This window comes from Anolis sagrei, chromosome 1 (genome assembly GCF_037176765.1).
Source record: "Anolis sagrei isolate rAnoSag1 chromosome 1, rAnoSag1.mat, whole genome shotgun sequence".
NCBI lineage: Eukaryota > Metazoa > Chordata > Lepidosauria > Squamata > Dactyloidae > Anolis > Anolis sagrei.
In genome coordinates this window covers 336,886,281-337,030,459 of record NC_090021.1, presented here as the reverse complement: position 1 = coordinate 337,030,459, position 144,179 = coordinate 336,886,281, and the positions used below count along the sequence as shown (strand labels likewise).

General features: G+C 43.2%; 4 protein-coding genes across 6 annotated transcripts; 3 read left to right on the top strand and 1 right to left on the bottom strand.

The window, feature by feature from the left end:
* Positions 1 to 13,324: 13,324 nt before the first annotated feature.
* Positions 13,325 to 37,407, top strand: MAPK1IP1L (mitogen-activated protein kinase 1 interacting protein 1 like). Its single transcript, XM_060753450.2, has 4 exons — positions 13,325 to 13,426; positions 25,469 to 25,496; positions 29,025 to 29,714; positions 32,036 to 37,407. The coding sequence occupies exons 2-4, from the start codon at positions 25,473 to 25,475 to the stop codon at positions 32,045 to 32,047; spliced, it is 726 nt and encodes a 241-aa protein (XP_060609433.2). The 5' UTR covers positions 13,325 to 13,426; positions 25,469 to 25,472; the 3' UTR covers positions 32,048 to 37,407.
* Positions 37,408 to 51,847: 14,440 nt separating this feature from the next.
* On the top strand, positions 51,848 to 79,984 carry LGALS3 (galectin 3). The gene is made up of 6 exons (XM_060753464.2): positions 51,848 to 51,956; positions 71,918 to 71,940; positions 72,682 to 73,110; positions 74,204 to 74,292; positions 77,240 to 77,408; positions 79,569 to 79,984. Exons 2-6 carry the CDS (start codon positions 71,923 to 71,925, stop codon positions 79,722 to 79,724), a joined length of 861 nt encoding a protein of 286 aa, XP_060609447.2. The 5' UTR covers positions 51,848 to 51,956; positions 71,918 to 71,922; the 3' UTR covers positions 79,725 to 79,984.
* A 3,273-nt stretch (positions 79,985 to 83,257) lies between these two features.
* On the bottom strand, positions 83,258 to 122,839 carry DLGAP5 (DLG associated protein 5). 3 transcript variants are annotated; one of them, XM_067463095.1, is made up of 19 exons: positions 122,760 to 122,839; positions 119,731 to 119,972; positions 111,615 to 111,728; positions 110,445 to 110,477; positions 109,572 to 109,789; positions 107,947 to 108,109; positions 107,638 to 107,708; positions 105,930 to 106,210; positions 102,999 to 103,138; positions 102,171 to 102,285; positions 101,730 to 101,815; positions 100,055 to 100,215; positions 99,772 to 99,867; positions 96,837 to 97,050; positions 93,291 to 93,501; positions 90,564 to 90,627; positions 88,252 to 88,492; positions 87,149 to 87,210; positions 83,258 to 83,639 (listed from the first exon to the last, which is right to left on the bottom strand). In XM_067463095.1, the coding sequence occupies exons 2-19, from the start codon at positions 119,960 to 119,962 to the stop codon at positions 83,514 to 83,516; spliced, it is 2,628 nt and encodes an 875-aa protein (XP_067319196.1). In that variant the 5' UTR covers positions 119,963 to 119,972; positions 122,760 to 122,839; the 3' UTR covers positions 83,258 to 83,513. The 3 variants fall into 3 exon arrangements, with proteins under 3 accessions (XP_067319196.1, XP_067319197.1, XP_067319198.1); XM_067463096.1 differs by lacking the exon at positions 110,445 to 110,477; XM_067463097.1 differs by lacking the exons at positions 107,947 to 108,109; positions 109,572 to 109,789; positions 110,445 to 110,477.
* A 12,896-nt stretch (positions 122,840 to 135,735) lies between these two features.
* On the top strand, positions 135,736 to 141,438 carry IMP3 (IMP U3 small nucleolar ribonucleoprotein 3). Its single transcript, XM_060753506.2, has 2 exons — positions 135,736 to 135,970; positions 140,585 to 141,438. The coding sequence occupies exon 2, from the start codon at positions 140,594 to 140,596 to the stop codon at positions 141,155 to 141,157; it is 564 nt and encodes a 187-aa protein (XP_060609489.2). The 5' UTR covers positions 135,736 to 135,970; positions 140,585 to 140,593; the 3' UTR covers positions 141,158 to 141,438.
* The last annotated feature ends 2,741 nt before the right edge of the window (positions 141,439 to 144,179 follow it).

The following is a 144,179-nucleotide window of genomic DNA, read 5'->3' as shown; positions in this document are numbered from 1 at the left end:
AATCACTCAATGAATGTATGTCTGTTTTCAATTCTCATTTATAAGATTGGGGCAATCTGTGGGAAAGATCCGTCACCCATACTCCAAGCCAGCTTCACCTACTGAGATAGTAGTAATAGACTGCACAGCCTGCAGTCACTCTGGAACCTTTTACAGACAGTTGAGCACATGTCCAGCCATTGTCAGTTTTACCACTGTCTTTTCCCCAGTCTAGATGATATTACAAACTTACCACAGCATATCTTGTCTTGTGACTGTGTGCATCATAATAAATTGTGGTAAGTTCTTGGTGGGATGGGCATCCCAAGCCCCCTTCCCTCTCTCCTGAGGAATCTGTACAAGGACCAAGGAGCCACAGTCAGAACTGACCACGGAACGACAGACTGGTTCAAGATTGGGAAAGGCGTCCGGCAAGGCTGCATCCTCTCACACAACCTTTTTAACTTGTATGCAGAACACATCATGCGAGGATGTGCGGGGCTTGAGGAATGCAAAGCTGGGGTGAAAATGGCTGGAAGAAACATTAACAACCTCAGATATGCAGATGACACCACTCTGATGGCCGAAAGTGAGGAGGAGCTGAGGAGCCTTCTAATCAAGGTGAAAGAAGAAAGCGCAAAAGCCGGGTTGCAGCTAAACATCAAAAAGCCAAGATTATGGCAACAAGAATGACTGACAACTGGAAAATAGAGGGAGAAAACGTGAGGCCATGACAGACTTTGTATTTCTAGGTGCAAAGATTACTGCAGATGCAGACTGTGGCCAGGAAATCAGGAGACGCTTCCTTCTTGGGAGGAGAGCCATGTCCAATCTCGATAAAATAGTCAAGAGTAGAGACATCAGACTGGCAACAAAGATCTATTGCCTAGTCAAAGCCATGGTCTTCCCTGTAGTCACCTACGGATGTGAGAGCTGGACCTTAGGGAAGGCTGAGCGGAGGAAGATCGATGCTTTTGAGCTGTGGTGCTGAAGGAAAGTGCTGAGAGTGCCTTGGACTGCGAGAAGATCCAACCAGTCCATCCTCCAGGAAATAAAGCCCAACTGCTCATTGGAGGGAAGGAGACTAGAGACAAAGCTGAAGTCCTTTGGCCACATCATGAGGAGACAGGAAAGCCTAGAGAAGACAATTATGCTGGGGAAAGTGGAAGGCAAAAGGAAGAGGGGCCGACCAAGGGCAAGATGGATGGATGGCATCCTTGAAGTGACTGGACTGACCTTGAGGGAGCTGGGGGTGGTGACGGCCAACAGGGAGCTCTGGCGTGGGCTGGTCCATGAGGTCACGAAGAGTCGGAGACGACTGAACGAATGAACAACAACAACACATCTTGTCTTCATCAGTGTCACAAATGGATGGCACAGCGACAGCTCCCCTGGTGGCCAGAATACCCTCATAAAAAAAAGCTGGAATGTTAAATAGCCTCTGTGTGTCTGTCTATATATGTTGTGTGTCTATGGCATTGAATGTTTGCCATGTATATGTACATTGTAATCCGCCCTGAGAAGGGTGGAATATAAATACTGTAAATAAATAAATAAATTGTTCTGTTCTTCACTATCTGGCTTGTTTTTGTAGCCATATCGTTCATTGCTTATTGTTTCGTAGACTAGCTTACAATAAAATTAGAAAATCGATCTTTTCCTTTTTCTTTTTTTTTCAGGGCTGGCCAAGCGATTACCCTTCCTGAATGAACTGCGCTTGCCAGTGTTTAGCAGCATCCTTCTTTTGCATCCGCTCTATTTCCTGGGAAGCCTGACTCATTGTTTCCCCCTCTTCCAGCTCAGCTGCAGCACGTTGCCTCAATTTGTCAGGGCTTAAGATATCAATTAAAAGAGCCACTCTCCATCCCCACCCTCCCCATGTTTGCTCCCTTCCTTCCTTCCTTGACAGACACAAAAATAATGAACTGCCTAATGCCCAAGAGGCAGTTTCAAATTATCTCGCATAATGAGGGGCCCGTAGCTGGAGATTTATTGGCCTTGTTTGATCTCCGGTTAATGTATTCCTCTGATCAACCCAGCAGCGGTTCTTTGACACCGCAACGGCTCCGTTTTTCCAGGGGTTTTGTGAGCAACCGGCCAAAAATGACAGCAAAGATCTCAGCCCACCAGCTAATCCAATTGTTTGTCTCAGTTGGAAGCAAAATTGGATTAGGCGACTTCCTGTATTGCAACTTAGAGAGAGATGTGCACACACACACCATTCGGATTAGATAGATTTCGAAGAATTAACTCAATCATTTCCAAAATGATTCCAGAATGAAAACCTGCCATGAGTTCATCGGGAATGTGTCCAGAGGAGGGCGACTAAAATGATCAAGGGTCTGGAGAACAAGCCCTATGAGGAGCGGCTTAAAGAGCTGGGCATGTTTAGCCTGAAGAAGAGAAGGCTGAGAAGAGACATGATGAGGGCCATGGATAAATACATGAGAGGAAATCCATCTGTAATTGGTTAAATGGACGAACCCAGAGGGTGCTCTCCAATGCTTTCACTTCACCTTGGAAAGAAGTGACGAGTGGAGTGCCGCAGGGATCTGTCCTGGGCCAGGTCCTGTTCAACATCTTTATTAATGACTTAGACGAAGGGCTAGAAGGCAGGATCGTCACGTTTGCAGACGACACCAAATTGGGAGGGATAGCCAATTCTCTAGAGGATAGGAGCAGGATTCAAAACGATTGGCCAAAACTAACAAAATGAAGTTCAACAGTGACAAATGCAAGATACTCCACTTTGGCAGGAAAAATGAAATGAAAAGATACCGAATGGGGGACAATGTCTGGCTCGAGAGCAGTACGTGTGAAAAAGATCTTGGAGTCCTCGTGGACAACAAGTTAAACATGAGCCAACAATGTCATGCAGCAGCAAAAAAAGCCAATGGGATTTTGGCCTGCATCAAGAGGAGCATAGTGTCTAGATCTAGGGAAGTCATGCCCCCCATGCTCTATTCTGCCTTGGTTAGACCACACCTGGAATATTATGTCCAATTCTGGGCACCACAATTCAAGAGAGATATTGACAAGCTGGAATGTGTCCAGAGGAGGGCGACTAAAAGGATCAAGGGTCTGGAGAACAAGCCCTATGAGGAGTGGCTTAAGGAGTTGGGCATGTTTAGCCTTCAGAAGAGAAGACTGAGAGGAGATATGACAGCCATGTATAAATATGTGAGAGGAAGCCACAGGGAGGAGGGAGCAAGCTTGTTTTCTGCTTTCCTGGAGACTAGGATGCAATGGAGCAATGGCTTCAAACCAAAAGAAAGGAGATTCCATCTGAACATTAGGAGGAACTTCATGATTGTGGGAGCCGTTCAGCAGTGGAACTCTCTGCCCCGGAGTGTGGTGGAGGCTCCTTCTTTGGAAGCTTTTAAACAGAGGCTGGATGGCCATCTGTTGGGGGTGATTTGAATGCAATATTCCTGCTTCTTGGCAGAATGGGGTTGGACTGGATGGCCCATGAGGTCTCTTCCAACTCTATGATTCTACCAATTGTACCCGGCCATGTGTTGCTGTGGCCCATTGTGGAGAAATGGGGAAAAAAGAAAAGAGAAGAATCTGGTTTCTATACTATCAATACACAAATGAAGTGGCAAAGTGTCAACCTAATATAGGCCCTTTTCAGTCTCCTTGAAGCCAATGGGTTATATGGATGTGTGGAAGGGCCCTGGGTTACATGAGTCCACACTGCCATATAACCCAGTTCAAAGATATTATATAGGTATTATTATTATTATTATTATTATTATTGATGTATAGATATTATTATAGGCATGTAGATATTATTATTATAAACACAGATATTATTATTAATGGCATATAGGTATTATTATCATGATAGATGTATAGCTATTATTGACATACAGGTATTGTGCCGTCATGCCTGGGGGGCTATAACTCTTAGTGAAAGAGGCATGGACGTGACATCTTTCCCCCAGGGGATTGCTTCTTGCCCTCCTTTAGGAAACTGGAACTCTCAAAGACCCAAACACTGTAGATTACTCAAAATAAATTTTATTGTTCACAAATAGTTATCTCTTTAAGGCAATAAACTGGAAGTTTCAAAGGGGTGAAGGAAAATATACATCGTAGTCTCTGTTTGCCTTGGGTCCAAAGAGTTTGCAGCTGAGAAGCTTTTCCAAGTTTCCTCCTTCCTCAATGGCTGTGAATATCGGAATATTCACAACCCCAATTCCAATGGCCTATATCTGAAGGGACAAGGCCTTCCTCTGGTGCCAAAATAACTGGTTTGAAGGCACTTGAGACTTCCCGACATTGTTCAGGTTGATCTAAACATGAAGCATAAGTCTCAAGGGTAAAAACCTCAGAATTGGTGCTGAGAGGTAACTTAATCAGGGGCTTTTAGAGCCAAGTCTCTTACTCATGTCAATCTGGTAGAAAATATGATAGTGGAATGAAAAAGGGAAGCACTCCCCTCCTCCAGGAAGAGGTGGAGCCAAACAATTAAGCTGAGAAAGCAATTCAACTGATGCAAACAACATTGACAGCTATAAATAACCAATCAATCCAACTATACATAGGCAAGGTAAAAAGGCAGGATTAAGCATGAGACAACAGTTTAAATCTTGCAACTAACAGTTCTACGCATAGGTGGCGCCACTCACGCCGTCACAGGTATTATTATTACAGATGTATGGATATTATTATTACAGACCTATAGATATTATAGGCATCTAGTTATTAATTATTATTATTATAGATAAGATATAGCTGTTATTATTAGAGTGGTGGAGGATCCTTCTTTGGAGGCTTTTAAACACAGGCTGGCCATCTCTTGGGGGTGATTTGAATGCGATTTTCCTATTTCTTGGCAGAATGGGGTTGGACTGGATGGTCCATGAGGTCTCTTCCAACTCTATGAATCTATGATTCTATGATTTCATGGATGAGGTAGCAATGCACAGCCATTGTACGGCTCTGAGACCGGCATCCAGTTGGTTATTTCTAACTAGGCTACACAGTCGATCAATTGTTGAATGATGAGTCGATATGGAGATAAATCGAATTGATTCAGTGAGTCGGGTCCAGTTTAAGATAGTAGGCCAATGAGCATAAAGCGATGCTCTGTCTATTTGATGACGGATCTCAGCCAATCACACATACAAAGAAATAAAGTTTTGCTTGTGAGGAGAAGACTCGAGAGGGTGTCGTAGAGGAACAAGACGTCCACATCCATCATCAAATGGGCAAACCAGCAGATGAGACCGGTGGCGGAAATGAATTTCAGAGTGCAGTCAGCTCTCTTACGGAGCTGAAGAAGAGATTGATTGCTCCATTTATACCATCTGACTTCCTGAAACGTCGCCCCAGGCCACCTAAGTGTTTCTGCCGTTTGTCTCCTCTTTATGCTGGCCAAATATCTTGCATTTGGGAGCACCTGAGACCAAGGCAGGGAGGAAAATGAGATTCAGGGAAGGGGACACTTTGGATTAAATTATAGTCTCCGTTATATAATAATAATAATAATAATAATAATAATAATAATAATAGCATTTTATTTATATTCCATCCTTCTCACCCCAAAGGGGACTCAGGGCAGATCACAGTACACATACACGGCAAACATTCAGTGCCGCTTTGTATAGACAATACACAGATAAACAGAACAGAAGGAGGTGCCATGGAAGGTTGGGCTCGAGTCCAGGGGGTGCTGCGTCATTCCTTTCAGTTGCCCAGCATTTTCTGATCTTCTTTCTTTATGGAGTCATAACCCCTCACCCCCGCTATTTAGTGATACTCAATTTCTCTAATCACAGCTAAAGCTGTTTTTGAATTGCTTAGGTAAACAATGAGCTAGGCTGACAGTTGGCAGCTCATGCCAACTCGGGGCTTCAAACTTGCAACCTTTTGGTTGATAGATCTTATATTTGCTGATGATTTACCAGCTGTGCTAAACCTCCGGCCCTGCTAAACCTCTGGCCCCTATATATCTAGAAACTCCCAATCTCAGCCTGACTTCAGACATTTTTCGGCCGAAGTGTCTGCCAGAGTTACTTGCAAATTGCTAATTGGAGAGTTCCTTGCCTTTAAGATTGGCATTCTAGATAAGACCACACAAGAGAAAAAACTGGGGATAAGGATTAAACCTAACAATTTTCTATTTCCCAAATATGCTTCCATTTTAAGCACACCCCTCTTGCCTGGCTTTGGATGGTAAGCAGGACTGGAGCTGGTTAATACATGTATGGGAGAGCATCAGGAGGGAATGCAATGTGATTTCAGCCCCACAAAGACGTGGGTTCAGAGGCTCTGCATACCAAGCGCCAAAGGACTAAATAAGACATGGACAGGTTGAAGGCAAAAATAAACAATGAGTTAAGCTGACAGTTGGCAGCTCACGCCAACCCGGGGCTTCAAACTTGCAACCTTTTGGTTGATAGATCTTATAATTGCTGATGATTTACCAGCAGTGCTAAACCTCTTAAGACCATCAGAAATACATGTTTTCTGATGGTCTTTGGTGACCCCTCTGAAACCCCCTCACAAGGGGGCAAAGGAAGAGAACATGGACTCTCAATGTTCTGGCAGAACATGGACTCTCAAAAACTGACATTCATAGCATTTGACATCAATTTAAAACAAAGGATTTTGCAACTCTGGGTGTGGCTTGGTCGAAAACAGTGCCAGCTAAGATCTGCTTGCTGGTTGATGGAAACGTACCATCTGCCACCATTGTTGATTGGTTCTCAAGTTTGGTGATAATTTTAATTAAACTAACTTTGCACCATTTGAAGTCTCATGGCGGTTTCCTTGGTCCACCCATGGAGGAAAGTAATACAGGTAGGGCTTGTCTTAATGGGGCTGGTTTCGCTCCTGTCCACCTGGAATGGGACAATAGGTTGAGCAATGGCAAAGGTGTTAGCACAGCCTCAATGTTTTCCCATAGGGATTGGGAAGTGTTCCCAGGCATTAAGTCCTGATACGAAGAGTCGGAGACGACTGAACGAATGAACAAAAAAAAATATCTTGAGAAAGCCCATGTGGTTCTTCTTAAGCCCATCTTGAAACTCCCAAGATATCTGAAAATATAGTATGTTTCTTTCCTGGACTAAATGAGGGGATATTCCCTGGGGTATGTGTATGTGCTTGTGCAACTTTGGCAAAGTGAAAATCTATTGTCGAAGGCTTTCATGGCCGGAATCACTGGGTTGTTGTAGGTGTTTTCAGACTATATGGCCATGTTCTAGAGGCATTCTCTCCTGACGTTTCGCCTGCATCTATGGCAAGCATCCTCTGAGGTTGTGAGGTCTATTGGAACTAGGAAAATAGGTTTATACCGTATTCTGGTGCATGCATGGGAGTTTTAGTGGACAGCATGCATCACTATTGTTGTTGTTTGATGCACACCAAGATTAGTACATAGTACCCAAGATCACTCTGCTGACTTTTGTATTCAATCAAATGTTGGACATTTCCCAAGCATCTAGGACTTTGTGATGTATTAGGGCCCTTCCACACAACCGTATAACTCAGAATATCAAGGCAGAAAATCCCACAATATTTGCTTTGAACTGGATTACTTGAATCTACACTGCCATATATTTAAGTTCAAAGCAGATAATGTGGGATTTTATTCATCTGTGTGGAAGGGGCCTTAGTCCATACTGGGAGAAATAGGGCACCAAAATCAGAAGTACAGTATGCTAGATAGAGAATGCATTGTTAGAATTCCTATTGTGCAAAACTCTGTAAAATACATTTCTAATGGACATGTGGTCACACATCTGCTGAATGATGAAGTGGGTGTTGATGCATTGCTTAAGAAACAGGCTAAAAAGGCCTTGTCATTACCATGTGACATTCATTTTTCTCCCTGGCTGATGACGGGCCAGCGGTGGGTATAAAAGAAGGCAGGAAACATATTGTCAAAGGCTTTCAAGGCTGGAATCACTGGGTCGTTGTGGGTTTTTTTGGGCTATATGGCCATGTTCTAGAAGCATTCTCTCCTGACGTTTCGCCTGCATCTATGGCAAGCATCCTCAGAGGTAGTGAGGTCTGTTGGAACTAGGAAAATGGGTTTATATATTTGTGGAAAGACCAGAGTGGGACAAAGAACTCTTGTCTGCTGGAGCTATTTATTTATTTATTTATTTACTATTCTTGTATACCGCTGTATCTCAAGCCCGAGGGCGACTCACAGCGGTTTCCAGACAGCAAACAGCACAGACAATAAAAACAGCAATAATTAATATGCAAAACAGTTAAATTACACATTTCCATGCTAATAAACCATCATCAATACACAGTTATTACAATCGCCTCATCATCCAAGCGTGATCCAAATTCGTCGTCCATTGTTCCATTCCTATGTTCAAATTACCAGAATTGCACTGAATCACTCAAACGCCTGCACAAACATCCAGGTCTTCAGCTTTCTACGGAATGTCATAAGAGATGGTGCCAGCCTAACATCTACAGGAAGAGCGTTCCACAGCCGAGGAGCCACCACCGAGAAGGCCCTATCTCTCGTCCCCGCCAACCATGCTTGAGAGGCTGGCGGGATCGAGAGCAGGGTCTCCCCGGAAGATCTCAAAGTCCGGGTGGGTTCATAGGCCGAGATGCGGTCAGATAGGTATCTTGGGCCGGAACCGGAAGCTAGGTGTGAATGTTTCAACTGACCCCCTTGATTAGCATTGCCTGGAGCAATCTTTAAACAGAAGCTTGATGGCCATCTGTCGGGGGTGCTTTGAATGCAATTTTCCTGTTTCTTGGCAGATTGGGGTTGGACTGGATGGCCCATGAGGTCTCTTCCAACTCTATGATTCTAAGGACATTGTAAATTCCCAAGATTCAATGGCATTAAACTATGGTGGCTAGGGTAGTATCAAACTGCATTAATTCTACTGTGTGGATGCACACCAAAACAACAACCTGAGCACCAAACCACACTCCCCTTTGCAAGCCTTGCGTGCGAAGCAGTTTGTGAGAGCTTTTCCTTTTAAAATTTATCAGTGAAGCGTCTATCCAATTCCTCAAGGGAGACCAGCTGCTATTTCACAAATGCCGCTCTGCTTCGGCATAATCTCTTCCTCCTCTGTTCCAACATGAGGAACTAGCAAGCATTACATTAATAGCCCTGGGAGTCGGAAGAATTAGGCAATTGCCATGGAATTCGCTGGGTTTGTCCTTGTCGTCATAAGTATCCCTAAGGACAGAAGTGGAGATGGGGGGAGGCATGGGAGGATGTTTCCAATTATTTATATAATGTTTGCAAAGCCATGTTTGGAGAACACACAGAAGAGAATCAAGGAAGGTTAACAGCAAAATAGTTAAGATGATCGTGCCTGTTTTTAAGGTTACTGTTGCGCGGTCACGCGCTGGGCCTATAGCAGTTGGCTTTTGAACAGGACGTGCTCTTTGTGCCCAGCGGGAAGCCGGGGTGCCTCGAGTGAGAGGCCCTAAGGATTTTCCTATACAAAAGTCTTTAGAAGCTTAAAAAGTTTATAGAATCATAGAATCAAAGAGTTGGAAGAGACCTCCTGGGCCATCCAGTCCAACCCCATTCTGCCAAGAAGCAGGAATATTGCATTCAAATCACCCCTGACAGATGGCCATCCAGCCTCTGTTTAAAAGCTTCCAAAGAAGGAGCCTCCACCACACTCCGGGGCAGAGAATTCCACTGCTGAACGGCTCTCACAGTCAGGAAGCTCTTCTTCATGTTCATAGAATCATAGAATCAAAGAGTTGGAAGAGACCTCCTGGGCCATCCAGTCCAACCCCATTCTGCCAAGAAGCAGGAATATTGCATTCAAATCACCCCTGACAGATGGCCATCCAGCCTCTGTTTAAAAGCTTCCAAAGAAGGAGCCTCCACCACACTCCGGGGCAGAGAGTTCTACTGCTGAATGGCTCTCACAGTCAGGAAGTTCTTCCTAATGTTCAGATGGAATCTCCTCTCTTGTAGTTTGAAGCCATTGTTCCATTGCGTCCTAGTCTCCAGGGAAGCAGAAAACAAGCTTGCTCCCTCCTCCCTGTGGCTTCCTCTCACAGATTTATACATGGCTATCATATCCCCTCTCAGCCTTCTCTTCTTCAGGCTAAACATGCCCAGCTCCTTAAGTCGCTCCTCATAGGGCTTGTTCTCCAGACCTTTTATCATTTTAGTCGCTCTCCTCTGGACACATTCCAGCTTGTCAATATCTCTCTTGAATTGTGGTGCCCAGAATTGGACACAATATTCCAGGTGTGGTCTAACCACAGCAGAATAGAGGGGTAGCATTACTTCCCTAGATCTAGACACTAGGCTCCTATTGATGCAGGCCAAAATCCCATTGGCTTTTTTTGCCACCACATCATATTGTTGGCTCATGTTTAACAAAGTTCTTTATCATTTCTTACGTCTTCAACAAGCAATCAAATACTTCTTGGATCTTCAACAAATTAAACAAATGCTTCTTAACTTGTCTACAAAGGACAGGCAACTTGCTTGGAGAACTATTTCTTTCTTTAACAAGGAAAACCCTTTTTGACCCTCCCGGGCAATCTGCTTTCTAGGTTCTGCTGGTGTGGGCTTCTACTCCCGGCTCCAATTGCTTCTGGTTACCCGAGTAGACCTACCAGTCAAGACTTTGTAGATTTTCCAGCTGGAGTCCTTTTGGATTTTCTCCATGAATGGTGTAGATCAGTCTTCTTCTTCTTAGGCGATCCCTCGTTTTCCGAGGAGGATTGTCTTCCAGTGTTATTGTGGGTCCGTATGTGGCTGTGGAGCCCTATTCTTGCTCTGCATCTTCTTCCGCAGTGAGGGCATCGGTTTCCAGGTGGAAGGCGGTCTTGGTCGGGGTTGGCTTGATGCGCTTTCCTCTTGGCATGTTTCTCTCTTTTGCCCTCCATTCATGCCTCTTCAAATTCTGCAGCACTGCTGGTCACAGCTGACCTCCAGCTGGAGCGGTCAAGGACCAGGGCTTCCCAGTTCTCAGTGTCTATGCCAGACACTATAGTAACAATTTATTTATTTATTTATTTATTTGGTTTACTTTTACCCCGCCCTTCTCACCCCGAAGGGGACTCAGGGCGGCTTACATATCCAAGGCACAATTCGATGCCCGTAACATACAACAATAATAAAACACAATAGCACAAAATAGCAAACAATAACAATACATCATATCTATAACCAATAAAGCCCATAAAAATTTCATACAAACCGATACAAACCAATTGCTCCTTATTGCCGGTCAATATTTGCTACCTCATAGTTCAGAGTTTCATTCCACACTTATCAGTCCTGCCGGTCCTATTTTTCTGGTTGTCCTTACTTGGTTGGCAGATTGCCCGAAGGCCTGGTCCCACAACCACGTCTTTACCTTCCTCCTGAAGGACAGGAGTGATGTCAATGTCCTGATATCCGCCGGGAGTGAGTTCCACAGGTGAGGGACCACCACTGAGAAGGCCCTGCTCCTTGTCCCCACCAGCCTCACTTGGGAAAGTGGTGGGGTCAAGAGCAGGGCCCCCTCTGATGTTATTAGATTCCGTGGTGGGACGTAGAGGGAGATACGTTCGGACAGATACACTGGACCGGAACCATAGAGGGTTTTGTAGGTTAAGACCAGCACCTTGAATTGGGCTCGGGACTGAAACGGCAGCCAGTGGAGCTGACACATCAGAGGGGTGGTATGCTCTCTGTATGTCGCTCCAGTGAGCAGCCTGGCTGCCGCTCGCTGGACCAGTTGAAGTTTCCGAACCGTCTTCAAGGGCAACCCCACGTAGAGTCCCTTCTTAAGACCATTACAACTGCCAACAATGATGGATCAGGACCACAATTTACACAGAGACCCAGCATGACCCACTCTACATCTGGTGCGGTTAGGAAAAAATTGTCAATGGATGATGGGACTTGCAATCACTTCACTCACTTCCTGAGACCACTGACTGATCAAGACCAAATTTGGCACACAGAGTCCCCATGACCCACTCTACATCCTGGTGCACTTTCGAGGAGGACAGACCATGGATGATGGGACTTCAAGTACCTCCACTCCCCAAGACTGCTGCAACCCTCACCTAATGTCCGATCAAGACCAAACTTGGCACACAGAGCCCCCATGACCCACTCTACATCCTGCTGCAGTTTTGGAGGAGGACGGACAATGGATGATGTGACTTCCAGTACCTTCACTCACATTCTGAGACCTCTGCAAACCTCATGCAATGACTGATCAAGACCAAACTTGGCACACAGACCTCTCATGACCCACTTTACGTCCTGGTGTCATTTGGAAAAAAATGGAGATGGATGATGGGACTTGCAGTAACCTCACTCACTTTCTGAGACCACTGAGACCCTTGCCAATGACTAATCAAGACCAAACTTGGCACACGGAGCCCCAATGACCCACTCTACACCCTGGTGCAGTTTGAAGGACAGACCATGGATGATGGGACTTCCTTCCCAAGATTGCTGAAACCCTCATCTAATGACCGATCAAGACCAAACTTGGCACATACAGCCCCCATGACCCACCCTACATCCCGGTGCTGTTTGAAAGATGGACGATGGATGATGGGACTTGCAGTACGTTCACTCACTTCCTGAAACCATAGCGACACTCATTCAAAAACCAATAAAGACCAAACTTGTAACATAGAGCCCCCATGGCCAACTCAACATTCTGGTGAGGTTTGGGGAGTACAGACTATGGATGATGGGACTTCAAGTACCTCCACTCACTTCCCAAGACCTCTGCAACATTCATCTAATGACCGATCAAGTCCAAACTTGGCACACAAAACCCCCATGACCAACTCTCCATCCTGGAGCAGTTTGGAGGGGGATGGACCACAGATAATGGGACTCACAGTAACTTCACTAACTTCCTGAGACAACTGCGAGGCATATAAATAACTGATAAAGACCAACCTTGATACACAATTCCTTTCTCAAATAACCCGGGCAGCGCCGGGTCCCCAAGCTAGTATATAATATAATTCATCTAATATAATATAGGAAGATTGTATATTTAACATATATTGTAATATAGTAATAGTAATATTACTCCAGCAGCAAGATCTTTTTGAAAGTGCAGGTCCCATCTCCCACCAGCAGGGGCCGCTGTCGCCTCTGAAGCGGCTTGCCCATTCATGGACTGAAATTGGACGAGGATTCCGCTGAAAAGGGGGCGGGGCGGGGGCGGGGCTTGGATCATGTAAATGCAGGCTCCCTCTCACACCAGCAGGGGCCGCTGTCGCCTCTGAAGCGGCTTGCCCATTGATTGGACTGAAAAGGGGGCGTGGCTTGGATCACGTGATGCACTCTGCCCCGCTCTGCATGCTGCCAAGGCTCGCGGCGGGCGTCACGTGGTCAGGGGCTCCTCCTCTCTTCTCGCGAGAGCTGGGTCCATTTCCGCTTCCGCTTCCTTGCTTGTGAAGAAGAAGAAAAGAAGAAAGCGGAGGAGAAGGAGTCTCGCCCGTGTTCCTCACTGTGAGTCGTTAAGATGTAATATAAGGTTATATTAAGTGAATTATATGTATAATACTCCATTATATGTGACTATACAATATGACTAGATGATATAATACTAGATGAATTATATTGTATATAATATTAATTAATAATTAATATATTATATTGTACATAATATTAATATATATTAAAATATCATTTACATTATTTATGACTATACAATATATGATATAATACTAGATGAATTATATATAGTATTAATTAATAGTTAATATATTGTACATAATATTAATATATATTAAAATATCATATAAGTTATATAATATATATTATTACTATATTTTATTGTATTATATATTAAATATTATATTAGATTAATTATGTATTATACTGTTACTATATTATGTTACATTATATATTAATATACAATATTCCTATATTATATTAATTGAATTATATTATATATAATATTAATTAATAATTAATATATTATATTATACATAATATTAATATATTAAAATATCATAAGTTATATAATATATATTATTACTATATTTTATTGTATTATATATTAAATATTATATTATATGCATTATATATAATATCACTATTACTATATTATATTGCATTATGTATTAATATACAATATTCCTATATGATATTAGATGAATTATATTATATATAATATTAATTAATAATTAATATATTATTCACAATATTAATATGTAATTCTATATTAGATAAATTGTATAATATGTATTATTACTATATTATATTGTATTATATATTAATTAATATATTAGATGACTTATATATAATATTAATAATATATTATACATAATATTAATATATAATACTATATTAGATGAATTATAGATAATATTACTATTACTGTATTATATTACATTATTTATTAATATACAATATTCCTATTAGATGAATTATACTATATATAATATTAATTAATAATTAATATAGTATACATAATATTAATATGTAATTGTATATTAGATAAATTGTATAATATACATTATTACTATATTATATTGTATTATTTATTTATTAATATTATATTAGATGAATTATATAAAATATTACTATTATTATATTATATTACATTACATCTTAATATACAATATTATTATATTATATTAATTGTATTATATATAATATTAATATATTACACATAATATTAATATGTAATTCTATATTAGATAAATTGTATAATATATATTATTACTATATTATATTGTATTATATATTAATTAATATTATATTAGATGAATTATATATAATATTAAAATTACTATTATATTACATTATATCTTAATATACAATATTACTATATTATATTAGATGAATTCTATAATACATATAATGTAATATATATTGTATATACATATAATATTTATATTACATGTAATATTATTAATAATATTACAATATAATGGTATAGTACAATATAGTAATATTTAATACTGATATTGTACTATGCTAATAATACCATATATTGTATATGTGTATATCTTGTAAGCCGCTCTCAGTCCCCTTCGGGGTGAGAAGGGTGGCATAGAAATGTCATGTTATATATATATATATATATGTGTGTGTGTGTGTGTGTATACACACACACACACACATATACATATATATATATACATAATATTAATGTATAATACTATATTAGATGAATTATATATATATTACTGTTACTATATTATATTACATTATATAGGAATATACAACATTGCTATATTATATTAAATGAATTATATATATTAGGATATAATATTAGTATATAATATTAGATGAAGCCACGAAGATTCCGTGAGTGACATTGGGTCATAGAATAATAGGGTTGGAAGGGATCCCAAAGGCTATCTAGTCCAACCCCCTTCTTTCTGTGGCAATCAACCCTCCCTCTCACCACCCACCCCCAACAGATGCCCATCCAGCCCCTGTTTAATTTCAACAAGTACAAAGGTAAGATATGACACCTAGGCAGGAAAGAATGAAATGTGAAGATACAGAATGAGTGATGCCTGGCTTGACAATAGAACATGTGAAAAAAGATCTTGGAGTCTCCGTGGGCAACAAGCTGAACATGAGCCAAGAGTGTCATGCAGCAGCTCAAAAAGCCAATGCAGTTCTAGGATAGTGTCTAGATCAAGGAAAGTCATGGTGCTCCTCTATTATATTCTGCTTTAGTTAGACCTCTTTGCCTGGGATACTGTGTCCAATTCTGGACCCCACAGTTCAAAAGAGATATTGACTTTAAGCTGAAAGGAATCCAGAGAAAGGGATAATCGAAGGTCTGGAGAACATGAAAAACCTCTCTTAGAGAGCTGGGTCTGTTGAGAGGAAACCCAGAAGAGAAGGTTGAGAGGAGACATGGTAGCCATGTATAAATATGTGAAATGATGTCATAAGGAAGAGAGAACAGGCTTGTTTTCTGCTTCCTTTGAGACTAGGACTCAATGGAGAGGAGATTCCACCTGAACATTAGGAAGAACTTCCTAACTGTGATAACTGTTCAACAGAGGAACATTCTGTCTTGGAATTCAGAGGAGGCTTTTAAACAGAGGTTGGACAGCTATCTCTCAAGGGTGCTTGGTTGTGCTTTTCCTGCATGGTAGGGAGTTGGACTGGTTGGCCCACGAGGTCTCTTCCAGTTCTATTATTCTGAGGAGCTGGGGATGTTTAGCTTTGAAAAGAGGTGCCATGACAGCCATATTTCAGTATTTGAAAGGATGTCACATTGAGGAGGGAGCAAGCTTGTTTTCTGCTTCTCTGGAGATTAGGACACAATGGAGCAATGGATTTAAATGCCAGAAAAGGAGATTTCATGTAAACGTGTGAAAGAATATATTGGCAATAAGAGCTTTTTTGATAGTAGAATATGCTTCTGCCTGGGAGCCCAGTGGAATCACCTCTGGGGGTTTTTCAAAAGAGTCTGGATGGTGGTCTATTGGGAGTACTTGTATTGTGTGTTCCTGCATGGCAGAGGTTTAGACTGAATGGCCCTTAGGGTCTCGTCCAACTCTATAATAATAATAATTATTATTATTATTTATACCCCGCCACCATCTCCCCAAGGGGACTCGGAGCGGCTTACATGAGCCCAAGCCCGACAACACATCAATAAAACAAAATACAATAAGCAAAAATATACAATCAATATAACTCACATATAAACAATAACATGCAAGGATTTAAAAAACCTATTATTGTATGATTCTATGAAAAGCCTCCAAAGAAGGAGCCTCCCCCACACTCCTAGGCACAGAGTTCCACTGTTGAACAGTTAATAATAAATAATAATAATAATAAAACTTTATTTATATACCGCTCTATCTCCCCGAGGGGACTCAGAGCAGTTCCCAGATAACATCACAAAACATACAAAGTAAAAAACAACATAACCATAAGATTATGGCCAGGAGGTCCTTCCTAAGTTCAAGTGGTATCGCCACTCCTGTCATTTGAATCCATGTCTCCGTTGAGTCCTAGTCTCCATGGCAGCAGAAAACAAGCCTTTCCCTCTTATTTGTTTGTTTGTTTGTTTACTATGCTTCTATACTGCCATTCTCAGCCCGAGGGCGACTCATGGTGGTTTACAAAATGGTACAATTCAATGCCCACAACAGTACAAAAATAATTTAAACATTAAAAGCATTTAACACAGGTAAAAAATTCATTACAGTTAACATCAGTAACACAGTAAAAACCATAAGTCCTCCCCATTTCATTACCAGTCACTATCCAGTCACGTTGTCCAACCGTTCCGAGATCAGAGTTTAATAGCTACCTCATTACATCTTCCTCATTACATCCGTTCAAGTGTATTTATACATTAGTCTACTTCATTTCTTCTCAAACTGCTCCTCCAGGTGTTTTGGACTTCACCTCCTAGAAATCCCAGCCATCTTACCAGCTGTTAGGAATTGTGGGACCTGAAGTCTAAAACACCTGGAGGAGCACGGTTTGAGAAACACTGGTCTACATCATAGGGCTGTTCAGAAGATTGATATCTGGAGGAGGAATGCACCAGTCACCTTAGGTGTCTTCATGGAATAACTTGGCTATCAAAATAAAAAATAAGATGATCATCTGGTTCTGTAGAACCACCCATCCCTGACCTGCAGTGTGAAGGAATGTTTTTGCTTGCAACACCAGGGCTCTTTTGCAAGGAGAATTCCAGCACTGCCCTGTTCTTTATCTCTTCTAAGGAGAGACTGAGACCAAAGTGTAAAGTTTATGTCTCTTGGGGCCTCTTCCACATCGCCATATAATCCAGATTATCAAATCAGATCATCCACATTATCTGCTTTGAACTGGATTATATGAGTCTACACTGCCATATAATCCAATTCAAAGCAGATAACCTGCAATTTATATGGCAGTGTAAAAGGGGCCTTAATTATTACAAGAGGAAGAACTTCCTGACTGTGAGAGCCGTTCAGCAATGGGACTCTCTGCCCCGAAGTGTGGTGAAGGCTCCTTCTTTGGAAGCTTTTAAACAGAGGCTGGATGGCCATCTGTCAGGGGTGTTTTAAATGCAATATTCCTGCTTCTTGGCAGAATGGGGTTGGACTGGATGGCCCATGAGGTCTCTTCCAACTCTTTGATGCTATGATTATATTGAGATGGAAAGCACTTGTTTTCCCAAGGGACTGAAAACTTTCAAGTACAAGTTGACCCAAGTGAGGCTTTTAAAATTTAAATCTATCTGCAGTCCAGCGATCAAGAGGGATGCTGTTGACTTTCATGATAGCAAATACCCCTTATTTTTTCCCATTTTTAAAATTTTGATTTTTAACAGTAAAAATACAATTAAAGAAAATAACAGTACTTATACATGTATAAACATACATGAGCAAGTTACATAACTACACCGTTTATTTATTTATTTAGAGCTTTTATAACCCGGTCTTCTCGACCTCCGAAGAGGGACTCGGGCCGGCTAACAGCAGAAAATTCAACACAAATATAGTAAACATAATAGCATCATAATACATTAATACAAAATACATTAAAATACAGATCATACAATATCATACAATTACAAAAGCCAGGTCATCAGAATAAAATCACAAATTCATCACCATCCGCCGGTGTGGTCAGCCGTTATTGACTCGATCATCATTCTGCAAATGCTATATTCCAAAGCCAGGTTTTTACCGGCTTTCTGAAAGTCAGGAGGGAAGGGGCAGATTTAATCTCCGACGGGAGAGAGTTCCAGAGCCGAAGGGCCACCACCGAGAAGGCCCTGTCCCTCATCCCCATCAGACGCGATTGCGAAAGTGGTGGGATTGAGAGCAGGGCCCCTCCAGAAGATCTTAACAACCTTGATGGTTCATAGGGGAGAATCCGTTCGGACAGGTAAACTTGACAAATATTAACCAATTAGTTTCTCTCACATAACATACATCTCTATTGTAATTACATGTAACTTTAAAATACTCTCATTTATACAAAAAATAGTTTTAAAAGAGGAGTCCCTGCTTCCCTTTTGTCAGGTTCTCTGTCATTCAACAATTTTTCTTCCACCTTGTTATTTCCTTTTGCTTGTTTTTACATTACCTAATTAATATCCTGGCAAATATCCCTATTTTAATGAGCTCTGTTGCCCCAAATATGTCATTGCTAATATATAATATGAGCAGAAGTTCTTTCTAGTTATTTTCTGCAGAGCTTTAAAACAATAAGACCCCTTTGCTTCAGAAAATCTCGTTCTACAAAACATTAAATGTGTTTGAAGTTAAGTGGTTTTGGGCCTAGTTATTACTTGGATGGAAGACCATCAGGAGCGTATAACGTGGATTTCCTTATGGGGCCAAGAAAGAATCCTGCCAGAAATCCCAGCAAATAGTTACTAACAGTCAGAGTAGACAATATTGGGCTGTATGGAGCAAAGTTCAAATGTATGATAAGGCAACTCCCTGCATTCCAGTTACGGGTCCATTTAAGAGTGCTTCCTTTTATGTGATTTTTGTAGCAACACAGCATTGGGTCTCATTAGTACTTGGATGGGAAGCTACTATGAAGGATAGCCACAGTGTCCCAAGAAGAGCAAAGAAAGGATCTTCCCTATTATAGTGGGAAGACAGTACTTTAGACCTATTTTATGAAGAAGGCAGGGCAAAACTTAGGAGTGAATGAACTGATAGTGGGGAGCATAGTTCTCATGCCTTTTTGTGACAGTTGGGACCTTAAAGAGCAGCTCAAACAATTTTACAATTTGCAGCACTTGACAAATATTAACCAATTAGTGAAAGAAACATAGCAGCATACATCCTACATCTGTAAAATATCAATAAAAAAGGTAAAGGTTGTCCCCTGGCATTAAATCCAGTCATGTCTGACTCTGGGGTGTGGTGCTCATCTCCATTTCTAAGCCGAAGAGCCGGCGTTGTCCATAGACACCTCCATGGTCATGTGGCTGGCATGACTGCATGGAGCGTCGTTACCTTCCCGCTGGAGCAGTACCTATTGATCTACTCACATTTGCATGTTTTCGAACTGCTAGGTTGTCAGAAGCTAGGGCTGACAGCGGAAGCTCACGCCACTCCCCAGAATTGAACCTGTGACCTTTCGGTCAACAAGCTCAGCAGCTCAGCGCTTTAACCCACTGCGCCACCAGGGACTCCAAAATATATCAATATAGTGATCTTAATACATCTCCCAAATAGAACTGAATAAGAAATTAAGAAAATAATCCCTTACCTCTATAGGATGGTAGCAATTATTTTTATTTTTTATTTTTTGTCGTGTCAGGAGCGACTTGAGAGACTGCAAGTCGCTTCTGGTGTGAGGGAATTGGCCGTCTGCAAGGACGTTGCCCAGGGGACGCCCAGATGATTTGATGTTTTTTATCATCCTTGTGGGAGGCTTCTCTCATGTCCCCGCATGAGGAACTGGAGCTGATAGAGGGAGCTCATCCGCCTTTCCCCGGATTCAAACCTACGACCTGTCGGTCTTCAGTCAGGGGTTTAACCCACTGCGTCACCGGGAGCTCCGGATGCAGTAGAAGCAGTAGAAGCACTGATTTGCATGGCACTTTATAGTTATGAGCAAAAAAAGACTGGTTCTTGCATTTAGAAGGACTTAAATTGAGGATTTAGGGGTGAAATAGATACAATTTGCCCTCAGTGCTAAACACGCGAGAAAAGTTCAGGTGTGTGTCAGTTCTGCTTTAGAAATTTGAACAAGTCCTTCAGTTATACAGAGATAAAATGTGTTCTCCAGACATTTACGGACCCACCACAAAAGTATTGGTATACACTTGGAAGACAATCATACTCAGTCATGAACAATAGCCGATGATGATGATGAGATAAACATCTACTTTGGGGGCTCCTCAATAAAATTAATATGCCATTAACTCAATTTGGTGGAGTTTTCTGAGAAATCTAAATCTGCATTAGTGTTATATATAATTGTTTCTTCAGTCAACACGCAATGGAACTTCTTGCGCTATGTCTTCTTTGCTTTCTTGTTCTTCGTCACATAGCTACAGTATTTATATTACACTGTTCTACAAATTTTCAGTTTTTCTCAGTTGCAGAAACGAAATGTGCCGTTTCTTAATAAATTTAACATGCTGAATTCAAATTTAATAATTAAATGTGTTAATTGGCTCTGATTTTTATGCAACAGCTATTTCAATTTTCTCCACAATAGGTAATTAGTTAATATTATGATAATGCGCCTAACCTTACTGCATGTATATAAACTGTGAATATTTACTAAATTTTAGTCAAATTATATTGCCAATAGTTTATACATGAGGAATATTTATTTAATTAGTCTATTGTTTATGTTTGTGCAGCAAGAAACTCTATTAGTAGGCCTAATGCAGTTGAAAAGTCTGAAAGTTTAAATGTCGCTTTAATCGTGACTTTAGTTTTTATCCTGTTTGCTTCTCTTGACTTTTCTTTTGTCTTCAAGGAAAGCATTCCCTCTTCCAATGCTCCAGCAGGAGTCTGACAGCATTGACGGAGTCTATTGTCCTTGATCTCTTTTTTCCATAGTGCTTTATTTACACACGTGCGAGGCATCACTACAGTAAAAAGAACAATGTAAAACGATGTTTAACGATACTGTCTCAGTCTTCAACTGACTGACCCTCACTGTTCAAAAGTCTGGCCTTAGATAGGACTTTCTGGCTTTTGCACACAGCACTAATACTGCATCATTAAACTTTCTAGAATATTCTAGAATCTTCCATAGTGTAAGTCGCAACATGCATTTTTTCAACCATACGTGATCACGTGATTGCTTATATCATAAAAACTAGAGCCAATATACATTTTTAAATGTCGTTTTCATTTTCAGCACCCCAAAATCATAAAAGAACAGCTATTTTCAGGCCTGCAACTTTTTCTCCGTTGAACAGTGTTATCTTTGAGGGCAAGAACCATGGAAAATAGATGTGTGAAAGTAAATAAATAGTAGGCATAATAGCTTATAGAAGGTTGAAATTCCAAACAGGTTTACCTGTCCGAACGGATTCTCCCCTATGAACCATCAAGGTTGTTAAGATCTTCTGGAGGGGCCCTGCTCTAGGTCCCACCACTTTCGCAAACGCGTCTGATGGGGACGAGAGACAGGGCCTTCTCGGTGGCGGCCCCTCAGTTGTGGAACTCTCTCCCGATGGAGATTAGATCGGCCCCTTCCCTCCTGACCTTCAGAAAGCTAATGAAATCCTGGCTCTGGGACATAGCATTCTCAGAATGATTGGGAAGTTCAGCAATAAGCTAATAACTACTGACCACACTGGCGGATTGAGATGAACGTGATTTTATCTTGGCGACTTGGTTTTGTGTATTTATTCTGTTGTATTTAACTTGTTGGTGTGATTATGTTTTTAATTGTATTTGTGTATTAATTTTATGCTGTAAGCCAGCCTGAGTCCCTCTGCGGAGGTTGAGATGACTGGGGTAGAAAAGTTTAAAATAAATAATTAAATAATGCATTGTCTTGGGTTTTTTTGTAGTTGCTTCTATTTTGGGTTGTTGTAGGTTTTTCAGGCTGTATGGCTATGTTAAAGGTAAACCCTGACATTAAGGCTAATTGTGTCCGACTCTGGGACTCTGTGGTGCTCATCTCCATTTCTAAGCCGAAGAGCCAGCGTTGTCCGTAGACACCTCCAAGGTCATGTGGCCGGCATGACCGCACGGAGTGCCGTTATGTTATATGTTATATTATAAAAGCATTATCTCCTGATGTTTTGCCTGCATCTGTGGCAGACATCCTCAGAGGTTGTGAGGTCTTCTATTTTGCTGATAATTTTAGTAGCTATATATTTTTATCTTCATATTCCTATGTGTCATTTTATAGTATGGAAAATACTATGAAAATAATAGGAATATGAATAATAAGAAAATCAGTGTTTAATTGATAGCCTTCATTCAAAGAGGAGCCTCATTTCTTTAAGCATGCTGTTTACTGTTGGCAACAAGTGACAACAGAAGCGGGCATGGCTTGTATTGAAAAGGTGAGTAACAGCAGTGTGTTGTCAACTTTGAATGCTTCTAATTAAATGAATTTCCCCACCCATTATTCATTACATTAAGATGCTTCCTTCTTCCTCCTTCAGATATGTGTCCAAGACCAACTGGTACAATTTTTCCATTTTGCTGTGGTGTTTGTTGCCTATTGATGCAGCCTTCTACCCTACCAAGCATTATTATTATTATTATTATTATTATTAAACTTTATTTGTACCCTGCTAGCATCTCCCGAAGGACTCGATGCGGTTTACAAAGGCCAAGGCCTCAATACACAAGATAACAATACAAAACCTAAAGCAAATTAAAAAAAATTAAAGCAATATTAAACAACAAAACAACAAACAATACACCAAGACACAATAAAACTAGGCCGGGCCAGAGTAATGGGTACAGAATTAAAAGTGCTGATGTGACAGGTGGTATATAAGGCTTATAGGGTAAGTGCAGTGTGCAGCAATCTTAGTTCTAATAAAGTGCTTCTGGGACTTGGTATTGGAGCTTTCCTATTCTGGGAAGGCACATCGGAACAGCCAGGCCTTCAAGTTCTTTCTAAAGACTGCCAATGTAGGGGCCTGTCTAAGGTCTTTGGGGAGGGTGTTCCAGAGTCGGGGGGCCACCACAGAAAAGGCCCTGTCTCGTGTCCCCACCAAACGCGCTTGCTACGCAGGCAGGATCACGAGCAGGGCCTCTCCAGATGAGCGTAGTGAACGCGTGAGTTCGTAGATGGAGATGCGGTCACGCAGGTAGGATGGTCCCAAACCATTTAGGGCTTTGTAGGTAAGCACCTGCACCTTAAATTGGGCTCAGAAAATAAACGGCAGCCAGTGGAGCTCCTTGAACAGAAGGGTTGACCTCTCTCTGTAAGGAGCACTAGTTAACATCCTGGCCGCTGCCCGTTGGACCAGTTGAAATTTCCGAGCCGTTTTCAAGGGCAGCCCCACGTAGAGCGCATTACAGTAGTCCAATCTAGAGTTGACCAAGGCATGGACCTTTTTTAATGAGTCCTGTCTTCTCATGATATGTCCAAAATCCATTAGCAGGCAAGGAATGACAAGGTGAATACAATCTAAAAGTTGTGAAAGAATGGGCTGGCCAGTTTGACTTAGGCAGAGATGCCTCTTTTTAATGTGAATTCCATTGTTGTGGCCTTTCAGAGGTCTCCCATTGGGCTGTGACACTGATACCAAGGGCGTTTGCCACTCTGCTGTTGTGATCATAGTTTCTGCCCATTCTGGGCTTAGTCAGCAGCTGGTGTAAAGGTCCTCTAGCTCATTTTCCCTTGTCCCTTTGGCTCATTTTCCTTGCCTGGGTGTGGCACCACAGTTACATAGGGAATTCCAAGAGCACTTATTAGTGTAACAGTTCTATATTTAACTTTTATGGGTTAGCTGTTGGATACCAGGCACACTTTCAGATTTGTGTGTATTTTTATTCATATGTATCTAATATACAAATAGATTGTAGCTGTTGTATCTTGATCGGTGGTTCCCACCCTTTTTTGGCCCTGCTCCACCCCACAAGCTTCTCCAAAATCCTGATGCCCTCCCTTCTCTGTGAGATATAATTCTATGTATTGTCAAAGGCTTTCATGGCTGGAATCACTGGGTTGTTGTATGTTTTTTCGGCATATATGGCAATCCAACTCGAACCATTTGAGATCTACTTGCTTTTCGGAAAGCCTGTAAAACTTTTCTTTTCCGGCAAGCTTTTGATGGGTGAAAAATTCGGGCTATCTCTGCTCTCGCTGCCTATTGTTATTGTTATTGTCATTTTAAAGCGAATTGTATTGTTTTAATCTGTTTCTGTAAACCACTCTGATTGGGAGTAGCGGTATACAAGTTGAATAAAAAATAAATAAATGTCCTAGAGGCATTCTCTCCTGACGTTTTGCCTGCTTCTATGGCAAGCATCCTCAGATATAATTCTTATTATTTCAAATGTTAACTATTTATTCACGTGGAGGAAGCCTAAAAGACCATTTGGATTGGGTTGGACTGCGCTCCCCTCACTTCTTACCAGATATATCCTGCCTTGTTCATGCCCAGGGTTTATTTTTATTTTTTAAATTTTAAACTATTACATTTGGCCCGGCCATAGGTTTTTAAATCCTTGTGTTATTGTTTATATGTTTTTTAATATTTACATGAACCTAATTTAAGATAAGACTGCCCAACTCTGATTAAATCTTATTCTAACCTTCTTCAATGTAAATGTGCTTATGTATCCTTCCAATAATAATAGAGTAAAATTATAAATGTAATAGTAATAGTAATAATAGAGTAAAATAATGGAAATGTAATAATAACAATAATAAAGTAAAATAAGAAATGTAATAATAATAATAATAATAATAATAATAATAATAGAGTAAAATAAGAAATAACCTTGACTCGAGTATAAGCCAAGGGGGACGTTTTTAGCCTAAAAGGGGGTTGAAAAACTAAGCCTATGCTCAAGCATATACAGTATATTGTACACTTCTTACATGCTATAATAGTAAATGCTTTACATTAAATTATTCTTTTTTCCTCTCTGTCTTTTGCAGGAAAATGTCAGCAGCTGATGACTTTTCGGTGAGTTGTCCATCCCAACAGTTTTCCCAATTATAAGGAGTTTGTGGTGCTTAATTTATTTATTTATCGTGTCAGGAGCAAACCAAACAGTTGTATTGCATTTTTTAGCAAACAAACAAAACACAAAGTTTGCAAGCTTGGTAGTTAATTAAATGTCCTTTGACCAGTAACTGGCCACTTGGAGTGCCTCTAGTGTAACTATAAGAAGGTCCTCCATTGTGCATGTAGCAGGGATCAGGTTGCATTGTAGCAGGTGGTCTGTAGTTTGCTCTTCTCCACACTCGCATGTCATGGATTCCACTTTGTAGCTCCATTTCTTAAGGTTGGCTCTGCATCTCGTGGTGCCAGAGCGCAATCTCTATTCAGCGCCTTCCAAGTCACCCAGTTTTCTGTGTGCCCAGGGGGGAGTCTCTCATTTGGTATCAGCCATTGATCGAGGTTCTGGGTTTGATCTGCCACTTTTGGACTCTCGCTTGCTGAAGTGTTCCAACGAGTGTCTCTGTAGATCTTAGAAAACTATTTCTTGATTTAAGTCATTGACGTGCTTAATGAAAATAATCTCAGTGTTTGGGCAGAGAGTTGTAGATTCTTAGTCATTGCTGTTGTGCCCCTTTACGCTAATTCTGGCCCATGTTGACCCTAAGGCAAACCCATTGCAGGATTTTCTTGGCAAAACTTGTTGAGAAGAGGCTTGCTCTCTTCTGAAATTAAGAGTGTTATTTGTCCAAAGTCACCCGTGATCTTCATGGCCAAATGCGGATTTCAAGCCTCGTATTTCCCCAAATTGACTTCTTTTTGACGGGGAAAGCTCAAATTAACAGTCTCTGGTTCTCGGGACAATAATCTGTGGCAGGGAGGAAGGGATCAAGTTGTTTAGAAAGATTGTAGGAATGGGTTGTTGTAGGTTTTTTCAGGCTGTATGGCCATGGCCTAGAGGCATTCTCTCCTGACATTTTGCCTGCATCTATGGCAAGCATCCTCAGAGGTAGTGAGGTCTGTTCGAACTAGGAAAAAGGGGTTTATATATCTGTGGAATGACCAGGGTAGGACAAAGGGCTCTTGTCTGGTGGAGCTAGGTGTGAATGTTTCAACTGACCACCTTGATTAGCATACAATGGGCTGACTGTGCCTGGAGCAAACTTTTGTTGAGAGGTAATTAGATGTAGGAATGATTTTTGGAGAAGGAAAGGGGGCACCAACAGCTTTCTTTGGAGAAAGGGTAACACTTGTCAAGCCATCCCTAGCTTAGTCCCTTTCCGATATAGTGGTCTACAGTCTCTCATTATCTCACAGCCAGCACCTGCCCTATGAAATAGACAGAACATAGTTGCCACTAGATAATACAGCAAATCAGAAAGAGATTGTGGTCCACTTATTACTGATCAGAGATTTCCAGTGTCCTGAACAAAATGCTTGGTAAAGTGGAAGACAGTAGGAAAAGAGGACAAACACATTATAGATAACTAGATTAAATCAAGAAATTCATAGTCTTGAGTTTGCAAATCCTGATCAGAGCTGTTCATAGTAGGGTGATTTGAAAGTCTTGTATTCATAGGATTGCTGGACATCAAAATTAACTTGATGGCAACTAACTACAGCAACAAATACAATTGAATTCAGTTGAGAATGTTTGCCTGGTATTAATTTCGTTAGGTAATCACTGTACTTTCTCATGCAATGGAATATCTCAATTTTCCCATTAAGCAGCAATAGTAAAAGGTAAAGCCTTCCCCTGACATTAAGTCTAGTTGTGTCTGGCTCTGGGGGTTGATCTTCATATCCATTTCCAAGCCAAAGAGCTGGTGTTGTCCATAGACATGCAAAGCCATGTGGCCAGCATGACTGCATGGAGCGACATTACCTTCCTGGCTATTGATCTACTCAGGTTGGCAGAAGATGGGGCTAACAGCGGGAGCTCACCCCACTCCCCAGATTCAAAACATAAACCTTTCAGTCAGAAAGGTCAGCAGCTCAGTGGTTTAACCTGCTGTGTCCCCAAGGGACTAAGCAGCAACCACAAAACAAAACTTTATTTATATACCGCTCTGTCTCCCCAAGGGGACTCTGAGCGGTTTCCAAGTAACGTAATCAATACATACAAGAAAAGCAGCATAAACATAAAATTAACAAGGCAAAATAAGCAGTAAAACCACAATAGCACATATATTTAAAATAATCATGCAATTCTAATAGTAGTAGTAGTAGTAGTAGTAGTAGTCCTAGACATTTGGGAAGTGTCTGACGTGTGATTCAATACAACAGTCAGCAGAGTGATCTTGTTTGCAGTGGACTCATCTTGTGTTTCTAATAATAATAATAATCGTTATTGTTATAATTATTATTTTATTTCTTACTCGCCTTTCCTTGTGGATCAAGGCAGGTTACAACATAATTAAAACATCTAAACATTGTAAAAATTATACAAATATACATATTAAAAGATATTTCTATAAAGGGTAGTTATTTAAATGTATTTCTAGAAAATACATATTAAAATACACAGAGCAGGGATTACACGCAAGAGACAATGTTAAAATTTAATTAAAATGAGGATGAAAAGAATTAATAATAATAAGAACAACAACACTTTATTTGTACCCCGCTACCATCACCTCAAGGGACTCGGTGCGGCTTATTGAGGCCAAGCCAGCAATACATCAATAAACAAAACAATGCAATATAAATCATAATCACATGAACAAAATAGACAAAAGCAATCAACAGTAACATATAAACATTTAAAACCAAAGGCCGGGTCAAATGTGATAGACTAAAATTAAAAAATAGTGCTGATGTGAACCAGATAGGATATAATTGGGATAGGATTTTTAGAGAGAATGAGGGAATGCAGTGGGTCCCTTGATATCTGCTGGGTTCTGGTTCCAGGGCCCGTCTGTGGATGCTCAAGTCCCATTAAATACAATGCTTTTCCTTGTACAAAACTTATAGAAACACAGGATGATTTTTTAAAATCATGTCAGAGACGACTTGAGAAACTGCAAGTCACTTCTGGTGTGAGAGAATTGGTCATCTGCAGGGACGTTGCCCAGAGGAGGACTGGATGTTTGGTCATCATGTGGGAGGCTTCTCTCATGTCCTTGCATGGGAAGCTGGAGCTGACAGACAGAAACTCACCTCACTACCTCTGAGGATGCTTGCCATAGATGCAAGCGAAACGTCTAGACCATGGCCATATAGCCTGAAAAAACAACCCAGGAAACTCACACCGCTTCCCAGATTTGAACCGCCAACCTTTTGGTCAGCAGTCCTGCCGGCACAAGTGTTTAACCCATTGCGCCACCGAAGAGACGAGAGAGAGTTTGGTACCAGCCTTTGATGGGACCAAAACGTTTCCCAGCCTGACACATAATCATAAAATCAGATTGAGACTGTCTGAAAATGAGAATATCTGAATAGCTTTGACAAATGGTGGCTGGATATAAGTTGATGCCTTGGACAATAGTGAGATAAGATATGATTTAATTGATATGGTGGATTGCCAATCTCACTGGAGTTTCTCTCTTCCAGCTGGCAGACGCTCTCCCGGACAGTTCTCCTGCCAAGAACGCCTCCGTAGGCAGCGCAAAGCCTGCTGGCCAGCCCCCCCAAGCCTGGCCGGGTTCCAATCCCTGGAACAACACTCCCAGCGCTCCCCCCGCAGCTCCGTCCGGATTGCCTCCAAACACATCCACCTCCAACGTGCCCTTTGGACCACCTCCCACGGGAATGTATCCTTCCCTGCCCCCTGGAGCGCCGGTCCCTTTCCCTCCCCCTGGGTCCGCTTGCCCCCCTAGCGGTCCCTACCCACCCCCAGGTCCCGCCCCACCAGGGCAGTACCCTCCACCAAATATGCCCTTTCCAGAGCTGCCCCGACCATACGGGGGTCCAACAGAGCCGGCCGCGCCCCCTCCTGCTGTAGGGCCTTGGGGGTCCATGCCGGCCGGAGGATGGGGATCCTCTGTTGGGGGTCAGTATCCTGCTCCTAGTGTGCCCTATCCTCCCCCGGGGCCCTATTCGGCTCCGACCCACACACCGGGGGCTGCTCCGACAGTGCCATGGGGAGCTGTCCCTCCAGGAGCTTGGGGACCTTCGCCTCCAGCCCCCTTCCCCCCACCCACAGGCTCCTATCCGGCTCCAGGATTGTACCCTACGCCGCCTAATCCATACCAAGTGCCGCCCGCATCTGCCGGGGCTCCGTCCATGCCTGGTGGTCCCCATGTGAGTATCTGAATTGTATGTACAGTTAAAAAGTATTTAAAAACTTTGCATTATACTAAATGTCCTTTGACCAGAAGCTGGCCACTTGGAGTGCTTCTGGTGTCACTGTGCGAAGGTCCTCCATTGTGCATGTGGCGGGGCTCAGGTTGCATTGTAGTAAGTGGTCTGTGGTTTGCTCTCATCCACACTCTCATGTCGTGGACTCAGCTTTGAGGCCCCATTTCTTAAGATTGGCTCTGCATCTCGTGGTGTCAGAGCGCAGTCTGTTCAGCAGCTTCCAAGTCACCCAGATTTCTGTGTGCCCAGGAGGGAGTCTCTCATCTGGTCTCAGCCACTGATTGAGGTTCCAGGTTTTAGCCTGCCACTTTTGGACTCTCGCTTGCTGATGTGTTCCTGCAAGTATCTCTGTAGATCTTACTTACTTATTTATTTACTATAGAATCATAGAATTAAAGAGTTGGAAGAGTCTTCATGGGACAAGACACCTAACAACCCAATATAGACACTGGTGGAGTTTGGTGGGAGGATTTCCAAAAAAGGAAGAGAAGGACAGGTGGAGTGATCTTCAGCCTTCTCTGCCAAAGGGGTTCTTAATAATAATAATAATAATAATAATACTTTATTTATATTCTGCCCTTCTCACCCTGAAGGGGACTCAGGGCAGATCACAATACATATACACAGCAAACATTCAATGCCACTTTATATAGACAATACACAGACAGAAGGGACAGAAGGAGGTGGTTTGTTTCTGCTGTTTTTGGTGCCATGGAAGGTTGGGCTCGAGTCCAGGAGGTGCTGTTGCTCTATCCTCTGTGACAAAGAGCCATCAGGACTTCCTCCTTTCTTTTGGTTGCCCAGCATTTTCTGATCTTCTTTCTTTATGGCATCGTAAAACACCTCCCCTGCTTTTAGTGGTACCTAATTTCTCTAATCACAGCTAAAGCTGTTTTCGAATTGCTTAGGTAAACAATGAGCTAGGCTAACAGTTGGCAGCTCACGCCAACCCGGGGCTTCAAACTTGCAACCTTTTGGTTGATAGATCTTATAATTGCTGATGATTTACCAGCTGTGCTAAACCTCCGGCCCTGCTAAACCTCCAGACCCTATGTATCTAGAAACTCCGACCCCTATATATCTAGAAACTCCCATTCTCAGCCTGACTTCAGATGTTTTTTGTTGTTGTATTTATACTCCATCCTTCGGCCAAAGGGTCTGCCAGAGGTACTTGCAAATGGCTATTTGGAGAGTTCCCCGCCCTTAAGATTGACATTCTAAATAAGACTACACAAGGGAAAAAACTGAGGATAGGGATTAAGTCCAACAATTTTCTATTTCCCAAATATGCTTCCATTTTAAGCACACCCCTCTTGCCTGACTTTGGATGGTAAGCAGGACTGGAACTGGTTAATACATGTATGGGAGACCATCAGGAAGGGATGCAATGTGATTTCAGCCCCACATAGACGTGGGTTCGGAGGCCCTGCATACCAAGCGCCAAAGGACAAAATAAGACATGGACAGGTTGAAGGCAAAAATGAACAATAAGTTAAGCCGACAGTTGGCAGCTCACGCCAACCCGGGGTTTCAAACTTGCAACCTTTTGGTTGATAGATCTTATAATTGCTGATGATTTACCAGCTGTGCTAAACCTCTTAAGACCATCAGAAATACATGTTTTCTGATGGTCTTTGGTGACCCCTCTGAAACCCCCTCACAACCCTCCCCCCAGGGCCCTGACCCCCAGGTTGAGAAATACTGCTCCATAGACAAGTATTGATGCTTCTTCATTTCCAATCTTGGATTGATGGAATTAGGTAAAAGGTAAAGGTTGTACCCTGACATTAAGTCCAGTCATGTCCGACTCCGGGGTGTGGTGCTCATCTCCATTTCTAAGCCGAAGAGCCGGCGTTGTCCATAGACACCTCCAAGGTCATGTGGCTGGCATGACTGCATGGAGGACCTTGTCTGTATTGAGCTTCAGCTTGTTAGCCCTCATCCAACCCATTACATAATACAATTTGTAGTTTCTAATGGGAAGAGACTTATTTCCAAAGGTGTGATTTACCATTCAGCAGTTGATTACATGTATTTACTGTAGTTAGGTAAAGATAAAGGTTTCCCTCTGACATTAAGTCCAGTTGTGTCTGATTCTGGGGGTCGGTGCTCATCTCCATTTCAAAACCGAAGAGCCGGCATTATCCATAGACACCTCCAAGGTCATGTGGCTGGTATGACTGCATGGAGCGCTGTTATTGATTGAATTAGCTAGCCCTAAACACTTTTGACGTACAGACCTCTCTCGCTTTCTCTTTTCACAGCCTTACCGTTGAAGCGGCACCAGGCTCCGGAAGTAAGGTCTCCCCACCTGCTATTTACAGAGAATTTTTAACAGTTGTTTTTGGTAACCTTTTGGAGTCTGGAAGAGCACGCCCACCTTCTGCGGTCCGTCTGAGGTGTGAAGGAGCACTCTGTGTGTAAGCCGGACTCTGTTCCAATGGTGAAATACGTCTTTTTGTTTGTCTGTCGAGATGAATTAGGAGAAACACGCCAATTGCCCCAGTTCTGCAATCCTTGCTTGAGGGAGGATCCTTCCTTGGGATACATGGGTGTTGGCCCTGCAAGGAAGGACAACTCCGGAATAGACCAGGGACTTGACGACACCTGGGAATCTTTGCCATAACCGCTTCATTGAGAATGGACTTGCAGGCCTCACCAGAGTGACAGCCCCTTCTGTATCTTTGTTTGTTCAGGTGATATTAATCATTTACATGTTCTGGAGACGTCTGTAAAGAAATGGGCCGGACACCGTACAACCATTTGTCAGACCGAAGGGAAGCAAGGCTTGTCAATGGGGAGGCAGTCCTCCGCATCCGGCTCATTTCCCCCTCTAGTCTTGGGAAGCAATTGCAAAGATATTTGAGACTTGATTCCTATTATACACGTTTGTGCATCGTCTGACGAGTCAATTTAGGTGTTCTAGACGTTGGCGTAAATCTTGAGCTGTGAGGTTTGCCAAAATGACTTAGACTTTGTACATTTCATAAGCCATTTCAGAATTAAAATCCATGTTAAATGTGAAACTTAAAGGATTTTAGCTTGACTGACGAGACCTTGAAAGCATTTTGGTTGTCTTGTGTGTTTTATTCCTGCAAACCGAAGTTTGTATTGAAGTGTTTCGACTTGGAGAGGGTGAAGAACGTGGTCAGAAATATCTTTCCTTGCCCAGCGCTCCAGAACCTTGGGCATGTAATGCATCACTGTTACCCTGCTGTGGTATTATGTAGACTGCAATTGGACTCAAGGTCTAATCTAGGGCTAATAATCAGGAGTCTAGTTGGGCTTATTCTCAGATAATTACTGGTTAATTGCCATTCTTGGGTGATAAACACAGGCAGTTCTTGCTTATGGATTACACATACATCACTTGTCTTTTGGGACTCAACCTCACTTCATGGAAGGATGGCTTAGAGAGCTGGTTGGCCTTATTAAAGTTTTTTTCCCCAAAATTTAATGGTAATTTACTAATACGTAAGAGCAAGAATTAGCTCTGGTCCTGCAGATGTGTGCAAAATTCTGTCTGTTGCTCTTAGATCTCATAGCAAAAAGACGATGTCTTGGGTCTGTTTTCCAAAGCCAGTTTTGTCAGAAAGATCTGCTGAGAATTGCTATTTCTCTTCCCAAGCGTTGGTGGGCTGACTTAGCAGAACGCTAGGGTTGGATATGCCACAGGAGGACTTTCTACGATAGTTATAAGGTCTTTTAATTGGCATGGAATTAAAACATTGAGCAGAATTTATCACATGGAGAAGGAACCGTCCCTGGGCAAACTTGGCCTGCCCCTTTATCTTTTGCATGTCTCCTCACCACCAGGACCACTTTGCCCTTCTCTTGTAGGGTTGTTGCATTGTCCCAGAGTGTCAAAACACAGATAGTGTGCTCTGGGAAGAGGCAATTCTCTTTCAGTAAGTTTGAAATGCACTCTGCAGCATGTTTATGCCTCTCTCACAAGCAAGTGCAACTCATCATATCTAAGTCAACACAGACGACCCCAAAACCGCAACACTTTAAAGCATTCATGGGCAAACTGGGTTCCTTCGGGTGTTTTGGACTTCAACTCCCACAATTCCTAACAGCCAATAGGCTGTTAGGAATTGTGGGAGTTGAAGTCCAAAACACCTGGAGGGCCCAAGTTTGCCCATGAATGCTTTAACTTATAATCCTGCTTCTTTCAGTATCCCCGGCTTCTTTCTCTTCTCCTTGACCGAACGTGTGACTGAAGTATTTCTTCCTACCCCATGTCGTTGGACCTCATTGAACTTGAGTTTGGGTATTAAAAATGAGTAATTATAACAATATGGGAATTTTAATTCAGCTTGGGGGTGCTTTGTTTATAGAAGAACCATAGGAAACCTTTTTCTAACCCTTCCTAAATTGGAGTAACGCATCCATGTCTGGTTTATTTTATAAGACGATGGGGATAACTTTGCTTCTAGGACTGCTTTGGAAGTTCTATATAGAAGTTGAAATTTCTGGGGTAAAAGAATCGAGTGAAAAGATGACGTATTGTCAAAGGCTTTCATGGCTGGAATCGCTGCGTTGTTGTAGGTTTTTTTGGGCTATATGGCCATGTTCTAGAGGCATTCTCTTCTGACGTTTTGCCTGCATCTATGGCAAGCTTTTATTGCTTTTGTGATGTCTTATACTGTTTAATGTTTTTTATCTATTATGTTTTATGTATACTGATTTGTTGGAAACCCCCTTGAGTCGCCAATTGGCTGAGAAAGGCGGTATATAAATACAATAAATAAATAAGCATCCTCCTCACAACCTCTGAGGATGCTTGCCATAGATGCAGGTGAAACATCAGGAGAGAATGTCTCTAGAACAGGGGTCCTCAACAGAGGACCAGGTCACAGTCCCTCAAACTATTGGAGGGCTGGATTATAATTTGAAGAAAACATGAATGAATTCCTATGCACATTACACATATTTTTCGTGCAAAAAACACTTAAAAACAATACAATAATTAAAATGAACAATTTTAACAAATAAAACCATTAGTATTTCAATGGAAGCGTGGGCTTGCTTTTGGCTGATGAGATAGGATTGTTGTTGTGTGCTTTCAAGACTTGGGTTGACCCTGAGCGAGGGCCGAGTAAATGACCTTGGAGGGCCATATCCAACCCTCGGGCCTTAGTTTGAGGACCCGTGCTCTAGAACATGGTCATATAGCCCAAAAAAACCTACAACAACCCAAAGATGACATTGTGCGTATCATCAATCCGCCCAATAAGATACTTCACTATATTTTCCTGTCTGGTATACAGGCAGTCCCTGAGTCAACAGGAAGTGAGGTAAATCTCCCCCTCGGAAGGGAAATTCACTCCTGGAAGAGTTATTATCGTGGGGAAGCTTTCTCGCCAATCCTTGTTTACACAAGAAGCCAAATTTGTCAAAATCCAATGATAACAAGGACAGAAAGTGGGGTGAAATCTTCTGCACAGGGAAGCAGCAAAGCAAACACCACAAAGTGTTAAGCCTTCCCTATGCTATCCAAAGCTTATGTATATGAATACGTCTCGTGTTACATTTTTAAAATGTACCTATTTCAATTTGTAAACAAATTCAACTTAAGAACAAAACTACAAAACCTCTCTTGTTCATAACTTGGGGACTGCCTGTATAAAAATGGAACATATTATGAACGAAACTTAGAGTATATTACTGTTTCCAGCCAAAGTTCAGGATACAAACTTGTTGGATTTGTATTGTCGAAGGCTTTCATGGCCGGAATCACTGGGTTGTTGTAGGTTTTTCCAGGCTATATGGCCATGTTCTAGAGCAGGGGTCCTCAAACTTTGTAAACAGAGAGCCGGGTCACAGTCCCTCAAACTGTTGGAGGGCCGGATTATAATGTGAAAAAAACACACGAATGGATTACTATGCACACTCCACAGATCTCATTTGTAGTGCAATAAACACTTAAAACAAGACAATAATTAAAATGAATAACAATTCTGACAAATATAAACTTCTTATTTCAATGGGAAGTGTGGGCCTGCTTTTGGCTGATGAGATAGGGTTGTTGTGGTGGTTGTTGTTGTTGTTGTGTGCTTTCAAGTCGTTTCAGACTGAGATTGACCCTGAACGAGGGCCGGGTAAATGACCTTGGAGGGCCGTATCCGGCCCCCGGGTCTTAGTTTGAGGACCCCTGTTCTAGAGGCATTTTCTCCTGACGTTTTGCCTGCATCTATGGCAAGCATCCTCACTACCTCTGAGGATGCTTGCCATAGATGCAGGCGAAACATCAGGAGAAAATACCTCTAGAACATGGCCCTATAGCTCAGAAAAACCTACAACAACCCTTGTTGGATTTGTTGGATTAATCTAAATGTAGTGTTTGTCTCCATCATGAGACCAACCTGTTATAAATGTATAAGAGGTACTTACTCCAGGGCAGAAAGATGATGCAATATGTGTCTACTCAGAGATAGGTCCCAATTGGGTTCTGTTATTCCCAGGTAAGTAGGCACAACATTACTCCTGAAGTCAGAATTGCCATTTATCCTTCTGCATAGACAAAAGGCAAAATCATTCCAAGGCAAGTGGGATGACGTACGTGCAACAACGTTCACTTTTAATGCACACCATGCTTGATGGAGAGTGATTCACTTCCAAAAAGTGACTTTAATCCAAGGAGACTTCCGGGCAGCACACTTTGGCATGTAAACAACATAAAAATAGTTCAGAGAAAAACCAGATCCTGTGGTTGTTGAAATTTGTGCAATGCTTAGTAATTCTGGGATGGATTAAGGAACGAAACAGGTTACTCAGGCCTCTCTGTGTACGCTCACCTTTGTTCTCTGCTCTTGAACCCTGTGACTTGACGGTATTGGCTTTAAAGTGGCCCAGTTCTGCCTCCTGTCTTTTCAACGCTCTCCGAAAAAAGCAACCAAAACACCCCCCTGCTTGCTTAAGGCGTTAGTTATATGTAACCGTGTTCACTGAAAGCCTTTAGGCCATCTAAAAAGTAACTTTGGATCCTGTTCTGCCTCTGCGTAGTAGAAGAGAAGGGCAAAGTACAACCAGGTTTCAGTGACAGATCAGATTGATTTCATGGAAAGCAAAGGGCTTTTTTGGAAATGTGGAGCTTCCTGCCAACTCAGCATCTCTGCTTGGTATGACTTGATGTTGACTTCCGTCCCGTTTAGACAAGTTCCCCCAGAAATTGTGAGGCGTTTCCCTTGCAACCAAGCAATTGTGGGTCGTGGCTGTGTAGTAAAAGACATTTTAAACCCTTCTGTCCCAAGTGTGAGCCTGAATTCTGGGCCTGACGCTTATCGACGCAATGAAATCTGTATTATTGTTCTTCTTGTGTTCTTTGTGAGTAAAAACTGCTGAGAAGTTTGGGTTGGTTTTGAAAATATATATTTCTGTTTTTTGGCTTGTGCTTCTGGGGTGGATATTTAACTGCATTTTGTTTACAACATGGAATTATTAAGCAATCACACTTCTGAAGGCATATAGACCATATCACCTGCTGCTGTATTCTTTTCGTTTCCCTTTCTAGATGACAAATATTTGCTGTATGATGGTAGTGAAGAGGCTTTAAATACAGGATTTGATATTTTTTTGAAAATGCTGTCACTTTTTGTATACAGTTAGACATTAAACGTATTTTCAAGATGAATCTGTTCACTGTCCTCCATAAAGCATGTTCTGACTGTTCTGGCGAAAAGTCTGTGCAATTCTTGGCTTTCAATTCGTTATGTTTATTCGTTCAGTCGCTTCCGGTTCTTAGTGTGACCTCCTGGACTAGCCCAGGCCAGAGCTCCCTGTCGGCCCTGGCCACCCCCAGCTCCTCCAAAGTCAAGCCAGTCCCTTCAAGGATACCATCCATCCACCTTGCCTTTGGTCAGCTCCTCTGCTGCAACCTAGAGCAGGAAACGAGACCCTAAGATAACCATCCACCACACTTGACTGTAGGAAAAACAATCCCTTCTTATTTATGAAAAATGGTTACAAAATAGAGGAAAATGCAAAGTCAAAAAGCCACAGTAAAAATCAGAAATTTCCATGAACTAGATCAAAAACCAAAAGCAACACTGTAAAATCCTGGAACCTGTTAGCAATCCACTAAGCGTACTTGGAGCACTAGAAGCCTCTTGGGATGAAGACCACGGGAAACGGGAGATCTGCCAAGGTAATGCCTCAGTCTAAAACGATGCCTGATCTAAAGAGTCAACCAAGCGGGAGGCACTTAAAGCCGAGGAAACTGTTTCGTGACACGCCTCCAGGCTTTGAAGCCCTTGTTTCTTTTTCTTTTAATCTGCTTGACCTTTGCAGACTCTGCGATTCAATCCTGTTTTTCCACATCGGTCCTCTTCTATCCTCATTAAGGATCCCAGGTGTTAGCTTCTCTGGAGAGCTATCACCTCTTGGCTCTGCGACATTCTCATGAGAATGTGTACTTTCACTTTCCAAGCCTGCAGGAATTTCTTCTACACTGACCTCAGGATCAACATTTTCATTAGCATCAGGAAATACATTTTCATTAGCATCAGTAGCATCAGGAAATACAATCAGAGAATGAGGTTCAGGTTCAGACCCAGGCTGAACCCCAACACCCTCTTCCTTTTTCCTTCCATTTCCCCCAGTATCATTGTCTTCTCTAACCATACCAAACCTGGACCATCTACCGACATTATACTCCGCTTGTGGAACGATTCCATCAGCATTGCCTCTGAAAAATTCTGCAAATCTCTTGGGGAGAAGGCAGGTGGGCAAAGGTCAGAGTGCTGTAAGAAGCAAAGACCACCAGCATCGAAGCCATGATCCTCTGCCATCAACTCTGCTGGACTGGCCACATCCGAATACCCAAAGATCACTATCTCCCAAAGCAGTTACTCTACTCCCAACTCAAGAACGCAAAACGGAAGATTGGTGGGCAGGAAAAGAATAATAGAATCATAAAGTTGGAAGAGACCTCATGGGCCATCCAGTCCAACCCCCTGCCAAGAAATTGCATTCAAAGAACCCTGACAGATGGCCATCCAGACTCTGTTTAAAAGCTTCCAAAGAAGGAGCCTCCACCACACTCCAGGGCAGAGAGTTCCACTGCTGAATGGCTCTCACAGTCAGGAAGTTCTTCCTCATGTTCAGATGGAATCTCCTCTCTTGTAGTTTGAAGCCATTGTTCCGCATCCTAGTCTCCATGGAAGCAGTAAACAAGCTTGCTCCCTCCTCCCTGTGGCTTCCTCTCACATATTTATACATGGCTATCATATCTCCTCTCAGCCTTCTCTTCAGGCTAAACATGCCCAGCTCCTTAAGCCGCTCCTCATAGGGCTTGTTCTCCAGACCCTTGATCATTTTAGTCGCCTTCCTCTGGACACATTCCAGCTTGTCAATATCTCTCTTGAATTGTGGTTCCCAGAATTGGACATAATATTCCAGGTTCAGTTCTTCCTCCAACTCTTCGTGACCTCATGGACCAGCCCACAACAGAGCTCCCTGTCGGCCGTCACCACCTCCAACTCCTTCAAGGTCAATCCAGTCACTTAAAGGATCCCATCCATCCATCTTGCCCTGGGTAGGCCCCTCTTCTACTACAGTGTATACTGTATATTTTGCATAAATAAAATCATAGCTGTAGTTTCCTAGTTTAGCCAGAAGAGAGCACTAAACCTACTCGATAATATTGAAAAGTTTATTGTTGGATGATGCATGCTACATTGCTTAACTTATTTAACAACTTTAGGCCATGTTTCCAAAAAATAAATCACAACCCTTTTATATGGCACAGCTTCAGAATAAAGGTACCAATATTCCAGAAAAAATAGGCTTTAGATCACCACAAATCCAAGATTAAAGCAGGTGAATAAGAAGCAAAGCAGGGTTAATCAAAATTGTTATACCTATCTTGATTGAGATTACTGCAGATGCAGACTGTGGCCAGGAAATCAGAAGACCCTTCCTTCTTGGCAGGAGAGCAATGTCCAGTCTCAATAAAATAGTAAAGAAACATCAGAGACATCAGACTGGCAACAAAGATCCGCATAGTCAAAGCCATGGTATTCCCTGTAGTCACCTACGGATGTGAGAGCTGGACCTTAGAGAAGGCTGAGCGAAGGAAGATCGATGCTTTTGAGCTGTGGTGTTGGAGGAAAGTGCTGAGAGTGCCTTGGACTGCGAGAAGATCCAACCAGTCCATCCTCCAGGAAATAAAGCCCGGCTGCTCAATGGAGGGAAGGAGACGAGAGACAAAGTTGAAGTCCTTTGGCCACATCATGAGGAGACAGCAAAGCCTAGAGAAGACAATTATGCTGGGGAAAGTGGAAGGCAAAAGGAAGAGGGGCCGACCAAGGGCAAGATGGATGGATGGCATCCTTGAAGTGACTGGACTGACCTTGAAGGAGCTGGGGGTGGTGACGGCCGACAGGGAGCTCTGGCGTGGGCTGGTCCAGGAGGTCATGAAGAGTCGGAGACGACTGAACGAATGAACAACAACATCTTGATTGACTCGAATATGTATATGAGAATTTAAGGGGAAAGATCATTTGTAGAATTATTCATGCTGAGTGGGAATTATGAGAGCTAGGGTCCAAAAAATGTGAATTTTCCAGATTTTGAGATGGGCCAATTCCTACCCTATGTTTTCTTCCTTATTCCCAAATTAAGCATCCCTTATATAAAATTCCTAAATTGTTCTCTTGGGTGGCTGAAAGAGTGGCACCTTTATTTGGTGACAAAATACATGTCATGCTCAAAATTATGAAAAACCTTGTGTACAATTACTTTCAAGGCATACTTGAAATATGCGGTGTTTAGATTTGAATCCCATTTGCTAGATATATCATTGTATCCATACAGGTGTTTGCAAAATCAACCTGAAATCGAAAATACTTCCAGTCTCAAGCATTTAAAATCAGGGATACTCCACCTGTAATAATTCCTCACATACCTCATGAGGTTGTTGCAAGGTTATTGGAATATTGCACACAAAGCTCTCAAACCATTGGCAAGGTCTGTCTACATTTCTCCCTTAGCCAGATCCTACATTCAGCATTCAGCCGTTCAGCAGTGGAACTCTCTGTCCTGTAGTGTGGTGGAGGCTCCTTCTTTGGAAGCTTTTAAACAGAGGCTGGAAGGCCATCTATCAGGGGTGATTTGAATGCACTATTCCTGCTTCTTGGCAGGAGGTTGGACTGGATGGCCCATGAGGTCTCTTCCAACTCTTCGATTCTATGATTCTATGATTCTACATGTGAAAAGCATGTAGGAGTTTTAGTGGACCACGTGTTGAACATGAACCAAGAATGAGATGCAACAGTTTGAAAAGCCAATGTGATTCCAGGCTGCATCAATAGGAGTATAATTTAGGTTGAGGGAAGTCATAGACCGTCCATATTCTGCTTTAGTCAGGCCTCATCTGGAATAAAATTGTTTGGTTCTGGACAAAGATGTAAGGTGGACAAGATGTAAGGTGTCTAGAGTGTTCTTGAGAAATTGATCCCCCTCCTCAAATAATAATAACTATACATTTATAACTTATCTTTAGAGCTTGGCTGGGTCTCAGCCCCAGCCCAACCCCAAGCATACCTGGGAGGATTATCAGATCAACTCTTCTTTTGTGGTTCTGAGGAAACCCTTGGAGCTGAAATTAGGCTATGGCTCCCAACACCTCAAGATTGACCTTTCCCTCACCTCCCAAGCTCCACCCTATCAGTCTCAAGATAAATAAAATAAAAAACATTAAATTCCCTTAAACTTCACAAGTGTCTAGGACTGTTGTTCCAAGAAACACCTATTCATGACGGGGCTGTAGCACAGCTGGTAAATCACCAGCAGCAATAGATCACTACCGACTGAAAGGTTGCCAGTTCTAAGCTCAGGTTGGGGTGAGCACCCAACTGTCAGCCCAGCTTACTGTCCACCTAAGCTTTTTGAAAATGGCTTGAGGGGTGTAAGTAAAGAAATTAGGTACCGCTTAAAGTGGGGGAGGTATTTTACAGCTACGTAAAAGGCAATACCAGCAATGCCGGCAACCAAAAAGGAAAGAGGAAGTCTGTGATGGCCCTTTGTCATAGACCAGGAGTCCTCAAACTAAGGCCCGGGGCCCGGATGCGGCCCTCCAAGGTCATTTACCCGGCCCTCGCTCAGGGTCAACCTAAGTCTGAAACGACTTGAAAGCACACAACAACATCAACAATCCTATCTCATCAGCCAAAAGGCCCACACTTCCCATTGAAATACTAATAATTTTATATTCGTTGAAATTGTTCTTCATTTTAATTATTGTATTGTTTTTGAGTGTTTTTTGTACTACAGATACGATATGTGCAGTGGGCATAGGAATTCATTCATGTTTTTTTCAAAGTATAATCCAGCCCACCAACAGTTTGACGGACTGTGACCTGGCCCTCTGTTTAAAAAGTTTGAGGACCCCTGTCATAGAGGATGAAGCAACAGCACCCCCCCCCCCCCCCCCGTGGCCAAAAATGAGCACAACCTCCAGGGCGCCGAAGTTGGATGCTGACACAACATACCTCTGTCTGTCTTTGTCCTGTCTGTTTCAACAGCATTGAATGTTTGCTGTGTATATGTTCTGTGATCTGCCCTGTGTCCCCTTGATGAGATAGGGTGGAATATAAATAAAACATATTATTATTATTATTATTATTATTATTATTATTATAGATAGATAGATAGATAGATGAAATCATACTTTTTTTTCAAATTAACAGCTCTTTAGGTTCTTGTGGGTTTTTTCGGGCTATAGAGCCATGTTCTAGAGGCATTTCTCCTGACGTTTCGCCTGCATCTATGGCAAGCATCCTCAGAGGTAGAGGTCTGTTGGAATTAGGACAATGGGTTTATATATATCTGTGGAATGGCTGGGGTGGGGCAAGGAGCTCTTCCCTGCTGCAGTTAGGTGTGAATGTTCAGCTGATCACCTTCATTAGCATTTGAAGGCCTGCCTGCGCCTGGGAAATCTGTTGCTGGGAGGTGTTAATCTGTGCCTGGTTTTTTCCTCTCTGTTGTTTAGCTGTTATAATTTTAGAGTTTTTTTAATACTGGTAGCCAGATTTTGTTCATTTTCATGGTCTCTTCCTTTCTGTTGAAATTGTCCACATGCTTGTGGATTTCAATGGCTTCTCTGTGTAGCCTGACATGGTGGTTGTTGGTGTGGTCCAGCATTTCTGTGTTCTCAAATAATATGCTGTGTCCAGGCTGGTTCATCAGGTGCTCTGCTATGGCTGACTTCTCTACTGTATACCATGCAGCTGTGGACAAGTCTACATAGGGACCACCAAACGCAGCGCCCAGACACTCATCAAGGAACATGAAAGGCACTGCAGACTCTTTCAACCATTTAACAGCTCTTTATTCACTGAATGTTTCTTTCTCTTTTTCCTAACTCCTTCACTGTTTACATAATCAAACTGCCAGCTCCCATCGCAAGTGCGACTTGTGGGGATGAGGGAGAGAGCCTTCTGTGTGGTGGTCCCCTGGCTCTGTAAATCGCTTCCCAGAGATATTAGGCAAGCTCCCACCCTGGCAGTCTTTAGGAAGAGCCTGAAAACTTGGCTGCTCCAGTGTGCCTTCAATGATTGAATGAACCATAATTCCTGACCTGACCAAACCCTGCATAAAATGCCCTCGGTAGCACTTTATTTTACCTGCTAGTGCCATCAAACTCTACTTCGTTCCCCAGATCCCATCTCCTGATACCTTACATTGCTCTCTCACCCGGTATTTTTACATTTTTAGTCTCTTGCAATTGGACCTGCCCACTGTAATCAATTTTCTGTGTTCTAATGTTCTGATTTTATATTGGTTCTTCTATTTTATTTTATTTTATTTTCTGCTGTGTTCTTGTGTTTTATTGTATTGCCGCCCCGAGTCCCCTTGGGGAGATAGTGGCGGGGTATAAATAAAGTTATTATTGTATTGTCGAAGGCTTTCATGGCCGGAATCACTGGGTTATTGTAGGTTTTTTGGGCTATATGGCCATGTTCTAGAGCCATTCTCTCCTGTCGTTTCACCTGCATCTATGGCAAGCATCCTCAGAGCTAGTGAGGCTGTTGAAACTAGGAAAATTGGGTTTATATTTCTGTGGAATGACCAGGGTGGGACAAAGAACTCTTATCTGTTGGAGCTAGATGTGAATGTTTCAATTGACCACCTTGATTAGCATTTGATGGCCTGGCAGTTTTTTGGTGTGGCTTGTTAGTGCCTAAGGGAATCTTTTGTTGAGAGGTGATTAGTTGTCCCTGATTGTTTCCTCTCTGTTGTTTTGCTGTTGTACATAGGGACCACCAAACGCAGCGTCCAAACACGAATCAAGGAACATGAAAGGCACTACAGACTACTTCAACCAGAGAAGTCAGCCATGGCAGAGCACCTGAGGAACCAACCTGGACACAGCATATTATTTGAGAATACAGAAATGCTGGACCACTCTCACAACCACCATGTCAGACTACACAGAGAAGCCATTGAAATCCACAAGAAGCATGTGGACAATTTCAACAGAAAGGAGGAAACCATGAAAATGAACAAAATCTGGCTACCAGTATTAAAAAACTCTAAAACTAAAACAGCAAAACAGCAGAGGGGAAACAATCAGGGACATCTAATCAGCTCTCAACAAAAGATTGCTCCAGGCTCTTCCAGGCTATCAAATGCTAATCAAGGTGGTCAGTTCAAATCTCTGAAATTACAACAGCAAAACAACAGAGAGGAAACAATCAGGGACAACTAATCAAATCTCAACAAAAGATTCCCTCAGGCACTAACAAGGCACACCAAAAAACTGCCAGGCCATCAAATGCTAATCAAGGTGGTCAGTTGAAACATTCACACCTAGCTCCAACAGATAAGAGTTCTTTGTCCCACCTTGGTCATTCCACAGATATATAAACCCAATTTTCCTAGTTTCAACAGACCTCACTACCTCTGAGGCAGACGATATTTGTGACACAAGTTCCAATGAATCATCTGAGCAACGGTGTTATGCCTCTCCTTGTAGTCTGTCTGCACGATCTTCTTGCAGCATGTAGGATGTGATCTATTATTTAATCTGATTCCTTGCAGAGTCTACATTTGGGATCTGTTGTCGACTTTTCAGGCTTTGATGGCAATTATTATTATTATTATTATTATTATTATTATTATTATACATGTTTGAAAGGAGGTCCCATTGAGGAGTGGGAAGCTTGTTTTCTCCTCCTCTGGAGACCAGAACATAATGGAGCAATGGATTCAAACGATAGGAAAATAAATTCCACCTAAATATTAGGAAGAACCTCCTGACAGTAAGAGTTACTCAACAGCAAAAAATGCTGCCAGGGAGTCTGGTGGAGTCTCCATCTCTGAAGGTTTAAATCAGAGGCTGGATGGCCATCTGCTAGGAGGGTTTGGATGTGCCTTTCCTGCATGGCAGAAGTGAGTTGTCAGGATGGCCCTTTGGGGTCCCTTCTAACTCTAGAATGATACGACTTATTATAGATGTATTCAAAATCTATTCGGGGAGGTCTTCTGAGACAGTTACATAGCCAACGGTCCTTGGGTAGGAAGCGCTGTGCCCCATTCCTCCGAAGGGAGGGAACCTGGGCTCGGAGAGAGACTTCACTCCCCTGTGAAAAATGCTTCTGTGCATAACTGTGGTTGGGTGGTGGAGGGAGTCTGACTCACCCTTTGGCATGCGAAACCGTTTGAGTGTTTGCAAAGCTCAGCTTCACCCACACAGCATCACAAAGCAAGGACTTCCCCGAAACAGCTCTCCTAGAGTTCTGAAGACTGAAGGTTTTCATACAATCTGCGAAACATGTTCCAGTGCTGACATGTCTTTGAAGTTGGTTAGGCTGCTTAGAGAATTGGTTGCACGCCCGCCTGCATTTCCCACGTGTGGACAAGGGTGCGTCTATATTGTTGAATCAATGAGTTTGACCCCACCTTGACTACCATGGTTCAATGCTATGGAATAACAGGTGTTGTCATTTGGCAGAGAAGGGTTTACGCCGGTTATGGGCCAACTGGGGCCCTCCAGGTGTTTTGGGCTTCAACTCCCACAATTCCTAACAGCTGGTAGGCTGTTAGGAATTGTGGGAGTTGAAGTCCAAAACACCTGGAGAGCCAAAGACTGCTCATGCCTGCTATAGACCTTGTAAAACTACAACAACCATGATTCTATAGTATGGAGCCATCGCCATTGAAGTGGGGTCAGACTGCATTCATTTGACAGTGTAGATGCACCCTAGTTAATATCGAAGTATGGTCCAACTGGAAAAAGTTGTTGAGCATAAAGAACTACAATCTAAGAAATGCTGCAGCAGTTTGCTTTTGCCTGAATCTAACAAAATACTAACAAAGTGAAGTTCAACAGTGACAAATGCAAGGTACTCCACTTAGGCAGAAAAAAACAAAATGCAAAGATCAAGAATGGGGGACAATGTCTGGCTCGAGAGCAGTACGTGTGAAAAAGATCTTGGAGTCCTTGTGGACAGCAAGTTAAACATGAGCCAACAATGTGAGGTGGCGGCAAAAAAAGCCAATGGGATTTTGGCCTGCATCTATAGGAGCATAGTGTCTAGATCCAGGGAAGTCATGCTCCCCAGGCTCTATTCTGCCTTGGTTAGACCACACCTGGAATATTGTGTCCAATTCTGGGCACCACAATTCAAGAGAGATATTGACAAGCTGGAATGTGTCCAGAGGAGGGCGACTAAAATGATCAAGGGTCTGGAGAACAAGCCCTATGAAGAGCGGCTTAAGGAGCTGGGCATGTTTAGCCTGAAGAAGAGAAGGCTGAGAGGAGACATGATAGCCATGTATAAATATGTGAGAGGAAGCCACAGGGAGGAGGGAGCAAGCTTGTTTGCTGTTTCCATGGAGACTAGGATACGGAACTATGGCTTCAAACTACAAGAAAGGAGATTCCATCTGAACATGAGGAAGAACTTCCTGACTGTGAGAACCGTTCAGCAGTGGAACTCTCTGCCCCGGAGTGTGGTGGAGGCTCCTTCTTTGGAAGCTTTTAAACAGGGGTTGGATGGCCATCTGTCAGGGGTGCTTTGAATGCAATATTCCTGCTTCTTGGCAGAATGGGGTTGGACTGGATAGCCCATGAGATCTCTTCCAACTCTTTGATTCTATGATTCTATGAGGCTGGATGGCCATCTGTCAGGGCTGCTTTGAATGCAATATTCCTGCTTCTTGGCAGGGGGTTTAAGTGGATAGCCCATGAGGTCTCTTCCAACTCTATGATTCTATCAAAACACCATCCAAGCCTTCCTGACAGATGGCCATCCATGCTCTGCTCAGAGAAGACAACTCTGCTGGACTCCCAGGCAACTGCATTTTCCCTTGCATGGAGCCATGGTGGTCAAACTGCAATTATTTTCCTTGTTTCCCTCCCTGCGTGAGTTTCATTGCTGACAAAATAAGAGCAAACGTATAATTGTTTCCAAAGATTTGTGTAGCTCTTGCTGTGTTGCAAATGTAATAGTGGGAATGGAAAACAAGGGATGAATCACCGTTCTGTGGGGTTTCCTGAGGCCTTGTGGGTTTTGATTCGAAGCCTCCAGCATGTGATGGCATGATTGCAAGCCTTGTGACCCCGATGTTGGCAACAGCGCTTCTCTGCATCTTGGACAGATTAATTTTGCAAGGCATGTGCCTATTGTTCCGCTCTTCTACATTGTTTGCTGCATGTCTTCAAATAGTTTCCAACTTACAGAGACCCTCCAGCAAAATTATCACATGGTTTCCTTGGCTAGAATTGTTTGAAATCTGGTTGCCTTTGCTGTCTTCTGAGGCGGAGAGAGTGCACTGCATCATAGTGAACCTGAGCATGTACGAAGTGCCATTTCCACCACCATAGACAGACCGAGCCATTTGCAATTGTTGTGAGCCTTCAAAACATTTCCAACCTATAATGATCTGATTGCAGGATTTTCATGGCAAGAGCATTCTGAACACTACCAACAATAGAATTTGGCCAAACTTCCTACACAGAACCTCCATGACCAACAGAAAATACTGTGTTTTCTGGTGGTCTTTGGTGACCCCTCTGACACCCCCTCGTGACCCCTCCAGGGGTCCTGACCCCCAGGTTGAGAAACACTGATCTATATAAATAAATTAATGAACATTATGGCAAAATTCATTCACAAAACCTGAGAGTCTATCTTTCCTCTTGCAGGGATCTGGCCATTTGACAGATTACCAGCCCAAACTAGGATAAGGGAGGGTTTCCTTTGATATGAAACCCTAAGGCAGCACTATTAGGAAGTTTTCTTAGCAAGAATATGTCAGAAGCTTTTCCTTGCCACAAATCCTGAGAGCTTATCCCTCCTCTTGCAGGGATTTGGCCATTGATCGATAATGAGCCAGGGATTTGGCCATTGATTGATAATGGAGTCTGGGTTCTCAACCCGAAAAAGATCGCATTCTTTCAGAATTAGCAGATTGAAAACTGGGGAAGACTCCTCTTGCTTCCCTGCTTTTGGGGACTTCTGTACCTTTAATGCAGTCCTGGGCAAGCTTGGGCCCTCCAGGTGTTTTTGGACTTCAACTCCCACAATTCCTAACAGCCGCTGGGCTGTTAGGAACTGTGGGAGTTGAAGTCCAAAACACCTGGAGGGCCCAAGCTTGCCCAGGCCTGCTATAGAGTTAGAAGTTCTTCCTAAGGTTCTTAAAAGCAAACTAGTCCAATGTGGACGAGGCAATTCTATTAGGAAGTTTTCTTAGCAAGAATAGATCAGAAGCCTTTCGTTTCCACAAATCCTGAGAGCTTATCTCTCCTCTTGCAGGGATTTGGCAATTGATTGATAATGAGCCACAACCAGAGGGCAAAGAGGGTTCCTTTGCACCAAACCATAAGTGAGTTTTCGTGGCAAGATTGGCTCCAAAGTCTTTCCTTGTCACAAAACCTAAGAACTTACCTTTCCTCTTGCAGGGATCTGCCCAGCCACAACCAGGATCATAGGCTCATTTGATGCCAAACTCTAAAGCATGGGATTGTTTTGGAAGAATTGGTTCCGAAGTCTTTTCCTTGTCATAAAACCTGAGAGCTTACCTTTCCTCTTACAGTGTTTTTCCATTAATGGTCTAACAATAAAACCTTGGTGGGACAGAGGTCCTTTTATGTCAAAATTTAAGATTTTCTTGCTTCCAAAGTCTTATCTTGTTCTAAAGCCAGGATGCTTACCTCTCCTCTTGCAGGGATCTGGCCATTGATGGCTGATCGATCAACCTCTTTGGTGCCAAACCTTAAACTATGGAATTTTCTTGGCAAAATTGGTTCCAAAGTCTTCCCTCGGTCACAAATCCTGAGCTTTTCCTTATAGCAAAACCTGAGTTCTTTCTTTTCCTCTTGCAAGGATCTGGCCATTGATGGCTGATCGATCAACCCCAAAAGCATGGGATTTTCTTGGCAAAATTGGTTCCAAAGCCTTCTTTCGGTCACAAATCCTAAGAGTGTTTCCTTATAGCAAAACCTGAGTGCTTTCTTTTCCTCTTGCAGGGATCTGGCGCTTAATAGGTGATCAGCCATAATTTGGGAAACAGTGGGGTATCCTTTAGTGCCAAACCTGAAGGTGATACTTTTTCTTGTCACAAAGCTGAAAGCTTATCTTTCATCTTGCAGGGATCTGGCTAAATTGATAGCTCATAAATCAAACCATGGGGTTTTTTTTGGGGGGGGGGGTACTTTGGTGCTCAAGGCAGCATTTTCATGGCAAGATTGGCTCAGAAGCCTTTCCATGCCAAAAAGCCTGAGTGTTTACCTTTCATCTTTCAAGCATTTGAGTACTGAGGAATCTTTGGTAACAAACTCAACAGTGCTTTTATTGGCCACTATGGCCACATCATGAGGAGTCAGCAAAGCCTAGAGAAGACAATTATGCTGGGGAAAGTGGAAGGCAAAAGGAAGAGGGGCTGATCAAGGGCAAGATGGATGGATGGCACCCTTGAAGTGACTGGACTGACCTTGAAGGAGCTGGGGTTGGTGACGGCCGACAGGGAGCTCTGGCGTGGGCTGGTCCATGAGGTCACAAAGAGTCGGAGACGACTGAACGAATGAACAACATGGTTCAGAAGGAAATCCTTGTCATAAAACTGGAGCGTTTGCAGGGTTAGATCATTAATCGCAACCAGAGGGAGTGGGTCTTTTGGTGCAAAACCCTATCAAGATGTGACATGTTACGAAGCCTGAAGACTTATCTTTCCTGTTGGAGGGATCTGGCTAATGGATAGATCAACACAATTTATCCAAATTTATAGATAGATGAATCTGTCAGGGTTGGCTTGATGCACCTTCCTCTTGGCCTGTTTCTCCTTTTCGCTCTCCATTCATGCCTCTTCGAATTCTGCAGCACTACTGGTCACAGCTGACCTCCAGTTATAGCGCTCAATTCGAAGAATTCGAAAAGGCACGAATGAAGGACGAAAGGGAGAAACGTGCCAAGAGGAAGGCACGTCAAGCCAACTCTGACTGGGACTGCCTTCCATCTGGAAACTGATGTCCTCGCTGCATAAGAACATGCGTATCAGGAATAGGGCTCCACAGCCACCTATGGACCCACCACCAAGACACTCCACTTGGAGGACCATCATCCTCGGGCTACGAGGGATCGCCTAACTAATTAAGAAAGACATTAATTATAGAAAAGCTATAGCCAAATGTGCTTACAGCAAGATGTCCCTCCTGCAGAGAACAAAGTTTTGGCAATTTAATAAACTTTGTCCATGTTTTTAAGGATAGAACCAATTAGGAAATGATATTAATAGCCCAGTAACAAATATTGTGTTGTATAAGTGTCACCAGCCACAAGCAGAGGGAAGTTTGTTTTGGTGCCAAACTTGAGATTTCCTGGGAAGAATGGGTGCAGAAAAAAGCCTTTCCTTGTCACAAAGCCTGAAGGCTTACCTTTCCCCTTGCAGGGATCTAGCCATAAGGTGGTTCAAAGGCAAAGAGGGTCCCTTGGGTGCCAGGCATTGGAGGGAGGCCACCTTACCCCTCATTCTCCTTGAGACATCCCAGGGAGAAAGGGTTCAGAAAGAAGCCTTTCCTTGCCGCAAAGCCTGAAGGCTTACCTTTCCCCTTGCAGGGATCTAACCATTGAGTGGTCCAAAGGCAGAGGGGAGACCCTTTAGTACCAGGCATTGGAGGGAGGCCACCTTACCCCCTCATTGTCCTTGAGATTTCCTGGGGAGAAAGGGTTCAGAAAGAAGTCTTTCCTTGTCGCAAAGCCTGAAGGCTTACCTTTCCCCTTGCAGGGATCTAACCATTGAGTGGTTCAAAGGCAGAGGTGAGACCCTTTAGTACCAGGCATTGGAGGGAGGCCACCTTACCCCCTCATTTTCCTCGAGATTTCCTGGGGAGAAAGGGTTCAGGAGGAAGCCTTTCCTTGTCTCAAAACCTGAAGGCTTACATTTCCGCTTGCAGGGATCTAACCATAAGGTAGTTCAAAATCAGAGGGGAGACCCCTTGGTACCAGGCACTGGAGGGAGGCCACCTTACCCTCCCCTCCCTCATTCTCTTTGAGATTTCCTGCTAAGAAAGGTTTCAGAAAGAAGCCTTTCCTTGTCGCGAAGCCTGAAGGCTTACTTTTCTCCTTGCAGGGATTTAGCCATAAGGTGGTTCAAAGGCAAAGGAGGTCCCTTAGGTGCCAGGCATTGGAGGGAGGCCACCTTACCCCCTCATTCTCCTTGAGACTTCCTGGGGAGAAAGTATTCAGAAAGAAGTTTTTCCTTGTCGCAAAGCCTAAATGCTTACCTTTCCCCTTGCAAGGATCTAACCATTGAGTGGTTCAAAGGCAGAGGGGAGACCCTTTAGTACCAGGCATTGGAGGGAGGCCACTTTAGCCCCTCATTCTCCTTGAGATTTCCTGGGAAGAAAGGTTTCAGAAAGCAGCCCCTCCTTGTCTCAAAGCCTGAAGGCTTACCTTTCCCCTTGCAGGGATCTAACCACTGAGTGGTTCAAAGGCAGAGGGGAGACCCCTTGATACCAGGCACTGAAGGGAGGCCACCTTACCCCCTCGTTCTCCTTTTCCTCCCCTGCATCTGAGTGAGCACCTCCTCCTTGGGTGGGGCGGTCCCGCGTGGGGCGGTCTCGGGTGGGGCTTGGCTATTTGAGCGCCTCCAGCCTTTCCCTGTTGCTTCAGCCCGTCTTTGGCGACCGAGGAGAACTCTTCGTCCACTAGTGACAGACACCCAGGTAGACCCACCCAGGTAAGGAGCCAAGGAGGGAATGGGGTGGCTTCTTGGCCTCTGGGTTCTCAACCCGAAAAAGGTCGCATTCTTTCAGATTGAAAACTTGGGAAAATCTCCTCTTGCTTCCCTACTTTTAGGGACTTTTGTACCTTTAATGCAGGCGTGGGCAAGCTTGGGCCCTCCAGGTGTTTTGGACTTCAACTCCCACAATTCCTAACAGCCGGTAGGCTGTTAGGAATTGTGGGAGTTGAAGTCCAAAACACCTGGAGGGCCCAAGCTTGCCCAGGCTTGCATTAAAGGTACAGAAGTCCCTAAAAGTAAAGGAAGCAAGTGGAGTCTTGGCTCCTAAGCCTTTCCTTGTCACAAAACCTAAGAACCTAGCTTTCCTCTTGCAAGGATCTGCCCATCCACAACCAGGATAATAGGCTCATTTGATGCCAAACCCTAAAGCATGGGATTGTTTTGGAAGAATTGGTTAAGAAGCCACAAAACCTGAGAGCTTACCTTTCCTCTTACGGTGTTTTTCCATTAATGGTCTATCAATAAAACCATGGTGGGACAGAGGTCCTTTTATGTCAAAATTTAAGATTTTCCTGGTTCCGAAGTCTTATCTCGTCCTAAAGCCAGGGTGCTTACCTTTCCTCTTGCAGGGATCTGGCCATTGATAGCCGATTGATCAACCCCTTTGGTGCCAAACCCTAAAGCATGGAATTTTCTTGGCAAACTTGGTTCAAACGTCTTTCCTTGGTCACAAATCCTGAGAGCGTTTCCATATAGCAAAACCTGAGTGGTTTCTTTTCCTCTTGCAGGGATCTGGCACTTAATAGGTGATCAGCCATAATTTGGGAAACGGTGGGGTATCCTTTAGTGCCAAACCTGGTAATACCATTCCTTGTCACAAAGTTGAAAGCTTATCTTTCATCATGCAGGGATCTGGCCAAATTGATAGTTCGATCGACTCCTTTAGTGCCAAACCCTAAAGCATGGAATTTTCTTGGCAAACTTGGTTCAAACGTCTTTCCTCGGTCACAAATCCTGAGAGCGTTTCCATATAGCAAAACCTGAGTGCTTTCTTTTCCTCTTGCAGGGATCTGGCGCTTGACAGGTGATTGGCCATAATTTGGGGAAAGGGTGGGGTGTCCTTTAGTGCCAAACCTGAAGGTGATACTTTTCCTTGTCACAAAGCTGAAAGCTTATCTTTCATCTTGCAGGGATCTGGCTATTGATGGCTGTTCAATCAACCCCTTTGGTGCCAAACCCTAAAAGCATGGGATTTTCTTGGCAAACTTCGTTCAAAAGTCTTTCCTTGGTCACAAATCCTGAGAGCGTTTCCTTATAGCAAAACCTAAGTGCTTTCTTTTCCTCTTGCAGGGATCTGGCACTTGACAGGTGATCGGCCATAATTTGGGGAAAGGGTGGGGTGTCCTTTAGTGCCAAACCCGAAGATGATACTTTTTCTTATCACAAAGGTGAAAGCTTATCTTTCATCATGCAGGGATGTGGCCAAATTGGTAGTTCATAAATCAAATCATGGTTTTCCTCTTGAAGGGATCTGACGCTTGACAGGTGGTCGGCCATAATTTGGGGGAAAGGGTGGGGTATCCTTTAGTGCCAAACCCAAAGGTGATACTTTTCCTTATCACAAAGCCAAAAGCTTATCTTTCATCTTGCAGGGATCTGGTCAAATTGGTAGTTCGTAAATCAAATCATCGTTTTCCTCTTGCAGAGATCTGGTGCTTGACAGGTGGTTGGCCATAATTTGGGGAAAGAGTGCGGTATCCTTTAGTGCCAAACGCAAAGGTGATACTTTTTCTTGTCACAAAGCCAAAAGCTTATCTTTCATCATGCAGGAATCTGGCACTTGACAGGTGATCAGCCATAATTTGGGGAAAGGGTGGGGTATCCTTTAGTGCCAAACCCAAAGATGATACTTTTCCTTGTCATGAAGCTGAAAGCTTATCTTTCATCTTGCAGGGATCTGGCCAAATTGGTAGCTCATAAATTAAATCATCGTGGGGCGTGGGGGGGGGGGGGATCCTTGGTGCTTAAGGTGGTATTTTCATGGCAAGATTGGCTCAGAAGCCTTTCCGTGAATCTTATTTCCTGCTTTTAAACCCATTGCAAGCTTGCTAATTCCTCCTCAATGGGATTTCCCTTCCAATATTTAAACCTGGCTCTCGTGCTTCCCTTTCACGCTTCCCTTTCTTCAAGGTAAACCTATCCAACACCCTAATAAGCCCCTTGTCATTGGGATTCATAGTTTCCACACCTTGTTGGTCATCTTTCTCCTTGTTAAATATTTAAAACTGGGGAGAGTTCCTTTTTCCATTCATGTCTGTGCAGAAGAGGAAATATTCCCTTTCCCATGCTTTTAAATTAGACTAATACATAAACACATAGATAAAAACCAATATATACATATGTCCATAAACAGATTTTCCACCAATACATACATTGCTATATACATTCCTGCCATTTACATACACATAAAAACCCCAGTGATTGGTTCACCTTAAGGGAAGTCATGGTATTTTGCCTTGGTCAGGCCACACCTGGAATCACACTATGTCCAATTCTGGGCACCATTGACTATAAGCTGGGATGTGTCCAGAGGAGGGTGGCACAAAAATCAAGGGTCTGGAAAACAAGCCCTACGAGGAGCGGCTTAAAGAGCTGGGCATGTTTAGCCTGCATAAGAGAAGACTCAGAGGAGACATGATGAGGGCCAGGCATAAATAGGCGAGGGGAAGTCATAGGGAGGAAAGAGCAAGCTTATTTTCTGCTGCCCTGAAGACTAGGACACAATGGAAAAATGGCTTCAGACTACAGGAAAGGAGAGCCCACCTGAACAAGAGGAAGAACTCCCTAACTATAAGGAGAGCTGTTCAGCAGTGGAACTCTCTGCCCTGGAGTGTGGTGGAGGCTCCTTCTTTGCAGGCTTTTAAGCAGAGGCTGGATGGCCATCTGTCTGGAGGGGTTGGAATGTGATCTTCCTGCTTCTTGGCAGAAAAGGGTTGGACTGGGTGGCCCATAAGGTCTCTTCCAACTCTTGGATACAATGATTCTGTTGTTGTTGTTGTTGTTGTTGTTGTTGTTGTTGTTGTTGTTATTCCAATAAAGCCAGGGATTTTGGAGGACAGTTTCCATCCAACCCCATGAGCAACATCTGTTGGTCTGTCTATCTATCTATCTATCTATCTATCTATCTATCTATCTATCCATCTTGCTATCTTGCAATCTTATCTATCTTGCTATGAAATCCTCCAGAAAGCGACAGGGAAAGAGGTGGATTTGTTTTACGGTCAAATAAAGTGAGGTAGGTTTGTGCCCCAAGGAACATATCATTAAAATGTGACTATTTAGACATGTAGAAGTTTGCTGCCAACTCTTCCAATGTTTGCAAAACTTACCTTGGTTGACAAACAGTGGCGGGAAACAATAACACTAGAAAGCAAAACATAAAAACAACCCTAAACATCAAGCTAGAAAAGGAAAATGTTTCCAAAACACAAGAAGGTTTATAATACACTATCTAACATGGATGCTGCATCATTCCTGGAATTATAGTCCCCAAAAAGTAACTTTTCCAAACATGGCAGGGGTTGGACTAGATGGCTTTGCAGAGTCCCCATGCAATTTTGTGGTTTTGTAAATAATCACCTCTCAACAAAAGTTTGCTCCAGGCACTGTCAGGCCATTATATGCTAACCAGGGTGGTCAGCTGAAACATTCACACCACGCTCCAGCAGACAAGAGTCCTTTGTCCCACCCTGGTCATTCCACAGATATATAAACCCTTTTTCCTAGTTCCAACAGACCTCACTACCTCTGAGGATGCTTGCCATAGATGCAGGCGAAACGTCAGGAGAGAATGCCTCTAGACCATGGCAATATAGCCTGAAAAAACCTACAACGACCCAATTACAACTTGGGCGTAAACAAAGTTGCATTTGAAAAGGAAGAAAATGAGTTTGCAGAGAGGGAAGTTGTGCTACTGTTGTAACACTATCTTACAATGTTACTTTGTTGGTGTAACTCTATTTCCTTTTTCAGACACAATGTATAAAACAAAGCCTGCAAATCATCAATTTTCCTTTTTTTGGGGCAAAATGGGGTTGGATTGGATGGCCACGCGAGGTCTCTTCCAATCAATTCTGTGATTCTGTGACACCTTTGCAAAGCATTAATCCAATGTGCAGTATGTGATCTGGTTTACAGAGTTAATGGATGTATCTATACTGTGGAATTAATGCAGTTTGATGCCACTTTAACTGTAATGGCTCAATGTTATGGATTCCTGTGAGTTGTCATTTGGAGGATTTCTCTTTGGTAGAGAAGGTTAGGCTTCTGACCTTGCAAAACTACAGCTCCCAACAATACCAAAGGCAGCTAGGCTTCTGACCTTGCAAAACTACAGCTCCCAACAATACCAAAGGAGGCTATGCTTCTGACCTTGCAAAACTACAGCTCCCAACAATACCAAAGGAGGCTAGGCTTCTGACCTTGCAAAACTACAGCTCCCAACAATACCAAAGGAGGCTAGGCTTCTGACCTTGCAAAACTACAGCTCCCAACAATACCAAAGGAGGCTAGGCTTCTGACCTTGCAAAACTACAGCTCCCAACAATACCAAAGGAGGCTAGGCTTCTGACCTTGCAAAACTACAGCTCCCAACAATACCAAAGGAGGCTAGGCTTCTGACCTTGCAAAACTACAGCTCCCAACAATACCAAAGGTGGCTAGGCTTCTGACCTTGCAAAACTACAGCTCCCAACAATACCAAAGGTGGCTAGGCTTCTGACCTTGCAAAACTACAGCTCCCAACAATACCAAAGGAGGCTAGGCTTCTGATCTTGCAAAACTACAGCTCCCAACAATACCAAAGGCAGCTAGGCTTCTGACCTTGCAAAACTACAGCTCCCAACAATACCAAAGGAGGCTAGGCTTCTGACCTTGCAAAACTACAGCTCCCAACAATACCAAAGGAGGCTAGGCTTCTGACCTTGCAAAACGACAGCTCCCAACAATACCAAAGGAGGCTAGGCTTCTGACCTTGCAAAACGACAGCTCCCAACAATACCAAAGGAGGCTAGGCTTCTGACCTTGCAAAACGACAGCTCTCAACAAACCATTGAGCCATAGCAGTTAAAGCCAATGTAGATCAGGCATGGGCAAACTTCAGCCCTCCAGGTGTTTTGGACTACAACTCCCACAATTCCTAACAGCCTGTCGACTGTTAGGAATTGTGGGAGTTGTAGTCCAAAACACCTGGAGGGCTGAAGTTTGCCCATGCCTGGTATAGACGTACCCAATGCCCCACACAACCTCAATAACAAGTTTGCAATAAGTTATATAAGTTCCAAAAAGTATTCAATTGGTAGGAAACTACTATTAAAGTGACTTTTTTGGTGGAATTTTACTCCTTACTGTAACGTTTTGGAAATGCAGCCTTTTGAGAGGCCCTTCTGCAGGGATTGCTCAAGCTGTAGCCAAGAGAGAAAAAGCAATCAGCAAAGCAGCCAGTCATGTGCCAGCCATGAGTCACTTTTAGTAATATTTCAATGAGCAAAATACATTTTTAAATGGTCAAAACTAGCTTTCATGAAAAAGCACTTCTGTCTTAGGAACAAGAGCCGTTCAGCAGTGGAACTCTCTGCCCCGGAGTGTGGTGGAGGCTCCTTCTTTGGAAGCTTTTAAACAGGGGCTGGATGGCTATCTGTCAGGGGTGATTTGAATGCAATATTCCTGCTTCTTGGCAGAATGGGGTTGGACTGGATGGCCCAGGAGGTCTCTTCCAACTCTTTGATTCTATGATTCTATGATTCTGCATGGGCTAATCAAAAGTCCGGCCAATCCACTTACATAGAATCCTAGAGGTGGAAGACACCTCATTGGCCATCCTCTCCAACCCCATTCTGCCAAAAATTGCATTCAAAGCACCCCCGACAGATGGCCATCCAGCCTCTGTTTAAAAACTTCCAAAGAAGGAGCCTCTACCATACTCCAGGGCAGAGAGTTCCACTGCTGAACGGCTCTCACAGTCAGGAAGTTCTCCCTAATATTCAGATGGAATCTCCTCTCTTGTAGTTTGAAGCCATTGTTCTGCGTCCTAGTCTCCTAGTCTCCAAGGAAGCAGAAAACAAGTTTGCTCCCTCCTCCCTATGACCTCCTCTCACATATTTATACATGGCTATCATATCTTCTCTCAGCCTTCTCTTCTTCAGGCTAAACATGTCCAGCTCTTTAAGCCGCTCCTCATAGGGCTTGTTCTCCAGACCCTTGAGCATTTTAGTCGCCCTCCTCTGGACACATTCCAGCTTGTCAATATCTCTCTTCAATTGTGGTGCCCAGAATTGGACACAATATTCCAGGTGTGGTCTAACCAAGGCAGAATAGAGGGGTAGCATTACTTCCCTGCATCTAGACACTATGCTCTTCTTGATGCAGGCCAAAATCCCATTGGCTTTTTTTGCTGCTGCATCACATTGTTGGCTCATGTTTAACTTGTTGTCCATGTGGACTCCAAGATCTTTTTCACACGTACTGCTATCAAGCCAGGCATCGTCCCCCATTTTCTATCTTTGCACTTTATTTTTTTCCTGCCTAAGTGGAGTATCTAACTAGGTTGAAAAGCAAAAGGGTTAATTCCTCTTTTGAGTCTCCAAAATGAAGTTTTTGTTGCCTAAATATTCGATGTCCTAAGAGCCTGTTATTACCTCTGACTCTCCTTCTGTGAAGGTATTATTTGCACCTGGGAGGAAAGCCCAGGCACGTCTGGGTCTGGTTTTGAAAAGAGTATTGTAACTGGATGCTTGAATGCAGTCAAAGAAGATAAAAGGCCTGAATCAATAGGAGCCTAGTGTCTAGATCCAGGGAAGTCATGCTCCCCATGCTCTATTCTGCTTTGGTTAGATCACACCTGGAACACTGTGTCCAATTCTGGGCACCACAACTGAAGAGAGATATTGACAAGCTGGAATGTGTCCAGCGGAAGGCGACTCAAATGATCAAGGGTCTGGAGAACAAGCCCTATGAGGAGTGGCTTAAAAAGCTGGGCATGTTTAGCCTGAAGAAGAGAAGGCTGAGAGGAGACATGTATAAATATATGAGAGGAAGTCATAGGGAGGAGGGAGCAAGCTTGATTTCTGCTGCCCTAGAGACTAGGACGTGGAGCAATGGCTTCAAACTGCAAGAGAGGAGATTCCATCTGAACATGAGGAAGAACTTCCTGACTGTGAGAGCTGTTCAGCAGTGGAACTCTCTGTCCCGGAGTGTGGTGGAGGCTCCTTCTTTGGAAGCTTTTAAACAGAGGCTGGATGGCTATCTGTCAGGGGTGCTTTGAATGCAATTTTCCTGCTTCTTGACAGAATTGGGTTGGACTGGATGGCTCATGAAGTCTCTTCCAACTCTATGATTCTATTTTATTTATTTGTCGTGTCAGGGAAGCCAGTCAATTGTATTACATTTCTAACAGAACAAAACAAACAAACAAACAAACAGACAAAACACAAAATTTGCAAGTTTGGTAGTTGATTAAATGTCCTTTGACCAGTATCAGGCCAGTATCAGGACCTCACTACCTCTGAGGATGCTTGCCATAGATGCAGGCGAAACGTCAGGAGAGAATGCCTCTAGAACATGACCATATAGCCCCAAAAACCCCTACAACAACACATTGGAAGGAACTTCTTGAAAGTCAGAGTGGTTCAGCAGTGGCCTGGATTGCTTAGAGAGATGGAGAGGTCTCCTTTTCTGCAGGTCTCCAAAAAAGATGCAGGAAGGATCCCTGTTGGAGATGCTTTGGCTGGAGATCCTGCCCTGAGCAAGGGGTGGACTAGATGACCTCTAAGGGACCCTTCCATGATTCTCATCATAAAGGACCTTCTGAAGCCCACAAAACTAGATCTGGATTTCTATCTGAAGCTGTTAAAACCTCCCTTGGAAGAACACTGAGCTGCTATTGAGGATTAATACATATTTCTGCTCAACTTATCTGATCCTCTTTTGGTGACTCACTCTTGCCTCCAGGCGATTAGGCAACCAGGAAAGTTATCTCTTTCCTCCCACACCAATAAAATAAAATATCCCGCAAGTGACTTACAGAAGCTTTTATAGCTGAATGTACTCCTATATGTTTTTCTTAAGCACCCAACAAACCTGATATGAAGTAAAGATGCATCTACACTGTAGAATTAATCCAGTTTAACACCACTTTATCTGCCATGGCTCACTGTTTTGGATTCCTGGGAGTTTTAGTTTGGTGAGGCACTCGCACGCTCTTTGGAGAGGAGACTAAAGATTAAAACAACTCTTCAAACCTTACTTACTTACTTAGGCTATCCCTCGTTGGATGAGTAGGATAGTCTTCCATGATCAGTATTCTTATGGATCTATAGGTGGCTTTGGAGCCCTATTCTTGACCTGCATCTTCTCCCACAATGAGGGCATTGGTTTCCAGGTGGAAGGCGGTCTCGTTGGCTTGACGTGCCTTCTTCCTGGCATGTTTCTCTCTTTCACCCTCCATTCATGCCTCTTCAAATTCTGCAGCACTGCTGGTCACAGCTGACTTCCAGCTGGAGCACTCAAGGGCCAGGGCTTCCCAGTTCTCAGTGTCTATGCCAGAGTTTTTAAGGTTGGCTTTGAGTCCATCTTTAAATCTCTTTTCCTGTCCACCAATATTCCATTTTCCATTCTTGAGTTCGGAATAGAGCAACTGCTTTGGGAGATGGTGGTCGGGCATCCGGACAACATGGCCGGTCCAGCGGAGTTGATGGTGGAGGACCATCGACCATGCTTCTTCCAGCACACTGACATTTGTCCGCCTGTCTTCCCAAGAGATCTGCAGGATTTTCCGAAGGCAGTGCTGATGGAATTGTTCCAGGAGTTGCATTTGACATCTGTAGACAGTCCACGTTTCACAGGCATATAGCAGTGTTGGGAGAACAATAGCTTTATAGACAAGCACCTTGGTCTCCCTACGGATGTCCCAGTCCTCAAACACTCTCTTCAAACCATCTGTAATAATAATAATATTTATTTATGCTGATGGAATCGTTCCAGGAGTTGCATGTGACGTCTGTAGACAGTCCACGTTTCGCAGGCATATAGCAGGGTTGGGAGGACAATAGCTTTATAGACAAGCACCTTGGTATCCTTACGGATGTCCCGGTCCTCAAACACTCTCTTCAAACCATCTGTAATAATAATAATAATTATTATTATTATTATTAGTTATTTATTTATTTATACCCTGCCACCATCTCCCCAAAGGGACTCAGGGCGGCTTACATGAGGCTGAGCCCAACAATTACAACAAGCAAATATACAACATAAAAATACAGCAATAAAATATGATGATCTGGCTACCAGTGTTAAAAAACTCTAAAATTACAACAGCACAACAGAGAGGAAACAAACAAGGACATCTAATCACCTCTCAACAAAAGTTTGCTCCAGGCACTGTCAGGCCATTATATGCTAATCAAGGTGGTCAGTTGAAACATTCACACCTAGCTCCAGCAGACAAGAGTCCTTTGTCCCACCCTGGTCTTTCCACAGATATATAAACCCCTTTTCCTAGTTCCAACAGACCTCACTACATCTGAGGATGCTTGCCATAGATGCAGGCGAAACGTCAGGAGAGAATGCCTCTAGGCCATGGCCAGATAGCCCGAAAACACCTACAACAACCTACATTCACACCTAGCTCCAGCAGACAAGAGTCCTTTGTCCCACTCTGGTCATTTCACAGATATATAAACCCCTTTTCCTAGTTCCAACAGACCTCACTACATCTGAGGATGCTTGCCATAGATGCAGGCGAAACGTCAGGAGAGAATGCCTCTAGGCCATGGCCAGATAGCCCGAAAACACCTACAACAACCTACATTCACACCTAGCTCCAGCAGACAAGAGTCCTTTGTCCCACTCTGGTCATTTCACAGATATATAAACCCTTTTTCCTAGTTCCAACAGACCTCACTACCTCTGAGGATGCTTGCCATCGATGCAGGCGAAATGTCAGGAGAGAATGCCTCTAGAACATGGCCATATAGCCCGAAAAATCCTACAACAACCCAATGAAAATAATAATACAAAAGATAATACAAGGTAAACACACAATGCAATATAAAATCACATTAACTGGACACAAATCTGTAATGTTGATTCTGTGTTCATCTACACTGTGGAATTAATGCAGATTGACACCATTTGGTTTAATACTATGGCATCCTGAGAGTTGTAGTTTGGTGAGACACCGGCACTCCTTGGCAGAGAAGGCTAAGAGCTTGCAAACAGTACAGCTCTCCTGATTCCCTGGCATTCGAAGTGGTGTTAAACTGCATTAATTCTACAGTGTAGATGCACCCCAAGTTGCTACCTCTTGCAGTTGCAGAACAGAGAGGTGACTAATGTTTCTCCCTCTAACCTGGCTGCCAGACAAGTTTTGGGAAGTGGCTGGAGGTGACTCAACAGAGATTTGAATTGACATGAATTGACATGCCTGCAATTCAGGTTCTTCCTCTGGAAGGACCCCATTCTTATCCGTGCTATGTATTCTGTTCAGCATGAGTCTCCAAAAGGGACAAAGGTAATTGAAAGCCATGCTGACTGATGAGAGAAACCAGATGTATCATAGTTGCAGGAATTGAAGATGGGCGCATCTCCGCTGCAAAATGAATCCAGTTTGGCACCACTTGAACTCCCTTCGCTGAATGCTATGGATTCCTGGGAGGTGTAGTTTTGCAAGATCTCGAGTTTTCTCTGCTGGTGCCTCACCCAGAGAATGGTAAAGGCCTTGTAAAACTGCAACTCATAGGATCATAGAATCAAAGAGGTGGAAGAGACCTCGTGGGCCATCCAGTCCAACCCCATTCTGCCAAGAAGCAGGAATATTGCATTCAAATCACCCCTGACAGATGGCCATCCAGCCTCTGCTTAAAAGCTTCCAAAGAAGGAGCCTCCACCACACTCCGGGGCAGAGAGTTCCACTGCTGAACGGCTCTCACAGTCAGGAAGTTCTTCCTCATGTTCAGATGGAATCTCCTCTCTTGTAGTTTGAAGCCATAGTTCCGCGTCCTAGTCTCCAGGGAAGCAGAAATGAAGCTTGCTCCCTCCTCCCTGTGGCTTCCTCTCACATATTTATACATGGCTATCATATCTCCTCTCAACCTTCTCTTCTTCAGGCTAAACATGCCCAGCTCCTTAAGCCGCTCCTCATAGGGCTTATTCTCCAGACCCTTGATCGTTTTAGTCGCCCTCCTCTGGACACATTCCAGCTTATCAATATCTCTCTTGCATTGTGGTGCCCAGAATTGGACACAATATTCCAGGTGTGGTCTAACCAAGGCAGAATAGAGCATGGGGAGCATGATTTCCCTAGATCTAGGCACCATGCTCCTATTGATGCAGGCCAAAATCCCATTGGCTTTTTTTTGCCACCACATCACATTGTTGGCTCATGTTTAACTTGTTGTCCACGAGGACTCCCAAGATCTTTTTCACACGTACTGCTCTCGAGCCAGGCATTGTCCCCGAATTTGCATCTTTGCATTTCGTTTTTTCTGCCTAAGTGGAGTATTTTGCATTTGTCCCTGTTGAACCGTTTGATGAGATAGGATTGTTGTTATTGTTGCTGTGTGCTTTCGAGTCATTCCAGACTTAGGTTGACCCTGAGCGAGGGCCGGGTAAATGACCTTGGAGGGCTGTATCCGGCCCCCAGGCATTAGTTTGAGGACCCCTGATCTATACCTTCTATCATCTCTCATCTGTCTGTCTGTTTACCTGGAAGTCCTTCCTAATATTTAGCCAGAATCTTCTTCCTTGTAACTTGAATGCATTGAGCTCTCTGTATCCCAAAAATGATCTCATCCAGGAATCCAGCTTCGACATCCCTGGGAGGTGGAGATCCAACATATTAAAAATTTTTGAATGAAAAGTTCACTGTTGTCAAACCGCTCTTACCCTCAGGAAGTACATATTTCCCCCCAATGTTTATTTGGCAAATCCTTTCTGATCATTTCATCCCAAAGTTCAGGCTAATTTCCCAAACTATCCATTCATTTCTTCATCGCGGAGCTCTTCATTTGCCAAGTTGGCTTGCGATGAACATGAAAGACCATCAGATAAAACTGCAACAATCATAATTGAAAAAGTATGGCAACAACACAATCGACAGATTTTCAAACCGCCGAGTGACGGAATGGTTGTCAGTAACAATAAGCATTAATTCGGGAGACATGACGGAATCGCCGGACAAAAATAAAAAGAGATTTGCTTGGTGCCAATCACGATCTTGTAGCTCTGCAGGGCTGTGACATTTTGAAAACACAAAAATCTTGTTGGATCAGACCGAGGTTGGCACATCTCTGGAGCTGGCCCTTCTTCTATGGTCTTCTCCTGTCTCCTATATATTTTATCATTCATCTATATCAACCATCCATCTATATATATGAGGAGCCTCTTGTGGCGCAGTGGGTTAAACCACTGAGCTGCTGAACTTGCTGACCGAAAAGTCAGCGATTCAGATCTGGAGAGTGGGGTGAGCTCCCACTGTTAGCCCCAGCTTCTGCCAACTTACCAGTTTGTGAGTAGATCAATAGGTACCAGTTTGTGAGTAGATCAATAGATATCACTCACTTCCCGTAGAGATAATACGGGAAGGTAACGGCGCTCCATTCAGTCATGCCGGCCACATGACCTTGGAGGTGTCTATGGACAATGCCGACTCTTTGGCTTAGAAAGAGAGATGAGCACCAACCCCCAGAGTTGGTCACGATTAGACTTAATGTCAAGGGAAAACATTTTCCTTTACCCTATATCTATCTACCTACCTACCTATCTGTGTCTGTCATCTGTATATTCTATTCATCTATCAATCATCTCTCTCTTCTATATATTTATCTTTGTAATATCTATCTATCTATCTATCTATCTATCTATCTATCTATCTATCTACCATTGTCTCTCTTCTATATGCATCGTTTCTATCTAATCTAACTAATCTATAATCTCTCTCTTCTATGTATATCTTATCTAAGCTCTATCTATCATTGTCTCTTCTATATACATCATATCTAATCTTTCTCTGTCTATCTATCTATCTATCCATCTATCTATCATCTATATCTCTATCTTCTATATATATCATATCATATCTATTTAATATCTATCTATCTATCTATCATATATATAGATAACATCTATGTCTCTATCTGTCTGTGTTATCTCTCCTATCTATCTTTCTATCTATTTATCTATCCATCTATCTATCTATCTATCTATCTATCTATCTATCTATCTATCTATCTAATCTGTCTATCTATCATCTGTCTCTCTCTCTCTCACACACACACACACACACACACACACATATATAATCTCAATCATCTCTCTCTTCTATATACATATCTATCTAATCTTTCTCTATCTATCTATCTATCTATCTATCTATTTATCTATCTATCCATCCATCCATCCATCTATCTATCTATCTATCATCTCTATCCTATATATATATATATATATATATATAATCTATTTAATATCTATTTAATATCTATCTCTCATCTGTCACACACACACACATCACATCTATCTGTCTATATCTATCTATCTGTCTGTCTGTCTGTCTCTCTTCTATCTATCTATCTATCTATCTATCTATCTATCTATCTATCTAATATCTGTCTATCATCTGTCTCTCTCTCTCTCTTTCACACACACACACACACATATATCACATCTATCTGTCTCTATCTATCTGTCTGTCTGTCTCTCTTCTATCTATCTATATATCTATCTATCTAATATCTGTCTATCACCTGTCTCTCTCTCTCTCTCTTTCACACACACACACACACATATCACACCTATCTATATCTGTCTGTCTCTCTTCTATCTATCTATCTATCTATCTATCTATCTATCTATCTAATATCTGTCTATCATCTGTCTGTCTCTTTCACACACACACACACACACACTATACACACACACACATACACACACATATATATACACACACACGTGTGTGTGTGTGTGTGTGTGTATGTCTAATTTCTATCATCTCTCTCTCTTCTACTCTATATCTATCATCTCTCTCCTAGGTATAGAATATCTAGAATCTTTCTTCTATCATATCTACCATATCTAATCTATCTATCTCTGATTTTATATATATCAATCTAAATGAAATCTCTATCTATCTATCTATCTATCTATCTATCTATCTATCTATCTATCTATTATCTCGCTCTTTCTCTTTCTGCTATAAAATTGCGTGTAACATTATGTAACACAATTTGAAAAAAAATCTGTTCTTGGTTTGAAAGGGTTATTTCCTGTTTAATTGTGCGGTCCTTACTTTGAAAGTACTTTGAAAGTAGTTGTCCTACTCCAGAAACGTTGTTTTTGTGCCACAAACTGTGTTGAATTGGTTTGAGACTCGATGAGATGTTCATTGGAAAACTAGAGCAAAATGTGCTTTGGCAGGATGATGTCCCTCCCTCCTGCAAAAGCAAAGTTTTGGCAGTTTAATTAACTTCTTTCCCATGTTTTTTAATGATAGAACCAATAAGGAAATGACATGGAAAACCCAGGAAATGACATTGAGAACCCAAAAATTGGGTTACATAGTGTATTGGTTTGGGGAACAGAGTTTGAATCCCCACCCAGCTCTGATAACCCATTGGGTGACCCAGGGCGAGTCACCCTCCTTGTGGTTGCTTTGTCATAATCTTGAAGCCACTTGCAGGCACACAACCACAACTTCAACAAACTCAGAAGTGATGGAGAGAGGCGTTTACCATGGAGACAGCTTACATTGTGTGACAAATACATGCAGAGGGAAAGGCAACGGAGTCGGACGCCCGGAGCCAAATCTATGGGTGTGTCAAGCGATGACTCGTATTTGCACAGCGGTTTGGAAGTGAAACTATGGACAATCGCTGCGTGTGTTTCCCCAAAGACGGTGCTATGGTGATCGCTACAGCAAATTAAAATATTGCAAAAAGGGTTTGTTGGTTGTTTGCGTCTTAAGCTCCCTGCACAGAGCCTGAGAGCTTCAGCCAAGGCTGGGCCGTGCATCGATCCCTTTGTACAAAACCAGCTCTGTTTGGTGTTGAGAAACCCGAAATAGGCTCGTTGAGTTCGTTCCAAGATGAGTCAATGCCATGTGTGTACAAAATGCAGAAGGAAATACATGGGATGCGCATTGGGTGTGCTTCCTGCGCATTGCTGATGGAGCGAGGTTGCATTTCTTTAGAATCCTAGAAGAGACCACAAAGGTCATCTAGTCCAACCCTCTGCCACCTTGGATTCTTCTTTGACCCAACCCTGCTATATACCCGCGAGACATGGACAGTCTACAGATGTCACACGCAACTCCTGGAACGATTCCATCAGCTCTGCCTCCGGAAAATCCTGCAAATCTCTTGGGAAGACAAGCGGACAAATGTCAGCATGCTGGAAGAAGCAAAGACCACCAGCATTGAAGTGATGGTCCTCCGCCATCAACTCCATGTTGTCTGGATGCCTGACCACTGTCTCCCAAAGCATTGGGAAGACAAGTGGGCAAATGTCAGCGTGCTGGAAGAAGCAAAGACCACCAGCATTGAAGCGATGGTCCTCCGCCATCAACTCCATGTTGTCTGGATACCCGACCACTGTCTCCCAAAGCATTGGGAAGACAAGTGGGCAAATGTCAGCGTGCTGGAAGAAGCAAAGACCACCAGCATTGAAGCGATGGTCCTCCGCCATCAACTCCATGTTGTCTGGATGACCAACCACTGTCTCCCAAAGCATTGGGAAGACAAGTGAGCAAATGTCAGCATACTGGAAGAAGCAAAGACCACCAGCATTGAAGCGATGGTCCTCCGCCATCAACTCCATGTTGTCTGGATGCCCGACCACTGTCTCCCAAAGCATTGGGAAGACAAGTGGGCAAATGTCAGCGTGCTGGAAGAAGCAAAGACCACCAGCATTGAAGCGATGGTCCTCCGCCATCAACTCCATGTTGTCTGGATACCCGACCACTGTCTCCCAAAGCATTGGGAAGACAAGTGGGCAAATGTCAGCGTGCTGGAAGAAGCAAAGACCACCAGCATTGAAGCGATGGTCCTCCGCCATCAACTCCATGTTGTCTGGATGCCCGACCACTGTCTCCCAAAGCATTGGGAAGACAAGTGGGCAAATGTCAGCGTACTGGAAGAAGCAAAGACCACCAGCATTGAAGCGATGGTCCTCCACCATCAACTCCGCTGGACTGGCCATATTGTCCGGATGCCCGACCACCGTCTCTCAAAGCAGTTGCTCTACTCCGAACTCAAGAACGGAAAACGGAATGTTGGTGGACAGGAAAAGAGATTTAAAGACGGGCTCAAAACCAACCTTCAAAACTCTGGCATTGACACTGAGAACTGGGAAGCCCTGGCCCTTGAGCGCTCCAGCTGGAGGTCAGCTGTGACCAGCAGTGCTGTAGAATTTAAAGAGGCGCGAATGGAGGGTGAAAGAGAGAAACATGCCAAGAGGAAGGCATGTCAAGCCAACCCCAACCGAGACCGCTTTCCACCTGGAAACCAATGCCCTCACTGCGGGAGAAGATGCAGATCAAGAATAGGGCTCCACAGCCACCTACAGTCCCACTGCCAGGATACCACATTAGAGGACTATCATCCTCGGACTGCGAGGGATCGCCTAAGTAAGATTGTCTTTCCTCCATCCAACACTTCCCACTTGTGGTGGGCTCACAACTCCAGGTATTCCTGGAAGACACGGATTTTCTGGATCTGGCACAGTCTGGCTTTAGGCCGGGACATGGAACCGAGACAACCTTGGTCGCCTTAGTGGATGATCTACGCCGGAAGCTAGACAAGGGGGAATGTGTCCCTGTTGGTTCTGCTGGATGCCTTGTGGGAATGGGCCTTGGAGGTACTGTTTTGCAGTGGCTCCGATCCTTCCCAGAGGGCCATTCCCAGAAAGTGTTACTGGGAGACACCTGTTCAATCCCACAACCATTGTCTTGTGGGGTTCCTCAGGGTTCAATGCTGTCTCCCATGGTGTTGAACATCTACATGAAGCCGCTGGGAGAGATCATCCGGAGTTTTGGGGTGCGGTGTCACCTGTACGCAGATGATGTCCAACTCTGTCACTCCTTCCCACCTTCTACTAAGGAGGCTGTTCAAGTCCCGAACTGGTGCTTGGCCTCTGTAATGGACTGGATGAGAGTGAACAAATTGAAACTAAACCCAGACAAGACAGAGGTCCTCCTGGTCAGTCGCAAGGCCGAGCAGGGCATAGGGTTACGGCCTGTGCTGGACGGGGTCACATTCCCCCTGAAAGCGCAGGTTCGCAACTTGGGGATGATCCTGGATTCATCGCTGAGCTTGGAGCCCCAGGTCTTGGTAGTGACCAGGGTAGCATTTGCACAGTTAAAACTCGTGCGCCGGCTGCGCTCGTACCTTGGAAAATCTGACTTGGCCACGGTAGTCCACGCTCTGGTTACATCCCGTATAGACTACTGCAACGCGCTCTACCTGGGTTTGCCTTTGAAGACTGTTCGGAAGCTGCAAATGGTCCAACGGTCGGCAGCCAGGTTGCTAACAGGAGTGGTTCTCAGGGAGCACAAAACTCTTCTGTTGCACCAGCTTCACTGGCTGCCAGTTTGCTTCTGGGCAGAATTCAAAGTGCTGACTTTAGCCTATAAAGCCCTAAACGGTTCTGGTCTATCCGAACGTATTTCTTCTTATGAACTATCTAGGACACTAAGATCTTCTGGGGAGGCCCTGCTCTCGGTCCCGCCTTCCTCACAGATGTGTTTGGCAGGGACGAGAGACAGGGCCTTCTCAGTGGTGGCCCCTCGGCTATGGAATGCCCTTCCCAAGGATATAAGAGCAGCCCCTTCCCTCCTGATTTTTTGAAGAAAGGTTAAAACCTGGCTTTTTTTAGCAGACTTTTGCTAATTTTGCAAAATCGTGGAACAAGCTGACGATGCAATTGAATAACGATTTTAATAAAGAGATGCCCACAATAATGTTTTTATGTATTGTCGAAGGCTTTCGTGACCGGAATCACTGGGTTGTTGTAGGTTTTTTTGGGCTATATGGCCATATTCTAGAGGCATTCTCTCCTGACGTTTCGCCTGCATCTATGGCAAACATCCTCAGGATGCTTGCCATAGATGCAGGCGAAACGTCAGGAGAGAATGCCTCTAGAATATGGCCATATAGCCCAAAAAAACCTACAACAACCCAATGTTTTTATGGCTTTGTACTGTTTTTGTATTTTTAGATGAGTTCTGTGTTGAGCACGGAGGCCAAACACATCTGGAGGCCAGATGTTCCCCCTGTTTTGCCCTCAAGCAAACAAGAGGCATCTGGAGCTTCAGCCTCGCCCTCCATTCCTTGCCACCCTCGAAGTAAGATCGGAGAGAAGAAAAGTTAGGGATTTTCCATATAATCGTCGGCGTAAAAGTTCCAGGACTTCTGAGCAAACTGTTTTTGTTGCTTTAACTTTTCTGATCTCAAGATACACCTGAAGACAAGCCAAACATCTGCCAGTATATATGGAAATGGAACGTTTACATATTGTTCTATATGACAGCGTAATAGTCGTAACCTGCAAATTAGTTCAGACTCAGTGTAGGTTTCATATCATGTTCTTCTCACTGCTCAATTCCTAGTAATGTGTTGTTGTAAGGCTTTCCTGGCCGGAATCACTGGGTTAATGTGAGTTTTCCGGGCTGTCTGTTCATCTTCCAGCAGCATTCTCTCCTGATGTTTCGCCCACATCTATGACAGGCATCCTCAGAGGTTGTGAGGTCTGTTGGAAACTAGGCAAGTGAGGATTATATATCTCTGGAATGATGTCCAGGGTGGGAGAAAGAACTCTTGTCTGTTGGAGGCAGGTGTGAATGTTGCATTTGGCCACTTTGATTAGCATTGGATAGCCTTGCAGCTACAGAGTCTGGCTGCTTCCTGAACATTCCCCTTTATTTCTTCTAAGTAGTAAAGGTAAAGGTTTCCCCTTGACATTACGTTTAATTGTGTCTGACTCTGAAGGGCAGTGCTCATCTCCATTTATAAGCCGAAGAGCCGGCGTTGTCCGTGGATACCTCCAAGGTCATGTGACCGACATAACTGCATGGAGCACCATTACCTTCCTGCCAGAGTGGTACCTATTGATCTACTCACATTTGCATATATCTGTGGAATGTCCAGGGTGGGAGAAAGAACTTTTGGCTGTTTGAGACAAGTGTTAATTCCAGACAGGAAACAATCAGGACCAACTAACACCTCCCAACAAAGGATCCCCCCCCCCCCCCCCCAGGCAATAAGCAGCCAGGCTTTGAAGCTGCAAGATTATTCAATGCTAATCAAGCTGGCCAATTACAACATCCACACTTGCCTCAAGCATGCAAGAGTTCTTTCTCCCACCAAGGACAGATATATGAACCTCACTTGCCTAGTTTCCAACAGACCTCAGAACCTCTGAGGATGCCTGCCATAGATGTGGGCGAAACGTCAGGAGAGAATGCTTCTGGAACATGGCCAGACAGCCCGGAAAACTCACACCAACTCATAGAATCGTAGAATCCTAGACTTGGAAGAGACCTCGTGGGCCATCCAGTCCAACCCCATTCTGCCAAGAAGCAGGAAAATTGCATCCAAACACCCCCAACAGATGGCCATCCAGCCTCTGCTTAAAAGCCTCCAAAGAAGGAGCCTCCGCCACACTCCGGGGCAGAGAGTTCCACTGCTGAACAGCCTCTCACAGCCTCTCACAGTCTCCAATTCCTAGTATATTCCAATTGATATTTATTATTTGATGTTAATTATTATTGTGCCTTTCTCACAATATAGGGTGGCTTTATGTGTTAAATGCCGCACTGACTCTCTTGTTTGCTTTGAGGTGGGGCTGGTGACATTTAAGGATATGTCGTGCTCTATTAATCCCTTCCGTTTTTCCTTTTCTTCCCCCAGGAAACATGTCTGACGGATTTTCGGTAAGTATTTCTTAAGGAGGTATTCTTTTAAGGCATTATTTTGAGATTCTCCCGTTTGGTTTTGTCTCCTGCAGGCAGGTGGAGACTCTTTTTACTTTGGGTATTGACTACTTTACTGAGAAAATAATCTTTAATAAAGTTTTGTATTTATATTCTGCCCTTCTTGCCTCACAGGGGACTCAGGGCGGATTAATGCACATATACATGGCCAACATTCGATGCCATTAGACATATAACATATATAGACAGGCACAGAGGCAATTTAACATTCCAGCGTTTCTGGCTTCATGAGGGTATGCTCGATTCTGGCCACAGGGGGAGCTCCCGCTTCACCGTCCACTTGTGATACCGAGTCCTTGATTGAGTACTTCCTCATTCTTCTGCATTCCGCTGGAAGGTTTTATGGTGTCATAAATTAGTTAAATTAGCGTCCCCGCATAAAGCGGTACCTAAATTTCCTACTTGACAAATGCAACTATCTTTTGAACTACGTAGGTCAACAGCAAGCTAGACTATTAATGGTCGGGAGCTCACTCCGACCCGGGCTGGCTTCGAACTCATGACCTCTTGGTCAGTAGTGATTTAATGCAGGTGGCTACTAACTAGCTGCACCAAAGCACAGTTCCTACAGTGTGTATAGAATCCTAGAGTTGGAAAAGGCCAAAAAAGCCATGCAATCCAATCCCTCTGCCTTGCAAATGCTTTTGCTTGCTGACTGATGCTGTTTTGCTTCTTCCACAGCTCACCGATGCCCTTTCAGGGTCCAACAACCCCAACCCCAACCCGAATGCGCAGCCTTCTCCTTGGGGAGGTCAGTCGGGGGGATACCCAGGAGGGTATCCAGGAGCACCGGGCGCATACCCAGGAGCACCCGGCGCATACCCAGGAGCACCCGGAGCATACCCAGGAGCACCCGGCGCATATCCAGGAGCACCTGGCGCATATCCAGGAGCACCGGGCGCATACCCTGGAGGCCCCTCCGGCCCTGGTGCATACCCCGGTGGTCCCCCTGCTCCAGGTGGATATCCCAGCGCACCAGGAGTTGTCTCACCCGGAGCATCAGGAATGTATCCCTCTCCTGGGCAGCCACCAAGCGGTTCTGGCGCACAGCCAACTGCCCCACAGACTGGACCGGGATATGGGGCTCCTGGAGGCACTTCTGCTCCATTGGTAAGGGATATGTTTGCATGTGTTTGTGATCAAGCAAAAGGATGTTTTGGGGAATTACGATCTCTGGAAAAGCGTAATAACCTTGTTAGAAGTCATAACCTTTTGGAAAAATTGTGCCATAACCTTTTGGGAAATGGAAATCTCCATAACCTTTTGGAAAATGGCATTCACCACCATTTTGGGAAAATCAGGAATCTCTCTGAGAAGAGTTAATAATTCGCTTCTGCTACTGTTATGAATCATCATGTAAATATCAGATATGCAGGATGCATTTTCATTCACTGGACCAAATTTGACACAAATACCCCATACGCCCAAATGTGAACACTGTTGGAGTTTGGGGGAAAGAGACCTTGACATTTAGGAGTTGTAGTTGCTGGGATTTATAGTTCGCCTATAATCAAACAGCATTCCAAACCCCACCAACTATAGAATTACTCTGCCCAAGAGCGAATAATGCGTGCAGATCCCGGTAAGATGGCCTTTTGAAGTTGACAGATCATAATTTTGTCAGCTTCAGTTGTGTTTAAGTGCAGGCCAAGGTCTTTAGGCACTGCACCCAGTGTGCCGATCACCACTGGGACCATCTTTACTGGCTTGTGCCAGAGTCTTTGCAGTTCGATCTTTAAATCCTCATATCGTGCCAGCTTTTCTAGTTGTTTCTCTTCAATCCTGCTGTCACCTGAGATTGCAACATCAACAATCCACACTTTGTTTTTTAACACGATCATGAGGTCAGGAGTATCCTTCTCCAAAACTCTGTCTGAATTCAGAAGTCCCAGAGTAGTTTGACGTGTTCATTTTCTGTAACTTTTTCTGGCTTGTGGTCCCACCAGTTCTTTGTTGCAGGCAGATGGTGTTTGTGGCACAAGTTCCAATGAATCATCTGAGCAGCGGTGTTATGCCTCTGCTTGTAGTCTGTCTGCGCAATCTTCTTGCAGCAGCTCAGGATGTGATCTATTGTTTCATCTGCTTCCTTGCAGAGTCTACATTTGGGATCTGTCGTTGCCTTTTCAATTCTGGCTTTGATGGCATTTGTGGTTGTTGTTGTTGTTATGTTTACTTAAACCCTGCTTTTTGTGCTCTTTTTCAGAAGGTTCCTTGCGACATCCCTCTTCAGTCTGGGCTCATGCCTCGCTTGTTAATCACCATCGTTGGAACAGTGAATCAGAGACCAAACAAGTAAAGGATGGAAGAAGAGATTGTGGGGAAGGGGCCGGGGGTGGGTGGGGGTGGGGGTGGGGGCGACTACGACTGGATCTGAAGTTTTCTTATTTCATCTATATATTTATTTATTCATGCATTCATTTCGCAAATGGATAAATAGGTCCCTCTTCTTTGTCCCTATTCAGGATGGGTAACAATCTCAGAAACGTGGGAAAGAGGATTGAGTTGAATCAAAACTTATTTCCAGTTGGATTTTGGTGTAGACTCTAGTTTTTGGAGGGAGCCCCCAGTGGCACAGCGGGTTAAACCGCTGAGCTGATGAATTTGCTGACCGAAAGGTCACAGGTTCGAATCCAGGGAGTGGGGTGAGCTCCTACAGTTAGCCCCAGCTTTTGCCAACCTAGCAGTTCAAAAACATGCAAATGTGAGTAGATAAGTAGGTATCACTCTGTTGGGAAGGTAATGGCGCTCCATGCAGTCATGCTGGCTACATGACCTTGGAGGTGTCTACGGACAATGCCGGCTCCCAGCTTCTGCCAACCTAGCAGTTCAAAAACATGGCGGGAAGGTAATGGTGTTCCATGCAGTCATGCTGGCTACATGACCTTGGAGGTGTCTACGGACAACGCCGACTCTTTGGCTTAGAAATGGAGAGGAGCACCAACCCCCATAGTTGGACACAACTGGACTTAATGTCCGGGGAAAACCTTTACCTTTACCTAGGTTTTGGTGCCCACGCTAGAAGATTTCTAGCTGAACTTGCAGTCACTACAGTCTGGGATTGAGGGCACAGTGAAAGTGCATAATAAAATATACAGTTATTGCATTTTTTTTAAATCTGGAAGAATATCTTTATTAGATGTATTGTTGAAGACTTTCATTGAATTTTTGCTACTGTAAACCTCTTTGAGTCACCTGAGAGCTGAGAAAAGTGGTATATAAATAGAGTAAATAATAATAATAATAATAATAATAATAATAATAATAATAATAGCCAGAATCATTGGGTTGTTGTGAGTTTTCCAGGATGTACAGCCATGTCCCAGAAGCATTCTCTCCTGATGTTTCGCCTGCATCTATAGCAAGCATCCTCAGAGGTTGTGAGGTCTGTTGGAAACTAGGAAAACGGGTTTATATATCTGTGGAATTCCCAGGGTATTTATTAAAATTTCTATGTCTCCCAGCCTGACTCTATGATTAACTTCTGCTGGAAGTTGCACTGGAGGGTCTAGATATTACTGAAGACCGTACAAAACTGCAACTCCGATAATTCCATAGCATTGAGCTGTTGCAATTGAAGTGGTGTCAAATTGCATTAATTCTACAGTGGAGATGTGCCCTAAGTCTGGAAGAATTAAAACACAATTGTCCAGAAATAATAATGTCTTCATATGCTTTTGTAAAACCTCCCTCATGAGTTTTCGTTCTACCAATGATGGTGACGTCACAATTTGCCGGGCTTTAGCACAGCTGGTAAATCACAAGCAGTGATAAGATCTACCAACCAAAAGGTTGCCAGTTCAAAACCCCAGATCAGTATGAGCTCCCGACTGTCAGCCCAGCTTACTGTTTACCTAAGCCAGTGGTTCTCAACCTGTGGGTCCCCAGGTGTTTTGGACTACAACTCTTAGGAATCCCAGCCAGTTTATCAGCTGTTATGATTGCTGGGAGTTGAAGGCCAAAACATCTGGGGACCCACAGGTTGAGAACCACGGACCTAAGTAGTTTGAAAACAGCTTGAGCTGTAAGTAGAGAAATTAGGTACCACTAAACCAAGCAGGGAAGATATTTTACGAAACCATAAAAGAAAAAGATCAGAAAATGCCCAATGATTAAAAGGAGGATGGAAGTCCTGATGACTCTTCGTCATAGAGCAGTGTTTCTCAACCTTCCTAATGCTGCGACCCCTTAATGCAGTTCCTCATGTTGTGGTGACCCCCAACCATAACATTATATTCGTTGCTATTTCATATCTTTAATTTTGCTACTGTTATGAATCATAATGGAAATATCTGATATGCAGAATGTATTTTCATTCACTGGACCAAATTTGGCACAAATACCCAATGTGCCCAAATGTGAACTCTGGTGGAGTTTAGGGAAAATAGACCTTGACATTTGGGAGTTGTAGTTGCTGGGATTTATAGTTCACCTACAATCAAATAACTTTCTGAACTCCACCAACAATGGAATTGGACCAAACATGGCACATAGAACTCCCATAACTAACAGAAAATACTGGGTTTGGTGGGCATTGACCTTGAGTTTGGGAGTTGTAGTTCACCTACATCCAGAGAGCACTGTGGGCTCAAACAATGATGGATCTGGACCAAACTTGGCACAATTACTCAATATGCCCAAATGTGAACACTGGTGGAGTTTGGGGAAAATAGACTTTGACATTTGGGAGTTGTAGTTGCTGGGATGTATAGTTCACCTACAATCAAAGAGCATTCTGAACCCAACCAATGATAGAATTTTGTCAAACTCCCACATAGAACCCCCATGACCAACAGAAAATACTTTGGCGACCCTTCTGACACCCCCTCATGACCCCCACAGGGGTCCCGACCCACAGGTTGAGAAACGCTGTCATAGAGAATAGAGCAACAGCACCCTCCTGTGGTTGGATGCGAGCACAACCTCCTAGATGCCAAAAAAAAAATCAATGTCAACACAGCATACCTCCTTTCTCTTCTGTCGGTCCTGTCTATCCAAAATGGCATTGAATGTTTGCCGTGTATGTGTACTACGATCCGCTCTGAGTCCCTCTGGGAAGATAGGGCGAAATATAAATAAATTGTTGTTGTTGTTATTATTATTATTATTATTAAAATATTCTTAACGTTAATAATAATAATAACCCCAATATTTTAAATGATCTAATTATTAAAGCTTAATATTGCAACATTCCTTGGAAACATCCAGGTGGCTACAAGTTGTGTCTTCTTGCTTCTTGCAGGATTCAGGTGGATTTGAAGAAAGGAAATGACATCGCCTTCCATTTCAATCCCCGGTTCAATGAGAACAACCGGAAAGTGATTGTCTGCAACACGATGATGAACAACAGTTGGGGAAAGGAAGACCGGACAGCTCCAAGGTTCCCTTTTGAGGCCGGCAAGCCATTCAAGGTAAGAGGGGAGCCTTTTCCCTTTTAGGTCCCTGTGGGTTTGTTTCATTTGTATTCTGCTTTTCTCCCAGTCCAAAGTCCTCGTGGACGACAAGTTAAACCTGAGCCAACAATGTGATGTGGCGGCAAAAAGGCTCTGGTTTATGCCAGAGCTTTTGCAGGTCGATTTTGAGGTCTTGATAGTGGCTGAGTTTTTCCTGTTGCTTTTCCTCAATGTAACTGTCACCTGGTGTGGCGATATCAATAATCCAAACTTTTTTCTTTTCCACAATCGTGATGTCTCGTGTATTGTGTTCCAAAACTTTGTCAGTCTGGATTCAAAAGCCCCACAGTATTTTTGCATGTTCATTTTCCACGACCTTTGTGGGTTTATGATCCATTATTATTATTATTATTATTATTATTATTCCGCCTTGGTCAAGCTACACCTGGATCATAGAATCCTAGAGTTGGAAGAGACCTCATGGGCCATCCAGTCCAATCCTATTCTGCCAAGAAGCAGGAACATTGCATTCAAATCACCCCTGACAGATGGCCATCCAGCCTCTGTTTAAAAGCCTCCAAAGATGGAGCCCCCACCACACTCTGGGGCAGAGAGTTCCACTGCTGAACGGCTCTCACAGTCAGGAAGTTCCTCCTCATGTTCAGATGGAATCTGCTCTCCTGTAGTTTGAAGCCATTGTTTCGTGTCCTAGTCTCCAGGGAAGCAGAAAACAAGCTTGCTCCCTCCTCCTCCCTGTGGCTTCCTCTCACGTATTTACACATGGCTATCATGTCTCCTCTCATCCTTCTCTTCTTCAGGCTAAACATGCCCAGCTCCTTAAGCCGCTCCTCATAGGGCTTGTTCTCCAGACCCTTGATCATTTGAGTCACCCTCCTCTGGACACATTCCAGTTTGTCAACATCTCTCTTCAATTGTGGTGCCCAGAATTGGACACAATATTCCAGGTGTGGTCTAACCAAAGCAGAATAGAGGGGTAGCATTACTTCCCTAGATCTAGACACTAGGCTCCTCTTGATGCAGGCCAAAATCCCATTGGCTTTTTTTGCCGCCACATCACATTGTTGGCTCATGTTTAACTTGTTGTCCACGAGGACTCCAAGATCTTTTTCACACGTACTGCTCTCGAGCCAGGCATTCTCCCCCATTCTGTCTCTTTGCATTTTGTTTTTCCTGCCAAAGTGGAGTATCTTGCATTTGTCCCTGTTGAACTTCATTTTGTTAGTTTTGGCCCATCATCTCTCTAATCTGTCAAGATCGTTTTGAATCCTGCTCCTGTCCTCTGGAGTCTTGGCTATCCCTCCCAATTTGGAATCACACTGTCCAATTCTTGGCACGGCAATTGAAGGGAGATGTTGACTATAAGCTGGAATGTGTCCAGAGGGCAACTAAAATGATTAAGGGTCTGGAGAGCAAGCCCTATGAGGAGTGGCTTAAAGAGCTGGGACTGTTTAGCCTTCAGAAGAGAAGGCTGAGAGGAGATATGATGAGGGCCATGGATAAATATGTGAGGGGGAGTCATAGGGACGAGGGAGCAAGCTTGTTTTGCTTTTAAACAAAGGCTGGATGGCCATCTGTCAGGGGTGCTTTGAATGTGATTTTCCTGCTTCTTGGCAGAATGGGGATGGACTGGATGGCCCATGAGGTCTCTTCCAATTTTAGGATTCTATGATTCTATGACAGACGCAACTGTCTTTCGGGCTGCAAAGGTCGACAACAAACTACACAATTTTGGTTGGGAGCTCACTCCGACACGGGTCCATGAGGTCTCTTCCAATTCTATGATTCTAGGATCGAGGAACAATCAGTTGAAATAATGTTATGATAAAATTTCAAAACAATTGCAATCATAGAATGATAAACTGGGTTGTTGTGGATTTTTTGGGCTATATGGCCATGTTCTAGAAGCATTCTCTCCTGACGTTTTGCCTGCATCTATGGCAAGCATCCTCTGAGGATGCTTGCCATAGATGCAGGCGAAACATCAGGAGAGAATGCTTCTAGAACATGGCCATTGAGCCGGAAAAATCCACAACAATCTAGTGATTCCAGCCATGAAAGCCTTCGACAATACATAGAATGACAAAGTTGGAAGACACCACAAGGTCCATTCCACCCATGCGGAAAGGGGCAATCTAAACCTTTTCACTCTTTTTGCAGCTCCAGATCTTGTGCGAAGCGGATAATTTGAAGATCGCCGTCAACGACGCGCACTTGCTGCAGTACAACCACCGTATCAAAGAGCTGAACCAGATCACCAAGCTGTGCATTGGTGGAGACGTCACCCTCACCAGCGTCACCCCAGCCATGATCTAACCCGACCTTGGAGTCGCAGAAGCCGAGCGCTCCAGGATTCGAATCCTGTTGGAGACTTCCAACTTGAGGAGATGCGTTGAATTCAGTTGTTTGATGCAGATCAACACATAGCCACATCCAATTGGGTCCATGCCTTTACTCCAACAGCATTTTCTCCTGAGTGGGAACAGCTGCTTTTTAATAAAAATATATATGAAAAATATTTGGAGTTAACTTTGCAAGTCAAATTAAAAATAAACTGTAGGACCTGCTTAACAAAAGCTGGATGTCATTTTTTATATTATATGCAACAAAATCGCCCCTTTTAATTATTTTATTTATTTATTTACAGTATTAGGGCCGATTACAATGTACATGTACATGGCAAACATTCAGTGCCATAGACACACAACATATATAGACAGACACTCAGAGGCTATTTAACGTTCCAGCTTCTGGTCACCAGGGGAGCTGTTGCTTCCTCATTCTTTGCATACTTCCTGGAGATTTTTATGGCCTTGTAAATCAGTTAAATTAGCCTCCCCACAAAGTGGTACCTTGTGGACAACAAGTTAAAAACATGAGCCAACAATGTGATGTGGTGGCAAAAAAAGCCAATGGGATTTTGGCCTGCATCAATAGGAGCATAGTGTCCAGATCGAGGGAAGTCATGCTCTTCCTCTATTCCGCTTTGGTTAGACCACACCTGGAATATTGTGTCCAATTCTAGGCACCACAATTAAAGAGATATTGACAAGCTGGAATGTGTCCAGAGGAGGGTGACTAAAATGATCAAGGGTCTGGAGAACAAGCTCTATGAGGAGCGGCTTAAGGAGCTGGGCATGTTTAGCCTGAAGAAGAGAAGGCTGAGAAAAAATATGATAGCCATGTATAAATATGTGAGAGGAAGTCACAGGGAGGAGGGAGCAAGCTTGTTTTCTGCTTCCCTGGACGCGGAACAATGGCTTCAAACTACAAGAGAGGAGATTCCATCTGAACATAAGGAAGAACTTCCTGACTGTGAGAGCTGTTCAGCAGTGGAACTCTCTGCCCCGGAGTGTGGTGGAGGCTCCTTCTTTGGAAGCTTTTAAACAGAGGCTGGATGGCCATCTGTCAGGGGTGCCTTGAATGCAATATTCCTGCTTCTTGGCAGGGGGTTGGACTGGATGGCCCATGAAGTCTCTTCCAACTCTAGGATTGTATGATTCTATGAGAGATGCAACTGTCTTTCGGGCTGCAAAGGTCGACAACAAACTACACAATTTTGGTTGGGCGCTCACTCCAACCTGGGCTGGCTTCGAACTGATGACCTTTCGGTCAGTAGTGATCTTACTGCCGCTGACTCCCAGCCAGCTGCACCACATAATCCTGTATTGGATTATGGTGAATTTGAATGCAGCAAAGAGACTCGAGAATGGCTGTTTCTGGACAATCATTTCTCCTTTGGGTTGCTGTGAGTTTTCCGGGCTGTATGAACATGTTCCAGACGTTTTGCCCACATCTATGGCAGGCATCCTCAGAGGTTGTGGGTGTTACAACTCAGAGTAGGCTGCACCTTGCTCCCAAACACCACCACACAAGAGCTGTAGATTTTGTAGTTTATTGAGGAAAAATCCAAGTCAAAACAGAATAAGCTATGCAGAGTTCCAAAGACAAAGGTTAAATGCAAAACACAGTTTCAATGGTTCTCAGGTAAGAACATAATCCTTTAAGCAATGGTCAAATCAGAGTCCATGGTAAAAACAGTGAAACACAAGTCCCAAGAATCACGAAGCCTAAAGCATGCTGCTGTAAAGCCAAGATTATTCCATAGAAGCTTTCATGCCAAAAGCCACGTTGAACTGACACCTTCCCTGTTAACCAGATGCCTAAATACTCTTTGCCAATGAAAACATTACGCTCTTGCCAACATGAAAGCATTACGGTGACCTTTCACCAACCTAGCTTCTTTCTTGCTAGCTATCCATGAACTCCTCCTGACCCACCAATTTAAGCATTCCTAGGTAAAGGTTGTCCCCTGACATTAAGTCCAGTGGTGTCTGACTCTGGGGTGTGGTGCTCATCTCCATTTCTAAGCCGAAGAGCCGGCGCTGTCCGTAGACACCTCCAAGGTCTGTGGCCGGCATGACTGCATGGAGCCCCGTTACCTTCCCGTCGGAGCGGTACCTATTGATCTACTCACATTTGCATGTTTTCGAACTGCTAGGTTGGCAGAAGCTAGGGCTGACTGCGGAAGCTCACGCCGCTCCCTGGAATCGAACCTGCGACCTTTCAATCAACAAGCTCAGCAGCTCAGTGCTTTAACCCACTGCGCCACCGGGGGCTCCTAAGCATTCCTACCTGCTCATTAAATGACTATCACAGCTCTCTTCTCTATCAGTGTGAGACGGCTGAGAAAGAGAAGGCCTCTGCACCTGGTTGTTATCTAACTCGCTGGCATTCTTTTCCCATGAGAACTGACTTGTCGACTCCTCCGGTGCACTGTTTGCAAGAGGCACAGAGAAGTGGGGTCTGCTGGAAACTAGGCAAGTGAGGTTTATATACCTGTGGAAGAAAGAACTCTTGTCTGCTCGAGTCATGCGTGGATGTTACAGCTGGCCACCTTGATTAGCATGGAATAGCCTTGCAGCTTCAAAGTCTGGCTGCTTCCTCTATTTCTCCTTATTTCTTCAAATTAGTAAAGGTAAAGGTTTCCCCTGACTCTGGGGGGTAGTGCTCACCTCAATTTTTAAGCTGAAGAGCCAGCATTGTCAGTAGACACCTCCAAGGTCATGTGGCTGGCATGACTGCATGGAGCCGTTACCTTCTTGCCGGAGTGGTACCTATTGATCTACTCACATTTGCATGTTTTTGAACTACTAAGATGGTGGAAGCTGGGCCTAACAGTGGGAGCTCACCCCGCTCCCTGGATTCAAATTGCCAATTTCTTAAAAATCATACAATATTAAATAGGGGAAGCACCATACACAAACTCTCACCATGGAGTGCCAGAACTGCGCTAACCCAATGTGACTTGATCACGTCCAAAAGGGCAGTCAGATGGACAGGAGTGATCAGTCCTGCCATAAAGGTTAATTTGGAAAGACCCTCATTTAGTGTATTGTCGAAGGCTTTCATGGCCGGAATCACTGGGTTGTTGTAGGATTTTTGGGCTGTATGGCCATGGTCTAGAGGCATTCTCTCCTGACATTTCGCCTGCATCTATGGCAAGCATCTGAGGATGCTTGCCATAGATGCAGGTGAAATGTCAGGAGATAATGCCTCTAGACTATGGCCATACAGCCCAAAAAAACCTACAACAACCCTCATTTAGATTAGGCACTTGTTTACAGCACTCCTTTGTTTTTGTACATTGCTGTCCTATCTCTCTTCATCTTTGTCCAACATTACATGTTTATGCCAAAAGAACAAACGGCAGTGGCGCAGACTAGACAGAGCATTTTTGGTAAATAGAACTTTATTATTTCCTCTGAATATTGAAGTATAACAACAAACCTATCTATTAACATCAGTGGTATCTTTAAAACCTTGAATAAATTCTATCTCTCACAACCTTAACAAAGACAAGTTGGGATCCTTTATTTGCAGATTTTGAATTTCAAAAATGAAACAGGTCACCTAAGATGCTCACATCCATATTCTTTGTCACATGCCATTGGTCCAAGACCTCTATGAGACAATTATTTTAAAATCCAAACCATCAAAGTCAAAGTTATATAATAAAAACAGAGAAAAACACAAAATATGAAGTCAGTGCCCAGGTGCAGTTGTTCTCAAGTTCTAGTGACTAGTCCATCTCTAGCAAACTCCTCATTTTCCCTCTTCTGGGACTGTTAGGGGAGAGAATGACATCAGGTCATTGCACGCAGCGACTGCCGTCAATTGCTCTGTTTTGTTCCTGAGAGGAGTGAAGAAAAGGCTGTCCTCCAATTCTGGCTGTAAGGGGGAAAAAAGGGGACAAGTGTAAGAGTTGGGACAAAAGGACCACAATTCAGTCTAGGTAAAGGTAAAGGTAGTTCCCTGACATTAAGTCCAGTCATGTCTGACTCTGGGATGTGGTGCTCATCTCCATTTCTAAGCCGAAGAGCCAGCGTTGTCCGTAGACACCTCCAAGGTCATGTGGCCGGCATGACTGCCACAATTGGCACAATTCAGTCTACTGAACATTAAAAGTCTATGGCTCCTAATGGGCCTAGTGGCCACAAAAATCCAAAGCAAAATGTCCAGATCTCCTGAGAGCAGGGCTTTGGAACAGGGCTGGAGTCAGCCCCCCACTTCACTGGGGATGGGGATATAGGACCCACACAAAAGTGCAAAAAAGTGCAAAAGCACAATTTTAAAACCGTAAAACAAACAAACAAAAACAATCCAGATCCAACCCACTACAGCAGTGTTTCTCAACCTTGGGGTTGGGATCCCTGGGGGGGGGGGTCCACGAGGGGGTGTCCGGAAGGTCGCCAAAGACCATCAGAAAACATAGCCTGAAGAAGAGAAGGCTGAGAGGGGATATGATAGCCATGTATAAATATGTGAGAGGAAGCCACAGGGAGGAGGGAGCAAGCTTCCTTTCTGCTTCCCTGGAGACTAGGACGCAATGGAACAATGGCTTCAAACTACAAGAGAGGAGATTCCATCTGAACATGAGGAAGAACTTCCTGACTGTGAGAGCCGTTCAGCAGTGGAACTCTCTGCCCCGGAGTGTGGTGGAGGCTCCTTCTTTGGAAGCTTTTAAACAAAGGCTGGATGGCCATCTGTCGGGGGTGATTTGAATTCAATATTCCTGCTTCTTGGCAGAATGGGGTAGGACTGGATGGCCCATGAGGTCTCTTCCAACTCTTTGGTGGGGTTCAGAATGCTCTTTGATTGTAGGTGAACTATAAATCCCAGCAACTACAACTCCCAAATGACAAAAAAAATCAATCCTCCCCAACCCCACCAGTATTCCAATTCGGGCGTATTTGTATTTTGAAATGTCCCTTTTCAAGCCACATTCTTACTTGCTTCCTAAACATTTCATCAGCATTATTATCACAAAATATTAAATGATCTAGAACCAATTCCAATTATTGAAATGAATAAAACGTCTTCACCAACACGTGAGTTCAATCATGAGAACAATGACTTCATCCGACTATTCTAACTGGGACTAAAATCAGAGTTAGTCCTTGTAAGAAACTGAGCCCTTTCAGGAATGATGTAGAGAGCTGGATAGGCCTAGCTTGGAAAAGGTGATTCGTCTTTAAATACCTGAAAACATTTCATGTAGCATCTGGAGTTTGGTTTCTGCTGTTGTTCTCCATATCCTGGAGAACAAGACCTATGAGGAGTGGCTTAAAGAGCTGGGCATGTTTAACCTTCAGAAGAGAAGGCTGAGAGGAGACAGGGATCAAGATGTGAGGGGAAGTCATAAGGTGTGGGGAGCAGGCTTGTTTTCTGCTGCTCTGGAAACTAGGACGCAATGGAGCAATGGCTTCAAACCACAGGAAAGGAGATTCCATCTGAACATGACTGTATGGAGAGTTGTTCAGCAATGGAACTCTCTGCCCGAGTGTTGTGGAGACTCCTTCTTTGGAGGCTATGAAACAGAGGCTGTGTGGCCATCTGTGGGGGCAGCTTTGAATGTGATTTTCCTGCTTCTTGGTAAAATGGGGTTGGAGTGGATGGCCCACAAGGTCTCTTCCAACTTTGTGATTCTATGACATGAATCAATGAGTTCAAATTACAAGGAAGTTCCACCTAAGCATAGTTAGAACTTTCTGACATCAAGAACTGTTTGACAGTGAAACTCTCTGCCTTGGAGTGGTAAAATCTCCTTCTCTGGAGGTTTTTAAATAGGGGTCAGATGGGAGAGCTTGAATTGGCATGATAGAAGGGAGTTGGATTGGAAGGCCCTTGGAGTCCCCTCCCAGCGCTATGATTTTACAGGCAGGCTATACTCTGCATGCACACACATAAAAATGCATAAAAATTTCACCAGAATCCATCTCCTCCAGTTGCTTTAGTTATTTTGGCTCACAATACAGAAACACACCTCATGGCAGTGAAAGTTGTTGCGGTTTGAATTAAGGCAGGCCCTTAAAAAAACATGCCTTCCTCCCCTGGGTGTCTGGTGCATCTGCAATGTGGAATTGCACGCCTGAAAGGGTTTCTTGACGGGGAGCCACTCCTGAGAAGCCTTCTTCTTGCTTAAGAACCTTGCCTTGGGGAAGACCAGCCCAACCAAACCTACCAAACCAGTTGTGAAATTAGGTGCCTCTTCGTGGAGACCCAAAGGACTTCCCAAGCTTGCCCAAAACTTAAGCAACGCTTGAGTTACCATATTCTCTGGGAGGAGTATTACAACATCAATTCTTGTATACAGTGATCTGAATTAAGAGTACACTTTTCCCTGTCTTGCTCCAACACATTCTCAAAGTTGTCCCCCTCCTTTCCATATTAACCTCAGTCTTTTGGCAACAACAACAGGACTTCCCAATTCAGACAGAGTTTCGGAGCACAATACTCTTGACCTCATGATTGTGTTAAAAAACAAGGTATGGATCATTGATGTTGCTCACATTTGCATGTTTTCGAACAGCTAGGTTGGCAGAAGCTGGGGCTAACAGCGGGGGCTCATGCTGCTCTCCGAATTTGAACCTGCGATCGCAAGTTCAGCAGCTCAGCAGTTTAACCCACTGCACCACTGTGGGGTCCACAATTCTTGCTTTAGTTAGAACTCACGATTCGAGTGGGCCTTTGATGATGGATTCCAGGTGCCAAGTGTGGAAGAAATTCTTTTTTAGAGACGCCAAATCCATAATGGCCCAGACAGCATGGCCACATTTTAGGCTAGCCACCATGACTAACAGCAAGTGTTTTGTTTTGGGAGCAGAGGGTGGGGTGTTAATATAGCCGGGAACAAAACTTGTTCCCTCTGTTGAAATTCTTCCTTTTAAATACTTCCATGCAATCCGCTTCTGCTGTGTTGACTTAAGGTTTGTTTCACTGCAGATGACATGTTCTGGCACATCCTACGTTGCTGCTATTTATTGCTTTGTTCCTATCATTTTTATTGCAGAACTTTGAAAGCAAGCTTGGATGGGTCACGAGGCCAACCTGGGCTTTGAAATTCTCCTGCACTTGGAAAAAATGCCTTTTGGGGTCCATCATTTCCAGAATCCCCCAACCAGTGGCCATGACGATTGTGAGACTAAGTGTTGCAACTCAAAAAACGTATCCTTCCCAAGCTGTCCTGACAGTGCGGTATCATTTGCATTATGTGGATCCTGGGATTGATGACACCTTGCCCTGCATTTTAGGCAGGTGGGAGGGAACTGTCATTCTGATTCTTCTCCAATCCCATTTTTAATCCATACAAGTAATATGAGAAATACTAGAACAATGCAGCTATGCAACTGAAATTAAGGAAAATCCCACCCAGCTGACTCCATTCCAAGCAAACGTACCTGCCAATCAGGCATTCCATTGCCACAGGGTATTTCACAGGATAAATCATCAAGAAGGAGGGCTGGAAAATTAAGACATGTTTTCAGTGTGAGACTTATTGTAATTTAAGACTGGTTGAACTTCCAATGCAGAAGGCTTGTAGAAGATTGAGTTGTTATTGGGCTGTGCACAATGTGATTTAGAGTGATTTATCTCATTATCAGAACGACATAGCGGTTTGAGCATCAGACTACAATTCTGGAGACCTGGGTTCAAATCCCTGCTTAGCCAATGATCCCACTGGATGACTTTGGGTGAGCCACATACTCTCAGCCCCAGAATAAGGTTGCCTTAGGACAGGGGTCCTCAAACTAAGGCCTGAGGGCCAGATACGGCCCTCCAAAGTCATTTACCCAGCCCTCGCTCAGGGTCAACCTAAGTCTGAAACGATTTGAAAGCATGCAACAACAATCCTATCTTATTAGCCAAAAGAGGCACACACTTCCCATTGAAATATGAATAAGTTTATATTTATTAAAATTGTTCTTCCTTTTAATTATTGTATTGTTTTTAAGTGGTTTTTTTGCACTACAAACAAGATATGTGCAGTGTGCATAGGAATTCATTCATTTTTTTTCCAATTTTTTTTTCATTTTTTTTTCAACAGTTTGAGGGACTGTGACCTGGCCCTCTGTTTAAAAAGTTTGAGGACCCCTGCCTTAGGATCACCATAAATCATAAATTACTTGAAGGCACACAACATCAACAAACTCATTGAGGGTACCAAAGATGTATGAAAAACAGGAATTAGCTGGAGATAGTAGCGGTGGGCCAAATGTAATGAAAGTAATTCCTCAAGTGTCCAGAGTCAAACTTAAACTAAAGCAGTGGTTCTCCACCTGTGGGTCTCCCGATGTTTTGGCCTACAACTCCCTGAAATCTCAGCCAGTTTACCAGCTGTTAGGATTTCTGGGAATTGGAAGCCAAAACATCTGAGGACCCACAGGTTGAGAACCACTGAAGTAGAGGAAGAATCAGCCAAGCATATCAGTGAACATGCTTTCAAAACATCTTGAGTTATAAACCTGGCACATTAGAAAATGGAAGCGCTTATTCTACTTACAATCTGAATCCTTCTGTTTTGCTTCCTGAAGGGGTTGGCTTTCAGTCTGGGACTCTCTCTTGGAGTTGCAGAAAATGTATCGTTCGCTCACAGATTCATCACTTTGTTCCATCTCTTCTGTAGCTTCTGAAACTTCCTTTCGAACGTTGGACTCTTGCACGGTTTCATCTACGTTGACTGAAACCAATACATTATTCTGATCTCCTGAGGATTCCTTATCGCATATGGCTAACGGCGTGTTCTAAAGATTCAAGAAAGAGAAAAAGACCTAGATTTCAAATACCACAAAGAGCAGAAATGGGTCTTTTCTTTGTTGTTTACTGAAAAGATGTCAGCCAGATCTATGAATCCACCTAAGCCAGGAACAGACAACCACACTGTGCAGTTATAGTGCTATGAGCCCACTTTATTTATATTTATTTATTTAAAACATTTATATCCCGATCTTCTCAACCTCCATAGAGGGACTCAGAATGGCTATAGAATCCTGGGATTGGCAGTTCAAAAAGTATTGCGAATTCTAAGCCAGGAAGCACTTGTGCCTCAGCAAACTACAAATCCCAGAATGCAGCGTTTGGACACAACTACATCCTCCACAAGTTTATAGTCCTCAACAATGAAACAGATAGGCATCTAAGTTAGATGGCAGGGAGAGCCCTTCCTCCACTGCCCTCTTTCATCTGCCTCTCTTTTAATCTGGTGCATGAAATCATCAAGATTCAATTGAAAAAAAATAACAGGTCTGTTTGGATTCAATTCCATAGAACTATATAATTTCAAAGCCTCTAGTAACACAGCCCTCTATTGATGCTATTTATTATCTATTTACTATATTTATATCCCGCTCTTCTCAACCCCGAAGGGGACTCAGAGCCGCCTTACAATTGGCAGCAATTCAATGCCGTTAACAGACAATAGACACGTACATTCAAACAAAATTAAAAACTGTGTTGTTGCAAGTTTTTCGAGCTGTCTGGCCGTGTTCCAGAAGCGTTCTCTCCTGACATTTTGCCTGCATCTATGGTAGGCATCCTCAGAGGTTGTGAGGTCTCTGTTATAGATGCAGGCGAAACATCAGGAGAGAATGCTTCTGGAACACAGTCGTACAGCATGGAAAAACTTACAACAACCCAGTGATTCCAGCCATGAAAGCCTTAGACAATAAAATTAAAAACAACTGATACTAAAAATCAATTTTTAAAGGAATTTGTAAAACTTCTCACGTAGTTTATTTATTTATTATTTACGGCATTTGACCGAAAGGTCGTAGGTTTGATTCCGGGGAGCAACGTGAGCTTCCGCTGTCAGCCCTAGCTTCTGCCAACCTAGCAGTTCGAAAACATGCAAATGTGAGTAGATCAATAGGTACTGCTCCGGCAGGAAGGTAACGGTGCTCCATGCAGTCATGCTGGCCACATGACCTTGGAGGTGTTTATGGACAACGTCAGCTCTCTGGCTTAGAAATAGAGATGAGCACCACACCCGAGTCGGACATGACTGGACTTAATGTCAGGGGACAACCTTTACCTTTTTACGGCATTTGTAGCCCGCCTTGCTCAGCCTTATGGTTTACAGAAATTGGCAGAATACATAGAATCATAGAATCGAAGAGTTGGAAGAGACCTCATGGGCCATCCAGTCCAACCTCCTGCCAAGAAGCAGGAACATTGAACTCAAATCACCCCTGACAGATGGCCATCCAGCCCTGTTTAAAAGCTTCCAAAGAAGGAGCCTCCACCTCACTCCGGGGCAGAGAGTTCCACTGCTGAACGGCTCTCCCAGTCAGGAAGTTCTTCCTCATGTTCAGATGGAATCTCCTCTCTTGTAGTTTGAAGCCATTGTTCCACATTCATAAAGTACAGTTAAAAACATACAACCTAATGTTATAAAAACCATTAAAACCATATCATCAGCAGTGTCGTCCTGTTAAAATCATTGTCCAACAGCATTGTCTAGTCATTGCGCGTTCCTTTCCCCCTGTTTCATAGTTATTTATTCCGCTGCATTTCCAAATGCTAGTTTTTACTCTCTTTCTGAAGGTCAAGAGGGAGGGCACCAATCTAATATCCCTAGAGAGGGAGTTCCACAGTCGAGAGGCCACCACTGAGAAAGCCCTGTCTCTCGTCCCCAGTCAAAAAAGCTTGTGCTGTCAGGAACTTCCTGCTCATGCTTTTGTTCAAATCCTTCTTTCCTGGCATTTGAATGCATGGTTTTAGGCCTCACTATTCTTTTCTGGAACATCATGCTAGCATTAATGGTTCAAGAATACACCAGTATTCGAAGGCAAGGATATACAGCAAGACTGGACTTACGGTAGCTTCTTCTTCTAATACGTTTTCTGTTGTAACACATGGCTTCTCTGTATCTTGAATGTCACTGGGGAGGAAGAAAAAGAGCCTTAGAGCAACACTCCCAAGACCAAACTGTTCAGCATGAATTAGCACATAGTGCATTTGACTATTTGTTTTGAATAGTTTCAATGTCTAATCCCATTTTAATGTTTTTTAGATTTGAAATGATATATTGTGTTGTTTTTAGTGTTAGCCTGAAAAGCTCCTTTCAGAGAGATAAAGTGGGATAGGAATAATAATATTAATATATTAATACATTCTGTTAAATATTTATTTTAAATTTTGCAACCATGAAACATATTCCACAGTGTTGGAAATGACCATCTTCTTCAAGCCTTCTCTAGCAGTGTTTTATCTATGATCCTGTTGCTTACTGTTTCCTGTGTGTAAGTTCTGGTATGCAGCTTCCTTTACTCTATGGTTCCTGAGAAGTCGCAGAGGGAGCTGCAGACCACATGCTCTCTCTCTCTCTCTGTTGTTGAAGTCTTTCATGGCCGGAATCACTGGGTTGTTGTCTGTTTTATTGTTTTAATGATTGTTTTATTGCTTATCGATGTATGGATGCTTATGGATGTATTGTTTTAATTTTATTTATGTTTAATTGTAGTGTATAATTGTAACTGTTTGTACTGGCATTGAAGTTTTGCCATTACTTGTGTGTTAACTGCTTTGATTCCCCCTCGGGGTGAGAAAAGCAGTATACAAATACTGTAAATAAGTAAGGTAAAGGTAAAGGTAGTTCCCTGACATTAAGTCCAGTCATGTCTGACTCTGGGGTGTGGTGCTCATCTCCATTTCTAAGCCGAAGAGCCAGCGTTGTCCGTAGACACCTCCAAGGTCATGTGGCCGGCATGACTGCATGGAGCGCCGTTACTTTCCCGCCGGAGCGGTACCTATTGATCTACCCACATTTGCATGTTTTCGAACTGCTAGGTTGGCAGAAGCTGGGGCTGACAGCGGAGGCTCACGCCGCTCCCCGGAATCGAACCTGCAACCTTTCGATCAACAAGCTCAGCAGCTCAGTGCTTTAACCCACTGAAATTTTTCGGATACCTGCCACAGATGCAGGCAAAACCTCAGGAGATAATGCTTCTAGAACATGGTCATACAGCCCAAAAAACCCGACAACAACCCTGCTCTCTCTCTCTTTTTGACTATGTGACCTGTTGATAGTTGTTTTATTATAAGAGAGACGCCATGACCGGATGGCACAGAGAATTATCTCAAACTTATCTGAAACTGGATGGATGAGTTTTGTACCTATGTATGCTGAACACATGAAGGTTGTGAGTAAACCAAGTAAGTATTTTTTAAAAATCAAAGTCTACTTCACTTTTGTCTTTTGAGTGAATGATATAAAACAAGTTGTTTTATGGAGAGTATATATTTTTGGGCACTGAAAAACACTTCTAAAGCTTTGCTGTTTTTATGGACTGGCAAAATCTCTGTTTTCCTAACAGATAGGAGACAGCAGGTTATTCAGTCTAACAACTGAAACCTTTGTCTTCCATAATTATATCTGGTTGTATGCCACAAGTGAATATTCTACTCTAAAGGGGTTTTAACTCTTCTCTGAAAGGTCATGCTTTTCTAAATAGCTATGATCTCCAAAAGGTGTTTTCCCTAAAAGGTTATAAATGCCATTTTCCAAAACACAGTTTCATCCAGTCGCACCTGTGGAAAATGGTCTCTTTAGGAATCTGCCAGATTTTCCAGCCCATTTTATGGTTATCACAGACCTCTAGATAGAAAGAATACCTCTCTAGGTCCCTCCAATGTTATGATGGGACTGGAAATTGGATAATTTCATGGCACTGAGTCCTAATTATAGTTTCAGGTAGCTACGGTTTGGCTGGGAACATCTTCCCCACAGAGATAAGTATCTTGCTATTGATCACAATTTCTGCCAGGTAAACAAGATATTTGCAACATGTATAGCTTCATCTTTCCTATAGCTGGGCCAAAACACCATGCAACACTTGGAGAGACAGAAGTGATGCTATACATGCCTGTACTTGTGAAGAACGAATATAAAGACAAATGTTATGGCTGGAAGGAAATGCGATAGGGGAGGAATTATATGAAAGTAGTATTTCTCTTAAGGAACGGTTGGGTTCATTACACGATCCATTGTTGTTGTTCATTCGTTCAGTCATTTCCAACTCTTCGTGACCTCGTGGACCAGCCCACGCCAGAGCTCCCTGTCAGCCATCACCTCCCCCAGCTCCCTCAGAGTCAAGCCAGTCACTTCAAGGATGCCATCCTTGTATAATCCATTGTACATAATGGTTTAATACCAACAGTATTGAGAGCCAATGTGGTGTAATGGTTATAGGGTAGTGGACTAGGGGTAGAATCTGCAGAATTAACACAGTGGGATACTACTTGAACTGCTCAATGATATGGAATCATAGGAGTTGTAATTTTGCAAGGTTTTTGGCCTCCTCCTCTGCCTGGAGTGCTGGTGCCTCACCAAACTACAACTCCCAGGATTCCACAGGTAGTTAAAGTGGTGTCAAACTGAATTTTTTTTACAGTGTAGATGCAACCCAGGACTCTGGAAAGAAAGATTCAGATTCCACTCAGTCAAGGAAACCCACTGGGTGACTAGGGCAAGATTCAGAGACATCTCCCCAACAATGGCTTTCCTTTTAAAATTAGCACAATGGTTTTGGCCTGACTGTGTACCTTTGTTCAGAAATGGACCCAAGGAGGCTGGCTCCACAAGGCCCCACACATGCATCCAGGTCTGGCAGAGGAGTAATGGCTTTGGTTGTTGTCGGGGTGTCACGGCTGAGAACACAAGTTTCTGCGCAATTCTGGAGAACGCCCTTCATGGCGGACCTTGGAGTTGTTCGCCTCGGTCGGGGAGTCCGGCCAGCAGATTTGGGAGTCCAGCCTATGGAGAAGTAAGTTATCAAATACTGTCAATTCCAATGTTATTCCATGGCAAAAGGCAAACCAAGTTCTTAAGAACTGCACTGTGTCCTAGTCCAGGAATTTTTGTGACTCCTGGCTATATAGGTATAAAAATCACATTTACAGATAGCAAACCAGCATTTGCAAGGCTTGCTAAACACACTGACTTTTCTTTTTAACAAAGCACAGCTGAAGAATCTTCTGCAGAGTTCGTGGTAAAAAGTACACAGCAAATTCATGCAAATGTCTAAAACAGCTGCGGTTGCCTTTTTTTTTCAGGATTCCAATATTGAGCTAAGGGAGGAAAGCAGAACACAGGGAAGATGTTCTTTGTGTAATGCAAATTTCAGATGAACTGAATTCTGTACTGAACTGCTATAGATGGCAGGGGAAATGGCCATTGGAAGAACTTGACGTATTTCCAAAAAACATGAACTTAAAAGGAAAAAGTATAAAAGAAAACTGTAGTAGACCACTGTGCCAGGAAGATTTCTACTGCTATAAAATTGATGTCTCTACAAAGAAATGAGTATGATGCATAAACGATAAGACAATCAGTCACTACCACTATACATTTGTGGAATTAACTTTTGTAGATCTGATTTACTATGTAAAAAAAATTGAAAAAAATATTTTCCTGGTTTGAAAGTGTTATTTCTTGTTTAATTGTGTGGTACTTACTTTGAAAAGAGTTGTTATACTCCAGAAACTTTGTTTCTGTAGCTGCCACAAACTACATTATGTTGAATCGGTTGAGACTCAATGAGATATTCATTGAAAAACTATAGCAAAATGTGCTGTAGTTTAATAAACTTTTTCTAACAAATGCTATGTTCAGCAAAGTGCAAGAGGGATCCTCTCACCTCTGCAGTTGTCTAATGTATACAATGCAGCTGTGGACAAGTCTCCATAGGGACCATCAGATGCAGTACCATTGCCCAAACATGAATCAAGGAACATGAAAGGCACTGCAGACTCATTTAACAGAGAAGTCAGCCATAGCATAGCACCCGATGAACCAACCTGGACACAGCATATTATTTGAGAACACAGAAATGCTGGACCACTTTCACAACCACCATGCCAGACTACACGAAGAAGCCATAGAAATCTACAAGCATGTGGACAAGCAATCTACAAGCATGTGGACAATTTCAACAGAAAGGAGGAAATCATCCAAATGAACAAAATCTGGCTACTAGTATTAAAAAACTCTAAAATTAAAACAGCAAAACAGCAGAGGGAAAGCAATCGGGGCATCTAATCACCTCTCAACAAAAGATTGCTCCAGGCACTTCCAGGCTATCAAATGCTAATCAAGGCGGTCAGTTGAAACATTCACACCTAGCTCCAACAGACAAGAGTCCTTTGTCCCACCCTGGTCTTTCCACAGATATATAAACCTATTTTCCTAGTTCCAACCCTCTAAAATCACAACACCCTAAAAAATAGGAGAATTCCAGACATGAAACAATCAGGGCCAACAAAGGACCCCCCCAGGCAGCAATCAGCCAGGACTTGAAGCTGCAAGGCCATTAAATGCAATTACAACATTCACATTTGACTCCAAAAGACAGTTCTTTCTCTCACTCTGGACCTTCCACAGATATATAAACCTCCCTTGGCTAGTTTCCAATATACCTCACAACCTGAGGGCAAAACATCAGGAGAGAATGCTTCTGGGACATGGCTATACAACCCAGAAAACTCACAGTAACCCAAATTTTCCCATGTTTTTATGATAGGAAGTGACAGTGATAATCCAGGAACAAAAACTGTGTTACATTGTGTTTGATGATTTAATCTCTTTAGCTTCTCCAGAACTGAAATCTTTTGGTGAACTTCCAGCCATAGAGATCTCCAGAGGAGTGTTTTTAATGTTTGTATATTCAGAAATAATTTGGTTGCTAATGCAGAAGAAAGCCCCAGATTCCTCTTTGACAATGCCAGGAAAGTAGCTATTCTAGTGTTATACTAACAGGGTTATACGAACATAAGTTATCAAAAAGATTTGGGCCCAAAATATCAGAAGTGGAATAGTACATGTACAGAGAAGAGGGAGTTCAATGCAACACCCGACCAAGAACGCACAATGGAAACCCTCGATCAAAAGAGTTTTGAAATTAGCCTACTGGCACTTTCTTTCCTATAGAGAAGTTCTCACTACCTGGTTCCCAGAGAACAGCAAAGTTTTGGTTTTGAACTACAAATCTCAGAACCAGCATAGCCATCTCTGATAGTTATGGGATTCTAGAACCTATAATCCACCTAAAAGGAATATTTTGGAATTCTATCTGTTTCCAATTACCTCAGGGCAAATTCGTATTTCTATCCCATGTATTGTCGAAGGCTTTCATGGCTGGAATCACTGGGTTGTTGTAGGTTTTTTCGGGCTGTATGGCCATGTTCTAGAGGCATTCTCTCCTGACATTTCGCCTGCATCTATGGCAAGCATCCTCAGAGGTAGTGAGGTCTGTTGGAACTAGGAGACTAGGTAGTGAGGTCTGTTGGAACTTTTTCCTAGTTCCAACAGACCTCACAACCTCTAAGGATGCTTGCCATAGATGCAGGTGAAACGTCAGGAGAGAATGCCTCTAGACCATGGCCATACAGCCCGAAAAAACCTACAACAACCCAATTTCTATCCCAGTTTATTTATTGTATTTATATACCGCCTTTCTCACCCCATAGGGGGACGCAAGGCGGTTAACAACATACTAATGACCAAAATTCAATGCCAACATACATGTAAAAAGAAAAAAAATCATAGTAACTAAACACTAAGATATAACCATTCATTAAAATCATTAAAACCATAAAACATAAGGCATAAACAACATTTAAACATTAAAACAAAGCATTAAAAACATCCTAGTATAAACATTAAAATCACATGATCCAGTTCAGGTTGAGTATTCCTTATCTGAAATGCTTTGGACCAGAAGTGTTGCATATTTTGGATCTTTATTCTGGAATATTTGCATATACGTAATAAGATATCTTGGTAATGGGATCCAAATCAAAACATGAATTCATTTATATTTCATGTACACATTTTACACATAAGGTCATTTTACATACATTAGTTTAATAATTTTGTGTACAAAAGTTTGGTTACACTGAACCCTTAGAAAACAAAAGGGTCACGATCTCAGCTGCCCATGTGGACAGTCCTGGATTCCAAAGTATTTTAGATCTTTTGGGAAGGAATGCAGAACCTATACTTCATAGGAATCAGATATGCCAACAGAGGATCTCCAAGATTTGATACCTTTGAAAGGAGCACAACCCTCTCTTTGAGAGAACTGGACTTACCTGAGAGCGCTTTGGCGGGAGACTCAACTTGGAAAAACCCTCCATCAAAGACCACTTTCTCTCCTTCCGCAGGTTCCTCTTGGCTCACGGGCGCGTCCTCCTGCTCCATCTTGCTCTTCATGAGAGCCTTGATGGTAGCCAGGCGTTTCCGGGCTGCTGCTCTTTCCTTGGCCCCATCGCCTGCTTTGGTTGCCCTCTGAGGAGCAGCCTTCTTCTGGAAATGAAGAAGTTTGGCCAATGTTATTATTTCCCCCATCACCTATTGAAGAGCTCAGTGCTACAAGCGGCATGTGATTTGGTGGGGAGAGACTATATAAACCAGGCATGGGGAAATTTCAGCCCTCCAGATGTTTGGACTTTAACTTCCACAATTCCTAACAGCCTAACATCGGGATTGTGGCGAAGCTGGCTGAGTGTCAGCTGCATTAAAATCACTCTGACCAAAAGGTCATGAGTTCGAAGCCAGTCCGGGTTGGAGTGGGTTTCCAACCAATTATGTGTAGCCTGTTGTTGACCTTTGCAACCTGAAAGACAGTTGCATCTGTCAAGTAGGAAAATAAGGTACCACCTTAAAGTGTGGGGAGGCTAAATTAACTGATTTATGAGGCCATAAAGAAGACTCCAGCAAAGCATTCCAGCGGGGAAGCATGCGGGGAATGCGGAAGTGCTTCATCAGCGTCGCAGATGGACGATGAAAGCGACAGCCAGAAAAAGTTAAATATAGCCTCTGTCTATGTCTGTATATGTTTGTATGTCAAAACTGGCATTGAATGTTTGCCAGATATGTGTACACTGTAATCCGCCCTGAGTCCCCTGCGGGATGAGAATGGCGGAATATAAAAGCTGTAAATAATAAATAAATAACATCTAGTCCTATCTGATTCTGTCACAAAGGAAGACACAATTCAAACACTCCTGACAGAGATTCTGAATCCATGTCTTGGTCTCTGTAGCTGCAGAAAATAAGCTTACTCCTCAATATATTGTTACCTAGTTTACACCTTTTACTCAAAACTTCTTTTAGGGGTGACGATGGGAATAATTTGAAAGAAACCATTTAATTACCTAGTCTGCATGTAATACAATCTGTATCATATCAAATATATTTATTGGATTTGCCAAGATTAGATGAAGTGCTTTTAAGTCATCTCTCCCAAGTGAGCAGATGTCAATGAACCCGCACGCTCTCTTCGTTCATCCGGAGAGACCCTGCTCACGATCCCACCTGCGTTGCAAGCGCGGCTGGTGGGGACGAGGGACAGGGCCTTCTCTGTGGTAGCCCCCCGACTCTGGAATTCCCTCCCCAAGGACATCAGACAAGCCCCTACGTTGGCAGTCTTTAGGAAGAGCTTGAAGACCTGGCTATTCCGGTGTGCCTTTCCAGAATAGGAAAACCCCAGCAACACGTCCCAAAAGCACTTTATTAGAGATTAAGATTGTCCACACATTGCACTTATCCAAAATCCTTATATCACTCAGCATACTCAGCACTTTTTAATCTGTACCCAGTACATTGCCTGGCCTAGTTTTATTGTGTCACGGTGTGCTGTTTTTACTGTTTACTGTTATTGCTTTAATGTTTTTGATTTGCTTATGGTTTATATGTAATTGTTATATTGTTGCTTTATGGAGGGCCTTGGCCTTTGTAAGCCGCATCGAGTCCTTCGGGAGATGCTAGCGGGGTACAAATAAAGTTAATAGTAATAATAATAATGCTCAGGGTTTTTTCGTCAATGCTTCCAAACACCAAATGGGTTAAATTTTGGATGGGAAATTTTAGCAGGGAAATCCCAGGAAGTATACTCAGAAGTCTTAACTACCCAGATCAGCATTCCTTTCTGTATACCACTTTGAGTCCCCCTCAAGGTGAGAAAAGTGGTATACAAATACTGTAAATAATAATAATAATAATAATAATAATAATAATAATATATCTGATGGGGGTAGCAGAGCAAAAAAACACTTTTCTGTTTTCCAAATTAGGAAAACTATACAATTGGCCCTTAAACTGCAGTTTGGTTCCAGACTCCCCCCGTGGATGCTGTGTTTTGCGTACTGGACAAGGACTCTGGAAGACCAGGATTCGAGTCACCACTCAGCCATGAAAACGCACTGGGTGATTTTGGAACAATGATGCTCTCCCAGTCCCAAGAAGGTGGCAAGCCCAACCTCTGCACTGAATAATTCTGGCAACCCTACAATAACTTCCCTTTAGGGTTGCTGTAAGTCCAAAATAACATATAGTAACAGCAAAAATGTAATACAGGAAGCAGCGCCTTCTAGTGGCCAACTGCAGGATGGATGTACACATTCATAGATGTCAAATGACAGATTGATGACTCTTGAACACAGTGCTTTGCCAGTACAAACAAGAGATCCATGGACCTTCTTATGGGGACATTAGAATCTTCCCTCTCTTGGTTTTGCACCAAAAGGAAGCAATCAAGGTAGGAACTGTGGTTTCTGCAGGCTCTGTGTGTGTTTAAATAATTCTTGGCCATGAAAAGTGGTTCTCCTTCTTCACTAGATTCTTCAAACAAAGCTAAAATTTGCTAGTTCCATGATTAAACTCCCAGGTTCTGGAACTTGCTGGCCAAAGAGCTTCCACTAGCATCCTTCATTCCTATCTTTTCTCACCAAAGTGGCACACTTTTTAGTCCAGCAGGATTTTGAGAATTGGTTTTTATGATAAAATAGGCTAGGGTTAATGTGCTGGATTTTTTTAATGCTTTAATTATTTGTTTTAATTTTTTGAATAGTTTAATTACTTTTTAGTTGGGAATCCTAAAAATATACAAAATAAATAAATAAATACATGGGCAGAGGGCCTGTTTTGAGCTAAATCTGCTGCGGCTGATGGTAGCTGCCTTCAAGAACTAAGAATCTTTCCAACCACCACAAGCATCTGGGAACAGAACTGCAGCAGCTGCCATACCTTGCAGGCCTTCTTGGCTTGGACATCCTCCACCATTTGCCATCCATTCCCCTGAAGCCTCCTCAGGTTTTCAAATTTTTTATTTACATCTTCTACCTATGGAAAGGAAAAGAGAAACATGCCAGAACAGGCTCAGAAAACTTCATGGGGCCACATTCCAATTGGTTGGAAACCCATTCCAACCCGGGCTGGCTTCGAACTCATGACCTTTTGGTCAGAGTGATCTTAATGCAGCTGACACTCAGCCAGCTGCACCACAATCCCGGTGACCTAGAATTCTTACCTGGAAGTTCACCATATCCCAAAATCCATCCAGATCTGTACAGGTCGTCTCCTTTTCTCCACGCTGGAACTCACAGTTATCCACCAGCCCTTCAAACTGCTTGAATCTTTCTGCGATGAGCAGTCTGGTTTGTCCGATGGTTGTGCGGACGAGATCTTTTGCTGCAGAAACACGTGTGCAAAAACATGATATATGTCAAGTACAGGTTATATTAATTTGTAAATGGTGTTTATTACATAAATAGTATTTTATTTCATTTTTTAAAGGAAAAGTTCAAGCAAAATTACAGGCTGGGTTTCTCTTATATGAAATGATTTTGGACCAGAAGGGTTTTGGATTTGGCTTTTTCCATCTGGTTTTTGGAATGCCTCCCTTTGCATATATGCACAAAACGGGAAATTTTGGAATAGTGGACTCAAGTCTAAACACTACACAGAGAAGCCATTGAAATCTACAAGCATGTGGACAATTTCAGAAAGGAGAAAACCATGAAAATGAACAAAATCTGGCTACCAGTATTGAAAAACTCTAAAATTACCAAAGCACAACAACAGAGATGAAACAAACAACGACATCTAATCACCTCTCACCAAAAGTTTGCTCTAGGCACTGTCAGGCCATTAAATGCTAATCAAGGTGATCAGTTGAAACATTCACACCTAGCTCCAGCAGACAAGAGTCCTTTGTCTCACTCTGGTCATTCCACAGATATATAAACCCCTTTTCCTAGTTCCAACAGACCTCACTACCTCTGAGGATGCTTGCCATAGATGCAGGCAAAACGTCAGGAGAGAATGCCTCTAGACCATGGCCATATAGCCCGAAAAAACCTACAACAACCCACTAAACACAAAGTTCGTTGGTGTTTCGTATACAAGTTATCATCTTATCCAGATTGTCTAAAGGTAATTTTATACACAAGGAGAGGTATATAAATACTTAATAATAATAATAATAATAATTTTGTGCACGAAATAAAGTTTTTGTTCATCAGGCCTTTAGAAAGCTCTACCCAGTATATATCCATTATCTACAATAATACCATTTTAGTTGGGGTATCAAGCCATGTGTTTGCACATCCCTCCTTCACCATCCTATAAATGCCAATGCTAATTACAACAACAACAACAACAACAGCAACAACATCCAGCTCAACACTGGACAGGACAGAAAACAGAAGGAACTGGGAGAGTATTAAAACTGTAAAAGCAACTTCTTTGTCAGAGGCTTGTTAACGGAGGTATACATTTACGAGTATTTTATATATCACAATCCACATAGTGATGAAAATGGGTCAAGTTATTATTATCGTCCATGGCCTAAGGAAAGCAGCCAATCACAGGTACTACAGGGCATTAAGGTGCCACAAGACTTTGGACTTCATCACATTGAGAAAATCAGGGAAAGGAGAGGAAAGGGTGGAGTTTCATTGGGTTCTAAAAGGTAACACTCTTTCAGTCAAAAAAGTTCCCCTTTTGGAGTATGTTTGGTTTCAGAACTCCCAAATGGACGTTCAATAGTAGCTTCAATAAAAAAAAAAATGGCTTAGAAACGCCACAACTGAAGGCAATTGCTGACAAAATCAGGAGAGTTTGGGCAACCACTGTGGTCTTCCATGCTCTGCAGATAGTTCTGTACAGTATTTCACAGATACATTCTGTATTTCTTCCCTTACCGTCCTCGGGGATGTCTGTTTCAGCTGTTCCATCCCATTCAAGGCACTGTGTCGATAACCTCTCTGTCTCCGACTGAAGGATGTTTCTTTTTTAAAAAGTCAGATAGACACATACATTAGCCTTATGAACACTAATATTATTAAAACTATTGATATTCTGCCCTTCTCTTCCCGAAACTGGGACTCAGCACTGGTTATGAATGAAAATAAACACAATACAAAGCCTGCTAGGGGTTCTGAACTTCAAGTCCCAGAAGCCTCAGCTGCCTTCGCCAATGATGATGGATTCTGGGATCTGAAGTACAAAACACCTGGAAAACCAGAGTTTGGAAAAAACTGGAAGGAAGGTAATATAAGAACCTGTTCATCAATGTGCAAGAGGTTTTAATATACACTGCATCTGAAATATTCAACCCATAACTTCTGCCATTTTCAACAAACCTGAAATAGGACACATCATGCTGTGCTTCTTTTGTTGGCTCTGCTATTGGATCTGCACACAGATCTGTCAGCTGCAGACTGGGAGAAATTTCCATTAGATCCTCAGGTACAGGTTCTGGAAAGGCAAAAAAAAAAATATTTTACAAGAAGTCAGGTATGTTTGGCAGATCCAGAAGCGGATTTTTCCTCCTATGAACCCCATCACATCAAACCGGAATAAAATTTCCCACTTTTAAAAACCTTTTTTTAAACACAAGATTGTATAAGGAAATAAGATTTACTTTAAATCTAGCTTTTCAAATTTTTGAGCAGGGAAAAATATTGTTAAGGGCTCCAGTGAGAAGGAAGGGTAGAAATGGCCATGTGTTCCCTGAATTACAGAACTCAGAATACAACCGAGGTCAAATGTAAGTTTCAGTTTTACATTCTATGACTGTCTTAAAAGATACATATAACAAAAATGTTTTCTTAGCCGCACGAAAAAGCCTATTTTTCTGATTCACAGCCCAAAGAATGTGCGTTAGAACCAAGGCACTCTCAGAACTAAGGACTGAGTGACCAAACTATCCCTCCCAGAACATCTGGCCACTTTTGGAAGTCTGGAAAGCTCCCTCCATCTTGTCTTCTTTCCTTCACCACCAATGCAAGATCTTGAAAAAACTGCTTCTGAAACATGCCATTAGGTGATTAGGTTTACTGCAGTCAGCAGATCAAAGCCAAAAGAATCAAGTCTCACTGAAATTAGTTTGTTGTGGAAGAAAGATCTCAAACAGGACTTTGGGCTCGCAGTATAGTCACGTGGTAAGACAATGGTCCCCTCTGACACACCTGCTTCAATTGAAGGGAATTCCGGTGTCAGCTGATGTTCCTGGGTGTTGTTCTCAGTCACTTCAGGGGTTGCAAAGAACTTCTGATTCAGACCACAGACATTGGATCCTGTTTCTTTTGTGTCTTTTTTAGGGACTTCACTAGGGAAAACAACAACAACAACAACCTATTTTTTTATATTCAGTCAATGTGTGTATAACTTGGCAGTTTGTGTCAATGAAATTAATAGATAAATTCATTGGATTTATTTATTTATTTAGAGCTTTTATAACCGGGTTTTTTCGACCTCCGAAGAGGGACTCAGGCCGGCTAACAGCAGAAAATTCATACACACATAGAATAAACATAATAGCATCATAATACATTAAAATACAGATCATACAATTACAAAAGCCAGGTCATCAGAGTAAAATCACAAATTCATCACCATCTGCCAGTGTGGTCAGCCGTTATTGACTCAATCATCATTCTGCAAATGCTATATTCCAAAGCCAAGATTTTACCAGCTTTCTGAAAGTCAGAAGGGAAGCGGCAGATCTATTCTCTAATGGGAGAGAGTTCCAGAGCCAAGGGGCCACCACCGAGAAGGCCCTGTCCCTCGTCCCCACCAGACGTGATTGCGAAGGAGGTGGGACCGAGAGCAGGGCCCCTCCAGAGGAACATAACAACCTTGATGGTTCATAGGGGAGAATCCATTCGGACAGATAAACTGGGCCGGAGTCGTTTAGGGATTTATAGGTCAGCACCAGCACTTTGAATTGTGCTCGGAAGCTAATTGGCAGCCAGTGGAGCTGACGCAGCAGAGGAGTAGTATGCTCCCTGTATCCCGCTCCTGTTAGTAATTTGGCTGCCGCTCGTTGGACTAGTTGAAGCTTCTGGGCAGTCTTCAGAGGCAACCCCACGTAGAGCGTGTTGCAGTAGTCTATAAGGGATGTAACCAGAGCGTGGACCACCGTGGCCAAGTCAGGATGTGCCTCTCAGGATCAGTGCCTGAGTAACATGAGTGGGAGAGTGCTAATAATAATAATAATAATAATAATAATAATGCCCTACAACAGTATCTCTCAAATTGTGCTCCTCCAGATGTTTTGGACTTCAGCTCCCAGAAATCCAAGCCATCTCACCAGCTGTTAGGAATTAAGGAGTTGAAGTCCAAATCATCCGAAGAAGCAGAGTTTGAGAAAGTCTGTCCTATAGAATGACTGTGAAATTAATATATATATATAAATTTTGCTTGTAAGAACACCTGTCTTCCACTGCAACTCTATAGGCAATGCCCACTCTTGACCATAAAGTTGTGCTGGAGAACCTACAGATCTCTAGTTTTCTCTATGATCACTAGCCCAACTTTATGGTCAGCATCTGGATAAAGTAGAGCAAAGATTCGCATTGGAGGCCTTCCTAGAGATTCTTAGAAAGACTATATGAACAAAGTCCAAAAAAGTTAAACTTGTAAATGTGAAGCGTCATCTGTACTCTTGCTGCCTATCTTTGCAGGAACATTAAATCCCATCAGAATAATGAGAGCAAGCCAAAGGGACAGAGATTGGTAGTGAGAGAAAAGTAAGAAGGGGAGTAAAAAAAATTTCAATTTTAAATCTATATATAAATAAAAATGTATTGTCCATTTGTGGGATTAACAGAACTCAAAAACCACTGGACGAATTATTATTATTATTTATTTATTTACCTTACTTATATACCGCTGTCCTCAGCCCGAAGGTGACTCACAGCGGTTCACAACAAATACGAACAGCAAAAATTCAGTGCTACAGTATAAAAACAGTTAACAACCTAACACATTACACAATTAAAAACAGTTACTACAATACCCATTCACTGTTGTCTCATCATCAAAAACATGTTCCAGATTCGTCATCCATTGTTCCATTCCAGTGTTCATTAACACCAAATTTGGACACAAGACATCTAATAATGTATGTCCTTCACTCAAAAAAATTGATTTTGTCATTTGGGGGTTGTAGTTCCTGGGATTTATAGTTCACCTACAATCAAAGAGCATTCTGAACTCCACCAGTGATGGAATTGAACCAAACTTGGTACACAGTTCTCCCATGACCAACAGAAAATACTGGAAGGGTTTGGTGGGCAGTGTCCTTTGGTTTTGGAGTTGTAGTTCATCTACATCCAGAGATCACTGTGGACTCAAACAATGATGGATCTGGACCAAACTCTACACAAATACTCAATATGCCCAAATGTGAACACTGGTGGAGTTTGGGGAATATAGAATCTTGATATTTGGGAGTTGTAGTTGCTGGGATTTATAGATCACCTACAATCACAGAGCATTCTGAACCCCCCCCCCCCCCCCAACAATAGAATTGGGCCAAACCTCCCACACAGAATCCCCATGTGGGCCACAGCAACGAGTGGCAGGGTATGGCTAGTAAAAGAATAAATTTAAAATGTGCACCAGATAGTGAAGCAGGTAAATGAGAATCAGTTCAACTACCACTGTGACTTCCTATAGCTTCTGCTGAATTAAGGTTTGCAAATACTCAATATTTCTCAAAAAGCCAAAAGACAGAACCTTAGTCCACACAATATTGGCTTGATTTGATACTTTAATCCTAAAAAAGACTTCCAAGGACTTCATGATTTTTTCAAGTCTTCTAAAAAAAAAACATTCATTATAGGTGGCAAGTACCTAGTAGGAATTATCCTGATCTGTCAAGAGTCTTCTAGATTAAAGCTAGAAATTGACCCCATCAGGAATATATCAGGAATAGAGAGAGCTGGGAAAGTTATCATATAAGGAGACAAGGACCCTCACCAGCAGGAAAAGCAAGTATCTGACCTAAGACACAGCACCTCCAAGCTGCAGACAATATGAGTGATTTGTTCCATTTCTCAGGATGAGCCAACTTAAAGCATCTTACAGGAAAGCCTAAGCTGCAGGGGGCTTACCTAATGTTCGTCATGGGACTCCAGGAGAGATTGGGCGACAGAAACCCATCCGCCTTGGAGGGAGACATGGGCTTCACCTTGTAGTTAGTCAGGCCTTCCAGAGGCTTGAAGACGAAGTTCTGAGGGGCAAAAGAACGTGCTCTCTTTGGTGGCACTGAAACTGGGATGTGAGAGGCTGGCAAGTTTTCCTTCTCAAGGGAAGCCTCATCCTGCACAGTTTCTTCAACGATCTGAGGTGACGCCTCTTCTTTCACAGAATCCATGACAGCGATCTCCTCCATCTTGAACAACACATGTTAAAAGACAAGAGGGATTTCTTCATTACCACTCCTAGAAAATGCCTAGGTAGCCCAGCCGTCTATGCATTCTGTAGCTTCCCAGAGAGAATCAAGGCCATCCAGTCAAATCCCCTGCCATGAAGGAACAGACAAGAACACCACCATCTGAGGATTTTTCTGTTATCATTATGATATGCTCGAAGCAAGGATGCAAAAGGCAGCTATGATCATTAATTAGTAAACCCGAACACAAGCTATGTGAAGCTATTGAGACAGTCCTCCACATTCTCTGGGGTTAAGAGCACCGGATTCCCATGTAAGTGGGAAAATCGCAAAATAAAATTAAATTGCAAATTAAAAACACACTTTTTAATATATATGTAATCATATATATTTATTATTACACATTTAATCATTCATATATATATATATATATATATATATATATATATCCTGTGCTATGCTAATAAAATATATTGTATATACGTATAATATGTATATTACAATGTAATATAATATAATACTAATAACAATTATTATTATAATTACATATTATAATTACATATTTTATATTACATGCAATATTACTAATAATATTACAGTATAATAGTATAGTGCAATATAATAATATATAATACTGATATGGTGCTATGCATCCAGGGTTTTATCATGTTACCTCGCCCATTCAGCTTGTCCATTGTGTTCGATTTTATAATATGTTTCTTTTTTTTATTTATCTTATTGTTATTGTATTATTCTATTCTGATGTAATTTTGTTGTCTGTATTTTGTATTTTACCCAGTTGTATTGTATCTTTGGGCTTGGCCTCATGTTAGCCGTCCCGAGTCCCCTTCGTAGAGATGGTGGTGGGTATAAATAAAGATTATTATTATTGTTATTATTATTATTATTATTATGCTAATAATATTTTGTATGTGTGTATCTTGTAAGCTGCTATGAGTCCCTTTCGGGGTGAGAAGGGTGGCATATAAAAGCCATAAATAAATATGGCTTTTATATGCCAACAGACCTCACTACCTCTGAGGATGCTTGCCATAGATGCAGGAGAAAATGCCTCTAGACCATGGCCATATAGCCCGAAAAAACCTACAGCAACCCAGTGATTCCGGCCATGAAAGCCTTCTACAATTCATAAATAAATAAATATTTGTTGCTTGAGGGAGCACCTCCCTAGAAATCCCAAGATCCTCTACTGAAAGTAGTCCTACAAATGCCCAGATAAGTGATCTATCTTGGTCATCCAGAGTGACACTATATTCGAATCCCAGCAGTGATAAACTTCAAGATAGAGCTGGAGGACCTAGAGCTCCCGAAAGAGAACACATCCATCAAATCTGCAAAAGGTAAACCTGGAAACATGGAAGACCAACTAGACTGTGAAAACAAGCATTAAAAACTGAGAATCTTACTACTGCCTCTTCTTTTTTGACCGCTCTTTGCTGCTTTCCTTTATTTGTTTCTTTTTTCTGAGCCGATTTACCTAGAACAGAAGAAATCTAGTATTATATGAGCAATTTATGACCACAAGGCTGCAAGCCAGTACGCCAATATAAAAGCAAAGGAGCATATTTTTAAAAAATGAAAACACACCAACCTGACCCTTATAGGAAGAGAAATGAACGGTGCATGATAAGGACCACAGGGCAAAAGGTCAGAGAGTTCCAACCAAGCTTGAAAACTAGGTTTTCCCAAATAGAGACATCTACTAAGTGACCCACCTGTAGTCGTGGTAGGCCGTGAGCTCTGTGGTATTTTGGTCTTTGCACCGACAGCCGCAGCTGCTGCTCTTGTAATTCTTCCGTTTGAAGCTGTGGAGACCACTGCTGGAACTTCTGAAAAGTTCTTCGTCTTCGATCTTGTTACCCGCACAGGAAGTGCCTCCTAGGAGTGGCCCAGCAAAAAGAGTGAGTAAACTACTTATCCCTTTCCTGTCAGATATTATAATCTAGCAAGAAACATAAACTACCCAATTAGGAATAATTGGAACCACCTAATTTGTTAATGCAGCAGTTCTCAACTGAAGGAAATGCTCCAGGAACTTTGGTTGAGTCCAAGGAAATTGAAATTTGAACCTTTTTTTTCAGTAGTTTAAGCCAAAAAATCTAGTTCTTCATCATCCTTGGCTATGCTGAGAGTTGCAATTCACCAAAATTTGTAGGACAATACACCATCACCATTATTATTATTATTATTATTATTATTATTATTATTAGCTTGCTTTTTTCTCAGGAAGAGAGTTCATTTCCCAATCCCTGTTTCTAATATTGTAGGTTGCTACACTAGGCAAAGCCCAGGCAGGATTGGATGCAGAGGCGTTCTGCCAGAAACCATTATATCAGTGGTTCTCAACCTGTGGGTCCCCAGGTGTTTTGGCCTACAACTCCCAGAAATCCCAGTCAGTTTACCATCTGTTAGGGATTTCTGGGGGTTGAAGGCCAAAACATCTGGGGGACCCACAGGGTGAGAACCACTGCACTAGAGCCTTCTTGAAGGGGTATGGTGCAATATCAAGGATGGCCTGACTTCATCAATGACCAGTTGGATCCTAAGTTTTGTTCTTTTCTCCATTTGCAACAAATTTAATTTATTATTTATTTACAGTATTTATATACTGCTTTTCTCACTCCTAGGGGGTCTCAAAGCAGTTTACACATAGATAATGGCAAACATTCAATGCCTTACAACTACAATAGTAAAACCACACTTTAAACATAAATCATATTAAAAACAGTAAAAACAGTTAAAAGGTCTAATTTACCAAATACAGAGAATCTACTACATCTGAGCTCTGTACAATAGCAACTTTTCTAATTGCATTTAATCAAACTTCCCTCTCCCTAAGAAAAATTTCACAGCTCCAAGTGAGAATCTATGTATTTCCTTCCATTGGTTTAAAGGGCCCTGACATTATGGTCAGATATAGAACCTGGAGGAGTTATTCCATTAACCAGTTGAAAATTATTCTGACATGGAGTTTGGTAAAGTTACTTTTTAAAGACAACAATATCTGGACTATCTCAGCCACTATGACCATATAGCTCTGGGATCTGAGGTGTTTTTGGTCCCAAACAGCAACTTTTCCAGATGCATGGACCTTATGCTCCTTTGTTCATTTCTCCACCATCACACTTAATCTCATTCTCCTCTATACATGGCGTCCGAACCAGAACATGTAAACTACTTGATTATTTAAGTCTAGAGAAATAAAACAGAATGGGGATTAGGAAAGAATTGGAGCCTTGGAGTAGAACAGGGAGCTTCTATAAGCCCAAAATGTGATTTAGTGGTTATGCATGATTTCAGCTGAGTGGCTAAAAGGATGAAGGAAATTCAGGACAAGTACCACAGTTGCCGTTTTCACGATCGTCTCCTTTGGCTTGCTCAGGACTGGGATCTGTGATGCTTTTGAAAGGAAGCCCGGGGCTTCTGGCTTGAATCGCCCACATTTAAACACAGGTTTCTCTCGCTGCTCCTTTAATTTACGCAGTTCTTTTTCAGCTTTGTAACGCTGGAGCATTTCAATACGCTGCTGCATCTTAGCAATCGTTTTTGAAGTCTCATCTAAGTGGGTTAAAAAGGAGAGAGTGTGAATGCCCCCCATCTTGACTTGAGTTCTCCTTTGACGACTTTGAGTCTCCTTTGTAGAGAGAGAAAGTGGGATATAAATAATAATAATAATAATAATAATGATGATGATGATGATAATAATAATAATAATAATAATGAACAGCCAAGATTTATCCATGTGCTGAACAGATAGCAAGAGTTGTCTGCATCGCAGAACACAACATGAACAGGCTGAAATCCCAGTTGAAGCTAAGTTAATAAATGTTAAGTCTTGCAGTTAGGCACTAAAAAAAGGCAAAAGCAACGGATGAAGAGGCAAGCTTTGCAACACAATGATTGAGAAAAGTCTCCATGGGTCACAAGATGAACATCAGCCAGCCATGTGATGAATCCGTTAAAAAATGTAATCATAAGCTGCAATTGCCCATACTAAAATAATTTCCATTTCTATATAAGGATGTGAAAGATGGACAATGAAGAAAGTTGACAGGCAAAAAACAGAAGCAGTTTGAAATATAAGGCAGGAAGAGTGCTCTACTGATGCCATAGACGGCTAGAAAGACTATAACTGAATCTGAGAGGAAACCAGGCCTGAATTCTTCTTAGAAACTTAAATGAGTAAACTAACATCACAGCATAGTCAGCCTACCTCCACATTCTCTGGGATTGGAACACATTAGACCTGTGGAATTGAAAAACCACATTGCTAATTATATTTTTATCACTCTATGATACCACTCTAGGAATTTCTAGGAATAATGATACCACTCTAGGAATTTCTATGTCTTCCAGCAAGACTCTATTAGAAAGTGCTTGGAAGAAAATGCTACTAGACAGCTTTGGGAGACAGTAGCTTCAGCAGAAGTATTCAATAAGCCGTTGGACACATTTGTCTATTGTGTCTCAATCTGGGATTCCATGGCAATGTATAATGAATAAAAACATTTAAAACACTGTGTACAAGAATAAAAAGTTTGCAATACAGACAACCCACTCCAGGAAAGTACCGTATATACTCTAGTATAAGCCAACCCGAATATATGCCAAGGGACCTAATTTTACCACAAAAAACTGGGAAAACATATATACAAAAAGTGGGAAATGGTAAATTTCAAAATCAAAATAGATATCAATAAAATTTCATTAATTGAGGCATCAGTAGGTTAAAAATTTGTGCATGTTTACATAAAGCTATAATTTAAGATAACTGTCCAACTCTAATTAAACCATTATTCTAACCTTCAATGTAAACGTGTTTACGTATCCTTCCAATAATGAGAGCAAAATAATAAATGTAATAATAATAATAATAGAGTAAAATAATAAACGTAATAATAACAGTAATCCAAGGTGACAGCAGGGTTGAAGAGAAACAACTAGAAAAGCTGACACGATATGAGGATATAAAGATCCAACTGCAAAGACTCTGGCACAAACCAGTAAAGGTGGTCCCAGTGGTGATCGGCACACTGGGTGCAGTACCTAAAGACCTTGGCCTGTACTTAAACACAATTGGCGCTGACAAAATTACCACCTGCCAGCTGCAAAAGGCCACCCTACTTGGATCTGCATGCATTATTCGTCAATACATCACACTGTCCTAGACACTTGGGAAGTGTCCGACGTGTGATTCAATACAACAGCCAGCAGAGTGATCTTGTTTGCTGTGGACTCATTTTGTTGTGTTTCAAATAATAATAACAGTAAAATAATAAATAACTTTTGACTCGAGTATAAGCCGAGGGGGTGCTTTTTCGGCCTTAAAAAAAGGCTGAAAAATTAGGTTTTTACAAATAGAGACACCTACTAAGTGACCCACCTGTAGTCGTGGTAGGCCGTGAGATCTGCGGTATTTTGGTCTTTGCACTGACAGCCGCAGCTGCTGCTCTTGTAATTCTTCCGTTTGAAGCTGTGGAGACCACTGCTGGAACTTCTGAAAAGGGGAAGGGGTAAAAGGTGGCCATGCTTAAACCTTTCATATTCTGGTTATAAAGCATTTAGGGTATTTTATTTATTGTGTCAGAAGTGAACTGAAAATGTAGTTATAATGTATAGAAAACCACAAAGTTAAAAAACCACAAGCAAAATTAAAAACTTGGCATTATACTTGGAGTGCCTCTGGTGTCACTGTAAGAAAGTCCTCCATTGTGCATGTGGCAGGGCTCAGACTGAATTGTAGTAAGTGGTTTGTGGATTGCTCTACTCCACTCTCGCATGTCATGGACTCCACTTTGTGGCCCCCACATTGTGGCTCCATTTCTTGAGATTAGCTCTACATCTCGTGGTACCAGAGCACAGTCTGTTCGGTGCCTTCCATGTTGCCCAGTCTTCTGTGTGCCAGGAGGGAAGTTTCTCATCTGGTCTCAGCCACAGATTGAGGTTCCAGGTTTGAGCCTGCCACTTTTGGAATCTTGATTCCTGAGGTGTTTTTGGAGTATCTCTGTAGATCTTTGGAAGCTCTTTCTTGATTTAAGGTGCTGCCATGCTGGCTGATATCCAAACAGAAGATGGGCTGGAGATGCCAATGCCTTGGTCCTTTCATTACTGGCTGCTACTTCCCAGTGGATGTTAGGTGGTGCAATACCAGCTAAACAGTATAATTTCTCCAGCGGTGTAGGACGTGTCATTAAGAGCCACATCCACTGTTTTAACATGGTGAGGTGTATTCCACACTGGGTATGTGTATTCAAGCAGCAAAGCAGCCAAGCGCAAGGGCAGATGTCTTCACTGTGTCTGGTTGTGATCCTCAGGTTGTGCCAGTCAGCTTTCGTATGGTATTGTTTTTAGCATCCACTTTTTGCTTGCTATTTAGGCAGTGCTTCTTTTGGGTCTGAGAATGGTCCAGGGTAACTCCTGGGTATGTGAGTGCGCTGCAATGCTCCAGTGGGATTCCTTCCCAAGTAATCCTCAGAGCTCGAGATGCTTGTCTGTTCTTAAGATGAAAAGCATACGTTTATATTTTGGATGGATTAGCTGGTTTTCTCTTTATTAGGCAGTAAGAGCATTATAAGTTGCTTACCTGTAACTGTAGTTTCCTTAGTAGTCACCTGCGAATGCATACACATGATATTTCCTGCGCTCGTGCAGCAGCATTCGGAACCTTCCAAATCAAAAATAATGACAGTTAGATAGGCCACGCCCCCTCCCTCTGGTATAAGTAGCCCATGGGCGGGGCCAACCGTCAGTTCTCTTCCGCCGCAAAGCAGCTGGAAGGTACGGCATGACACTTGAGGGGAGGAGGGTGGGTGTGTATGCATTCGCAGGTGACTACTAAGGAAACTACAGTTACAGGTAAGCAACTTATAATTTCCTTACGTAGTCCCTGCGATGCATACAAATGATAGATTAGCGAGCTACTGACCGTGGTTGGTGGGAGTCATGCCACCGCCGAAAACAGCACCGCCCTGCCGAACTCGGCATCCTTCTTAGAAGCGACATCCAGCTTGTAGTGAGAGACGAAAGACAATGGAGTCGTCCAGATGGCTGCCCGGCAGATGACATCCAAGGGCACTCCTCTCATGAAGGCCGCAGTAGTTGACATGGCTCTGGTGGAATGGCCTTTGACCTGTAACGGTAAGTTCTTGCCAGCCAATTGGTAGCATAATTTAATAGTGGAAACAATCCAGGAGGAAAATCTATGGGACGTCAAAGGTAAGCCCTCCATGTCCTTACGGTACTTAATAAAGAGACGTGGAGTTTTCCTTAGTGTTGCCGTTCTGTCAGTATAAAAAGCTAAGGCTCTTCTAACATCTAGAAGATGCAGTGTGCGTTCCATAGGTGAAGAGGGATTTTGAAAAAATGATGGGAGCACTATGTCTTGAGACATATGGAAGAAAGAAGAGACCTTTGGCAAAAAGGCAACATCTGTTCTAAGCACCACCTTGTCTTTATGTATTCTCAAGTATGGAGGATCCACCCTTAAAGCACACAGCTCACTAGCACGCCTTGCTGACGTGATAGCTACCAAGAATGCCGTCTTCCAGGACAGGTAAGAGATGTGCGTGGTAGCTAAAGGTTCAAAAGGTGGTTTGGTCAAATATGTTAGCACTAATTCAAGGCTCCAAGAAGGAGGTATCGGGGCCACCGGAGGCCTAGTGTTTGCCATCCCTCGGAGGAAAAGTTTAACTAGGGGGTGAGTGAAACAAGACAGTTGTCCGTCTTTTCTACGGAACCAGGAGATTGCCGCCAGGTAACATTTGAGAGATGAGTGAGACAACCCTTCGTCCACCAGATACATTAGGAAATCTAACACTAACTCAATTGGAGCTGTTGTTGGACTTACTCCTTTCTTGTCTACAAACGCACTAAACCTCGACCATTTATATACATAGGATTTCTTTGTTGATGCCTTGTGGGCTGCCTCTAGAATAACTTGGACACTTTTTGATAAATTTGAAAAAGGGGTTAGTGTCTCGGCTGTATTTTCCAAGCTGTTAGTCGTAGGTCCTTTACGTCTGGGTAAAACACCTTGCCTCCTTGTATCGACAATAGGTCTACCCTGTTGGGGAACCTGAAGAATACCCTCTTGGACATTCGAAGCAGAGGTGCAAACCAGGGCTGCCTTGGCCACCATGGGGTCACAAGGATGCAGCTCGTGTCTTCCCTCTGCATTTTCGCCACCACTTTCAGCAATAGGGGAAAGGGTGGGAAGGCATACATCAGGCGACCTGACCAACTCTGCAGGAAGGCATCTCCCAGACAACCCTCCTGCAGGCAAATTTGCCGTCGTGCGCAAAAAAGGGCGCATTTCGCATTGGCTGTGGACGCGAAGAGGTCCACTTCTGGATAGCCCCAAGCTCTGAAGAGCCTGGTGGTCTCCTCGTGATTGAGGGCCCACTCGTGATTCGCCAGAGGATTCCGGCTGAGCGAGTCTGCCAGTGTATTGTCTTCCCCCGGAACATGTGTTGTCACCAGGCGGATGTCTCTCTCCAGACACCATTCCCAAATCCGGAGAGTGAGCTCCAACAGGGGAAGGGAATGAGTTCCGCCTTGTTTGTTTAAATAAAACATGACCGTGGTGTTGTCTGTCAGAATGTGGATGTTCTGCCCCTTTACGATGTTTTCGAAGGACTTTAGAGCCTTGTCCACTGCGAGCAGTTCTAGAACGTTTATATGTGATGTTCTTTCTTCCTCTGTCCATTCGCCTTGAGCGGTGAGACCTTGTGTATGGGCACCCCATCCTGAGAGGGAAGAGTCTGTTGTAACTATGCAGGTAGCCTTGGGGGCATGGAATGGGTAGCCTCTGCACACCCACTCCTTGTCCTCCCAGCACCGGAGGGAATGACGGACAGACTCGGGAATGGATAGACGGGTGTTCTATTTGTCCAGCAGTGGGTTGTATACTGAGATGAACCAGTATTGAAGTGGGCGCATACGCAGTCTGGCATACGGCACCACCGCAGTAGCAGAGGCCATGTGACCCAAAAGTGTTTGGATTTGTTTTGCAGTAAGGCATGGAGCAGAAATTGCTTGGTGGACCAAGGCCTGGAGTTTGATAAAACGGTCGTCCGGAATGTAAGCCCTCTCGGTCGTGGAGTCCAAAAGGGCCCCTATGAAGTGGATTTGTTGAGATGGGATCATGGCCGACTTTTCCACGTTGATCATCAGGCCTAGAGACTGCATAAGAGACAAAACAATAGAAAGATGCGACTCAATCAGAGCCCGCGAGTCGGCCACCAATAACCAATCATCAATATAGGGAAATAAAGACACGCCCCTTGTATGTAGATAAGCAGACACTACAGACATACATTTAGTGAATACCCTAGGGGCAGAGGATAACCCAAAGGGTAGTACATTAAAACAATAAGGGGCATTTCCCACCGTAAATGAGAGGTATCTTCGGTGGTGTTTGGCAATGGACAAGTGGAAATAGGCGTCCTTCAAATCTATGGTTGCAAACCACGCCCCTTTGAATAGTAGGGGTAAAATGGTGGTCAGAGTGACCATGCGAAATCGTTTTTGTTGAACGTGTTTATTTAATGATCTGAGGTCTAAAATTGGCCTTAGGCCACCAGTGCGTTTCTTAATGAGGAAATAACGCGAGAAAAAACAACATGAAACGTCAATTTCTTTAATTGGAGATATAGCTCCCTTACTTAGCAACAACTGAATTTCATCATTTAACGGTTTTGAGAAAGGAGTTTTACGAATGTGACCTACCCTGGGGAGATCTACAAATTCAATAGCATAACCCTGGGCAACAATAGAAAGGACCCACTTATCCGTGGTAATCATGGCCCACATGTTATAAAATGATGACAATCTGTCACCAAACAGACATAACTGGGATGTAGGCGTAACAGAAACAACAGGAACTCTGGAAATGCTAGTAGGATCCATGGATTCTGACCCAAAAGATGACTTATCATCAACAGATTCGTCAAAGACGCTTCTTTTGATTCCCCTGTGGCTTTCCTTTGTTTGTCCAATTTTGGGATCTTCCTCTGGAAAAAAAGGAACCTCTCCTATTAGGTTGAAAACGATTAGAAGAGAAATTACGGCTCCTATATGATCCAGAGAAAGAGTTTCCGGGATTCCTCCGGAAGTTCGAATTGTAAGGATGCCACCGTTGCTTCTGTTGGGAGTAAGGCTGCCATGTATAACCAAATTTGTTTGCTGCCTGACGTACATCCTGTTTTTCTTTGATCCTGACATCTGTGTCAGGATTAAAGAGACCCTCTTCATGGAAGGGCATGTCTTCAGCTAAAGACCTTCCTTCCTCAGACAAATTTGAAGATCGCAGCCAAGCATGGCGGCGAATCGAGGTTGCAGTTGAATATAAGTTTCCTGCCATCTCTGCCAGGTGCTTTGCAAAATCCTTCTGTGCTTTAGATAAAACAACAGCTTCTGCTTGCAAAGCTTTAGGGAAACGCTGCTTGTCAACTGGTAATAACTCAATGGATGGCAGTATTTTAGCCCATAAAAAACTCTGATAACCACTGAGATAGGTAGCATAATGCGCCATGCGTGTGAGGAGGCCTGCGCAGAGATGTGCCTTTTTACCTAAGGTGTCAACTTTCTTCCCTTCCCTATCAGGTGGGGCTGTAAGGGAGTTTTTTGGGCGTTTTGTTTTAACTACCTCAGCCACTACAGTATTGGGCTTTGGAGGAGTAACCACCCACTTATGACCTGAGACATCAATTTTGTATAATACATCAAGCCGTCTTGGAATAGCAGGCACCACTGTGGGTGACATGTCTGTTATACGTGCCAACTTCAGTAAATATGGTAACACAGGCAGAACAGTAGCCGGGGATGAAATTTGTTCCTCCGAAGGGAACATTGGATCATCCACGTGATCAGGTGTCTTTGGAGCTGGAAGATCCAAGGCCCTGATCAGTCTTCCTATGAGTGCATTGAACTTATTAAACTCAGCAGTCTGTATGACTGCAGCTGTATCATTTTCTCCCTGACACAGATAGTCTGGCACGTCTGAGTCCTCCGATGCACTGTTTATGTGGCCGGATGCGTGTTGCATTTCCTCAACTTGAGATGCAGCATCATAGCATTGAGGAGTTGACACACCCCGTGCCAGAGTGGATGCAGGGTCATCACCTTGTAGGTTGTTAACAGTTCCATTTGGCATCTGTGTTGGTAAAGAACCGCTATTTGCAATGGCTTCCCTACCAGCAGATTGTTGGGTAGTCAACACAGTAGGTGGAGGCTGAGTTTGCGCATCATGGGACATATGATGAGGCCCGAAATCAGCAGCCGCTGATGTGGAGGGACCCTGAATATCAGCTGGGTGTATTCTTGGATCATGGGCCCTTCCCTGGGGCAGAGTATCTCCCTGTGCCTGCCTCGAGGTACGTGGAGTTGGGACAGGCGCGCCTTGCTCCATACAGCTCTCACAGTAGCATCTCGGGTATGGATGGTAATCCATGGGATGTCTCCCCCAAGGGGGCGGATACGGATAAAAGTGGCGTCTATGGCGCTTTTGACGCCTTGAACGCCTCGATTGCGGGGAAGGAGATCTGGAAGATGATGACGATGAAGTAGATGATGATGATGGGGAGCGCCTATGGCTTCGCCTGGAGCCCCCTCGATCCCTGCGGCGGTGAGATCGTGAGCTCAGCCTGGAGGGGGACCTTGAACGCCTTGGGCGCTTGCTGCCCCTTCTGGAGGCGCGCCCGTGAACAGGCTCTTCAAAGCCTCTCTCTGCTTCACTCCGTATCGGAGCAGTAGGCTCTAACAGCTGATCGCCCTCCCCTATGGGAGGAGCGATGTTCGGACGGCTTCCCTCCTCGGCGCTCTCGACGCCGGCAGGCGGAGTTACAGCAGCGCGCTCCGCCTCCAAAGTCTGCCTGGCTGCTTCTGGCTGCATTGCGCATGCGCGCTCCGTCGCGCATGCGCGTTCAATGTTTTTCCCAGCCTCGACATCGGAGCCAACCGCTCGGTATGCAGGGAGGCTGCCGATAGCGGTAGGAGCCTCTATCTGGCCCTCCATCAGTCGACGTGGGGGCAGTGAGCGAGGCAAGGCTGCACCCGACGCTGAGGAACTGTCCTCCACCATGGATGGTGGCTGGCTGGGCGACAGGATTGGCATAGGAGGGGTAAGTCTAGATGGCCTCGCTTCCCCCTCGCGCCTTCCCGGTATCGGAGTGGCTGCAATGTTTCTATCAGCCACCAGAGGGAGACCCAAGTCACCTTCCCTCGGCCTCGAGGAAGAGATTTTAGTCTGTTGAGCAGTCAAAGAGTTGCCCTTTGTCTCCAAAGCGGCCGTTTTCTTGACCGCGGTCAAGCGGCCATCTTGAGGAACTTTATCCCTCAATTTCTTCACCTTCTTCTTAGGCGCCGCAACAGCGTTTGCCTCCGGCAAGTCAATTTTTATCGGATCAGACGAAGGCAGAAGTGCCCTTTCATAAAGGGCTGCCTTCAATCTCAGAATCCTATTCTTTCTGGTCTGAGGGGTAAAAGCCTGGCAGACCGAACAGGATTGGTAGAGGTGAGCCTCACCTAGGCAGGCTAGGCAAAGCTCATGTCCATCATTATCCGGTAATATGTTTGGACATTTAATACACTTCTTAAAAGAACTGGTTGCCATGATGGTATTGGCAGAAAAAAGGGTAATATTCTCGAAGTTTATTTTAGCTCAAACCTAGCTCGCCAGAGATAGAAGGCTCTCCGCTGCTTTGTTCAGAGCGGATGAAGAGAACTGACGGTTGGCCCCGCCCACGGGCTACTTATACCAGAGGGAGGGGGCGTGGCCTATCTAACTGTCATTATTTTTGATTTGGAAGGTTCCGAATGCTGCTGCACGAGCGCAGGAAATATCATTTGTATGCATCGCAGGGACTACGTAAGGAAACCTAAAGCTCCGGAGAGCTTCTGTTCAACCATTGCAAAGCTCCCTGCTTGAGTGGTGATAGAACAATCATCAGATTGAAATTAGTTGAAATACAGCTAAATCAGAATGATACATTATACTAATTGCCTGGACACATTTATTACATTACATATATATATATGACTATATACAGTAACTTAAAAACCACAGACAGTTAAAACAGCCAGAGAATCTACACCTAGTTTGTAGGACATGGAAAACAATACTATCTTAACTATGTGCTAAGGGGAAAACGTGTTAAGGTTAAAAAAGGTAGCGACAGCGTAATTTTCTAGGAAGGCGTTCCAAGTGAGCCCAGGATTCTTGAATGAGCGTCCTCCAAGTTATCCTATCTTCAACAGATTTTCTCAGGTCTTGTAAAGGCAAGGCAGCCATAGCTTCCTTGATTGAGTATATCCATACTGCAATGTGGTGTTCCTCTTTCCATTTTGCCTTCCATTCCATGCATTTTAATATTTGACGAGCAATTAAAGTATGAGACATCCGTCTTTTTTTTCCAAATTGTGTCTTCATGACCTTAGAGAAGATGGCAAAGTCTAAAAGCAAAGATTGTTACATTAAACGAATGTCACAGATCTCTACTTACCTGGCTTAGCCCTTCCCTTGGGAGAGTGATTTTCCTTCATCTCCTTCAGTCGAGAAAAGTTGTTCTCCCTTGATGCCTGTGTATTCACATCTATCAGTCCAAACTGCCGGCCCCTGTTAAACTCCTTGTGTCTGCTCTCTTTCTGAAGAAGAGATTTCCGGTGGGCGAGTTTTGTCTTGAGCGTCTCGGTACTCAGATCCTTTTTATACCGAGTCGAGAAATTAGTAGCCATCTTGTTTGTTCTGGACATGAATGAGAGAAGAGAAATAGTTTACTTCACATGATTTCTACTCACCATCCAGGATGTTTCTAATGATAGTGATGGAAGGGGCCCTGTGACTTCAACCTTCTGTTCAATATAAGATCTCAATCTAGGTTCAATTTTCACTGGAAGCTGAACACAGAATTACATGGGGGTGGGGGGATAGAGATCCCTAGATAGGTGGTGTCTCTAAAAATCTCTAGGTTCTCCAGCATGACTACTTGCCAGACCTGAGCAGCACTGTTCATGGAAGACACAATTCAAATTTGCCTTCGATTGAGGGCAACATAACAACAAAAATAATGTCTACATTAACAGAAGCACAGAGATCAGCATACAAAAAAAATATAAATTATTTTCTGTGATGGTCAACTTGCATCTTACATACTGCTCTGGCCACCACATTTTCAGAAGGAAAGCAATAAACCAGAGCATCATCAGAGGGCAGCAATTGTGTTGAGTGGTTTGGAAATCAAGTCCAATAAGAAACAGATTTAAAAAAACTTTGGCTTAAACACAACGTAAGTGTTGTGAAAGCAGAAAGGTCATAGTATGCAAGCAATTTAAGCAGTCATGACCAGGAAGAAGATTCAACTAAACATTAAAGCATCTCCAGGAGGTAGCAATCCATTCTCTTTTGTTGTTGTTCATTCGTTCAGTCGTCTCTGACTCTTCGTGACCTCATGGACCATCCCACGCCAGAGCTCCCTGTTGGCCGTCACCACCCTCAGCTCCTTCAAGGTCAGACCAGTCACTTCAAGGATGCCATCCATCCACCTTGCCCTTGGTCGGCCCCTCTTCCTTTTACCTTCCACCTTCCCCAGCATAATTGTCTGCTCTAGGCTTTGCTGTCTCCTCATGATGTGGCCAAAGTACTTCATCTTTGCCTCAACTATCTTTCCCTCCAATGAGCAGTGGGGCTTCATTTCCTAAAGTATGGACTGGTTGGATCTTCTTGCGGTCAAAGGCATGCTCCCCGGAATCGAACCTGCGACCTTTCGATCAACAAGCTCAGCAGCTCAGTGCTTTAACCCACTGCGCCACCGGGGGCGCCTATATATATATATATACACACACACACAAATATACACACACACAAAACATATATACAGATTGGGCCACAGCAACGTGTGGCAGGTAATGGCAAGTAATAAATATTACTGCTAATAATAATAACATTTACTCTATTGTAAGGAATCCTGGGAATTGTAGTTTGATGGGGCACCAGCATTCTTTGGCAGGGAAGGCTAAAGACCTTGGAAAACTACAATTTCTAGGATTCCTTAGCTTTGAGCCTGAGCAGTTAGTGGTATCAAACTGCATTAATTCTTCGGTGTGGATGCAGCTAAGAGTCAAGAAAACAACATCATAAAATAGCAAAAGAAACTTAAACACATACAAAGAAAATGGCTTCAACATTCCCATGGGGATGTTAGGTTTAAATATTGATACTAAGTTAAATTAAATATTTTTATTTTATTAAATGAAATGTTAACAATTATTAATATTAAAATTAAAAATATTAAATAAATACATAAAAATTATAATATTAAAATTATTAAATATTAAATAAATCAATAAAATTAATAAGTAATATTAAATAAAATATTAGTGATTAATATTAAAAATATTAAATAAATAAAACTATAATATTAAAATTATTAAATATTACATAAACAAATAAAATTAATAAGCAATATTAAAAATATTAAAATATTAATAATTATTAATATTAAAAATATAAAATAAAATAAAATTATAACATTAAAATTATTAAGTATTACATAAATAAATAAAATTATAATATTAAAAATATTAAATATTACATAAATAAATAAAATTAATAAGCAATATCAAATAAAATATTAAACTATTAATAATTATTAATATTAAAATATTAAATAAATAAATAAAATTATAGTATTAAACATATTAAATATTAAATAAATAAATCAAATTAATAAGCAATATTAAATAAAATATTAACAATTAAATAAATAAAATATTAAATAACAAATATTAAAATATTAAATAAATAAAATCATAACATTAATAACTATTAAATATTGCATAAATAAATAAAATTATAATATTAACAATTATTAAATATTACATAAACAAATAAAATTAATAAGCAATATTAAATAAAATATTAAAATATTACTAATTATTAATATTAAAAATATTAAATAAATAAACAAAATTATAACATTAAAAATATTAAATATTACATACATAAATAAAATTAATAAGCAACATTAAATAAAATATTAAAATATTAAATAAATAAAATTATAACATTAAAATTATTAAATATTAAATAAATAAAATTATAGTATTAAACATATTAAATATTACATAAATAAATAAAATTATAATACTAAAATATTAAATATTACATATATAAATAAAATTAATAAGCAAAATTAAATAAGATATTAACAATTAAATAAATAAAATATTAAATAACAAATATTAAAATATTAAATAATTAAATAAAATTATAACATTAAAAACTATTAAATATGGCATAAATAAATAAAATTATAATATTAAAAAAATATTAAATACTACATAAATAAATAAAATGAATAAGCAATATTAAATAAAATATTAACAATTAAATAAATAAAATATTAAATAAAAAATATTAAACAAAAGCATTTAATCTATTATAACAAATTACTGTTCACTAAATGTAATAGTATACTATAAAGCATTGTAATTATTGTTATAGATAGCCAAATGTGGCCTATCACAGCCTCACCCCTCTCTCACACACACACACGTCCGACCTCGTTGAGCTCTTGACCTGACTGGTGATGGCTGACCGCCTCAATTTCAAATTCCAAACGCAGGAGGGAGTGACCGTTGGGAAACAGAAACCGTGGCTTTCGATTGGACGAACCTCCTGTCCTTCTAAAATAATCCGCCTATCGACATCGACGGAAGTATCCCCGTCGTTCCTGATTGGATGATGGTCTCCACCCCTCATATTTTTAACTTCGCCTCACGATGCCCCGCCTCACTCCTTCACTCCGTTTCTGATTGGTCGCAACCTGTGTCTAGATGTTTCATTGGCTCTTTTTGTCAGCCTTAGACATAATAAACAATCTCGAGTATCAATACGCATGCGCTGGGCGTGTTTGGACTTCAACTCCCAGAATTCCCGGCCCGTGTGGCCATTGTGCAGGAATTCTGGATCTTGTAGTCCTCAAAACCTAGAGCGCAAAAAGGAGAGAATTCTCAATGCTCAAAGGTTACTAAAAGGCAATGCTTACTAGACTCCCTTTACAAAACAGGAGGCTTCATTAGAAAAAGCCTCTGGTCTGCTTGGATTGTATCCAAACTGTAGAATTAATACACTTTGGCACTACTTTAACTCCCATGGCTCAATGCTATGGAATACTTGGAATCATAGAATCATAGAATCCAAGAGTTGGAAGAGACCTCATGGGCCATCCAGTCCAACCCCATTCTGCCAAGAAGCAGGAATATTGCATTCAAATCACCCCTGACAGATGGCCATCCAGCCTCTGTTTAAAAGCTTCCAAAGAAGGAGCCTCCACCACACTCCGGGGCAGAGAGTTCCACTGCTGAACGGCTCTCACAGTCATGAAGTTCTTCCTCATGTTCAGATGGAATCTCCTCTCTTGTAGTTTGAAGCCATTGTTCCATTGCGTCCTAGTCTCCATGGAAGCAGAAAACAAGCTTGCTCCCTCCTTCCTGTGGCTTCCTCTCACATATTTATACATGGCTATCATATCTCCTCTCAGCCTTCTCTCCTTCAGGCTAAACATGCTCAGCTCCTTAAGCCGCTCCTCATAGGGCTTGTTCTCCAGACCCTTGATATTTTAGTCGCTCTCCTCTGGACACATTCCAGCTTGTCAACATCTCTCTTGAATTGTGGTGCCCAGAACTGGACACAATATTCCAGGTGTGGTCTATCCAAAGCGGAATAGAGCATGGGGAGCATGACTTCCCTAGATCTAGACACTATGCTCCTATTGATGCAGGCCAAAATCCCATTGGCTTTTTTTGCCGCCACATCACATTGTTGGCTCATGTTTAACTTCCTGTCCACGAGGACTCCAAGATCTTTTTCACATGTACTGCTCTCGAGCCAGGCGTCACCTATTCTGTATCTTTGCATTTTGTTTTTCCTGCCAAAGTGGAGTATCTTGCATTTGTCCCTGTTGAACTTCATTTTGTTAGTTTTGGCCCATCATCTCTCTAATCTGTCAAGATCGTTTTGAATCCTGCTCCTGTCCTCTGGACTATTGGCTATCCCTCCCAATTTGGTGTCGTCTGCAAACTTGATGATCATGCCTTCTAGCCCTTCATCTAAGTCATTAATCAAGATGTTGAACAGGACCGGGCCCAGGACGGAACCCTGCGGCACTCCACTTGTCACTTCTTTCCAAGATGAAGAGGAAGCATTGGTGAGCACTCTCTGGGTTACTAAACATAAAGGTTACTAAAAGGCAATGCTTACTAGACTCCCTTTAAAAAACATGAGGCTTCATTAGAAAAGCCTCTGGTCTGCTTGGATTGCATCCAAACTGTAGAATTAATACACTTTGGCATCACTTTAACTCCTATGGCTAACATCTCCCGAAGGACTCGATGTGGCTTACAACAGCAACATAACAAATACACATAACTTATAAAGCAAATCAAAACCATTAAAGCAATAACAGTAAACAGTAAAACAGTACACTATAACACAATAAAACTAGGGCCGGGCCGAATGTAATGGGTACGGATTAAAAGTGCTGGGTGTGACAGGTGAAATGTAGGATTTTAGGGTAAGTGCGATGTGCAGACAATCTAAAATGCTTCTGGGAGATACTGTTATGAGTGAAAGCAAAGTGCATAAGTGGGTACAACAATTCAAAGATGGCCATGACAACGTCCATGATGAGGACCACTCCGGTCGCTGTTCTGGAACAACTGTTCCAGGAGCTCCAGATTTATTCGCTGTGTTTAAATGTTTGTGTGCAATCCCATGCTTGGGATTTTTGCAGCAGGGGGTTTCCTGTTATAATTTGCATCTATAGGGTAAGCCACCTGCCAATTGTAGTTAGGATCCCTGGTCCCGCCCCCTTTTTGCTTTTTGGAGGGAAGGGGCCATTTTTCAGTTAGTCACAGCAAGGGAAGCCAAGGCAGAGGATGCATACAGATGCTCCTCCTGTGCAAAGGCTTCGTCTTGTAAGACTTCCTGGGAGAGAACAGATTAAAGGCCTCTACAGATTCCCAAAGGGTTTCAGGAAACAGTGTCACAGCCCTGAGGACCTCCGGAGGGAATAACATCTCTTCATCTTCAGCTAAGTGATTTCAAGCCTGCTGGTACATCTGTTCGATTCTGAGACGCAGTTCAGCCGGTAGCAGACCCAAACCAGTCGGGTTTAAGTTCACAGCAGCCTGGGAGGAGCTTTAAAGGGGAATTTTTCTGTTAAACAAAGTTTCTTGAAGATAGTGCCTGTTTCCTGTAAACAAGACTGCAAGAGCCAATAGACTATTTAGAAATCTTACAATTCCTGCTTGTTCATTAATAAAGACTGTTGTATTTAAGCTTAAGTCTCCTAAAGCCTGTTTAATAGGGAAAATTCCTCTAAAGGTTCCTTCTCGGGCTCCCGGGCTTCCCGCTGGACGCAAGCCTTGCATCCTCTCTTAGAAGCATTTAATTTCAGCTCCAGCGGCGACAGAACAGTCGCCCTTCTTTGATTACAGACGATTTGGTGGCTTCAGTTGAAGCGAGGATTCGTGAGGATTCGTGAGAACAGGCACTTCACAAGAACGTTGTCACGGCCATCTTTGAATAGTTGTACCCACTTACGCACTTTGCTTTCACTCATAACAGTATCACAATACACTTCACTAATCTGTCTCTGCTAAAGAGTATTGGGCCCTCACCAAACTATAAGTCTCATGATTCCTTAGCATTGAGCCATGGCAGTTAAAGTGGGGTCGAATTGCTTTGATTCTACAGTGCAGTAGGGGATGCCATGTGTGACTTTGGCATGAAGTGTGAGTCTGAAACAGGTCAAAGAGCCACGGAAGTTTCGCTCTTTTGCAAACCATATAAACACCTGTAGCGGAAACAGCCGCAGCTCTTACAAAGAAGCAGGCAGGAAGTGCCCAGGATCCTGTTTTCGTTGTCATTTGCCATTTAATGTTTTTAGGTTGAGCTGCACTTTTTGCCTTCCCAGATTTGTGACTGAAGTGTGAATGCAGTCTGACACCACTTTAACTGTCGTGGTTCAATACTATGTAGCTCCGGGAGTTGTAGTTCGGAGGGGTAGCAGTACTCTTGGGCAGAGGCCCCATCTACAACACCATATAAAATCCAGATGATTTGCTTTGAACTGGATTATATGGCAGTGTCTATTATTTTAACTGTTTGTATTGATTGTTTTGTTATTGCTTTTGTTTATTGATGTACTTTGGGCTTGGCCTCATGTAAGCTGCACCGAGTCCCTTGGGGAGATGGTAGCGGGGTACAAATGAAGTCTACCGGATACCATGCAGCTGTGGACAAGTCTACAGAGGGACCACCAAACACAGCAGCCTTGCCCAAACACGAATCAAGGAACATGAAAGACACTGCAGAATACTCCAACCAGAGAAATCAGCCATAGCAGAGCACCTGATGAACCAGCCTGGACACAGCATATTATTTGAGAACACAGAAATGCTGGACCACACCAACAGCCACCATGTCAGACTACACAGAGAAGCCACTGAAATCCACAAGCATGTGGACAATTTCAACAGAAAGGAGGAAACCATGAAAATGAACAAAATCTGGTTTTGTTGTTCATTCGTTCAGTCGTCTCTGACTCTTCGTGACCTCATGGACCAGCCCACGCCAGAGCTCCCTGTCGGCCGTCACCACCCCCAGCTCCTTCAAGGTCAGTCCAGTCACTTCAAGGATGCCATCCATCCATCTTGCCCTTGGTCGGCCCCTCTTCCTTTTGCCTTCCACTTTCCCCAGCATCATTGTCTTCTCTAGGCTTTCCTGTCTCCTCATGATGTGGCCAAAGTACTTCAACTTTGTCTCTAGTATCTTTCCCTCCAGTGAGCAGTCGGGCTTTATTTCCTGGAGGATGGACTGGTTGGATCTTCTCGCAGTCCAAGGCACTCTCAGCACTTTCCTTTCCTGGAGGATGGACTGGTTGGATCTTCTCGCAGTCCAAGGCACTCTCAGCACTTTCCTCCAGCACCATAGCTCAAAAGCATCGATCTTCCTTCGCTCAGCCTTCCCTAAGGTCCAGCTCTCACATCCGTAGGTTACTACAGGGAATACCATGGCTTTGACTAGGCGGATCTTTGTTGCCAGTCTGATGTCTCTACTCTTTACTATTTTATCGAGACTGGACATTGCTCTCCTCCCAAGAAGTAAGCGTCTTCTGATTTCCTGGCCACAGTCTGCATCTGCAGTAATCTTTGCACCTAGAAATACAAAGTCTGTCACGGCCTCCACGGTTTCTCCCTCTATTTTCCAGTTGTCAATCATTCTTGTTGCCATAATCTTGGTTTTTTTGACGTTTAGCTGCAACCCGGCTTTTGCGCTTTCTTCTTTCACCTTGATTAGAAGGCTCCTCAGCTCCTCCTCGCTTTCGGCCATCAGAGTGGTGTCATCTGCATATCTGAGGTTGTTAATGTTTCTTCCAGCAATTTTCACCCCAGCTTTGCATTCATCCAGCCCCGAACATCGCATGATGTGTTCTGCATACAAGTTAAAAAGGTTGGGTGAGAGGATGCAGCCTTGCCGTACGCCTTTCCCAATCTTGAACCAGTCTGTTGTTCCGTGGTCAGTTCTGACTGTTGCTACTTGGTCCTTGTACAGATTCCTCAGGAGAGAGACAAGGTGGCTTGGGATGCCCATCCCACTAAGCCTAGAGCACTTTATTAGATCTACCTCCTAGTCTACCAGGGCCCATGCTATTAACTGGTCCCAAAGCGTCCCATGGTGATTAAATTGTAGTTATACTAGCACTTTAAACAACTGTTATAGTAGCACTTTAAACAACCTGTTATAGTAGCACTTTAAAGAATTGTTACAGCAGCACTTTAAACAACTGTTTCGAGGCCTGCACTAGCACTTAGCCTCATTTGTGGCAGGTTGACAATTAGATATTGTTGTTTACAAATACCCCACTCCTATGTTACCATTGACACCAATCCTGCTGCTATCGATACTAGTGCACTTTACCTTCTTTAATACACTGGAAGGAGCAGGTAATTTCAAGGGGTAGGAACATCAAGACCCAATTATATGTGACTACACTTATCATCAAACACTAACATATGGAACAACAATAGATGGAAATGGAGGGTATGTTCCCAGAGGGAGTGGGTCCATGGGTGAGGGTGCCGCCATAGGGGTGGTGACGAGCAGAGGGAGATACGGGAAAGGGAGAGCAAATTGTTTATTCTGGCCCAGAATTCACAATAATAGATTGGCAACCTCCAAAGATGCTAACAACCCAAGGAAAAATCAAATCCGGCCAAAAATTTATAACAGAACATTGGCAATCCCAAAAATTGAGACCACAATTTGGTCCGAAATTAGTAAAGACAGATTGGCAGCTTCAAAACATCCTCCTGATAAGATACAACTGAGGTGCCAGGATGGTGGTCCCTCCAGGTTAAAGGTGGTGCTGTTCAATGCCAGGTCGGTAAATGGAAAAACTGCTATTATTAAAGACCTAATTCAAGAAGAACATGCTGACCTGGCTTGTATAACAGAGACCTGGTTGGACGAAGGGGGAGGGGTTAATCTCTCCCAACTCTGTCCACCAGGTTACTCTGTTCAGCACCAACCAAGGCTTGGAGGGCGGGGAAGAGGAGTCGCAGTGGTCTATAAGGTGTTTATCCCTCTGATCAGGCGTCTCATCCCACAAACATCTTCGTTTGAATGTTCCGGCTTTAGGATAGGTGACCGGGACAGGATAGGGATTCTGTTAGTGTACCGACCACCCCGCTGCACTACAGTCTCCCTACCTGAGCTAGCGGAAGTGGTCTCGGACATGGCCTTGAGCTCCCAGCGGCTTTTGGTCCTGGGAGATTTCAATGTCCATGCCGAGGCCACTCTCTCGGGTGCGGCTCAGGACTTCATGGCCGCCATGGCAACCATGGGCCTGTCCCAACTAATATCTGGTCCCACCCATAGTGCCGGGCACACTTTGGATCTCGTTTTTGCGCAGGGATGGGATGAGGGTGACGGACTGGAGGAGCTATCCATTGCTCCACTGCCATGGACTGATCACCACCTGATCAGATTTAGACTAACTGTGCCTTCTAACCTCCGCAGGGGTGGTGGACCCATTAGAATGGTCCGCACCAGGAGACTTATGGATCCAAATGGTTTTCTAACGGCTCTTGGGGATTTCTCCACCTCCTTGGCAGGCAACTCTGTCGATGTTCTGGTTTCTCGCTGGAACAGTGAGTTGACCAGGGCAATTGACACAATCGCTCCAGAATGTCCCCTCTCGAGTAACCAAGCTAAACCAGCCTCTTGGTTTACTGAGGAGCTGGCAGCGATGAAGCGAAAGAAGAGGAGGCTAGAGTGCATGTGGCGCCAGAACCCCACCAATCCAGCCCAAACACACCTGAATGCCTTTTTAAGGTCCTACGGTGTGGCAATAGCGGCAGCCCAAAAAACATCTATTACAGCCAATATTGCATCTGCGAAGAATCGTCCGGCGGAGCTCTTCCGAGTTGTCAGGGGCCTGTTAAATCCGCCAAAATGTGAGACTTCGGATAACTCGGTGGCCCGCTGTGAAGCATTTGCTCAATTCTTCACGGATAAAATTGAGCGGATTCGGTCAGGCTTTGACGTCATGTTAACGGCAGTCTCTGGGGATGTAACGAGAACACCTGCTTGTCCAGCTTTGTTGGATTCGTTTCAATTGGTTCAGCTTAAGGATGTGGACAGGATCCTTGGAGAGGTGCGACCCACCACATGCATCCTAGACCCCTGCCCATCCTGGCTGATAAAAGAAGCCAGAGGGGGTTTGGCAGAGTGGATGAAGGTGATGGTTAACGCCTCCTTACAGGAAGGAAAATTTCCAGTGAGCTTAAAACAAGCTGTTATAAAACCGCTGTTGAAGAAACCGTCACTGGATCCCACTCAATTTGACAACTATCGGCCAGTTTCCAATCTCCCCTACTTGGGCAAAGTCATGGAACGTGTGGTGCACAACTCCAGGGGTTTCTGGTAGGCACTGATTATCTAGATCCGGCACAGTCTGGCTTTAGGCCGGGACATGGAACTGAGACAGCCTTGGTCGCCTTGGTAGATGATCTTCGCAGGGAGCTTGACAGGGGTAGTGTGTCCCTGTTAGTTCTGCTGGACCTCTCAGCTGCCTTTGATACCGTCGATCACGGTATCCTTCTGGGGCGCCTCATGGACATGGGGCTCGGAGGCACTGCTCTGCGGTGGCTCCGATCCTTCCTTGAGGGACGATCCCAGAAGGTGTTACTGGGTGACACCTGTTCGGCCCCACAACCGTTGTTGTGTGGAATCCCACAGGGTTCAATTCTGTCCCTGATGTTATTTAACATCTACATGAAGCCGCTGGGGGAGATCATTCAGAGTTTCGGAATGAGGTGTTATCTCTATGCAGATGACGTCCAAATCTGTCACTCCTTTCCACCTGTCACCAAGGAGGCTGCCCAGACCTTGAACCGGTGCTTGGCTGCTGTGTCGGACTGGATGAGAGCTAACAAATTGAAATTGAATCCAGATAAGACAGAGGTCCTACTGGTCAGTCGTAAGGCCGAACAGGGCATAGGGTTACAGCCTGTGTTAGACGGGGTTACACTCCCCCTGAAGACGCAGGTTCACAGCTTGGGAGTGATCCTGGACTCATCGCTAAGCCTGGAACCCCAGGTCTCAGCGGTGGCCGGGAGAGCTTTTGCACAACTAAAACTTGTGCGCCAGCTGCACCCGTACCTTGGGAAGTCGGACTTGGCCACAGTGGTCCACGCTCTTGTTACATCCCGATTGGATTACTTTAACGCACTCTACGTGGGGTTGCCTTTGAAGACTGCTCAGAAACTCCAACTGGTCCAGCGAGAGGCAGCCAGATTGCTCACTGGAGCGACATACAGGGAGCACACCACCCTCCTGTTGTGTCAGCTCCACTGGTTGCCGATCCAATTCCGAGCACAATTCAAAGTGCTGGTTTTGACCTACAAAACCCTAAACGGTTCCGACCCAGTGTATCTATCCGAACGGATCTCCCTCTACGTCCCACCTCGGAACCTAAGATCCTCTGGGGAGGCCCTGCTCTTGACCCCTCCTCTATCACAAGTGAGATTGGCGGGGACAAGGAGCAGGGCCTTCTCGGTGGTGGCCCCCCACCTGTGGAACTCACTCCCCGGGGAGATTAGATCAGCAACGTCCCTTCTTTCATTTAGGAAAAAGTTAAAAACCTGGATATGGGACCAGGCATTTGGACTTTCTGGCAGCTAAAGAAAGACTTGATGATGAGCTGGAACTTGACGAGACGGAATGGATTTAAGGAACTCTGAACGCTGAGCTCAGGATTAGCCTACTACTGTGTTTATGATATTGTTTTGTATTGATGATTTAATTTTTAATTTGTAATTGTTTAATTGCTTTTATATATGTATGTATATGTGACAAGGCATTGAATTGTGCCTTTCTCTGTAAGCCACCCTCTGAGTCCCCCCTTGGGGGTGAGAAGGGTGGGGTAAAAGTGACGGAAATAAAATAATAAATCGAACACGGTTTGTGTCCTTTTTAAGGGCATATGCCGCAGCAATAAAAGCCGCAAAGAAGGCCTTTGCGGCCACTATTGCGTCTGCAAGGAACCGTCCAGCTGAGCTGTTCCGAATTGTCAGAGGCCTTTTAAATCCCACCGCTCAAGGTGGGAACCCTGACGATTCGACTTCTCACTGTGAAGCTTTTGCTCAGTTCTTTGCAGACAAAGTCGCTTTGATCTGTTCTGGTCTGGATACCATGTTAATGGCTGTCTCTGAGGATGTAACATGAGCACCTGCTTGTCCAGTTTTGATGGATTCATTTCAATTGGTGAAACCCGAGGATGTGGACAAGATACTTGGAGGAATGAGGCCAACCACATGCATCCTGGACCCCTGCCCATCCTGGCTTCTAAAGGAGGCCAGAGGGGGATTGGCTGAGTGGGTTAAGGTGGTGGTTAATGCTTCCCTTCAGGAAGACAAGATTCCAGCGAGCTTAAAACAAGCTATAATAAAACCGCTGTTGAAGAAACCATCACTGGACCCCACTAAATTCGACAACTATCGGCCAGTTTCCAATCTCCTCTTCTTGGGCAAAGTCTTGGAACGTGTGGTGGCCTCACAACTCCAGGTATTCTTGGTAGACACGGATTATCTAGACCCGGCACAGTCTGGCTTTAGGCCGGGACATGGTACCGAGACAGCCTTGGTCGCTTTAGTGGATGATCTGTGCCGGGAGCTCGACAGGGGGAGTGTGTCCCTGTTGGTGCTGCTGGAACTCTCAGCGGCCTTCAATACCGTCGACCACGGTATCCTTCTGAGATGCCTCGCGGGGATGGGTCTTGCAGGTACTGTTTTGCAGTGGCTCCGGTCATTCCTAGAGGGTCGATCTCAGAAGATGTTGTTGGGGGACACCTGTTCAACCCCACAACCATTGTCTTATGGGGTTCCTCAGGGCTCAATATTGTCTCCCATGTTGTTTAACATCTACATGAAGCCGCTGGGGGCGATCATCCTGAGTTTCGGGGTACGGTGTCATCTGTACGCGGATGATGTCCCACTCTGTCACTCCTATCTGTAAGTTCACAGCAGCCGCTCCCAGAAAAGACACAGGACGCCAATCCGTAATCAATCAGGAAACTTTTACTACTGGATACACATACACAATGAAAGCCAGGATCGGCTTACAGACGCAAGTCAACCCTTTTATACCCTCCCCCACATTCGAATCCCCTCTTCCCGCCGACTGAGGATCCCGCTCAATCTTCCCCGCCAAACCACCAACTGCCCTTCCCAAGGCCACCAGCTGCAAATCCTTATCGGTTCTCCATGTCAGGAATCTGGTTTTTTGCGCCACCATCCAAGGCCAGGAAACCGAGTCCTGACACCTATCCACCTGCTACTAAGGAGGCTGTCCAGGTCCTGAACCGGTGCTTGGCCGCTGTGACGGTCTGGATGAGGGCGAACAAATTGAAATTGAATCCAGAAAAAACAGAGGTACTCCTGGTCAGTCGCAAGGCCGAACAGGGTATAGGGTTACAGCCTGTGTTGGATGGGGCCGCACTCCCCCTGAAGACGCAGGTTCGCAGCTTGGGTGTGATCCTGGACTCATCGCTGAGCCTGGAACCCCAGGTCTCGGCGGTGACCAGGGGAGCATTTGCACAGCTAAAGCTTGTGTGCCAGCTGCGCCCGTACCTTGGGAAGTCTGACTTGGCCACGGTAGTCCACGCTCTGGTTACATCCCATTTAGACTACTGCAACGCTCTCTACGTGGGGTTGCCTTTGAAGACAGCTCGGAAGCTCCAACTAGTCCAACGCTCGGCAGCCATGATTCTAACAGGGGCGGAGCGCAGGGAGCATACAACCCCCCTGTTGCGCCAACTCCACTGGCTACCGATCTGCTACCGGGCTGAATTCGAAGTGCTGCCGTTGGCCTTTAAAGCCCTAAACGGTTCCGGCCCAAGCTACCTATCCAACCGCATCTCTGCCTATGAACCCACCAGGACTTTGAGATCTTCCGGGGAGGCCCTGCTCTCGATCCCACCTGCTTCTCAAGCTCGGCTGGCGGGGACGAGAGATAGGGCCTTCTCGGTGGTGGCTCCTCGGCTGTGGAACGCCCTTCCTACGGACATTAGACTAGCACCATCTCTAATGGTATTCCGCAAAAAAGTGAAGACCTGGCCGTTTGAGCAGGCGTTCGAATAATTAGTGCAATGATTGGTTAATGAACACTGGAATGGAACAATGGATGACGAATCTGGAACATGTTTTTGATGACGAGACGACAGTGAATGGGTATTGTAGTAACTGTTTATTAATTGTGTAATGTGTTAGGTTGTTAACTGTTTCTATACTGTAGCACTGAATTTTTGCTGTTCGTATTTGTTGTGAACCGCTGTGAGTCACCTTCGGGCTGAGAACAGCGGTATATAAGTCAGGTAAAATAAATAAATAAATAAATAAATAATGGGAGTCTTTCTCCGTGTAAGATAATGAGAGTTGTAGCCTTGCAAGATAATGAGAGTTGTAGTTTTGCAAGATAATGGGAGTTGTAGCCTTGCAAGATAATGGGACTTGTAGTCTTGCATGAGAATGGGAGTTTTTCTCCGTGTAAGATAATGGGAGTTGTAGCCTTGGAAGACAATGTGAGTTGTAGCCTTGCAAGATAATGAGAGTTGTAGTTTTGCAAGATAATGGGAGTTGTAGTTTTGCAAGATAATGGGAGTTGTAGCCTTGCAAGATCATGAGAGTTGTAGTTTTGCAAGATAATGGGAGTTGTAGCCTTGCAAGATAATGGGAGTTGTTGTCTACAAATCCTAGGACGCTATTCCACCCATCTATACCAGTTAAAGCTTAATGGTGTAACATTAGAAAGTGTTGACCATTTCCGCTACCTTGGCAGCCACGTCTCCACCAAAGTCAACATCGACACCAAAATACAACATTGCCTGAGCTCTGCGAGCGCAGCATTTTCCTGAATGAAGCAAAGAGTGTTTGAGGACTGGGACATCCGTAGGGATACCAAGGTGCTTGTTTATAAAGCTATTGTCCTCCCAACCCTGCAATACGCCTGCGAAACGTGGACTGTCTACAGACGTCACATGCAACTCCTGGAACGATTCCATCAGTGTTGATTCTGGAAAATCCTGCAGATCTCTTGGGAGACAGGCGGACAAACGTCAGCGTGCTGGAAGAAGCAAAGACCACCAGCACTGAAGCGATGGTCCTCTGCCATCAACTCCGCTGGGCCGGCCACGTTGTCCGGATGCCTGGCCACCGTCTCCCAAAGCAGTTGCTCTACTCCGAACTCAAGAATGGAAAACAGAATGTTGGTGGGCAGGAAAAGAGATTGAAAGATGGGCTCAAAGCCAACCTTAAAATCTCTGGCATAGCCACTGAGAACTGGGAAGCCCTGGCCCTTGAGCGCTCCAGCTGGAGGTCAGCTGTGACCAGCAGTGCTGCAGATTTCGAGGAGGCACGAGTGGAGGGTGAAAGAGAGAAACGTGCCAGGAGGAAGGCGCGCCAAGCTAACCCCGACCGGGACCGCCTTCCGCCTGGAAACCAATGCCTTCACTGTGGGAGAAGATGCAGGTCAAGAATAGGGCTGCACAGTCACCTACAAACCCACAAAAATAGTCATCAAGGAAGACCATCTTACTCGTCCAACGAGGGATCGCCTAAGTAAGTAAGTACTAGGCTTGGGCAATCCATGGTTCTAAATGGTTCTAAAGTACTTACAAAACTAAAGTTCTGGTGGTGAAAATTTCAGAACTCTAACAAAACTCTCAAAATGTCATAATAAATGGCAGTTCCTAATTGGTGCTGTCATTAAAATCACCAATAATGAAATAATAATTAAATTTTGAAAGTTTTGTTAGAGTTCTGAAATTTTCACCACCAGAACTTTAGTTTTGTAAGTACTTTAGAACCATTTAGAACCATGGATTGCCCAAGCCTAGTAAGTACCAGTTAAAGCGGTATCAAACTGCATTCGTTCTGCGATATAGATGCACTCCAGGGAGGGGCGTTCCCTTTTTGTTCAGAATCAACTCGGAATCTATCTGTGGCGTGTGCATCTTTATTATTCATACCTCTGTCAAGCAGAAAAGGGGGCGGAGCTTGGAAAGGAACAGGGGAACCGGAAGGAGGAAGTGGCATAGGGGGCTTCCACGTGGTTTCTGCTGCTGGGAGAAAATCCTGTCTCAGTAGAAAGGCACAGAAGCAGAGCTCAGCAACACTCCGGTAAGGGCGAGATATATGCTGCTGGGGAGGAAGCATTTCCAGAACAGATGGGCTATTGTTGCCCAGGAAAAGTTGCTTTGGGGAACTACATTTCCCAGTATGTGGCTGTGGAGCCCTATTAGAATCATAGAATCAAAGAGTTGGAAGAGACCTCATGGGCCATCCAGTCCAACCCCATTCTGCCAAGAAGCAGGAATATTGCATTCAAATCACCCCTGACAGATGGCCACCCAGCCTCTGTTTAAAAGCTTCCAAAGAAGGAGCCTCCACCACACTCTGGGGCAGAGAGTTCCACTGCTGAACTCTGACAGTCAGGAAGTTCTTCCTCATGTTCAGAGGCAATCTCCTTTCTTGTAGTTTGAAGCCATTGCTCAGCGTCCTAGTCTCCATGGAAGTAGTAAACAAGCTTGCCCACTCCTCCCTATGACTTCCTCTCACATATTTATACATGGCTATCATATCTCCTCTCAGCCTTCTCTTCTTCAGGCTAAACATGCCCAGCTCCTTAAGCCACTCCTCATAGGGCTTGTTCTCCAGACCCTTGATCATTTTAGTCACCCTCCTCTGGACACATTCCAGCTTGTTAATATCTCTCTTGAATTGTGGTGCCCAGAATTGGACACAATATTCCAGGTGTGGTCTAACCAAGGCAGAATAGAGCATGGGGAGCATGACTTCCCTGGACCTAGACACTATGCTCCTGTTGATGCAGGCCAAAATCCCATTGGCTTTTTTTGCCGCCACATCACATTGTTGGCTCATGTTTAACTTGTTGTCCACGAGGACTCCCAAGATCTTTTTCACACGTACTGCTCTCGAGCCAGGCATTGTCCCCCATTTTGTATCTTTGCATTTCGTTTTTTCCTGCCAAAGTGGAGTATCTTGCATTTGTCACTGTTGAACTTCATTTTGTTAGTTTTGGCCAATCATCTCTCTAATATATCAATAGCTCTATAAACAAGCACCTTGGTATCCCTATGGATGTCCCGATCCTCAAACACTCTCTGCTTCATTCGGAAAAATGCTGCACTTGCAGAGCTCAGGCGGTGTTGTATTTCGGCGTCGATGTTGACTTTGGTGGAGAGGTGGCTGCCAAGGTAGCAGAAATAGTCAACATTTTCTGATGCTACACCATTAAGCTGTATTACTGGCATTGGAGGGGGGTTGGCTGGTGTCTGCTGGAAGAGCACCTTGGTTTTTTCAATGTTCAATGACAGGCCGAGCTTCTCGTATGCTTCTGCAAAGGTGTTTAGAGTGGCTTGTAGGTCTTCTTCTGAATGCGCACAGATGACCTTGTCATCAGCATACTGGAGTTCTATGACAAATGTTGTTGTAACCTTGGTTTTGGCTTTCAGTCTGCTGGGGTTGAATAGCTTGCCATCTGTCCGATAGATGATTTCCACTCCGGTGGGAAGCTTCCCGTCAACAAGGTGAAGTATCATAGCGATGAAGATGGAGAATAGAGTTGGGGCAATAACACATCCTTGTCTGACGACTGATTCCACCTTAAATGGGTCACTCTGGGAACCACTGCTGTCCAAAACTGTTGCCATCATGGAGGAGCCTCAGGATGTTCACAAATTTGCTTGGGCAGCCGATTTTATTTCCCAGAAGGCCCAGATGGTTCTACTGGGTGGGGCATTTATACAGCTAGTAGACGGTTAGGAATTGTGGGAGTTGAAGTCCAAAACACCTGGAGGGCCAAAGTTTGCCCATGCCTGTTATAGGCCGTTTATTATTGTTGTGTGCCTTCAGCTTGTTCTCCATTTAAAGTGACTCTATGATGAACATATAAAGGAATTGTTTTGCAATATTTTAATTTTATTTATTTTAATCATTTATTTTATTTTATTTATATTATTTATTATTACATATTTATCGTCTACCATTTACATTACATTTCTTTGTTATATCTGTTATTGACTATTATTTTTATTTGTATATATATTATATATATTTATTGTATTTAACAGCATAAATTTTGGGAATTGAAGTCCAAAACACCTGAAGGCCAAGGTTTGCCCATGCCTGGTATAGATCATTTATTATTGTTGTGTACCCTCAGGTTGTTCTCCACTTAAAGTGACTCCATAGTGAACCTATAAAGGAATTGTTTTGGCAATAATATTTTAATTTTAAGTATTTATTTATTTAAATCATTTATTTTATTATTTTATTTATTTATTATATTATTTTTGTCATCTACCACTTACACTATATTTATTTGTTATATTTGTTATTTACTATTATTTGTGTGTATGTGTGTGTGTGTGTGTGTGTGTGTATATATATATATATATATATATATAGTAAAGGTCACAGACCAGAAATAAAAATGAATGTAGTATAGTTAATATAATTTATATATGTGTGTGTATTATATTATATTAACTATACTACATTCATTTTTATTTCTGGTCTGTGACCTTTACAATAAAATTAATTAATTCATTAATTATTTTATTTATATTTATGTCATTTTATTTATGTAGTATAGTTAATATACTATAATATAATACACACACACACATAATGTATATTAACTATACTACAATCATTTTTATTTCTGGTCTGTGACCTTTACAATAAAATTAATTAATTAATTAATTATTTTATTTATATTTATTTCATTTATGTCATTTTATTGTGTGTATATATATATTGTGTGTGTGTATATATATATATATACACACACACACACATTTACAACAAAATTTATTATTTATTTATTTATTTATTTATTTATATTTATGTCATATATATATTAGGCATTTATATTCCACCCTTCTTACCCCTGAAGGTGGACTCAGAGTGCTTTACAATTGTATTTATTTTATTCATTTACGGACACACACTTTGCTCTCTCTCTATATATGTATGTTTCTCTTGCCTCCCCCACAAGTGGTGCAGCAGATTAAACTGCTGAGCTGCTGAACTTGCTGGCCGAAACGTTGGCGGTTTGAATCCAGGGAGTGGGGTGAGCCCCTGCAGTTCACCCCAGCTTCTGTCAACCTAGCAGTTTGAAAACATGAAAGTATGAGTAGATGAATAGGTACCGCTTCTGCGGGAAGGTAATGGCACTCCATGCAGTCATACTGGCCACATTACCTAGGAGGTGTCTACGGACAACGGAGATGAGCACCACCCCCAGAATCAGACATGACTAGACTTAATGTCAGGGGAAAGTTCACTTTATGTTTCTCTTTGGTGGTTTGCATCTGGCGGTTAATTTCTGTAAGTGTTGTTTTGTGTCAATTGGTGTTGTTATTGCTATTGTTATCTATATATATGAAAATGCTCTGTGCGTAATGAGTACCTTAAAAACAAAAGAACCAATAAATGAAATCACACCAAATTTGGCAACAAAACATCTCACAACACAAGGAGTGACCATCACTCAAAAAATTATGATTTTGTCATTTGGGAGTTGTAGTTGCTGAGATTTATAGTTCACCTATAATCAAAGAGCATTCTGAACTCCACCAACGATGGAATTGAACCAAACTTGCCACACAGGACTCCCTTGACCAACAGAAAATACTGGAAGGGTTTGGTGGGCATTGACCTTGAGTTTTGGAGTTGTAGTTCACCTATATCTAGAGAGCACTGTGGACTCAAACAATGATGGATCTGGACCAAACTTGGCAGAAATACTCAATATGCTCAAATATAAACACAGATGGAGTTTGGGAGAAATAGACCTTGACATTTGGGAGTTGTAGTTACTGGGATTTATAGTTCCCCTACAATCAAGGAGCATTCTGAACCCCACCAACGACAGAATTGGGGCAAACTTCCCACACAGAACCCTCATGTCCAACAGAAAATACTGTGTATTGTCGAAGGCTTTCATGGCTGGAATCACTAGGTTCTTGTGGGTTTTTTCGGGCTATAAAGCCATGTTCTAGAGGCATTTCTCCTGACGTCCATAGATGCAGGCGAAACGTCAGGAGAAATGCCTCTAGAACATGGCTCTATAGCCCGAAAAAACCCACAAGAACCTAGAAAATACTGTGTTTTTTGGTGGTCTTTGGTTATCCTTTTGACACCCCCCTGGTGACCCTTCCCCCCGGGTTCTTGACTTCCCAGGTTGAAAAATGCTGCCTGAAGGCCATCCAGTCCAACTCCCTTCACCAGGGCAAGAAAACATAATCAAAGCCCTCCTGACAAAGGGCCATCCAGCCATTCACACATACACACACACACATAAATATATATGACAGATGCAGTATCAAAGATCTGAAAGGGACCCCTAAAGAAGGACAATGATATGTTGCATATTCCAGAGTAGGCAAACCAGACAATCTTCACATCAACACTGCCAAAGAAACAACAAGAAATACTGTTTACCCACAAGCATAAAGACATGACATATATTAGAAAACAAAACACTTTCTCATTACTTTATTTTCCAGATCACCAGACTGGGCCACAGCAGCGCGCGTGGCAGGGGACCACTAGTTGTTTATAAATGACATTTCTATTGTTTATAAATGCTGATGTACTTTATGTGTTTTGTGTGGCACCATCATGTGCCGCTCTGTAAGCTGTCTTGAGTCCTTTTTGAGAGATGGTGACGGGATATCAATAAAGTTGTTGTTATTGTTGTTATAGGAGGAAAAAATGGTGCGCAAGCTGAAGTTCCATGAGCAGAAGCTCCTCAAGAAGCTCGACTTTGTCAACTGGGAGGCCTCTACGGGGAACCTCCATGAGCTGCGTGTGATCCGCCGCTTCCGCCTGCAAAAGAGGGAAGACTACACCCGCTACAACCAGCTCAGCCGGGCAATCCGAGAACTGGCTCGCCGCATCCGGGATCTCGGCGACGCGCCTGAGTCAGCGACTTTCCGGGCTCAGAGCACAGCAGCCCTCCTGGAGAAGCTGTATGCCATGGGGCTGGTGTCGTCCAAACGCTCCCTAGAGCAGTGCGACCGGGTTTCGGCCAGCTCCTTCTGCCGCCGGCGCTTGCCCTGCCTGCTTCTGAAGCTCCGCATGGCCCAGAACATGAAGTCGGCAGTCACCTTCGTGGAGCAAGGCCACGTCCGGGTTGGGCCAGAGGTCATGACAGACCCGGCCTTTTTGGTGACCCGAGCCATGGAGGACTTCATCACCTGGACGGACTCCTCTCGCATCCGCCAACATGTCCTGAACTACAACCAGGAACGGGACGATTTTGACTTGGCTTGTTAAGACTACCATTTCCTCATCCCTTTTGTTTACCCCAACCTCTTATATTATCCTCTATGGCTGTATCTACACTGCCATGTGACCCAGACTATCTGCTTTGAACCAGATTGTATGAGGTCCGTTCTATACTGCCATATAATCCAGATTATCAAAGCTGAGAATATGGATTTTATATGGCAGTGTAGAAGGGGCCCCAGGTTATCAAAGCAGATAATCCTTATTATTGGCTTTGAATTGGATAATATGAGTCTACACAGCCATATAATAAATAATAATAAACTTTATTTGTATCCCACTCTATCTCTCTAATGGGGACTCAGGTTGGCAATATTTATTTATTTTCTATATATCGTGTCAGGAGCAACCAGACATTTGTATTACATTTTTAACAAAACAAACAAACAGATAAAACACAAAGTTTGCAAGCTCGGTAGTTGATTAAATGTCCTTTGACCAGTCTCTGGCCACTTGGAGTGCCTCTGGTGTTGCCGCAAGAAGGCCCTCCATTGTGCATGTGGCAGGGCTCAGGTTGCATTGCAGCAGGTGGTCAGTGGTTTGCTCCTCTCCACACTTGCATGTCGTGGATTCCACTTTGTGACCCCATTTCTTAAGGTTGACTCTGCATCTCATGGTGCCAGAGCGCAATCTGTTCAGCACCTTCCAAGTCACCCAGTATTCTGTGTGCCCAGGAGGGAGTCTCTCATCTGGTATCAGCTATTGATTGAGGTTCTGGGTTTGAGCCTGCCACTTTTGGACTCTCACTTGCTGAGGTGTTCCAGCGAGTGTCTCTGTAGAGAACTATTTCTTGATTTAAGTTGTTGGCGTGCTGGTTGATACCCAAATGGGTGGGCTGGAGATATCCATGCCTTGGCCTTTTCACTGTTGGTTGCTACTCCCTGGCGGATGTCAGGTGGTACAATACCGGCTAAGTAGTGTAATTTCTTCAGTGGTGTAGGGCACAGACACCCCGTGATAATGCAGCATGTCTCATTAAGTGCCACATCCACTGTTTTAGTGTGGTGAGATGGGCATGCATACTCAGCAACAGAGTAGCATAGTGCAAGGGTAGATGTCTTAACTGTATCTGGTTGTGATCCCCAGGTTGTGACAGTCAGCTTTCGTATGATATTATTTCTAGCGCCCACTTTTTGCTTGATAGTCAAGCAGTGCTTCTTGTAGGTCTCTCATGTCCCTCTGTTAATTTGATGGCGTTGATGCACCCAGTGTTGTGTCACCCAAAGGCTCTTCCAAGACTTGGTGACTCCTAACTAATTACTGGAAATCTTCTATCCCAGGATTCCAAATGGCTGTACTGCAACAATTCTTCCTTCTGTACAAAAAGTGAAATACAAAGTTTGAAAAAAGTGTGTATTTTGAAAATCCAGCAGTTGTGTTCAGCGTATCCACCAGAGGGAGGTGGTGGACAAAAAGATATCTAGGTAAGCTCTGGTGAGAAAGCATATTAGCAAAATGGAGACAATAAGATCCCCATAACTGGGGGAACCTTACCCACAGTTTCGCTTACCTACGCCCAAGGAAAAATGGGAATTCTTTAGGTTGAATGGAATGCTTCTTTTTGAAGTTGTCGTAGATTTGCATTGTAGGACCTAGCAAATTCCTAGAAGCATTATCTCTCAAAGGATGCATCAACACTATAGAATAAATGCAGTTCACTATCATCTTAACTGTCATGGCCTAATGCTGTGGAATCATGGGAGTTGTAGTTTGATGAGGCACCCATTCTCTTTGACAGAGACTAAAGGATTTCCGAAAACTACAACTCCCATGATTGACATTGAGCCATGTCAAACTACATTTATTATACCATGGAGATGCACCCTAAAATATCTCTAGGTTTATCCAATGCAATTTTATGGTATGAGGGGACTGGAAATCGGGTAATTTAGTGACATCTGGTCATTTGCCCAGTTAGTTTCATAGAATCATAGAATCAAAGAGTTGGAAGAGACCTCATGGGCCATCCAGTCCAACCCCATTCTGCCAAGAAGCAGGAATATTGCATTCAAAGCACCCCTGACAAATGGCCATCCAGCCTCTGCTTAAAAGCTTCCAAAGAAGGAGCCTCCACCACACTCAGGGGCAGAGAGTTCCACTGCTGAACGGCTCTCACAGTCAGGAAGTTCTTCCTAATGTTCAGATGGAATCTCCTCTCTTGTAGTTTGAAGCCATTGTTCCCTTGTGTCCTAGTCTCCAAGGAAGCAGAAAACAAGCTTGCTCCCTCCTCCCTGTGGCTTCCTCTCACATATTTATACATGGCTATCATATCTCCTCTCAGCCTTCTCTTCTTCAGGCTAAACATGCCCAGTTCCCTAAGCCGCTCCTCATAGGGCTTGTTCTCCAGACCCTTGATCATTTTAGTCGCCCTCCTCTGGACACATTCCAGCTTGTCCAGTTTCAATTCATCACAGGGTCTTACCGTCTTCTGTATATCTATACTACTTCTGAGGATGCTTGCCATAGATGCAGGCGAAACGTCAGGAGAGAATGCCTCTAGAACATGGCCATATAGCCCAAAAAAAACGTACAACAACCCAGTGGTTCTGGCCATGAAAGCCTTCGACAATACATTAAAAATGTAATGTTCTTTTGTGGGATTAACAGAATTCAAAAAACACTGGACGAATTGACACCAAATTTGGACACAAGACACCTAATAGCCCCATGTATGTCCTTCACTCAAAAAAATTGATTTTGTCATTTGGGAGTTGTAGTTGTTAGGATTTATGGTTCATCTACAATCAAAGAGCATTCTGAACCCCACCAATGGTGGAATTGAACCAAACTTGGCACACCGTTCTCCCATGACCAACAGAAAATACTGGAAGGGTTTGGTGGGCAGTGTCCTTTGGTTTTGGAGTTGTAGTTCACCTACATCCAGAGATCACTGTGGACTGAAACAATGATGGATCTGGACCAAACTCTACACGAATACTCTATATGCCCAAATGTGAACACTGGTAGAGTTTGGGGAAAATAGAATCTTGACATTCGGGAGTTGTAGTTG

Excerpts from the sequence above, each read along its gene's own strand:
- IMP3 (XM_060753506.2), top strand. The coding sequence starts at position 140,594 with ATGGTGCGCAAGCTGAAGTTCCATGAGCAGAAGCTCCTCAAGAAGCTC.
- LGALS3 (XM_060753464.2), top strand. Across the intron at positions 73,111-74,203 it reads GAGGCACTTCTGCTCCATTG|AAGGTTCCTTGCGACATCCC; the intron begins GTAAGGGATATG and ends GCTCTTTTTCAG. Across the intron at positions 74,293-77,239 it reads GTGAATCAGAGACCAAACAA|GATTCAGGTGGATTTGAAGA; the intron begins GTAAAGGATGGA and ends TGCTTCTTGCAG.
- MAPK1IP1L (XM_060753450.2), top strand. The coding sequence starts at position 25,473 with ATGTCAGCAGCTGATGACTTTTCG. Across the intron at positions 25,497-29,024 it reads CAGCAGCTGATGACTTTTCG|CTGGCAGACGCTCTCCCGGA; the intron begins GTGAGTTGTCCA and ends TCTCTCTTCCAG.
- DLGAP5 (XM_067463095.1), bottom strand. The coding sequence starts at position 119,962 with ATGGCTACTAATTTCTCGACTCGGTATAAAAAGGATCTGAGTACCGAG. Across the intron at positions 106,211-107,637 it reads TCAAAAAAGAAGAGGCAGTA|ATGGAGGAGATCGCTGTCAT; the intron begins GTAAGATTCTCA and ends GTGTTGTTCAAG. Across the intron at positions 100,216-101,729 it reads AACAGACATCCCCGAGGACG|CAAAAGATCTCGTCCGCACA; the intron begins GTAAGGGAAGAA and ends GTGTTTCTGCAG.